The sequence below is a fragment of the Sitophilus oryzae genome, unplaced genomic scaffold, assembly GCF_002938485.1.
Source record: "Sitophilus oryzae breed Bouriz unplaced genomic scaffold, Soryzae_2.0 scaffold_111_pilon_pilon, whole genome shotgun sequence".
Taxonomy (NCBI): Eukaryota; Metazoa; Arthropoda; class Insecta; order Coleoptera; family Curculionidae; genus Sitophilus; species Sitophilus oryzae.
This window is the reverse complement of record NW_022145749.1, coordinates 3,839,158-3,969,692: the sequence shown is the minus strand read 5'-3', so window position 1 is coordinate 3,969,692 and position 130,535 is coordinate 3,839,158. Positions and strand designations below refer to the sequence as shown.

Sequence of the window (130,535 nt, the reverse complement as noted above, 5' to 3'; positions counted from 1 at the left end):
AATAGCTAGGAGTGAAAAAGAAGATAATACTTCACACGATTCTTGTCTAGAAGTAGTTGATATTAAGGTAGTTAAGCCATCCGACTATCGAACATATAAAATCCACTATTCTGAATGAATTGCAACTACATGGCAAAAACGTTAAATAATACTTGTACAGTATAAAATTACCATTATATTGGCTTAATTTTTTATACTAAATAAAATGTGTTTCGTTATATTAAAAAAAAAAACTGTATTTATATTTATTTAACATCCCATATATCAATTAAACTTTAAATAAAGTTTTTCCTATATAATTAACATTAATTTTTTTTTAAAACTAAAGCTTTTTCATCTTGAATGAGATTTACGAAATAACTTTAATTTTTCTGAGTTTTACGAAAAAATAAAAAAAGGAGGCCTTAAGTCTATATTGATATCTAATAATTGATAATAAACCAACATGTTGACTTACTTTTTATACTAAATTAATGTAGGTATGAAGTTATTTTAAAGCTGCATTATATTTATTTTAAACCCATCACCAATTATTACTTTAAATAATTTTTTCTTACATTATAATAACATTATTTTAAGCTAAAACGATCAGAATAATGTTTTCGTCGTCTTGAATGACATTTGCGAAATAACTTATGAGAGCAATAAAAAAGAGCCTAGTCTATTGGGCTGCTGAAATAAAATCTTGTTAATTTATTTATTGTACATAAAAATAAAATTTGTATTTTTTTGAAACCCGCGGCTTCACGTATATCACAACGTATATGATTCAGGTCAAATATTTATGTCTTCAATCATCTGTTCTAAAAATGTTCGGCGCATGTCTTAAATTTTAGGTTTTTGCTACAGCAGCGCCATCCTAATTCTTCCCTTTTTTTGACCATATTTTAATGCACGGAGTTGTTTCTCCTTACCTCTACACTCCATAATTCCTCCACTGTTCCTCCATGTCATAAACAGTGTTGCCAGATAGCTCTGACAGAAATTCCCCAGTCGGATGTCTGAAATTCCCCAGAATTCCCCAGATTACCCCATTTTGAAAGAACCAAGAAAGAACACTATTATGATCAGTTATGATTTCATAAAACGGTGTTCAACTAGAAATTTTTGAGATTTTTAGGTATTTAATAGTATGTGTTTGATTAATAAAAATACATAAATTTTAATAAATTTTTATTTTAAGTTCATTATAACAAAGATGTTTTTATTTATAAAGACATGAGTTCATAAGGTACTCAGAATCTGAATCCATTATTTCGAACTGCACCTGGTACAAAATTTACAAACACCAAAGCGAATAAACAGAATATTATTATGATTCTGTGACACGTTTAAACACAGAGCCAATAGAAAAGATATTAACATAGAACGAGAACTTTGGTGTTTCCCCGAATTTATTAAGTAAGAAACCAGTGCAGTGGTGGGATATCTTTATTTATAGTATACAAAATATATTTAGAATATAGATATATGTAGCATTATATTATATCATGTTGATTGCCGTGATCGCGAACTCCTTGCCGACACACCATCTAACTGGCAATCGAAAATCGAACATAATTTTCATCAACGAATCGGGCGTCTGGTCGTTGTGCCTATCGTGTATCGTGCAAGCACAAGCCCTACGGTCGTGAACTACGACACTGGATTACATTTTTGTTACTAAAATACTAATTAAATTGTCTTTTTTACGTAAATCATCATCCTTTTCTTGAATTATATACAACAATTTATTTTTTCAGCATCCTTTTGCCTTTAGAATATCTCGCCGACAACAGACCGACAATAGAGAACAACGGCATACGGTCGAGTCGGCCTACAAACACGTAAACGTTTACGTACGCATGCGCATTTCTTATATTTTTTATTTTTTATACACGTAAAAGCAAATACGTTTTAATAAAATATACGGAGAGTACCGCTTAAATTCCTGTCCCGATGTTGAAGGATGGCTATAGAATGTCAATGCATTTCCTACATAAGTCTATCCTTGTTCGGGAGGAGGTTTTCTGCGCTTGCTCGATCTGTAAGCACTTTGATTGGACAGTTCCAAATCATATGATATGTTTTGTTTTGGTTTTATTTATTTTAAGTTGAGGTTAAAGACGTTCTAATAATTGAATTAAATCTTTCGAAAAATTGGAAGTTTTTTGTTAAATATTCTGAAATCAAATAAGTTTGATAATGTAACATTATGCGCATATTTATCAATTGAGATATTTTAATCGTATCCAACATGTTATGGCAAAACACTTTTTCAACCAAAAGTTTTCAGATATCTTCGATTTAGTTATTTTCGAATGTTTATTTTGTTTATATCTATTACAAACTCAAGGAGCAACAGTTTTTTACAAGTAGTGTTAATTTTGATGCTGGTGCAATACTTCTACTCGTTAAAATAAGTTTATTATAAATATTACAGACATTTAAAAAAATAGGCTATGGAATAGGTATATAAAAATTATTTTATATCTGTCTCACAATGGGGGGCTCCTAGTAGCGTAATAGGTATCTGCAGTGCGATTCTGTAAACATTTCCCTGTCTAGTGACTCATCAATCGTATACAAATAGCATAGGCTCGATAGGAAATTTCTTGCTACAGAGCTTACAGAATCCCATTGCTGATTTCTAAAATTCTTTTTCTAGATAGGCTTCCCGCATCGAAAAACTCCTATTTTATGGTATGTAATTAGTATTCTGAAGGTATTAAAATATTTTAATATCAATATAGTTTTTTCACTGAAACTCGAGTTAAATCTTAATATACATTATTCATATTGTCGTTTTAGAGATTGTGCTTTTATACTTACTATTATGAAAATTTACTGAATAAAATATATAGTTGCAATCCTTTTACTGAACTCCTTAATTTCTTGTTTTATGAGGGGATAATTTTTGCTTATTTAGGTACTAATTTTAATCAGACCATTTTTTAATGAACTCATTTATATTTATATCATATCGTTCTAAGTAGACTTTGTTGTGTTAGACAATTATTATTAAATAAAACGAATGAAAAAAAGTGACAGGTACGATATTTTTTTTTTAAATTCAAAAAATAATTTAGTAAAACCACAATTATTAAGAAATTGTCTTAAAAACTTCGTAGTACAAATTGCATATCTATTTCACTTTTTTTAAAATTCAAAAAATAATTTAGTAAAACCTCAATTAAGGAACTGTCTTAAGAACTTAGTATTACAAATTGCATATCTATTTCACTCGACTTAAAAATTGCAGCAAAACAAAGTATAACAGTACATTTTTTACTGTCTATTGTTTCTTTTACTGCCCATGTATTTATGATCAATAATCACATCAGTCCTGGTTTAAAATGAAACAAAAGTAATTCTTTATTATTAACATATTTTTTATTAAACAAATATAACTAAAAGTATGTACATATTAAGTTTATACATAAATCAAGCTAGATACAAAAAATATAATTATTTACATTGTTGCATTGTAAATACTCTTTTATATTATGAAAAAAAAACAATAATAATTTACAATAAGACAGTTTGTGTGTAACCGTGTAAGCATTATAATTAGCCTTATGTAGTCTCTATTTTTAGTCTTTACATTATAATGTCTTTTTTTATTTTAAAATAGTAAGACTAAATATAATGCTTTTAACAATTATTGATTTTTGAATAAAATTAGTTTAATATATTTTTGTCTTATATTAACATCCCTTTTATTTCTGATTTTGCTTTCATGATACAAACGAACATCGAGAAAAATTTCTATTATTCATTTTGTTAGTTGGCTTCTACCACACAAAAAGCAGTAGCCAATTCCCATTGTTCTATTAATTAAACTACAGCAAAAGTCTTTAAAACTAAATCACAAAATTGTCAATAAACGCACAAAGATTAAAATACAAACGAAAACACAGTACACGTGGAAAACAGAAAGTTAGAGAAAACTCTAATGGCGACTGCCCAAGTCCAAACTGAAAACAAAATCCACGCTTACTTATGTCAAACTCGATCTTCTGTCCTTCAATACTGGGACATAAATTCTCTCATTGCTCTTATGGGGAGGCCGCAGTATATTTTAATTAAAACGTATTTGCGTAAAAGATTCTTTACGTCTACGTCACAGAACACACTAAAGAAGAACGCTAACTCCCATGCATTTTTTAGTTTCAAAATGGTTTCAAATTTGTAAAGAAATCTGTAATCTGTATATTGAAGTGGCGCCATCTAGCCACCCAGAAAAGTAACAAATGTGGCGGCAAATTTAAATAGATGCAATTTATTTTTAAGCAAGACGTATTGACTTGTTCGCCAGTTAGAGCCAATCAGATTTCTACAAAATAATGTGTAGTCATCTGATTGGTCCCAAGTAGGCAAACAAGTCAAATGGTAAAAAACAAGGATTTATACCGTATGATCGAGAAAAAACGACGTCGACGATGGCTATGAAATGAAGATCGCTGTCATTTTATATGTAAATTTATATGGGAAATGTCATTGATCGTCATTTCCCAGCCAACTGGACGCCGTTTTTTTTCGATCATACGGTATATAAAGGTTAAACCAGGTTAAACTATTGTAAAGTGTTAAATGGTTTGCTTATATCATTTTATGTGCATAAAAACCTACAATAAATAATTTATTTTAATTTACAGAAAATTATACCATGAAACATTTTACAAACAAATAAAACAACAGATTAAAAAGTATAATATTTATTATAATAACTACCAGATTTAAGAACACATAACAAATATCGTTGGAATACAAGAGAAAGTGACGTCCATTAGAAACAATGTTTTATTTTTTACATATGGACTTGAACAATTGTGTAATATCACATTGTGGAGTTTATGTACAAAAATATGGAGTTGATTAATTTTTTTTTGTAAAAATATATGGCGTTGTAAATATTACATTGTTAAAAAATAAAATTCACGGACATTTGGACTTGGTTAGGTTACCTCACTTTCTCGGATAATTAAATAAAATTGTTAGATAAATCAAAGACCTTTAACTTAAACCTTACCTTTAATAAAGATCTTAAAAATCAAACACAAAACAAAGTTCAAAAAAATTCAAAAATACAACATCACGATTGTAAAATGAAGATTGCAAAAAACACAGCCAAACAACCAAAAAACAGCGAAACGCACATCTCCGTTCAATTGCAAAACACAACTGAAGAGGAAGGAGGAAGCCGGAAACATTCTATGCCGGAAACGGAAAACTGATTTGACATACAGAACATAATTAATAGGTCTATTTAGGCAACTATAAAAACAATTTTGTACGCAATTGTTAGGCAACTAGAAAAATTAAAATAAAAATACGCCATCTAGCGCCCCAGGAAATTACTACCCCAAAAACAGATCGTTCAAGGTCGTATATCTCAGTTGACTGGCCCTGGTCTACGTATACGTGCCAGCAGCGGCCGACTCGACGGTATGCCGTTGTTCCACAGCGTTGTTCTCTAAGGGTGCAGCCACACTATCCTAAAAACGGCGTATCGGCGTAACGGCGTAATGACCTTGAATAGATTTCCAGTAATTCTATTGGCTGAAATTTTTGACAGATGAATTTGACAGATAAAATTTCTGACAGATGAATGTTTCAGCCAATAGAATTACTGGAAATCTATTCAAGGTCATTACGCCGTTACGCCGATACGCCGTTTTTAGGATAGTGTGGATGCACCCTAACGAAGATGATATTTTAACGCAAAATTGAAAAATAAGTTAAAATTCCCCAGATTTCGCCCGAAATTCTCTGTTTCCTTTTGTTACCGTCAAAATTCCCCAGATCTGGGGAAAAATTCCCTAGTATGGCAACACTGGTCATAAACTCCATGTCTAACCTCTTTCTAACCTAACCACATTTTTTTTTTCAATCAAAATAAACATTGCAGGAAACATCACAGAAGAGGAGAACATTTGTCAGCGTTCAGCACATAGACAAGAGATATACTCAAAGATATACTAACTGGTCCAGCATTTGTTGTGGAAAATTTGAGATTATCTGTGGTGCAAAAGCTGTATTTGAGGTAAAAATTCAGATTAAAAACGTTATAACGAAAATAAATTTGATATATTTTGTTGTAGTGAGCACAATGGGTGACAGATACAACATTCACAGTCAGTTGGAGCATTTGCAGTCGAAATATATTGGAACAGGTCATGCTGATACTACAAAATTTGAATGGCTGGTTAATCAACATCGGGATAGTTACTCCAGCTATCTAGGTCATCCAGACTTGCTTAGTTATTTCGCAGTAGCTGAAAATGAAGCAAAGGCTCGAGTGATGTTTAATTTGATGGAAAAAATGTTACAGCCTTGTGGTCCACCCCCAGACAAACCAGATGATAGTTAAATTTTCATAACTTCATAAATATGTACAGGATCTAGGTGCAGTATTATTACTCTGATCATATTTTTAATCAAAACCTAATTTTTATGTGTATTTATGAATAGGACTTATAACAGGGTGCTTATCAAAAAGGTACCGCAACTATGTTTAATTTAATAATAATAATAACTGATATTGGAGAAGACATTACGCTTATAAAATGTTTTGATCATTTATGTATTGAATTAAAGCTATTTTTATTCTGTGCATGATCTTATAAGGGTGCTTATCAAAAAGTTGCCACAAATAGGGGTTGCCACGGTTCAAAGTTTTTCCTACAGGCCCTGCAACAGTGCATCAGGCATCCTGTAGATAATAAAAAACTTAGGAATTTTGTATACCTATGTCAATCTAAAGTATGTATTAGGATGTATTCAGAAAATATATTAACTTCTACAGAGTGGCTCAAAAAAGTACGAGTGGATTGGAATTATTTTTTTAAGATGGAACACCCTTAAATATATTTCGATAGTTTCAAAAATATTAATAAATAAATAAAGTAGTGTCTTCAGCCTTTTTTTAAAAAATTTAGGAATTTATAACAAAACATTTTATAATACCTTAGGATTATGTAAAGTGATAAAAAAGGAAGCCAAAAATGCAATAACATACAGGTGCAATACCATTTTAAAAAAAATCATCCAGATCCTCTCACTTTTTTTTGAACCACCCTGTAGAAGTTAAAATATTTCCCTGAACACATACTTTATGCTGGCACTTAATACAAAATTCCTAAGTTTTTATTACAGGAGCTACAGATGCCCAAAGCTCTGTTGCCGAGCCCGTAGGAAAAACTTTGAACCGTGGCAAATTTTTGATAGGCATCCTTTTATGAGTTGTGTCATCCCCAAAATCAGTTATTATTAACTAAACATAGTCGCGGTAAGTTTTGATGGGCACCCTGTTAAAAGAGTATTCTCCTATTCATAAATATATATAAAAATTAAGTTTTGATTAAAAATACGATGAGCGTAATAATCCCAAGGATACTATAATAATAATATATAATTAATAGTATATTGTTTTATTATGAGTAAAAATTATAATATTTGTGGCGAGGCTGTACGTAGGACATGCTATTTTTTTTTCAAACGCCACAATTTTTAAATATTTAACAATTTCAAATATTCCAAATAATATAAAAATATTTAAAAGTAATACCTTGTAAGTAGTGATGGGGAAAACCGATTAATTTCAATAATCGAGTTTACGAGATACGCAACGGATAACGTTGTATACATTTGCTACCTGCAATGTCTATAGCAAAATTCGCTTGTTTCACATCAGTATGTCACATTAAAAGTTAAAATGGGAATTCAATTTAGGAATTCAAATTTCATTTTAGGATCGCTCGCGTTCGTCGCTCGTAACTTGCATCGGTCGTTCATAATCGAGTGATGTCGGTTATTTCAATAATCGAGTATTCGAGCGAATTTTCGCTCGAGTTATTCATAAGTTATTCCATCACTACTTGTAAGTAATTATGTATCTAGAAACTATGCCTTACGCCCGTTCAATTTGACACTTTTACGCCTAGGCGTAAATTAATACTTTATGAAATTTGAAAAAAATGGTATATTGTTTTATTAGGAGTAAAAATGATACTTTTTGTGTTGAGGCTGTATGATTGACGCTTGCGTTTGACGTCCAACGCTTTTTCATAGATAAATGCGCTTCTTCAACGCTTGCGGTGAAGCATTCACGGCGCCGATTTGACGAGATCAAACAGTCCTTTAGAATATAATATAGCCCTTGTAATACTCCTGCAGTTGGATCTTAGACTATTATTATTTAAAAGAAACAACAGAAACCTTTAGAATAGTTTATTAATATAACCTAATAATTCTCAAACTACTTCTTATTCACAGCATTTGAGTATCTATAGAAAATTTAACAATTCGTTTTATGCAAGTAAAACATGTCCAAATAAATATCTCAGTAAATAAAAACCCTGTATGAACACTTTCTATAAACAATTTTGGAGCAAAAACTGACCATATGAAGAGGTGATGTTTAAAAATAATAGTTACAATACAGGTTGAAGTTACTACTAATGTTCTCAGTATTAATAGTGTAATCCAAAAAATGTTTTGTTGTTTGTAGTCAATCTTTTGTAATACTATCAAGTGAAATAATACTGGAAAGATATAGGTGTGCATTAAAATTTGTGAAATTACTAAAATTGGTTCATAGTTGCTCAAACCTGTGTAGCCTATTGATATATCTACAGTAGCAAGGTTGTTTCTGTGGCCTTGAATAAAATAAAAACAATTAGAAAAGATATACATAATTATTGCTAAGAAAGAAATATTATTAACACATGTTACTTTTTGTTTACTATTGTTTGTTCTATTTAAAGAATATATCACTACTTCAGTATGTACTGCAATTGATATAAGTAAAACATTATGAGGTTTCATAAGCAGAGTTGCAGCCAAGATCCATAGTACTGACCATGAGAAATTTTTAAAAATTAGTTTTTGAATTAATATTATAGTCCATATTAATTTTCCTAAGAGTGTGTTATGATATGGAAGTAATTTTAACAAAAATATTAATACTAAAGTAGTCACTGTTAAGAAAATATTCCAGTTACTGGTAAAAGATGATTTAAAATGTGTCATTAAAACTATGAACACAAAAGTCAACCCAGTACCAAAAAATATTTGCAAATATATCAAATTATTCTTGTCATTAAAGTAATGTGCCCAGTTATTGGTGTTTTGTACCGAGTTCTCTACAGTTGAATTCAAATCCATTGAGAATCTTATGGCGAACAGTATTAAAATACCATTAACTGCATAAGAAATATTCATATAATTTTTTATAATTCTAGTAGATACTGTAATAAATAAAATTAATGTCACTGTAAAATAAATAAAAAAGTAATGTTCTTCTTCAATAAAACTAGTTGATATAAATGAAAGTGGATGTAATATCATACAAAATATTAAAATATTATTCAAACTAGATTGGAAAATTGAAAAAGATGTTTCTTGAAATACTGTTTTCAGCCTTATTATAGCAGAGAGTCCTAATAATATTGCAAAAACATATGATATGCTTATTATTTGAATATGATATTGAAATATTGTTGTACTAAAGAGAAAAATGGATTCAAATGCAAAAGATTTAATTTTCTTGGTCATCAAATTATTTAATGACATAAAAAGGACATTGAGCATGAGAAAAACAGAAATAAACAGTGATATCATGTCTTGCTTGCTTGAATTTTCATACAGAAGTTTTGTGATTTCATTAGAACAATTTGTATAAAGATTCAAAGCTTTATTCCCATATTTTTTATCTGCTTCATACAAAAATTGTCTGTAAAAAATATCTGCTTGCTCACAATAAGAAATATTCTTTTCAGTTTTTTTTAATAATAAATCTGTGTTGTATTTTAAAGCAAACAGATACTGATCTAAAGATAAATTATGTAGAAGTGATTTTTGTAAATTTCCTATACTTGTAATTGGGATATTGAGTCCAAGAAGAACTGCCAAGTTTGCAGGTATATCTGTCTGATAAAATGAAGAGTTTTGACATGGTAGTCCTAGAGAAATTAAAGGGACTGTTATTTCAGGTTGACTTGTACCTCCATGACCTGAAAAAAAAAACTTTCAAAAAATACATCTTAAGGAAAGACCCTATATACCTCCACTATCCCTCATTCCATGATCTCCAGTTATAAAAGTAACAATATTCTGATTGATGGAAAGTCTTGTGTGAATTTTATTAATTATTTCGTCCATTTCCTTCAACTTGGTAACCATCTTTGAAGAATATGGGCCTAAGACATGCCCTATATGGTCAAGACCTGTAATGGCCTATCACATATGACAAAAACCTAATTATGTTATAGTAGATCTTTACCTAAATAATGTAATATCATGATGTCCCAATCACTATTGTTTAATTCAAATTCAACATTGCGCGTCACATTATTATCAACTTCCTTGAAGTCCCATACAAAAAAAGATGTGGTACCTTCAGATCGATAGAAGAAATCTGGGAAAAGCTTCTCCCAGGTATTATCACCATAAAAAACAATTTTTAATCTTTTCTTCACGGCGGAATGAAGCCATGAATCGTTCAGTATCTCGGAGGAAGCTAAATTTCGTAAAACATCAATATACTGAGGTATATTTCCTGTTGTTAAAGCTTTAATCCTAGGTAATGTCACTGTGGGGCTCTCAGCAATTATTTTACTAAGACAGCCTTTCTCGCGCATGAGACCAGCCGTTAAAGGCATTAATGAATGGTCTACAAAGTCCCATCTCAAAGCATCGATTATAATCAGTACACTCCTGTTTATATGAGGTGGATAAGTTACGTTTAGATCTACTGACAGCTTGAAGAGATCTTCAGGAGGATCGTTTGGGAAGTTTGTAATGTTATTTGATATGGGAAAAAATCCGAAGACAAATAATACAACTGCACATATTAATAGGGCAGGTAAATAGAACATATTTCAAACATATTTGCAACTTTAAATAAAAAACAAAAAAAATTAGCCAATTTAAGGTTACCTTCGTAACCATTCCCATTCTGCCGGCCGGATAGCCTTGGCAGCTGTGGCCATTGAACTAATACTACTACCACGCTACTACTCTTGTTTCTTGATTGGTTTTACGGCCTAAGCTGCCTGGACTATACGGCCAGTTGATAGTCTTCTATCCTTTGATTTTTCTCCAGTGACAAGAGCTCATAAAAGCGTCCGACTCTTAGATTAACAATAAAGCCGGAGTCTCATGCACCCGAAATCCGATGGTACGACATCCAAAATTTGAAGTTATCCTGTGAAATAAAAAAAGCCTGTCACATACATCCGAAAGTTCGTTCCGAAATTTGACAGTTTTGACATTTAGACCTGTCATTTCCTATCAACAGTATCAACCAGTGCCTTCTATTAAAAGATCAGCCTGCGGGCGAGATTTATGACGTCACGCTTCACGTATGTCTGCTTGCAGTGGTTAAGGAGTAGCTAGATAGGGGACGGATTAATAAATACGAAAGGAGTGTTAGGTAGAATACAATGGAAAACATAATTTATTCCTCAGATTTTTGGGTGGTCTGATCTAGTGTTAAATAATAGGTAGAGTAGGAGGGTTTCGGTCACGTAAATGAAATATACATAATATCAGTCTAATAACTTCAACAATATACCTATTTATAGTAATAACATACTTTTGGCAAATAACTACTAACTAACCGTCAAGACTCGCAGCAATGTTTTACAATGTACAAATTAATGTATAGGTACATAAGATAATGGGTAAAATGTAAATATATTTTAATTTTGGGGGTTTGAAAATCGATTTACTTAAATTTAAACAAAAAACATTTAATATCTACTAATAGTGATTGTTTTATTATGTGCATTCACAAATATATTGTATAATTTGAAGTATCAATATTCGAAAAATTTATTTACAATAATACAATATATCTAAAAAAGGCGTCAGCGATGGCTATGAACATGAAGATCGATCTGGTATTAGGTTGTCTGAACACTAGGTGCTATGACAATTTATTCTAAGGGATCTCTTTCGAACTTTCTCTCTATTACGGGGTGAGATTCGTTTATCGACCGAGATAGATCGCGTTTAGATCTCAAGTTTTCGAATTTGGGTTTTCATCTTAATTTTTATTTCGTTTAAAAAAAAACGTTTCGGCTAAAATTATAGCCTTCATCAGTTGTGTTGTTCTTTCAATGAAGAAAAAAAATAGTGGTGGAATATAATTCAAAAAATTACATATACAATATAATTCTTCAGACGCGCCACCTATTTTGATGTCGTGTCGGTAATTAGATGCAAGAATAGAGAGGCTACATGCACGGCGAACCGACAACTTCGGTGCAAAATCATACACTCTCCTTCTTAAAATTATTCATATCTTAACATACTAAAGAATTTATCAACATTGACTATGGAGTACGCAGTAAACATTATGTGGCGTGGTGTGAATATTTTTATAATGCAATTTTTGGATTATATTCGACACTATTTTTTTCCTATGACACAACACTGATGGAGGCTATAATGTTAGCCAAACGCGTTTTTTTTTAAACCAAATAAAATAATGAAATAACCAAATGAAAAATCAATCAGCCTTTTTCCCGAACCTAAATTCCAGAAATTCAAAAAATTTTAGAATATTTAGAAAATCAAGGTTCAAGATTATCAAATTTTCCCAAGATGTAAAATTCTAGTTAATTATTTTATGGATTGTACAGTTATTTAGGGAATGTCATCCAGGTTCATGGCTTGCGTATCGCACAAGACCAACACGTATGTATTCTGCGCGATTTTTTTCGATATTTGATACGGTATTTATTCTTCACTTAAATACTTGTTATCTCTTTATAAAATGCTCCACGATTTATTATACCAATTAAAACAAAGAAAATATGCACACTTTCTAGTAAATTAGTTTTAGTAACACCTTTATTCTTAAAACTTTAATTTTGTATTAGTGTGCAAATATACCATTTTATTGTTATTTTATTCATATTGTATTCAGCCATCACTTAAATATTTGTATTAATTTGGTATTATAAATGATCAATACTATTCATTAAAATTATCGAACAAATATATGTTATGCTTAACATACATTATATATTATCAAACAAAAACACACTTCTTCTTTTAAAACTGTATCAGTCTTGTTAATTTACAAAATCTTTTTAAAATTTGAAAAGCTCAAAAATAATAATCTTTTTATGATCTCTAATACACATATTTCTTTATTTTTCCTTAGAATTCTCATAATTACTACTTACGTGTTTGAATCTATCGGAGCTGAACCAACAACACTTAGGAGTGGAGATTCCACAATATGATTAAAACTAAACAATTTTTTTTTTTTTTTTATTTTCAAGATTTTAACAAATGTGCTTTAAGAGGAGTTTAAATTTAATTAAAGAATATTTTCAATAAAATTCTCTTGATTTACAACTCGTACCCACTTTTCTGGCTCTTCTTCCGGAAACTTTAGGCTGCCTAGTATAATAACTATCCTTATTAACTATCCTTTCCACCAGGAACACAACAAAGATGAGGCATAGCACCAGAAACACACTCCACTTAAGCTTTATTGATGGATTGTTAGAGTCTTAAAAACACAACACAAAAATCACGGAAAGGTAAAAAAATGTATGGGCACTTTTTGGTTAAATCACTTTGCACAACCCGCGGGGGGGTTGGTAAAAATTTTTTAAAAAATTTCTATTTTTTTTAGCGAAACCGAGAGTGACCATATATTCTGGTAGTAGTTTATGTCACTTCAAAACCAAAATAATTAGTTTTTTGCACTAACATAATAAATAATACCAGAAATCAAAGAAGTTAAAACCAAAAAATCAACGAACCCAAAATATATGAAACGGAATCTAACCCAATATCTAAGTATGTACAGCTGATGAAGTAAACAAAAGTCCGCCCGTAGGCTGATCTTTTAATAGAAGGCACTGTATCAACATTATTACATGTATTATTGGAGAAACACTTTTAAAAATAACTTCCCCGCCAAATATCCCGAAATTGCCCCCTTCCCACTAAGCTTGTTTTTAAAAACCAATGTTTTCAAAAAAAGTGAGGTTAAAAAACACACGATATCGTACAAAAGTTAAACAAAATTTAACTTTATACGACGTCGGACGATTAGTTAAAAATATCCGATAAAAATTGGTGTCAAAATATTTCGACCAATATTTCGACGGAGCACCGTCGGATCGTCGTGTCATCGGATTTCGGATGCATGAGGGTGCAGCCACACTATCCTAAAAACGGCGTATCGGCGTAACGGCGTAATGACCTTGAATAGATTTCCAGTAATTCTATTGGCTGAAACATTCATCTGCATGATACAAAGAATACAAGGTATGATATTGCGCAGGTTGGTCACTACGTCACAGGTGATAAACGACACCATTGGTAGGAGAGCTCCGCGCGCCAATTTCAAATTGTCAAACAGATGACACAATAAATGTGAAAATAATTTTTCAAATGTCAAGCTCTCGATGATTTGACATAACTTTTGGGGGTTATATCCTACTCCTCCCTTCTGTTTTTGGTCTTTTTTTATTAGTGGCAATTGAACAATATGGATATTTTTTTGTATGGCCTATGACGTCACAGGTGGTATGCGCAAACTTAACGAAATTGGAACCGCCATCGATCATACCTTGTTTTCTTTGTACCATGATTCATCTGTCAGAAATTTTATCTGTCAAATTCATCTGTCAAAAATTTCAGGGTGCAGCCACACTATCCTAAAAACGGCGTATCGGCAAAGAGTAGATAAGACAAGAGACGACAGTGAACAAAGAAGTCGAATTTCGCGCGAGAGAAGCAGATATATTAAAATTTAAAGGTCCCATCAAGTCCCATTTTGTCTGTTGCCAAGTATATTTCTTTGAAAAATAAACAAGATTTCTGAAAATAACAATAATATAAAAAAAAAAAAAAAAAAAAAAAAAAAAAAGAAATGTAAATTTTAGTTTAGGTTGGTTTAGGTTTTTTTTCGCAATGTAATGATAATATCAAAGCAGAATGACTAAAGTTGGTCGATTTCAAAGATAAACAGATAAAATCTGAAAATCTGACAACTGCGCATTTTATTTATTCAAACCTAAGATTTTAGGACGCCAATCAGCTGTGCTAATCAGGGCTTAAACATAAACAAATCTGATTAGTTGTTTTCTTGCATTTTTGCTCTTTTTAAAGTGTGTTTTTCAGAGTTTTTCGATATATTATCGTTTTGAGAGTTTTTAAGGTTTAATTTTAGTATCGTTTTTATTGCGTTCTAATTTGTAATTATTGTTAAATATGAATACTGAACAGGACACGAGTAGCAGGAAAAGACGAGATGGTGGCATTGTGTGTGCTTATAAAGACTGCAAAAATAGGTCTTGTTCTTCGACAAACATAATATTTCACTCTTTTCCAAAGGATCCTGAAAAGTATTTTTTATAGAAATATACTATATACTATGTTATTAAACTAAATGTAATCCATAGATCGAAGACATGGTTAGAAGCTTGTAATTGCGAGGATTAAATGAAAATTGAGCAACTCTATTTTTTTGTACATAAACACCACATTGTGATATTACACTTGTTCAAGTCCATATGTAAAAAATACACGTAAATAAACATTTCTTACAAATCGACTTGGTCACTTTCTCTTGTTTACCAACGATATACAAAAATATTGCTTTTATTATCTTTATTCCCCGACAAATATATGTTTCTAATTATAATTTATTTTATATAATATTTAGAAAACTCATTTTTTTTCGTTTCTATTTATCTCTTTACCCACACAGTAACTATTTATAAGCTATACAGGCAAATTTTAATAATAGTCTATTTCAAATTTCCCGCGAAAAAGTTACGAAAATTTAAAGGGACAAGCGAGACGAGGTCACTCTCCCCACCACTCAAACATGAAAGGTACCGCGCGAACTGTCGTCTCTTGTCTTATCTACTCTTTGGTATCGGCGTAACGGCGTAATGACCTTGAATAGATTTCCAGTAATTCTATCGGCTGAAACATTCATCTGTCAAATTCATCTGTCAAAAATTTCAGCCAATAGAATTACTGGAAATCGATTCAAGGTCGTTACGCCTTTACGCCGATACGCCGTTTTTAGGATAGTGTGGCTGCACCCTGAAATTTTTGACAGATGAATTTGACAGATAAAATTTCTGACAGATGAATGTTTGTTTTCAAACCCTCAGGGTGCAGCCACACTATCCTAAAAACGGCGTATCGGCGTAACGGCGTAATGACCTTGAATAGATTTCCAGTAATTCTATTGGCTGAAATATTCATCTGTCAAATTCATCTGTTAAAAATTTCAGCCAATAGAATTACTGGAAATCGATTCAAGGTCGTTACGCCGTTACGCCGATACGCCGTTTTTAGGATAGTGTGGCTGCAGCCTGAGACTCCGGCTTAAGTCCAACTCGTGATCAGGGTTCGGTAAACTACATGTTACTCTTAAAAACTCATCTGTCAAATATTTCAGCCAATAGAATTACTGGAAATCGATTCAAGGTCGTTACGCCGTTACGCCGATACGCCGTTTTTAGGATAGTGTGGCTGCACCCTGAAAAGCTGTGAAAAGTAACAGAAAGTAGCAAAAATCAGTGTTGTTACAATAGGTACAATTGTACTATTTTGGGTACATTTGATAGTCAAGGAGTACATAGGTACAATTGCAAGAAAAAATGTACAATTCTTACTTCTCAAACCCAAACTAACCCAAACTTAAACCCACGTATAAATTTTTAGACGAACGGTGATACGCGATGCGTGGATTTGAAATGCAGGTCGCTAGGAGCAGAGGCCCAGAATTATACATCACTTGAAATGCTGTTCAAGCATGGCTCAAGCCGCACGGATGTCAAACGTAAGTTTGATATCCATGCGGTGAGTAGGAGGGGGACCAATCACTGCGACCTTAGAGATCTATTGTGAGTTCCCATTTAACCAATGCTATTCAAAGCTCTTTGTAGCTTCTGTATTGCTGTCCTCCATTTGCGAATTTCAAGTTCCAGAGCTTTACGCCCTGGGTTGCTCAGAACAGTTCTGAAAGGAGCTGTGCGAGATAGCCTGGTGCCTCCATATGGCGCGGAACCAGTTCTGAACTTTATGACTCAATTGAATGGAGGGAGAGTATCGCGTTCTTGAACAGTTCAGGAGCTGCGCAACTGCGTGAAAGGAGGACAGCATATGGTGTATAAATCTGTGAGGGTGCATCCACATTATCCTAAAAAAAGCGGATCGGCGGCGGTGTATCGGCGTAACGACCTTGAATCAATTTCCAGCAATTCTATTGGCTGAAAAATTCATCTGTCAGAAATCTTATCTGTCAAATTCACCTGGCAAAAATTTCAGCCAATAGAATTGCAGGAAATCGATTCAAGGTCGTTAAGCCAATACGCCATTCCGCTGTTTTTAGGATAGTGTGGATGCACCCTACGTACCAAAACTTGGTAAAAATGGGGTAAATAGAGAGATCACATGACCCCACATTTTTGCACCAAAAATGTACAATCCCACTTAAAAAAGTACAATTTCGGCACCATTTATAGTACAAAAATTTTTGCCCTTGTAACAACGCTGGCAAAAATCTGTTTGTTTAGTGAATACCACGGGGGTGTCACTTGTATGGGAAAACAGGCAACAATCAAATTTAAACGTGCCAGGACCAACGACAAAGAAAGCAACATCTGCCAGGCATTGGCTTTCTTTGTCACTCACATTGCTTAAATCATGATACCGCGGCCATTTTGTCAACAAAGAAGCTGGCCGGGCTGTCCTGGCAAGTGATTTAAAACAATTTTGCTTTTTACAATATTAAATTACCATTTGGATGTATTTAATGCGATTATTCAATTAACTGGTAAGTCAGAAATTACACACAAATACTTTATTCGTAAATACAACTAAGATGTAAACGTAGTTTTGTATTTTTAGATTTCAACTTTTGCAAAGACCCGCCGATAGAACTTGCCTGGCAGCGTACCTGTTTAACTAAACGTATTATTTCCTGATAATAATATCAAAACACGTAAGTACCTCTATAATTTATGATGACAAATGATTTTGATTATGTTTTATGTTATTTAAATACTTTCTAACCTCAAATAATAGTAAGATCCTTGTTTATATCGCACAGCCCGTTCAAAACTGTATTGTCTTCAAAAAATGTTTACAAAACAAACAATTATTACAAAAACAATGTCCTTTTAATCTGATTTATACCTCAGAAGGATGCCAGTAAAATTTTATTAAATCAACATTATATTATTTGGCCATTAATATCCAAAAAGGAGCATATTGCCTTAACTTAAATTTTCTTTTACTTCTCTTGACAATGTTCTCTATATTCTCTATTTTAAGTTAGTAAACTTTTGAACGGGATGTGCGATATATAAAATACATAATATATCCAAGGGTATGATCTGATAAAAGTATTTTTTGATGCATTTTTTGGCTGTTTATGCACGTTGGCTTGGTTTATGTTTTATTCAGCTTATATTTATTTAGTATAACAGTTTTTTTGCCTTTGGAATGGCATGCATTGAGGCTAGATAGTGTTTCATTAGATCATTAAAGGAATTTAAATTAGCATATTGTTACGGATTCCGTGGGTCCACTAATTTAAACTCACGATAAAATACTTAACGAATTTATTTTCTCACTTTATACACAATTACTAACTTATAACACACAACAAACTAACTATTTATAAGATTCCTTCACCAAATTGTCCGATTTTCAATTTCCACGCGGTATATTCAAATTTCAAAAACTGTCTCAGTTGTCGATGGCTCCGGCTTATATACTCTATTGACTGCTTCTCGAAATTTCCCCACTCCTCGGAAAGCGTACTTCTTCATACCAGACAATTCCTATTGTCTGATTCCCTTACTTCTCGACTTGACTAAAAGATGGCGCCTGAAAAGTCTTTTTTAATTTCTGGCGGATACGTTGCGGTTGTGCAGGCAACCAGTAATACATTTTTAATTTCTGGCGGATGCGCCATTTTTTCTTGACATTGCCCCTTTCTCAAATTTGATCGTCCCGATCAAGGTTTCCTGTCTGGTATCTCTCAATCGATCCAGATGAACTACTTTCATCTTACTTCTAGGGCTGCGTTGAATCCGGTACACAACATCATTTATCCTCTTGATGACTGTATAAGGACCTTCCCATGCTGGAGTTAACTTTGGGGACCTCCCTTTCTTGCGCTGTGGGTTATATAACCATACCATATCGTCCTGTTGAAATCCCGTAGAATTAGCTCTGAGGTCGTAACGAGCTTTCATCCGGTCACTGGCTAGCGTAATCTTACTTCTCACGGCCTTATGAATTCCCAATAACCTTTCCTTCAGTTCATCCGCGTAGTCCTCTACGTTCGTGGTGCTGTCGTCTGGTGATCCGAACACCAAGTCACAAGGCAACCGTAATTCTCGACCAAATAAAATCTTCGATGGTGAAAGTCCGGTGGTGTTGTGAACTGCACTTCTATATGCCATTAGGAATAGTGGTATATGCTGATCCCAATCTCTTTGATGTTCATCCACCATTTTCGAAGATGTTCTTCAATGGTCTTATTGAATTTCTCGACCATCCCATCAGACTGCGGATGTAAAGCTGTTGTCCTAGTCTTGTGAATACCAAGCAGACCACACATCTTCTGGAACAGTTTTGACTCGAAGTTCCTTCCTTGGTCAGTGTGAAGCTCTAAAGGAATTCCAAATCTACTGAAGACATTATTGACCAATACCTCAGCTACAGTCGATGCTTCTTGGTTTGGAATGGCAAAAACTTCTGGCCATTTACTGAAATAATCCATCGCCACTAAAACGTACTTGTTGCCCTTGTTGCCCGTGGGCCTGCAATGTAAACAGCGATTCTTTCGAATGGCAGTCCAACATTATATTGTTTCATTTTTCCCCTAGATCGAGTGCTTGGTCCTTGGCTGGCTGCACAAATTTTACATTGTCGACACTATTTCTTGACATCTTCGCAATAATCCACCCAGTAAAAGCGATCTCTCAGCTTGCTCAAGGTCTTGTTTACCCCAAGATGGGCTCCAGATTTACCACCGTGAATTTCTTCCAATACCTGGGTAACTTTCTTCCTTGGTACCAGTAACTGAGTTGTTACTGTGCTGCCATCCGCACTTTCCCATGTGCGCTTTAACAATCCATTCTCAATAACCAGTGAATTCCACTGAGCCCAGAGAGCTTTGAAAACGAGCCCTCTGTTTGAATATCCTGCCACGGTGGTCTCTCGCCGTTACCTTCCTTGAGCCGTAGTATTGCTCCGATGTCTGGATCTTCCATTTGATCTTTCCTCAATTGTGTCGTCGTCCACTGTTCATCGGTTCCAAGTTTAAAACTCCTTATCATGACAGTGCCTTCACGTTGTTCCGTTTTACAGCAGTGCTTACAATCGGTTTGACAGGGTCTTCTGGATAAACCGTCTGCGTTACCATGCATTTTTCCAGCACGATGTTGGATGGTAAAGTGATACTGTTGGAGCTTCTCGAGCCATCGTGCTATTTGACCTTCAGGTTGTTTCATCTCCATAAGCCACTTGAGAGCCGCATGATCTGTCCTAATTAAAAATTCTTGGCCGTACAGATATTTATGAAAATGATCAACTGCCTTCACAATTGCTAGCAGCTCCTTCCGGGTAACGCAGTAATTCCTTTCTGGTTTGGATAGAACTCGACTGTAATATTCTATCACTCGTTCTTCGCCATCTTGCACTTGTGATAGCACTGCACCTATGCCGATATTGCTGGCGTCGGTATCCAGGATATACCTCCCTTGTTGTTGCGGGTAGGCTAGAATAGGACTTAACATAAAGCCGCCTTAAGTCTTCCAAAGGCTACATCACAATCGGTGTTCCATTCGTAGCCGACTTCATCACCTGTAAGTCTATGTAAGGGTGCAGCTATATTGGCAAATCCCTTGACAAATCTTCTGTAATAGGTGCATAAACCCAGAAAACTTCTAAGTTCATGTTTGTCGCGAGGTTTAGGCCAATCCTTGATCGCAGCGATTTTCTTCTGGTCGGTGTAAATTCCGTCTGCCGAGACTACATGACCCAAGAATTCCACTTGTCGCTGGAATAAGCTACACTTCTTCGGGTTCAAGTACAGGTGAGCATTCCGTATGCGGCCAAAGACTTCTTCTAAATTTCGCAAATGCTCCTCAAAAGTTCTTCCCATAACCAATACATCGTCGAGGTAAACCAAGCACGTTTTCCAAGTTAATCCTCTTAACACCACCTCCATGAGACGTTCGAAAGTGGCTGGAGCATTGCATAATCCAAACGGCATGACCTTGAATTGGTATAGTCCGTTTCCCGTAGAAAAGCCGTCTTTTTGTCTTTGTCTTCCTCGTCCAGACCAACTTTGCCAGTATCCACTCTTTAAAGTGGAGAGTGGAACCAGTGCACGAACCCAGCGAGAGCTGTTAATGTGTCATCTATACGTGGCAGTGGGTAGCTATCTTTCTTAGTGACGTCATTGAGCTTCCTATAATCCACGCAGAATCGTGTACTACCATCTTTCTTCGTTACCAAAACAACAGGAGATGACCATGGACTCGATGATTCTTCGATAACTCCATCTTCTAGCATCTTATCTACCATTGTCTCCATTTCTTTGTTGTTTGGAAAGGCACCCTTCTAGGACGTTGTCGACTCGGCTGAGCATGACCAGTATTAATCCGGGCTTCACAAAATCCGTTCTTCCACTGTTATTTTTCTCAAAAATACCGCCATGCTTTCGCAGGAACTGCTTAGCCTTCTGTTTCTCCTCATATGTTAGGTGATCCCATGGCTGTTCTAGATGTTTTAGTGTTTCTTTGGATGCCATTTGTGTAACAGCTGACGACACTTCATCACATCGGGTGACACTTCTTACAGGTTCGCAGATGGCTATCTTGTCACCTTTTTGAATCTTGACACAATTCGGGAAAACATTCGCAATTCTGATCGGTATATTCTTGTCGGTGTTCACCAATGACTTTCCTACTAAGTACCTATCTTGTTTCTTGTCGCCACTTTTTACCAGTCCAACACAGCACCCAGCGATTTTCTCCACTTTACCGAATACGATCTTCTCGGTATTACCAGGTATCACCACAGTTTCCGCTGATCTTACATCCATTCTGCCTGGTCCCTCGTCTGGAGATAACATGAACTCTTCATATCCAATATTTAAGATATTTCTCTGGTGATCGAACGAAAATCCATGTTGACGAATCATATCCATGCCCAAGATGAAGTCATCTTCAATATCTGCCACTAAGACGCTATGCTGAAACTTCAAATTTCCTAACTTCAGTTCGACGATAGCCTTTCCCCGTGCAACGGCCATTTCCCCCGTAACTGTACGTAAACACACTCTTCTTCCCAGAGACATCAGCTTCAATCCTTGCACTGAGTTAGCCCGCACCAACGATACCATAGCGCCAGTATCCACAGTCATTCGAATTCCCTTTCCATTGACTTTCCCGTCGATCACCAAGCTGTCAGCGGTTGTTCCTAGACTCCTAATGGAAAAAATCCTGGGGGCTCTGTTCTCCCCAGTCAATACTCGCCCCTTAGTATTGACTGATTTTAGTTTTCCTGGTGCCTACGTTCTCTGGATGCTGAACGGGATCGCATGAACGCGGCAATCCCGTTTGATGTGGCCATTCCTGCCACATCTATAGCACCTTATGTCCTGGGATCTTCTGCCGATGTTCTCTGGATGGTGAATGGAATCGCATTTGGATGCGACAATACCGTTTGATGTGGCCATTCCTGCCGCATCCATAGCACCTCATGTCCTGGAATCTTCTTTGGTTCTCTGTCTGGGTGTTGTTGACTTACTTGTTTATTAGTAGCTCACATAGTTTGTCGAATTTTCTACACATCTCCTCCAAACTTCTGTGGGTACTCTCGGGCTGTTCCTCTACCGTTACCGATCTTATCTTCGGTCTAGGGATGGCGCTAAAAGCAGCTTCGATTTCCAGCGCCCTGACCAGTGCTTCGCTGCTGGTAGAAAATCAGGATATTTGCAGCGCCCTCTGCGCCTGATAAAGCACTGAGCAGCGAGTTCCTCCCTAAATCCTTCCGGTGCTTCAGGATACGCTAGGTGTACCAGCCGACGTAAGTCTGCTTCAAATTCCTGCAGACTCTCTCTGGACCTCTGCAGGCGTGTCTTGATCTGTGCCTGGTAAAGTTGGCGTCGATGTTGGTCGCCATATCTTCTGTCCAGTGCAGCGACCAAAGTTTGATATTCCTGCTGTTGGGCTGCAGGAATAGTTTGCAGGAGTTCCAGGGCAGGGCCACGCAGCGCGATGACAAGTGCCGCTGCTTTCTCCTGGTCAGTCCATCCATTGGCAGCAGCCGCTGCTTCAAACTGGCGGTGGTACATCGTCCAGGTGGTTTGTCCATCGTAGGTCGGGGCCTTGAGGTTCGCAGTTCCATGGAACGCCAGGTGTTCTTACTTGTACCTTGGTCTTGTGTAGGTCCATCTCTAATTTTTCCATTTTCTGCTGAAGGCGTTCCTCCAGATCTTCTACGGCTTCTTGAAGGTGGATTTCTTGCCTTCTTTCTAGTTCTTCAAAGTTCTTTTTAAGACGGTTTTGATCTTCTCTTGTCTTTCTTTCTGGCGGTGCGTCTCTATATCTTCTAAAATTTCCCATTCATTCTTCTTCTGACGGATTTCTAAATTGCCTAAAATTTTCTCAAGCCGGTCCTGTTCTTCTTGTTTATCTTGTTGTCGTTGAATTTTCAAATCTTCGAAAATGTTCTCAAGCCGGTCCTGTTCTTGTTGACGTCGTAGTTTTTCCTCTTCCTTTCTCTTTTCTAATCGGGCTCGCTCTTCTTCTCGTTCTTTACGGAGTCTTTCTTGTTCTTCTGCTTTCTTTTTTCTAGTCGGCCTCGCTCTTCTTCTCGTTCTTTACGGAGTCTTTTCTTGTTCTTCTGCCTTCTCTCTTCTCATATTCTCCATAAAATCGCCCAATAATTTGCTTACTTCCTCCATTTTCTTCGCTTGTTCCCTTGTACCAACCATAAAATACTCTAATTCGGTCTAAAAAATCTTCCAATCCACTTAATTTCTGCTTAAAATCCTTCTTTTGAATCCCAATTTCCGACACCAATTGTTACGGATTCCGTGGGTCCACTAATTTAAACTCACGATAAAATACTTAACGAATTTATTTTCTCACTTTATACACAATTACTAACTTATAACACACAACAAACTAACTATTTATAAGATTCCTTCACCAAATTGTCCGATTTTCAATTTCCACGCGGTATATTCAAATTTCAAAACTGTCTCAGTTGTCGATGGCTCCGGCTTTATATACTTTATTGATCAAGCTTCTCGAAATTTCCCCAATTCTCGAAAGCGTACTTCTTCATACCAGACAATTCTATTGTCTGATTCCCTTACTTCTCGACTTGACTAAAAGATGGCGCCTGAAAAAGTCTTTTAATTTCTGGCGGATACGTTGCGGTTGTGCAGGCAACCAGTAATACATTTTTAATTTCTGGCGGATGCGCCATTTTTCTTGACAATATATTTTTTGTCATATTAGTGTGTTATCATGATACAGGTAGTTGTATCATAGTGCCTTATGCATGTTATTTACCTATTATATACTTATGCTTATGCATTATCAGTAAATAGATGATAACATACTAGTAAAATGTTTTTTTAATAGTATGTTTATCTTTCCAATTCACTAGTTATTTGCAAAATGTATTTTGAACTAATTTAAGTCATTAATTGATCATCTTTCTTTTTCAGGTTCCGGGATTTGTGCCGGGATATTCTTTTTCATTGTTAAAAAAATATATATATTTCAATATTATTGTAATATAAATCGCAGCTCTAAAAAATAAATGATATTGTTTACTAATGTGTAATTTATTTACTATGAATTTTCTCTGAAAATAATAAGTCTTTAATAATATCATTGATTTGCTGTGTAAAGTTAATAGACATATTTTTTAATACATTAAATTATATTAAAGTAATAAAAAATATGTTTATTAACTTTAAAGAGTAAGTCAGTGATACTTATAAAAGTATTTTTTTAAAAATTTCCCCTCTTTTAAGCCCCGCCCCTCCAATTCCCCTCAATTTAGCTAGTACTGCCAGGCGACACCAGGTGGCGTCTGTTTCCATTTTTTAACATGAAGTTAGCATTTCTTTAATGTACCTATTCTCTGGTGAATACCTAAGTGTGAGAAAACCTTAAAAATATGAGAAATTGAGAAAAATTCGACGTTGACATAATTTCCCTTTTTCTGAAAAGCGGTCTGAAGCCCCGTTCTCAGAACAGCGACTGTCGCCAGCGACACGTCAAGAGGACCAATGAGATTTGTACAAAATTCAAACAGCTGTCAATTTTAAATTTAGTACAGCTCCCATTGGTCGTTTGAAGTGTCAATCCAGGTGGATGACACTTCTTATGGGAGAACTGGAAATGGTTGAAAACTTGACTACAAGCGATTTTCTAGGAATCTTCCTTACCGATAAATTATTGACAAGAGTGACAGATAAAACCTTGACATTCTTTCAGTATAACTGTTCATCTCTTTTTCTTTCTAAAGTGTGCGTTGAAAGGAGACAAAAACAATTTTTGTAACCCATAATTTTGTTTTCGAACACCACTTTTCTCCTTGTCGGGTCGTTGACGTGACTTGTCGCCATTTTATTTCTTTTGTTTACACGCTGCAGTTTGCTTTGTAAATTGAATACATAAATTATTTAGGCAAATATAGGTTTTTGATAAAACTCCTTGGACTAACGTGTAGGTAAGTGTTGATAAATAAGTTTTTTTTCATCTTAACATGCTCATTGTCATTCTCCTGATTTAGGTGACAGAAAAGGATCATCAAATGAAATTGAATTTTATATTTTTTCATCCCAGGACCGATAATAAAATATATATTTTATGGATACCTTCCTAAATATCAACGAGATGAGCCATCGGAAGAAAGGGACCATAGTACAAAACAGAAAGGTGATCTTTTTTCTTTCCACTTAGGATATTGAAATTATTATATACTGTAGTCGTGTTTGGCATTATGCTCTTAGAAATATAGGTAAACAAAGAAGAACAGATATAAAGCATCCCAGAGGAAAAGAGAGGCAATACCTGTACTCTCTCTCTGATATTTGTGAAAGTTACGGCAAAGTATTGTTGTAAATGTCATCTTTTTAATCGACCTGAAAACTTCGAGCAAAAAGATGACACTTTCAACAAAACCCTGACAGATATCAGAGACGATACAGGTTTTTCCTCTCTTTTTCCCTGGAATACTTTTAATTTATTATTCTTTGTTTATCTAGATTTCTCAGAGCACTATGAACGAACTCAGCTTGTATGTTTGAAATAATCGTCCAGTTGGCTTCAAAATGATGATCGATGACATTTCCTATATAATTTTACTTTCAAAATTATGATATATATCGTCATTTCTAAGCCATCTATGACGCCATTTTTTTCAGTTTTGTTATAATTAATTTTGTCTCTTGATCTACTTGTAACATTATTTTTTAATTTTATTAATTTATTGTGGTGAAATTAATTTCTGTTGTATATTTGATATTGATATTAAACATATTTTTAAAAAATGGTGTATTTTTTGTGTTTTTATCTATGTCATAATTAAAAATAAATGAAGAATTAAAATTTTTTATTTTTTTAAACTTCCCGCCATGCGTGACAATCTAGTCCGTAGTTCCTACAAGCGATATTGGGGGCGCTAGTAGCAGTAGACTTGTCAACAGTGTCAAATTTAAACGTCAATTTCACTTTCCAATATTTAGCAAGGCGCTCGCACTTCTCCTTGTGTATGTGTTTTGTGCTTCTCCTTGTGTATGTGTTTTGTGTGTCAATCAGTGTCGCTGTCGACACGACGCAGTTCTGAGAACGGGGCTTGAGACTGCCAGGAAAAAGTTGATTCGTAATCTACAACCTCAAAATACAGTGTATACCAATTTTTGTGCAAATCATGTGTGATGAGTAAATCGGACGATTCCCAGCTTTTCCAATAATTACCATTTTTTTTCTGTTAAGTGTGACATCTACATATGTGATTTTCGCCCCGTCCGTTTATGGCTACGGAAGAACGAATCCCGCACTATCCCAAAAATGGACCTAAAAGCTATTTTAAAAGAAAAACTAAAGAAATTGGATGGTGAGTTAAGTTACACATTACTGGAACATTTTTTAATTTAAATCATTACAGAAAATTCTGTTTCATATGAAGAACCTCTTAGAAATGAAGACAAGATTTTTCAAGACTTATTGCATGAATGGGGTAAAGTATCTATCAAAAGTAAAATAATTCCAAGGTTTTTTAACAGGATTCCTAGTGAAACAGAACCTTTAAGGCAAAAGTTACGTGAAGAAAGCAGGTCAGATTTGTTGAAGCGAAAAAGTCTTCCTCTTCTTGATAGAAATGAGTTAAATGATTTATGGATGTTATTAGATCAGCATCAAAGCTTTCCAGATGAACAGTTAATTACATACAGTGATTTTCAGGTAAGAGTCAGGTTATGGTTAAACCTGCAGCAATTTATACTAGCGATGGGAACTATCGAATGAATTAGACTATCGAATGGTTACTGACTGAATGATTTCAACTATCAAATGGTTTTATTCGAATAAAATCATTCATTCATTTGTATACTAAAGCATATGTAACAACCTCGCCGTGCGACTAAATGGTTATCGTTGAGCCACGACTATCGAATGCTTTTGATAAATGAAATTTAGAATAACTACGACGTATAAATAGTGTGCTATTTTTTGGCGTTTATTAAAATATTTAAAATACTAAAATAGTAGTTTTTTTAATTGACGATTGTGTGCGTGTGGAGGTGATCAAAATTTTTTCCGAAAATTTGTGTGATTTTCCGTGAGCCCGATCTTTCAATTATTTAATTTTATATGGTATATGGTCTATTTTTTATTGGGTAATTTTGAGAAGTAGCAATTTTAAGAGAGATGAGATGAACTTACAATTAATTTTAAAAATACATATTTGTATTTTAGATGTTTTAATTTTTTTAATAATATGAATTAGTTGAACTTAATAATCATATTTAAGTAATGTGGTTAAGTAAATGATTATCGAACTCAAACTATGGGGTGAGAAAATTAAATTGAAAGTTTTACACGTGCCAATTAAAAAAAAAGTTAACGATGTTTGTATTTTGTTTATGCTAATTCTCTTACATGTAGTTTTTTGCGAAGAAATATTTCATTTATTGGTATTACCCATTTATTTTTTAAAGTAAATGCCAGTAAAAGTAAATATATTATTTTTAAATAGTAATATAAATAAAGCACCTAATATAAATAATTTTGATTTCTAATTTTTTATTTATATTTTCCTTCCATTACACTGCATGCTTAGAAAATTAATAAATGTTGATATTTCATGATTTTAAAATTTGTTGTTAATATAACAAATTAGTTCTGTAATTATTATTATTTATAAACCAACGTTGCCACACAAAAAATTTTAGAGACTATATTATTTTTAAATAGGATCTAATATAAATAATTTTGACATCTAATTTGTTGTTTATATTTTGCTACTACTTAAAAAATGTTTATATTAAATGATTTTAAATTTTGTTGTTAATAGGTATAACAAATTATTACTGTTATTATTATTTATAAAACCAGTCTTTGCTTAAAAACATTAAAAAATAATTTTTTCTACATCCAAAAATAAAAGTATTATTGCAGTGTAACAACAGAATATTAATAAAAAATGTAAAACATATATAGACATACTATCCCTAACTAACTAATGCTAAAGAATAATATTCTTTGCTAATACCAACTAATACGAATATATGGCAACAGCGCCCTTCATAATGTATTTTCTGTGTAAATACTAGCACCTCAATAAAAAATAATGTCCTTATCTTTATCTGACTCCACAAAAATCAAAGATGCCGCCTTCTTTCATAGTAGCATTGCCACCGACCGCTGTCGGGTTTCTCGGAGAAAACCTACGTCGCCGGGCGACAACTAAAATCCAGATAATATTTTATTATAATCGATCCTGACCAATAAATGAATTTCATAAATGAATGAATTTTATAAATGAATGGTTTTTGCTGCCAAATTACTAGAATAAAATATTTCAAGGCAGATGACGCATCTATTCGATAATTTTTATTCGAATAGTTTTCAACGAATGTTTTCTTACTAGCTATCGAATTATTCGAATGAATTGCAACTATCGAATGTTTCGATAGTATTCATTCGATAGTTCCCACTACTAATTTATACCTTAAGCGGCCCTCACACGATCAATAATATTGTCAGTTTTTTATTGTCAATATTTTATCAATATTTGAAAGTTGGCCTGACACGGATATATGTATATCAATATTAAGTTTTGTGCAGATATTAAGTGTGAATTATACCCTATGCCAAAAAATTATAGATAAAAAAAGCGTGTCATTTTGGCAGTGAGTGTCAGTCAGTGAGAAAAAATAGAGGAAAAAATTTAAGAAAAGACATATAAAAAATGGATATCCAAAAAGAAAAAGGCCAACTAAATCTTCTAGAGTATGTTAAGAAATGGGAGCCTGATGATTGCGATCTAAAACTGGTGAAAACAACGACGGCGATGTTCCGTCTTCCGCCATGGTTACGAATAAACTAGTCAAATTTTGTCAATCGTGCGACCTAACGATCAATAATTAATCTAATCATAATTATTTAATCATAGATAAAAGAAAATAATCTACTATTAAGATAGATATGAAACTTAATAGTAAAATTTTGGGTCAAAGCGCCCCTCCGTGTTTTTAGTGGAGACTACGTTTAACCCAGCGCCTTCGCCTTTTCTGCTGTAAATGTTTTTTATGTTTATATTTGAATTCAAAGGATTTATTTTTAAAGTTACACTGATATATTAGTATATCAGAGTAACTTTAATAAAACATAAGAATATATATATTTTACAATTTATTTTTCTATTTATTTTACAGAGTTTCATGTAAGTGATCGAGATTTATAGATTTTAAAGCGAACGAAAAAAAATCAAACAACGAATACATACCATATATTTTTCTTTTATCTAAGATACATACCTTATCGTCTTTTCGAAACACGTACATTTTTGCAGTTTTGTTAGTTTCTTTGAAAGATGCAACACAACAAGAAAACACCATTTTTACAGTTAATAAATAATAAAACTATTTCTGACTATGATATTTAAAATTTAGATAGATAGGAAATTAAAAAACAAACGAGTATTTGCAAACGCAGGCTCAACTTCAATAAAAATCAAAATTTTTCCTGCGAAAATCAGGCTTTTTTCACTGAAAAGGTATTTTTTGATTTATCAGCAGTCATTGTCAAGTTGACAATATACAGGGTGTTTTCGAATTAGTCTAAAAAAATTATGGTGTGATTCCTCATGTGTTCTTAAAACAATTTTTATATAACCATTAGGTCTCAAGTACTTACTTTCAGATCTACAGGGTGTTAAAATTTAAAAAAATCGATTTTTTGCCTAACATAAATGGTACACCACTGCTTTTTTAAAGAAAAAATCTATTTTTCTTGACTGGCCATCCTTTTTCAACAAAATTTATCTTTTGAGTTTTTCTTGTTCATCAAACGGTTGTCGAGAAAAAAATAAATATACTTATTAAGAGCCCGCCTTAATTCGTTTTCTAACGATTTTATATTTTTTAGATTAATTAGGAAACACCCTGTATATGCATATCACAGGCAACCAAATAAACTAGTAACCTCTAAAAATTATTTTTTCTACCGCTAGCGACATACCGTGTTTTTAGTGTGTACTAAATTATTTTATCAAAATTTCACCATATAAGTTTCCAGGCAATGGCCTTTAATATTGTTGAGTATTTTCAGGATCCCGAAAATCCATCAATATATTGAAAGTACATCAATATGTATATACACTCAAACGCTCAATATTATTGTCAATAATCAAAAATATTGACAATTTTATTGATTGTGTGAGGGCCGCATTAGATTTGAGATTATACTATTTTTTTTTTATTTTTAAGAAAGTCTCACAACTAGCCAGTCCAAAATCAAAGCCTTACTTCAAACCTAGTCTGTTTGCAAAATTACAGCAAGGTGATCCTCAGGGCAGAGTATCTATAATTTCATTGTTCAACTATGTCATGAGAAAAGTATGGCTAGACCATACAAGAGTTGGCTTATCAGTATATGATAGTAATGGTCAAGGTAAGACTTCATATTTTCTTAAAATATTTTATTAATTTGTTAAAATATTTTTAGGGTATCTTACCGAAACAGAATTGGAAAACTATATTACTGATTTGTTACCGACACTATGTCAGTTGGATGGTTTAGAGAAATCATTTCATAGTTTCTATGTTTGTACAGCTGTAAGAAAATTTTTATTCTTTTTGGATGTAGTGAGGGTCAATAGGGTAAAATATTGTTTTATATATACTCCATAAACTTTAATAATATTATTGTAGGTAAGAATATTAGATATCTTAGCATGTTCGTTCTTGGACGATTTATTAGAATTAAGAGATCAGGATTTAAGTAAAGATTTGCAAGAACAGAACTGGTTCAGTGCACCATCAGCTTTGCGAATATATGGTAAGTTTCCTTCTATAAACTAGTCCTTCTATATTAGAAGATAATTTTTTGTAGGGCATTACCTGAACTTAGATAGGGATCACAATGGAATGCTTAGCAAAACTGAATTATCTGGTTATGGTTCTGGAACCCTAACACAACCATTTCTAGACAGAGTTTTTCAAACGTGCCTTACTTACGGTGGCGAAATGGATTATAAGACTTATTTAGATTTAGTTTTAGCTCTAGAAAATAGAGGAGAACCACAAGCACTGACTTTCCTTTTTAAAATATTGGATATAAAGGACTGTGGCTATTTGGATGCATTCACATTAAACTATTTTTTTAGGTAAGTTTAATAAATACTTAAAAATCTTTATTGTAATTTTTTAATTTTAGAGCAATTCAAGAGCAAATGAAGGTGAATGGTTCTGAACAACCAATATCATTCCATGATGTCAAAGATGAACTCTTTGATATGGTTAAACCGAAAGATCGAGAAAAAATTACTTTAAATGATTTGATTACCTGCGGGCAAGGAGACACTTTCGTCAGTATTCTCATTGAATTTCACGGATTCTGGGCTCATGAGCACAGAGAAACTATATCATCCGAACCTCAGGATACTTTGTGATATTGTTTAATATTTACTTTAATAAATCAAACTGATTTCCTAATTATAGCAGATATTTATTTGAATGATTTTCTACCACTACAATAAAAGGAATATAAAAATACAATATACCTTATAAAATTACTATATAAAAAATGGCGTTTAAAATTGTACTATTGGGGCAAACTAACACCCCGTCCTACGTGGACGACGAATGCGCGCTTATGACCGACGCGGCGTTATCAAAAAACGTTTTCTTATGAAATCGTCCTGCGTCGGCGATGCAGGACACTTTCATAAGCATATATAAGAGAGCTAATTCATAAGTTTCATAAGAAATTGTTCATTGTTCAAAAGGAAACTTTTTTAATCACGTCGCGTCCGTCGGTTGTAACGCGCGTATTCGTCGCTTACGTAGGACGGAGTGTTAAGCATATAATGTTATGCAGATAGTGCTGTAAAGTTCTTAAAATGGAACATTTTTATATCTTTATACAGGGTGTTATTATGTATGTAGCCAAACCTTAGGGGATTATTTTTTAGCCTTTTTAAGACAAACATTTATTTTATATCCGTAGATCCAGAAATGCTTCCTTTTCAATATGCAGGTTGTCAAACTTTCAAATATTGTTTTTACGTAAATATCAATGTTTTAGTCCATTTTAAAGCTAAAATAATAATGCCTAGTGAACAAAGATTAAGCACAGATTATAAAGTTATCGTCAAAAGCATTGTTTTTCGTGGTTCCAAATTTCGGAGTCGCGCACTAGTTAGATTACTAGTTTGCGCACAAGCACGCCCATTTATGGCCTCTAAAATTGTAAGCGCCTGACCGGCCCAGTTATTACGCTGTTTAAACGGGAGTTTATTTTTGCGCACAAGAAAATTTACTCGTTTGCTCATCGTCATAAAAAAAATGTTCGTACCACGAATTAGGGACAAGATTTTTTATCTGTATATTTATAGGATACCTAATCTGTAGATTAAGTGTGTAAATTGAATTGGAAGCATTTTTGGACCTGTTTATATAAAATTTTCGTTTTAAAATCATGCAAAGGATCAGCTTAAGTTTTGCTATGTACTTAAATAACACTTTGTATGTTGATATAACCTTAACCTTAATCGATAGACATGCAATAAAATTTGGTTAAAACAGTCTTATTGTATAATATAATAACTATACAATAGTATAATATACTTTTTTAAATAATTAGATTAATAAACTATTTACAATTTTTAAATTAAAACAATTAGAACATTTATATTTAACCTAACCTAACTATACACGGCGTAAATAAATATCAAAAATTGTTTAAAAAAATTAATTATTACTGTACGTTAATTAATGACGTAATTATTGACAAGACAACATTATCTCTAGTTGATGATGACGCTGTCTTGCATATACTAATTGTATATATTTTTTGCGTGTCTAAAATTTAGATTTTTTACTCTTATATTTAAAGCCTCCATATACTTTAGTTATTTTGCCCAGTTTTAACTGAATGGGCAGTACTATAAAGTTAAAAACTTCAGTGTATGAGGGTCTTTGGTCCAGTTTTGCCTATTCATTCAATATGTATGGTTCGACCGTTCGTTCCTACCCGATAATGTAGAGGCATAAACCGAGCAGTTTTATTCCAGCCAGTGGCGCCAGCACTTTTTAGTTATTTTTATATTGTTTTCGGTGCTTGCATTCGACAAAAATGATTACTAACACTTAATAATATACCATTGAATTTATTGAAATGTATAACGTATGATCGAAAAAAAAAACGGCGTCCAGTTGGCTGAGACGTGACGATCGATGACATTAGCGTTTTTAACTGCATGGTTAAAACTGAGCAAAATAAACAAAGAATATAAGATCCTTAATACAATTAACAAATAAATAAATAATACTGAAATCTATAGTTTATACATAATAAATAAGAAAATTCGGCGTTTTGAAGTACTTAGCTGCGAAAGCACACCCGTCCTCCGTAGGCGATGTCAAAGCTATGTCTTCATCATTTAAAATACGGCCATAGATGAAATTTCTTTTCACAGAATTCAGCAAGGCAGTTGCTATGCCTTGTTTTCTGTGGTTGATGCTGACCCAGATGTGAGAAATACCGCATTTGATGGGGTAAGTTTCTTCTGAGCACATGGTAACGTTGTTGAGGGTGCTCAACATCTTGTGGCCTGGTTCTTGAGGCACTGCTGCGACAGCACAACCAGCGATAGTGCGGTTTTTTATGTACAAATAGACTTGAGAGTTGGATACGTTGTAATCGATTTCATAGCATCCTAAATCTCTTTTTATCACTTCCATGAGATCTTTAACTTTTTTCAGCCATATTCTGGAATCGGTACATAAAACTAGTATTATTCGACCCATTTGTTGGAAATCTGCGACAACGCGTTCATTTTTCCAACCCTAAAAAGATGATTTTTTAATATACAGGACGTGAACAAATAACTGGGTAAGGTTTAAATAGAATCATTTGTTGAATACTCATATGGATTAATTACGGTGATTAATTTTGGAATAAAATATCAATAGGATAATCAACTTACGGCAAATCGCAAGATATGATTAGAATTATGGTAGTTCATGTGTGCAATCTCATCTCCTGGGTCCCCCATATGGTACACTATATCACATTCATTGCAATGGGTGTAGCCAAATCGTTTTTGCCCAGCATCCAACAACATCTGATCAGAAGATATAGCTAAAAACCATAAAATTAAAGTATTATGTAACATACAGGATGTCCCAATATTCCGTGAACATAGAATTACTACTAATTACTACTAGCGGCGTAGCATGGCATCAATACAAGGGCGCATCAATAATAAGTAACTGCAATCAACATTTTACCAACACAATATTTTCTTTTAATAAAATTAAAGTATTTCATTTTGAAGTTACAAAAATAAAACGAAGACTACACGGGAAAAACCAGATATGTCACATTTTCATAGAAATTAAGAATTAATCCCAAAGATATTACAGCTTGATTATTTTGCCATACAAGGTAAAAACCAAAGTATTCCACGCGTAAATGACAAAAACCAGAGATGTCCTTACAAATGGGCGACAAGCATGCATCTTGCATGTAGAAAATTTACGTATTATGTCTATTCTAATAAAAATCTAGTTAAATATTAGAGAACAACGGCCTACGGGCGAGTCGGCCGCTGCTAACACGTAGACGTAAAGTATCTTAAACATGTAAAAATATAAGAAATACGTGTGCATGCGTAAACGTTTACGTGTTTGTAGTTTGTGCCATTGTTCTCTATTAATTTACTTCCTACAACAAAAAATTCAAAGTCCTTTACAAAGATGCAACCGGGGGGGCATTGAAAATGATGAATAAAAACGTAAAAATATGATTAGTGTTAATATGAGTGTATTACATACATATGTTTAAATAACGAACTTAACAAAAAACAACAGATTTAAAGATTCACTAAAAAAGTAGTAATGTTAACATTAAATAAAAAATTATCAATAATAATTATGCGATCGCACCTATCCGTAAAACAAGCAAGCAAAAAAACCTCGAAAAAAACAAAATAACATACAAAACATCAGGTTAACATGATGACAGATCATGATCAATAACAGATAAAGAATTCTTACGGAAAGTTACACTTTACGATATAATTTTTTAACTGTTAAAGGCAAACCCCATTTAAACACAAAACTTTTTAATACCTACTACTGTATCTAAAAGACATTTTTTTTAAATTACTAAATTCTTAGCCACGCTTCTGTTTTTCTTGGCTGTTGTGCATCACGTCACAGATTAACAGGCCCACGTTTGCACCACAAGGCGATGTTGCAGACCACTAGGTAGACCGGTCGTAGACATTTATGTTATACAACTTGTACTCAATCTACACAAATATTATCAAAAACTTTTTTTCTTTTAAAATGTGTTCAGATTTTGTAAAAAGTATAAGTCAAAATCGCAAAACTTAAATTTGATATGAGGTTCTTAGTTTTTAACTAATATAGTGACGAATTACAAAAATTCCTTTTCAATGAAAATTAATGAGTTAAATAAAATAATTTAATAAATGACTAGCTTGTTCCCGCGACTACGTTCGCGTTACACCTCGAATCGTTCATGCATTGATTTAAATGATTTTTTTCTTCTTTATAGAGAGCTAGTGAGCATAGATGTTTTTTATTTTTCATCTTTTTTTTATTTATTAAGAGCACTAATACTCTCTTTATAGGTTATTTTTTATTCTTTGAAGGATAATTGAGGAAGATATATTTCGTTATGATGTCACTAAATAAACCCTTGTATAAAATTTTATACTGTCTGGTTTATAATGTTATAGTATTGCATTTTCGTACAGCAAACTTTCATTCCCTATTCTACTCCCTAAGGGTATAAATTTCATAAATTCGCTTTACCTTTGTGCCAATTTTTATGTGTATAATCCAGAGGTCACCAAGTTTTATATAAATTTTTACTAACTTTACCCATTTGCTTGGTTGATGAATTTCAAAAATTTCTTCTAATTCTTTTTGTAGGATTTCATTCTTCTAGACCAAATAGTAAGGAATTTTCATACAACAAACTGTTCCGAGATAATTTTACTCTCTAAGAGGATGATTTTCCTAAAATCGCTTTGTGTAGCTAATTCACTAATGTCGTTTAAACGAACCTTTGTTGAACCATTGCTAATATTTATGTATCTAAAGCTGGCGGTATGAACTCACTCCTAAAATATCTAAAAACGTAATATATAATCTAACTGACACACCACTGACAATGACAAATAATTTATTTCTGGAGGTATTGTGTGTAGATGTTTTTCAGGTGTGTTTTAGTATTTAGTCGTTTTACACAAAGAAATAGCCATTAAGCACTATAAAAATACTTCATAACAAATCTACAGATATATACCTTTCATTTAAAAAAAGAATTATTTATTTTTCCAACATATTTTATTTTGCAAATTTTTATAAATATTCAGACTCGCCAATATCGTAGTCCACCGTGTCCAGCCTGTTTAGCCAAACGTAGGCCGATTCCTCTTCGGCGGCGCGCGGCGTCGTGACCCTGGCCGATGGAAGAGTCTTGAAGACGCTCATCCGCGCATAGGAATAGGTTGACTGCGTAGCGTATTACGTATTAATCGATTCTGAAACTTTCTATCTCGTGTATAACATGTTACGCAAGTTTATTATTTTAATCTCGATTTTAATAGATAAATGTGTGAAATGCCACCTGAATATCTTCCGCCATGACATGTTTTACTTTTTGTTATGGTAAAGTGATTTGTATAAACTTTATTCAATAACGTATATTTTCCTCCATTTGTGATTTTTTAATTTTAAGCGAAAATTAAGTATGACATTTTAGGAAAAAGAAACACTGTAATATTTAAAAGAATAAGAAGAAATTAGTCTTATTTTGAAAGGAAAATATAGAAAAAAAACTCTTTCTATAGATAAAGTCTTTATACTAACCAGAATCCGGTGACATATACGCGGTCTCACCGGAAACACTACTTATTACTTCGCATAACTTGAAGAATATCTACTTTTAATAATGAACACTTCAGAAATACACCAGTAAAAACATTTTTTATTTGAGATTAAAACTCGAATTAAATTATAAATATTAGTTACCTATGTTGTTATAGCTTTTATAGGCCTGTTTAACGACTTAATAAGTTACCTAGCGAAAAAATCTGTGCGCGTACCTACCACTATTGTTACAGGTTAATTCGTTAAAGAAATATGTTACACAAATTAAAAACGCTAAAATTTTAATGGTATTACTTGTGCATTATTGGCCTTATAATGCAATTTGTTGGAATTATATCTTCTTTAAATATAATTAGACTTTTTAACGACTTTTAAGTTACCTAGGAAAAAAACTGTACACGTACCTACCACTATTGTTACAGGTTAATTCGTTAAACAAATGTGTTACATATTATTCGTGGTATTAGTGGTATTATATTGGAATCAGCTTGGCATTAGTGGGGCATTATATGAGAAATTTTGGTATTTAATTTGTATTCTTGGCATTAGTATATACAGACATTTGTCAGCGGTTTACTCCTTGTAGATAATCAAAATTTTTTTGATAAAATTTGCTTTTTATGTCAGATCATTTCTATGAAAAATTACATTAGATTTTTATTAAAGACGCTGGGTAATTAAAACATTGACTAATAAAGCTTGTCCACTTTAAATAAGAGGTCACGAAATATCCTCCTTGGAGTGTTTGGGTTAAGGGGTGTATAATAAATTAATCCTTGATTTATAATAAAAACCATAAAACATTTATTTGTGAGTAAAATAATGCAATGGTTGGATATCTCTCCTTTATAATTAGGTGACTAAAAATACACTAAAATAATTAGAAAAAAAATCTTGTACTTATTTAGTAATTACGTCAATATTAATTAATTGACATTCTAGTCTATTTTATTTTATGTACAAATATATTATTAAATTTTAATCTAAGCATTAAGTAATAAAACACTTTGTGCCCCCTTTATATCGTAAGAGGTTACGAAATATACTCCTGGTTACACCCCTTACAGAAAACAGTGTAAGGGGTGTAAATAAATTGTATAATCACTGTTTTTTATAATAAAAACTATAAAACATTTCTTATTTGTGAGATTAAAAAAACAAAACAATGCATTGGTTAAAATAAGTACATTCAATACATATGTATGTGTTATAACATAATATAGCCATTACTATTATACTATTATTATTAAAATAATATGTGTGTAACATATTTCTTGTAACAGACATTTATATGCCCAGTATATTTTTGTTTAACAAATCAATCAGGAAAAATCCAAAACCTACCGTTATAGGAGGTATAAGATTATTAAACTTATATAATGACAACTACTTATCGGATAACAAATTAATTACTACTGTCAGCTAGTTCAGCTACTGTCTAGGTAGAATATACCTAGAGTACCTACACCTACCTATGATGTAGGTAGATTAAAGCTTATTTTGACCATATTTTGACTTTACCTCTCACTTCGGTGTCACAAGCTGAATTTTTCAGGGATGGAAGTACAGTACATGATATGGGGACCCTTATTCCGAAAGTAGTACAAAATTAGACCGGGTAAAAGGGCACTATCATCAAAAATCGATATATTAATACCACAGTATAGAGAAAACAAATACTTATTTTTTGATCCAGTACACAATAAAGTCTTCGTAGGGAGTAATTTTTTATAATTATTTACAAAAAAACATTTCCATTAGCGCTTATGACCAAAAAAAACTTTAAACATGAATAATCATTTCAATCATGCGAAAATTTGGTTTAAAAATAGATTTTTCTTAATATAACTTTCATTTAACGAAAAACGAAGGCCTAAATGAAAAAAAGAAACAATTTAAAAGTTTCGCATATGTCCTGACAAGGTATCAAAGCAAACCCCATATTTTTTGCTTTTAAACTAATAAAGATATATCAATAAACAATTAGCGATGTAATGGTTTTTGCGCGCGCTGGCCGACTGCCGCCGCTGCGCCGAAATTTCCAAACCAAACCAAACGTATATATGTGTATATATGACGTCATGGTGTGGCAAATGTAGCATTTTAATTCGATTTGAGCTCCCTTATATAGGATAACAGAAACATTTTCAATGTTAAAAATAATGTTTAGATTTAGGTTAATTGGACGTCCCTGGTTTTTCCCCTGTTTTGTTTTGCATTTTGACATTTTTATTTCGGTATCTCAGAATATCGCAATAATTAACAGTATTAATAATTCAGAATTGGTTGTAATATACATTTTTCTAATTATTCGTAAATATTATATTTCTTAAAAAATTAACGAATAGGGATAAGATTCTAACACTAAATTACATTTTCCTCCGCTCCAATTAAAATGGACTAAGCTGGGTTTCCCGTGTAGTCTTCAAATATACAAAAAATGTAACAGGTTAAAAAAATAATCAAACCAATTTAAAAAATGAACTAAATATAGGTAAAAAAGCAAAGCTGTGAACATATCTGTTACATAAAATAGTAGACAAGGCCAACAAAAAAGTTTTCTGAGTACCTTACAACCATACACATAACCAGTGTTATAAACATCATTAAAATGAAGAATACACGATTTTACTTTAGAATTAATATTCAAAATGTGCTTTGGAAGACCTTCTTCAAACGCCGACGATTTTTTTTATTTTATACCGCATACGAGATGTGTTTTTGCGGTTGCATCACCCGTCGACTAAAACAGCGAACGGGAGACGTAATCGACCTCGGTCGCATTCGGCGACGTTCAAGATGTAACAAGGACAATCGCATCATCGCTCTGTCGAGATATTTTTATTTTTAGGGTTTAGCGTAGGTTTTAGCGTTATCTATAAAGCTCGACCAATACACATATTAAATAATTGAAATTGTTTAATTATTTGAATAAATTTACTGACAATTTTAATTTATTATAGTAGATCTCAGTGACTTTTTTTTAAATAAAAAAGCATTATAATATTTTGAAGGGATGCATCATCCGCATCAATGGAAGCTTCGCCGCTGTTTACTACATATTTTTGGAATCAAAATAAGTTCATTGGACCCAATTACTGTCCTCCATTCACGCAGTTGTGCAGATCTGAACTGTTCAAGAACGCGATGCTCTCACTCCATTCAATTGAGTCATAAATTTCAGAACTGTTCCGCGCCATATGGAGGCACTAGGCTATCGCGCACAGCTCCTTTCAGAACCGTTCTCGAGTAGCTCAGGACGTAAAGCTCTGGAACCTGAAATTCGCGAATGGAGACAGCAGATATAAGCTTGGCGCGTTTCAGTTGATTTCAACAAATTCCGACCGCAGCGCACTCTACGGCAGAAATCAGAAATTATCATTATGTACTTCACACGTTATGTACTTCATGTTGATCGCATTAAAATAATATCCAAATCGTGGTTTTGTCATAATATTTAAGTATTTTATTGTTTGCTTATGCAGTTATTGAGACTATAAAACACTCAGGTACACTCACACAAACACTCTTCCGACCGCAGCGCACTCTACGGCAGAAATCAGAAATTATCATTATGTACTTCACACGTTATGTACTTTATGTTGATCGCATTAAAATAATATCCAAATCGTGGTTTTGTCATAATATTTAAGTATTTTATTGTTTGCTTATGCAGTTATTGAGACTATAAAACACTCAGGTACGAGGTTTGTGTGATGTAACGCTGTCTCGGGTAGTAAAAAATAAGTGAAAAAGAATTCGAACTAGGCATCGTGTTGTGTTGTGACAATTTCAAAAATTAATAAAATTGCCGAAAAAATGCTAACGCGTAAAGGAAAGCGTAATTAAGGCGTTGTTGGATGCAATAACATTAAATAACTCAACTTTCCTGGCTATTCAACTCTTCCGAAACAACATAGGTTCATAGTTTCTCATACCGATTTGATCAAAAGCAAAAATAAATTCAAGATTCAAGCAGTTCGACGAAACAAGTGAGTAAACAAAGTGCTCGTTACATAATCAAAAAATTAAATAGACATATTTATACTATGAGAGGATAAAATATATTTGCAGTATTAATGGTATACTTTTTTTAATAACTAAATTAAATGTAGTAAATGTTCACTAGCAAAACCGGTAATTAAAACTATGCTCGCTACCGTAGTTGAACTCATCTAAAAAGTGTTTTTAACTGGAATAATAAATTATAATACAAGTTAGATCTTCTGCAGATATCAAAATATTTTTACTTTTTTATTTTTACTGTTGTGAACATACATTTAATATGGTTATATGTATATGTATATTCGACAAATTGTATAAAATATTATTTTTACCCTTATTCTACGGCTATGCCTAAAGAATTTAAGGTACGAAAAATACCATCAACATTATTATTCTTCTCAGAAAGATGGGTGATGCAAATAAACAGAACCATTACCTTAAGATGAAATTTGGAAGAAATAGTCATAAATAGTTGCATCATTTTTAGTTTTCCTTTGTAATTCGTTTACTTTCAGACGCGATGTCTGGTTTCTATTTACTTAAGAAATGGTCATGTTTGTCCCTTTGCAAACCTACCTGAAAATATTATTAAGAAATAGTAGGTACGCCCGTGGATTTTCGGAGAGGGCATTCTCATAAAAGCACGGTCACAGAAGGGACCGGGGACATTCATAAAAATTTTTCATAGACGTAATACTGCTAAATTTATATTTTGTATTAAAAGTTTAAAAATAAAAAGTAATAACAACTTAGTAAGAATTTAATTATAAAAAAAAATAAAGAATAACATTCCCAACAAGTGGTGATACGAGTCAAATAGAGAACTACAACATTTGGTGGCAGCGACTACAAGATTGGTGACGACGGTGGTCCAATCCAGGATCACGACATTGGTGGCAGCGGTAAAAACTACCAAGGTTTCCTGAAGGTGCGCCAGACGCAGCAGAAAACCTACCAGTTTTGGAAGAAGATAGAGGCAACGGGCAGTTCTTGAAGGTGCACCAAGAAGCAGCAAGAAGCCCGACACGAGACGTAGACATTGGGGACACTGAAGGAGCGCCAGACGCAGCAGCAAGTCTCCAGGGAAGCTTTTGTTTTCACCAGATGATGACGGGGTAAGTCTTTCATTTGTTTACTGTATTGTGACGCTACTGTTTTTCTTCTGATTTTAGTTAGTTAGATTTAAGTTAAGACAATAATAATTCTGGGCTGCAAATAAAAAAAAAAAAAAAAAATATTGCTTAAAATTCGTAAATATTTTTTTTCTCTCTTCAAACTAAAAAATACATCTATAAAAATAAATAATAATTCTTAAACTAAAGTAATAAATCATTAATAAAATATAATAATGGCAGGAGGTAAAGACGCAACTGATGTTCTGAATTTAATAAATTCATTTGATGGTCAGGGTGACGCAAATTCACTCCAATTTTTCTTAAAAAATTGTGATTCAATATTAAAAATTGTCAAAGTGGATCAAAAAGAATTACTAGTAGATTTAATTTTTGGTACTAAATTAAAAGGGAAGGCACAAGAGGTAACACAATATAAACAGTTTCAAAATTGGGAAGAACTAAAAGATTTCTTATTAGAGCACTTTACTGATAAAACACCACCATCGCATTTTCTAACACAAATAATGAATATAAAGCAACATTTTAGGGAAACTGTAAAAGAATATGGCGATAGATTACAAATTCTCTTTAATAAATATAAAGAAACGTGTCACTTAAATTATGCAAATAACGAAGCTACTGTTTTAATAGAAAATTTAAACTCCATTTTAGTCAATACTTTTAGAAAGGACTCAACGATGAAAAAATTCAAATGCGTATTATTGCCGAAAATACTACATATTTAGATAAAGCTTTATCATTAGCAATTGAAATGGAACTTGAGAATAATGACAGGTTTAAAAACTCGCATTTTAAAAATATAGGTTTTGTAGAGCGTGGAAATAGACAATTAAATAATCATTCTTCTAATAATTCCTGTTTATTTTGTTTTAAAAATAATCATTTAACATCACAGTGTAGACAGCTTAGGCAATACGAACAAAATAGTAACTCATATAATAGAAATGTACCTAGCAATAATCAGACACGCCCACCGCAAAATTTTAATAACAAATGGAAACTAGTAACTTTTGTAGAATTAGAAAATATTAGTAATAAGTTATTATCATTAAAGAATTACCGTAAGTATACTACAGATTTATGCAATAATGAGAATGCTCAATATCACTATTATATTTGTCAGTTATTTTTGAAAAGTTCTAAATACACTTTCGAAAAAATTGAAAAAGAACTAGAAGTCTTACACGAATTGATCGGTCATAGTCATTTATCAGAAAGTAGACAAAAACGAGGTTGGTTCAATATTGTAGGAAAAGCAACTAAAGTTTTATTCGGCGTTTTAGATGAAGAAGATGCTAAATACTATAATGATAAAATTTCACAAATGAATAAAGACGAAACTTCAGTCCTTCAACTTTTAAAAGAACAAACAAAAATTGTTCAATCAACAATAATTAATTTCAATAATACTATTGGAACTTTAGATTTTAACGAAAATTTATTAAAAAATAATATAAAAAAGATTAGCGATGAATTAAGCAAAGTCAAAGAAAATTTTCATTTTCTATATATAAAAACCGGCATAGAAGAACACGTCACTATTTTAAATATGATGCTAAATCAATTACAATTAGAAATCATGACGATTACGAATGCTATTTTAGTAGCAAGAAAGGGAGTTTTACACCCCTCAATATTAACGCCATTAAGGTTAATTAACGAATTAAAAGATGTGTCCGAATCTCTACCTCATGGATTAGAATTTCCTGTACCATTAGATCCGCTCAATGCAAATCTCATTCTAAATGTTATCGAGTTGCAAGTTTATTTCGAAAACAAACGATTAATATATATTATAAACATCCCTTTAATTGAAACAAATTTATTCTATATTTATAAAATATCACCCTTTCCAAAATTAATGTCAAATAACCAGTTTATATTAATTCAACCCTCATCTAAATATATAGCAATTGACGAAAGCAAACAGCAGTTTATTACACTGTCGGAAATAGAATTTAATACTTGTTTAAAAATTATAGAAAATAAATTTATTTGCAAGCAACAAAAACCAGTTTCTCTTGCTCATTTGGCAGATAATTGCGAAGTTAAATTATTGCAATTCACAAATATCATACCTGATATCTGTGACAAACGTATAATTCAGTCAGATAGAGCAATTTTTATTCAACTACAAACCAGTAACACTTGGTTATTTGCAGTTCCTCATCCAGAAACTCTTACGATATCATGTAATAATAAAAAAAATCACGTAGATGTAATACTAAAAAATTGCGGTAGTGTCACTATAGGTAAACAATGTAAAGCTTATAGCGCATCATCAATGCTAATCCCTCATGGAAATACAGTCCAGTCCAATATTTCAAGTGATTTTATTCCACCATTCGACATTAGTGATAATTGTTGCGAAAGGATAAAGGAAGAAAAAATAAACATTAGTGAAATATTTCTCAACGAACATTATAGGAAATTAACAAAGCACATCCCCGAACTTAATGTAGCGAGCCATAAGCTAGAAGATATTGAAAAGTTAGGTGATGAAATTCTAAAAAGGAAACTTGTAAACAATTATACATTTCCAGCATCTGTAATTGCCTATATCTTAGCTCTTCTTGCTATTATTTTTATTATTTATAAATTGTATACAAAATGTACTAACAAGACAGCCTGTTGCGGAATTATTCCAAACTTATGCATTAGAGTTAATCAGTCTGTGGAACCATCTTCTAGAAATAGTGATAGATATGTTGCTCATTATAATCGTAATATTAGCCAAAACTCTGAAAATGTAGGTAACTATGAAAACTCCGAAGAAGAGAATGTTAATTTACAGGCGCCCTCGCGCAGACCCATTGGGTATGTACCATCAAGGCGACCATTAAAAGAAAAATAATTTCCGCATTTGATACATTTTTAAATCTGCAATAGTTATAAAAAAAAATGTTAGTTAAGTTAGAATGTAAGTTAGTTATAATTAGTAGTTAAGACTTGTATAATACTTTTATATATGTACTTTTATTCATTTCCATCTGAGTTATACTAATTAATTATATAAACATTTGTTTTGAGATTTCATATCACTTTCACCTCATGAAATCTCTCATTAAGGGGGGAGGTGTTGTGAACATACATTTAATATGGTTATATGTATATGTATATTCGACAAATTGTATAAAATATTATTTTTACCCTTATTCTACGGCTATGCCTAAAGAATTTAAGGTACGAAAAATACCATCAACATTATTATTCTTCTCAGAAAGATGGGTGATGCAAATAAACAGAACCATTACCTTAAGATGAAATTTGGAAGAAATAGTCATAAAAGTTGCATCATTTTTAGTTTTCCTTTGTAATTCGTTTACTTTCAGACGCGATGTCTGGTTTCTATTTACTTAAGAAATGGTCATGTTTGTCCCTTTGCAAACCTACCTGAAAATATTATTAAGAAATAGTAGGTACGCCCGTGGATTTTCGAGAGGGCATTCTCATAAAAGCACGGTCACAGAAGGGACCGGGGACATTCATAAAAATTTTTCATAGACGTAATACTGCTAAATTTATATTTTGTATTAAAAGTTTAAAAATAAAAAGTAATAACAACTTAGTAAGAATTTAATTATAAAAAAAATAAAGAATAACATTCCCAACAAGTGGTGATACGAGTCAAATAGAGAACTACAACATTTGGTGGCAGCGACTACAAGATTGGTGACGACGGTGGTCCAATCCAGGATCACGACATTACACACATTTACTTTTTTATTTTTATTTTTAGAATTTTCACAAATTATACCTCCTAACACTTTTAAAATAATTAAATAATAATTTTTTCGTATACTCGCTATTTAAACATGTGTATTTGTATATGCATATCGATTGTTTACGATATTCTCCGACGGTGGCAGCACCGGCGGAGAATGCAGCAAGAAGGCACCAAGCCTATAAAAAATAATGCCAAAACTGTAAATCAGGTGACAAAAGCTGATTTTTTTGTTTTTAAGTTATCTAAGTTAGCACATCAAAAGAGGTCGTGTACTTTAAATTTTGAACTGATAAAAATCATTTTCCGTCATCAGTTCAGGTGTTCAGTAAAATGTCAACATAAGTCAAGGACCAATAGACAAGAGCCAGAAAGGGCAAACAGATAGGATTGATTAATCCCTTAAACAATACATAATACCGTATGATCGAAAAAAAATGGCGTCCAGTTGGCTGGGAAATGACGATCGATGACATTTCCCATATAAATTTACATATAAAATGACAGCGATCTTCATTTCATAGCCATCGCTGACGCCGTTTTTTCTCGATCATACGGTACCATACATACTTTGGCCAAATTTCACTGCTCAATTACGTCACTGCAGTTCGCAGTCTCCCTTCCACTCGTTTGAATACGCGAATATTATTCAGTCCCTATTTCACTCCTTCCCATGTCAGCAAGGACTGCAGTTTCTATGGACAAATTTGGCCTATTAAAGAGTCCTGAATAGTTTACAGTTTTTAAACAATTCTTAATTATTTAGTCAAGTTTAATAACCAGTTAAGTTTGCCCATAAAACCGTTAGTTTCGCGGCATCAATTTTAACGCCACTGCAATCCTTGCTAGCATGAGAGGAAATGAAATGGGAAATGAATATATATATATATATATATATATATATATATATATATATATATATATATATATATATATATATATATATATATATATATATATATATATATATCACAAACCAGTGGAAGTGAGACTCAGGTTGCAATGATATAAAAAACATGCTTTAAAATTTGGTGAATATATGTCCTATTGGATAGTTTACAGCAGTGGCGGCTCGTCAGGGTAGGCAAGGTAGGCGGCGCCTATCCTAAGATTTTGGCAGAATTTAAGCAATTTATTACATTACAATATTTACTATTAATGTTGCCAATACATAAAAATACTGTTAATACATGGAAGTGTGTTTTAATAATCAATATTATTTTAATATTTGTATATTAACATATTCACTACCGCTGGCGTACGCTGACCGCTAACTGTGCCGCTGCGTTAGAAAAGAAAATAATTTTGACCGTTGGAGTGCCTTTGTTTGGCGATTTCTACATCGCCTACTATCAGAGTCAAATATGCTGGTGTTTAAATAAAATATACGACGGCCTCCCCATAAGAGCAGTGAGAGGATTTACGTCCCAGTAATGAAGGAGGACAGAAAATCGAGTCGAATGGTTTCAAGACATAGGTTCATCCTTGTTTAGTCAAACCTCCTACAAACCAAGGATAGACTTATGTAGGAAATGCATTGAAATTCTATAGCCATCCTTCAATATCGGGACAGGAATTTAAGCGGTACCCTCCGTATACTTTATTTTAAACGTATTTGATCAGAAGGGGGGGGGGCAAGTAGGCAAATATACAAAACTAAAATTTTGTCGACTATCCAGTCACACGGGTCACGAGCCGCCACTGGTTTACAGTTATTGGTCATGGATGGGTACACAATGATACATGTATGGAAAGTCTCTACAGAATATTGGGACATATGCAGAAATAGCCAAGGAAGAAACCTTAACATAAACACTAGTTTTTGAAAGGTGCTCACCTTTAAATCGTTTTAGGTTCCTTTTTGTTTCAGTCCTCTCTCTTTTCTGGCCTCTACTACTATTACATTCACCATAAAAAATAGGGAACAACTTTCCTTCTTGCTGAGCCATAGTTGCAGAACTTTCTGAACCAACGTCACTAAAAGAATTACTATGTGTGGGCAAACTGTTCAAAACTGAATTTAAGTTTCGGGCTTTTTTCGGACTATCCAAAGCCAAACCTGACGTGACGTCGCACATTTGCGATATGGGTGATAATATCATATTGGCAACGCTGTTGTAATGCAACTGAATTGAATTTTCTGAAGCTAAAATGGAGGTGTGGGCTTCTAGAACTATCCTGTTAGGTGACACTGCGCTAAGTTGACTTGTACTTCCATCTTGCTCTGGACTGTCTTTTAGAACAGACAGTATATTTTCTATGTTCGTTGTAGAATCTACATCATCGTCTTGAAAGGCAAATGAATCATATTGTATTTTATCCTGCTTATTTTCTAATTTTAAAGTATTATCATCATGTGGTGTGTTCTCTTTATCCTCTTCACTGAAAATCTCCTTCTGAGTGTCTTTAACTTCTTTCAAATCATTTTTTGTCTCACATGTATTTATCTTAGATTGTGACTCTGACAATTTTATAAGTTTATTATTACTATCTCCTGACTTTTTAAGTTCAGCCAAGTCCTGAATGTATTCTGTTAAAGCATCATCCATTTTTGAAAGATTCTTAAATGCCTTCTCAGTAACTTTCCTTGAAATTTTCTTAGTTTTGGGTTTTTTAATTTTATGTCTCACCCCATTATTTATTTGGCCAAATTTTCTATTGTTTCTGCGACTATGTTTTGCTGTTGATAATTTTATTAGCTTGTAATTCTTTTCTTTAAGAGATTTGTCCACTATACTTTCTGGATTTTTGGAATAAAATGATTTTGTTGATAAAGACATGTCCAAGGAATATTCAGGAAATAATGCTGTCCTGACTTTGGATACTTTTGGATCTGATTTCAAATATTTGCATTGTTCTGGTGAACTACGTGGAGAACACTTTCTTTTTGAATTTTTTGATTCCTCTAGTAAAGTTTTCTGTTCTTTTTTAAGAATGCTATTTGATTTTGAAGATGTGTCATGTGGTGTTTTTAATGCCTGTGATGGAGATAATTTTTTTGGTGTATCCTTTATGTTAAATGTGTTATTAGTGTAAGGACTTAATAATAAGGGAGACATCTTTTCAGAAGGAGCAATACTACTTGTTGGTGTTCCACAACAATTATTTTGAACAAAATTATGACCTTTAGGTTGTAATATGTGACTACCCTCGTTCTCATTATCAGAAGATAAGTCAGAGTATAGTGGACTTATATGACCTAATTCAGAGTCGGCATCATCATCTGAAGGAAAAAGGTTTCGTCTACGTTCCAATATAAATGGAGATCTATCATGATCTAAAGTTATGTGAGTCCTTCTTGTAGATGTTGTCATTTTTAAAAGTTATTCTAAAAATGTTGTTTCTTTATTCATTTATCATGTACTAATTTTATACAAAAGTCCTATACCTCTACTTTTATAGTACCTTACACATTCATATGACCAAAACATTTCGTGCATTAAGATAAAACGATATAATCATGCAAAATGTTTATGAATAAATAATTTTATCAAAATAAAATAATTATCACTAACTTTACCTTTAGTAAATCTTGAACTTCCTACACATTTATCGTCGGCACAATTTTCTTATTATAGAGTTGTGATCATATAGGTACTATACTGCGATTATAACACCAAAATAGATCGTTGCAAACATGAGATAAATAATATTAGGTAAATTATTCTCTCATTCGCAAACCAAGCCTTATCTATGCCAGAAACCATCTGTATCCTGTATCTGTTTACTGACTTTTCGTGGACTTTTTTCCTTTTCGCTCCTTTTTTTTATGGCGCGAGGCGCGAGCAAGGGCGCGAATCATGATACAAAGAATACATGGTATGATATTGCAAGTTAAATCAGAGATATAGAGATAGAGATGATCTCTGAGTTAAATCCATAAAGTAACTATAAAATAATTTATTTTATATTTCTCTATGGTTAAACCCATCATATAAAATGTATAAACCAATGACTGGTATAAACCTTGTCATAAACCACAGTCATAAACATAGCACAGCTTCAAGGGCACAGCTTGGCACCAGCCACGCACCAGCTATGCTGTGAGCTGTGACTTTAGCCTCCATAGCTATGACGGCTGTGACATAATACGTATATGCAAAGAATATCTTAATACCACAGCTATAATATTCTTTGGTATATGTCTTAGACAAGGAAAGAGAGGGGACAGCTAACACGCATATTCTCCAGAGATATGGAAGTGGGAGAATGAGCTTCGACGAGTGCGCCAGGGGGGTGACAGTAAACCGGAAAATTGGAAACAGTTGTGGCGCGGTTCTACCCAAAGACATCTAAATAAAAGGAGACGAAACAATTTACATTTTACCGCGATCACGAACCGTGTTGCACAAAAATCGATGATGCCAATTTTAAGTGACCGTTGGTAGATTTCGGCTGATTACGGTTTGAGTTCTAAATGCTATTGTCATTACAAGGTCATTAGACTAAATATTTGTGTAGATATATAATTTTAATTATAATACATTAATTATACTAGGATTATACCTTTGAAATTATTATTAGTTTTCTAATTAAATTATATTAAAATTACGATTAAAATATATTAGGAAATTACTAAAACAATCCGGCATCGCTACGGATTAATTTTTACTACTGAATTGTCGGAATCTGAGAAATTACGCTGACATTTGACGTATTCATTCAACTTTTGTCCAACGGAGCATTGTTGCGAGTTTTCTGCGACCGTTGGAAGTGTTTGTGGATTTCGGACAACTTTCGAATAATTATTAGTGTTTATTGCAAAGAAAACTATTTAAAGTAGTTTTTTAACTATCTACAATGGTTCACCAGTGCATAGTTTGTTAAAGGTGGACTATTCTAACTCCTGATTGATATTTGGACGGTAAGTGTTATTACATTTTTTTACCTTTAGCAATGCCTTTACAGTAGCGTATCTAAGTACTTTTAGTTATAAGTAGATTATTACAAAAATACGTATATTTTCTTATTTGCTGTCGTTTTTGATTGTGAAATTAGACTTATCCTCAGTTAGACCTCAGGCAAAACCTTGGCAAAACCGATCTACGTTTTAAGTCAATTATTTTAAGTATTTGTCCATTTCGCTGTTACAGTTGGTGGTAAAAAATGCTCAGAGGTAATACTGGCTGTTCTCAACTTAACATTTAAAAACCTTTTTTATATTATATCTAAGTACCAACTAACATTCGAAACCGCTATAAATATCTTAAAAATTGTGTATGTTATGGCTAATATCTGCTGAATAAAACAGCTGTTGCTGTTATAGGTAGTTAATACCTGAAATTTGAACACGATTTGAACATCAGAATTATTCAGTTATATTCTATATTAACTATGTACCTATATGTATGCTAAATTAGTATGACAAAGTTAGCTAATGTTCAATTAAAGACATTTAATTTTATAATTACTTCAGACTTTGGCTAGATAATTTCCACATTTCTCCCCCAATGTTGAAAGAAAACTGTTTTTGCAATCTAAATATTAATATTATTGAACTCTAGTTAACATTAGCAGGTTTTAGATATTAACCGTAACACATGATTGATCTATTATTTATTTATTATAAAAAATTCTATAAGTAATTATATAATAGGAAAGGTTTAGATATAGGTATTCAAAATTCAAATTAAAAAAGTTAATAAAATAAATAAAATTATAATGATGCTTCAGTACTTAAAAAATATGCACTGTTTTGAATAATAATGATAAGCCTTACTTATGATAATTCTTTACTCTTTCATTTATGATATTTTTTTTTTTAGTTTTGGAACCCTTTACACTTTTACCCACACTTACCTATACACCCATACACACGCACACAATTCACAGACGAGTACATAGCTGGTGTTTTAAATAGAGGAAAATAAACCTTGGAAAATTTTTCCTTTAGGTTAATTTTTCCTTTTTTTTACCGCATATTTTTATTATTTTACATATATTATTAAATAGATTTATAATACTTAATATGTATGTGTTGCATATGTAACCAATAGTACTTTTGTAGCGTTCCTATAATTACTGAGCTTAGACAATGATCGATTTCACTCTTGAATTTGAAAAATCAAACTAATGTGTGTCCAAATTTGTTCTGATGATTTTGATAAGAGCAATATTATGATCGCCGAATTAACTGATCGAAGGCAAATAAGACCAAATTCTGAGCCTCAAATAGATAGTACCATTTTTGCTGGGGCTTTATCATACAGGTAAAAAGCAGTCAAATACATTTTAACAGTTAATAAATAAGTATTGTACTAATATTAGTATTTACTCTAGGTTTTCTTCTAGTTTGTACCGCCACCCAAAAAATGTTTTAGGTAAATGAACCTCCAGACCAGCTGAGGGACTAGAGAAGGTCCCTACCTAGTCCCGCGATTGGCAGTTTGGCTGGCCCCTCAAATTTGTAAGAACATTGATACATTTTATACATGTATTTTAATATTGATAATTAATTAAAATTCACAGGATTTTGCCTAAAATCATACAAGATAAACTAGCCCTTCTCAAGAAGCCCTTCCCTCAAAACAACAGAAACGGCATTGGAAAAAGAAGTTGGAATTAACCAGTATGTGCTCTTTGTAAGTGTATTCTGGATGTTTGACTGACAAGGCTTAAAAGCTCTTGTATTTTTAACAGAATGGGAATATAGCTGTATTCATAACAAAGTAATATATATAATATAATAATAATATAAAATGCTAATGTTTATCTGTGTCGTCTCTACTGAAGTAACGACTTGCTCTAGAAAGTTGCTTTTTTTACTAAAAGATAGCTAATTGGCTCATCGCCGGATTTTTTATTTTTCATTTAATTAAAAAAAATAATAAGTATTTTTTTTTCCTGATGTCGTGGCGGATGCGCCAGGCTTCAACTAGTATGTAATATATTTTAAATGAAATACTCTCATTATAACTATTATTGTCAAGTAGTGTACTGTGCCTTATTGAATACAGGTGTACACCCTCTTGCGAAGTATTTACTTTTTAACATACAGGGTGTCACAATGTAAGTTTAATTTTGACATATCCAGGTATTTCTTTAAAAAAATAGAGACGCGAAATTTCGTAGACACAATTTTTGCGGTAAAAAATCTAAATACATTCTTAATCATACTTTTGACGTAACTATAGTAGACGGGATACTTTGACACATTGAGCTTTTTCAAAATAACATTTTTTCTGCTTTTGTTTGCCATCTTAATTATTTAAAAATTGACATCTCTATCTTTCTCGCAGAAAAGGGGACACTTTGTTTATGTCATTAGCAGTAATAGATTTCAAGGAAGCTGTTATAATATCTAATAGAACAATATAACGTAATATAACATTACTAATATCACTTTGTATCTTATTAATTAAGCACTTTATGGGTTTACTTCCCTATCTTAATTTTTATAAAAATACGAGACTTTATCGGTCGAATATCCAGAAACCCTGTATAATTAACATAGCTATCTTTTATTTTATATGTTTTGTCAAGGATATGTTATTTGGAATTATTTTCCACATTATAAGATCATAAACTACATAATTTTTGCCATAGTGTTGGTTTTTGTTTACATATATTTTCTATGAGTGAGCTTTTGTTTTGCACTAGAAAACATTCTCGCTTAATGATAAATTTAATACTATAGAAGGAAATTATTAGTATTTAGGAAAAAATTAAAAACGAAAATAGGTTTTATTGAAAAATTAATTATTAATGTTTTTTTGTTTGTTTACAGCATAGTAAGACAATCCTCATCTTCTGATCTCTCAATAGTTGGATATTTATTATCTCAAGAAAGTCGTCAAAGTATCAGAAAAAGGTAAAAATTACCTCTACATTATATACAAGGTGGTGCCTCTCCTACGACGCGGAGGCTCCAAAGAGAACGGTGGTTTTTATCGTTAATGTAATTTTGGGAGCATATGTAGGATAATGGAAAGCATTTTATAGAAATATCAAGAGTTCTGCGCGGTGTCCCCAAAGTTATGCATCAAAGTTTTTTTTTGTAATGGAACACCTATATATTAATTGATTTTCGGATTCTAGGAAAGAAATAAAAGTGAGTTTTGTTAAAGAAGCATATGTCTAAAATGTAAGGCTTGTCATATTTCACATTTGGTGAAAATAATGAATAAACTTTAAATTTCAATAACAGCTACCTAGATGGAAATTTACTCATTGTATATTTAACCAAATTAAAATTTGACCTTAAGCATTCTATTAATTGATGAATGCACACTGCAATTAAAAGATCGGAATAGTATTCTGGGTGTTCAAATAAAAGGGAACTTGCTGTGTTCATTTCAAATAAAAGGGAATAAAATTACATTTTAGTCCAATAATGAAATTCACCTTTATTTTTCTCATAGAATCCGAAAATCAAATAATATATAAGGTGTCCCATTCCAAAAAACAAAACTTTGTTGTGTAACTTTTTTGGCGACACCCTGTAGAACTCCATATTTTAAAAAAACACATATTTTATCACATTTATATGTTTAAATGCTCTAAATTAACCTACATATACTCCCAAAATTTAATTTCAATACAAACTCTTTCTCCTTGGTAGCATTTAAGAGGCGCCACCCTGTATCTTAAGTAAAATTGTGCATAAGTTATTTTAATTTCAGAAAGAAGTATGTTAATGAGGCATTATAATGATATTATGTAGAAATTTAAGTCTTGTAAAAATTTGGAAACAAAGAAAATGAAAAATACATACTTTACAAATAGGTCTTAGAAGATTGAAAAATAAAATAATATCAATGCATCAGTTAATTGATTACTTAAAAGAAAAATCTTTGATAAGTGAATCAACTGAATTGACGATTCAGGTATGAATATAGGTATGCAGGGTGACATTTAAAAACATAATGGTTATAAGTCAAAGGTTATATGTGAGGATCAAAAATATAAAAATCAAGTAAAAATCGCTAAAAGCAATTTCTAATAATTGAAGCTGTATCTCTTACTGTTTCTGAGATCCCAGTGCTTGTAATTATTATCTTGGACACACTATTTTATGTATATATTTGAGTGGCGGGCGGAGGGGAACTATAATAATGTAAAGTTATCAGCCATTTAATAATTTAGTCCTGCAGCCATTATGTCAAAATCTGTCCCCAAGATTCATTAACAAGTTTTAAATTTAGTTCTGGTCTAATTTTGTGAATGATACACTAATCCATATGACAGTGGCATAAATACGATTAATGGAAGGTTCTAATTTCCATGACAAGGCCAGGGGCGCTATTCTGTACAATCGTCGGAATCGGTGAGTTACCGATAGCTATCGGTACGTATTTGCATATAGTAAATATGTGTTAATTGTTGTTGTCATAGTTACCGATCGGCCCTATGACAGATATCGCAAATTTGTACCGACAACTCTCGGTATCTCTACCGTGAGGTTGACAAGGGCACGGTAGAGATACCGATTTTCGTCGGTACAAATTTGCGATATCTGCCAAAGGGCCGATCGGTAGCTATGACAACAACAATCAACACGACGCTCATTGGCCGCACGTACCGATAGCTGTCGGTAACTTACCGATACCGACGATTGTACAGAATAGCGCCCCAGGTCTAAATTTTAAAACCCTTTAGTGAATTTGGATGTGTCTAAAAAAGACTAATAATATTATAGAGATATAACATTAATAGAGATAATATATGTTTTTTTAGGTTTCCTTAGCTGAACCAGTACAAAGTATTTTTGAAAGAATGTTAAAAGGACCTGCCACACAAAAATCCAATCTTCTGCTACTATCCTTTGCTTTAACATTGTCATTTTATTTGCCGAAAACAGAATTTATAAGGGATACATAAACTGGCCCAGAGTTTTCTTAGGAGGCCTCTAAATTCCATTTAGTTTTCAACAATATTTTTGATATTTTTAACTCTCAGAATGGATTTACAAAATATTCATATAAAAAAATTATCAAAAATATAAGAACAACATACTTTTTAATAATTTTGAAATAATTAAATTGTATATTATTGGACTTACTTTAAAAGAAAGGTCAACCATAGTCACAAAGAAAAACGGGATTTTTGGGCTTTCTAATTTGTATGGAAAGCTTACAACGTATGTATAAATACTATGTAAAAGAAAATCAATTATTAAAATATATTTTGACTAACTGGTGGAGGTCCACGTATACAAAAAGCAAAAACGGAAGATAATAATATATTCAATTAATGTAAAAATGAGAAGAGCATTGTGGGATTAAAAAACATGATGGTGATAGATTGTCTAAAACTAATAGGAGTACTGGTATTGTAAGTACTAACCTTTCATTGTGTTTTTGAATTTTTTATTACTTTGAAGAGAATTCAATATATTTAGATATTTTTTCAGTCTCAAAACAAAACTGATGGTTACAAAGAAACAGAAGAAAAGGGAAGATATTAATTTACTAGACAAAAGGCTGTTCTTTTGTAATATGGAGATGGGCAAAATTCAAAGTAGTAGTATTCAAAACAGAGAAGAACATAAGCTAAAGAAAAAAAGGGTTGTTAGACATTGAAATAAAAAAAGAACAGTAAAATTCTCAAAGAGAACTTATTTAATAATTTTAATTAGTGTTTATATTGTAATGTAAAAAATGTAATGTATGTTATTTCTGAATAAAAGACATTTAATAATGATATTTTATAGAAATTAATACTCAAGAGATTTAATAACAACATAAAAACATGTTTAGAATAAGTTAAAAAAAAATATTGCCCTAATCTTTCAAACTAATTTATTATTTCTCTTCTTATTAATTTGGTCCATATTTATTTCATCTAACGGCGGCAGCTCTTGTTCAGGCATCATTCTGGCTGTATTGTGTAGCACATTGAAACAACAAAATCTAAAAATTTAAGTACATACATTAAATTTTTTAAATTTTGTTCTATAATTAAACAGATAATATTTTTCTTAACTCACTGTTGTGCAACAATAACTGACATTGTGTTTTGTAATTTTGGTCTTATACCATAAAACACATATTGGAAAGTGGCGTTTCCATATAACGATAATTCTGAAACATTTCTTCAGCTCTATTTCTGCATATATCCCCTCAATGCATATGCAATCTCACCTTATAACAGATAATAAAATAATTTAATAGAGTATATGAACCCTTTGAATATTATCACATTTAATTTTAAAAAATTTCTTTCAATTCATCTTATTCGTAATATATTTCTAAATTGAATACCTACTCAAATATTTAAGGAATATATTTTATATAAATGATCTAACAGTAAGTAAATATACGGACCACTAACCAAGCAGGATTTAATTTGAAAAGTCACCAGTCTCCATGCGGGTCCTTAATGTCCAAAAATGGTGGCTTTATGCACAGACCCATGCCAACAAGCAATCAAGTCTATAGTTTTAAGACTAGCATTTCCAGTAATTTAAATGTTGGGGAAAATAATGCTTTTCTATTTCTAATTACCTCTCCATCAATACCCCCTGTAAAGTATAAGAAACCTTGTACTGATAAATATTGAAGAAAATATATAGGTACTTACCAGGTGAATGTTTTCTTACATTGTGTTTCATCAACTATCCCTATAATCCCAGGAAACCTAAATATACTATAAAACTTGTTGTTGATTTAAGGCAGTTATGCTGTTGTTTCTGGAAATAGTAAAGAACAATGGTTCAAAGTATAAATATAATTAATTTATCTTACATTAGATTTACTAGCATTCCAACTTACCTCTCATTTTGATATTCTAGATTTTGTTCAATTAAACAAGGATTAAACCGAGGATATATATTACAGTGTCGTTTAAAAGTCTCTGTCCTAAAAACTTAAGGAGGTTCATTTCTTGGCAATATGATTTTTCCTTACATCCACTCTTGAGGAAATCCATTTTCAATGAATATACCTACTGATCGACGTCTAGGATATCAAAAGTAATCATCGAACTTACGTAGAGGTATCATAATACACTTTTTAGCTTTCTCAAAGGAATAACAATAATTCTTCCTCGTAAAACAATTTTTTTGTGTCTAAGATAGGTTAAGTGACCACTAGCCTGGAAATTTGACCGCTTAATTTAAATATAAATTCAAGTTAGATTAAAGCATAGTGCAAGAAAATAAGCTAAACCATAATGTTAAGTTTTGCTTAAAAAACTTGGTGCAAACGCCCCTACATTGTATATTATCGATATTACTACGTATATTACAAATTAAAATTTAAATTAAAATACACAAAATAACTATTTTAAAATTTTTGATAAAAAAACACCACACCACCGTCACGCCACTGATGGAGTGAAATGACAGAAAGACAGACGAAACTCAACCGTGTTGTCATATTTATGTACCCATCTCTTTTTAACTCTCATAAAAGTGCCAAACCATGTATGATTCTAAAAAATTGAGTTTTATGAATGGAGTGTTCTGTCTACCTATATTTAGATGTCTTTGGTTCTACCCAGGCAGAAAGCATGGCCTTCTAGACTGTCCTAGACAAAAATCTGAATATTTCTATATGATTCCTGTCAATTTCTGCTACGGAACATTTTTATGCACGTCGGCGTCCTGTTCTTTTGTCTTTTGTCTGTGTGTCAGCGTCAGCTCCCGAGGCCTCTGGCAAGCATAAAATAATTAACTAGAAAGAAGTGTCAACTCTGTGTTAAATCGTGGAAACACGATACGCCACCGAAAGCCTTCGTTGTCGTCTGGAGAACTAATTTTCCAATTGACAGGTTGACATGATAAGGACATGATGGCTTAATTTTCATTTCCGTTTCCGGTTATTCAATGGCGGGTCCTCTTTCAGTTCAAATGTATTTTGTATTTTTACTTTCATAAATAAAACTAAAAAAATTATTTATTCACATATATTTATTTGAAATATGGAACAACGTGACTAAACAAATATAAAAATATAGAGGATTGTATGGTTTCAATACCAATTAGTTAAGTATATATGTACTTTTAACGTAAATTAGTTTAAGGTATAAGCATGACTTACAGTAATTTGTAAATAAACACACGTATTCGCTTGACCTTCAAGACAGACAAAAACGGACACAGGAACATGAAAACGGGAGCCTTATACAAAAACCTGAAAACAGAAAACAATTTTTTATACTAAAATTAACAATGTAAAATATCAATAGGTATAAAATATAAATATACTGTTTAAAAAAGCGTCCGTTATCTCCCAAAGAGGCCCGGCTTATAAATCAAAAAAGAAGCAAAAAGAGACTTTTAGTCGGATAACATAATCGTGATTTATCAGTCCAAAAGAAACAAAGAGACTTTTGAGTCCGGATAACCTGTAATCAGATTATCAGTCCGATTTATTGCATTATTGACAATAAATTCGCACATACCTGAGATAACTAATGTTGGCTATAGTTAAAATGATCTTACCTTGCTGTAAAATTGCTTCCATTTTCAGAAAAATCGCCGATCAAAGATATTATAATACCATTTTCTTGCATCTAAAAAATGTAAAAACAGTGTTTATTTACTACCTATTTTTCATATACATAGGACATACCTACTGCTAGAAACGTCGTTTTCCAGATTCTTCATGTAATATATATTTTATATAACTTTATTAAATACCATTATATTTATAAATTTCAGCCGAAATATTAAATTGAACTTCCAAAACGAAACTAAACGGAATGAATTAAAATGGCGTCGAAGATTTTTTCAGAATTTGTTCTAGAACAAATCTGAAGTTGTCTCTGAAACTGAAATCTGTCAATTCTAAACTGTGAAGTTAGACAATAGTTAGACAAGAACAATGCTGTCCTTGTCTAGGCGGCCATACTTGTCGTGAGGAGAATGACACTAATGACTGTTTCCAATTTTCCTATTTCACTGTCACCCCCCTGCTGGCAAGGTCGGGCGCCATTTTAATTTTTGCCGTTTAGATTTGATTGGAAGTTTGTTTCTGATATTTCGGCTGAAATTTATAAGTACAAAGATGTTTTTTGATATAAAGTTCCTTGTTAACACTTTAATAAAGTATATATGATATTAATTACATGAAGAAAATGATGAAATCGACGTTTCTGCGTGTAGTAGGTATGGGCCATATTATATGCAAAAATAGGTAATATATTAACTGTTTTTATATTTTTTTAGCTTTAAACCCAAGGATCTTGGAATATTCTTTGCCAAGGATTTTTCCATATCTCTACTTTAAAGACTGATCGGTGATTTTGAGCAACTGAAAGCAAGTTATACAAGGTAAATTATGATTATTGAAGTATTATTAGCCTACATTAATTTTCTACAAGATGAACAGAAATGCGTAATTACATATCACATAGGTACCCTATTATGTATTTTTTCATAGCAATAATGCTATAAATCTATGTATGTAGTTTATTTTTTAAAATACAAATGAGGTATTAGATGATGTATTATAATTTTTTTATTCATTTTATTTTCATTCAAGTCCTGTTTGATTTAATTCACAAAGTCTTATGTACCTATATTTATGTTTTTTACATATTTTTTAATTCCAGGTTTTGTGTGGGTTCCGCCTGTTGCCTTTTCCTGCTTCCAGTTATTTAGTTTTTATGCCCGTGAAGCTGTGGAAACATTTATTTATCTTCAAGTTTCTGTAAGTCAATGCACTGTTACTTTACTAATTCACTTTAACACAGCATCTCTGATATTATTTAAATATTTGATATTGATACAGTAGTTTATTGGATTATAGCTCTTTAATTGTGTTGATTTGCATATTTACATTGTTCTAAATAAATATTTTTGAGTAATTTTGTTGTATTATTTACTACTAGAAAGAGTAAAAAAGTATATTAACCCTCATTTAAACCTCCTGAACAGCCCGCCATTAAAAACCGGAAACGGAAATAAATTTCATAAAATTGAAATTGTCATGTCTATGTCATGTCAAATGTCCCAGCCGCCATATCTGAAAATTAGTTACCCAGGCAGCCACGCTGTTTCCATAATTTAACATTGACTTGACACTTCTTCTTGTATTTATTATTTTATGATTCTTAGCCTCCACTTCAAACCTGCTCATGAATAAATTAGCCAAAAATGGAGACAATGGATTACCCATTGCTGTACCTTCCCGCTGTTCAAAAAAGTTGTTATTAAATTGAAAACAATTTTGTTTCATACATAACGATGTAAGCTCAATATATTCAGTCACAGTTTTGTTGTCGAGACCATTTGCGTTCAGTAATTCCTTCAAGTAGCCTAAAGTATGTGGAATTGGAACACTTGGGAACAACGAAGATACATCAAAGGAGACCAAAATTTCACCTTCATGCAATGTTATATCTTTAATTTTGTTAATGAATTCAATATTATTTTTAACTGCGAAAGAAGGTTCATGATCAGGTAAATTTTCGAACTCCCTTGATAACCATTTTGCCAAATTATAAGTCGGAGAACCTACAGCCGATACAATTGGGCGCATAGACTTGTCCGGTTTATGAATTTTTGGCAAAGCATACAATTTTGGTAATGAGGGATTGGATACTTGCAATTTCCTCTTTAAAGAAAGATCAATAAGGGTGTTACATTCTTTTAGAGTTTTTTTAACGTCTGCTACCATCTTAGACAAAGGATTCTTTTTCAAATTTATGTAGGGGCCATTATCGATTAAGTTGTTAACCTTATCATAATAGTCTTTTTTATCTAATATAACAACCTTATTTCCCTTATCAGCTTTTAGATAGAAACAATCTTTGTTACGCAAACTCTTGACAATATTGTGCTCTTTGTTAGATTTTAATGAATTACTTGAAACAATATTTTTTGATAACTGATTTCTACAAGCCTCTCTTGCAAATACTTTAGAAGCCTCTTAAGTTAAGCCTCTTATAGTTAATTAAATTTTTGAGTAGACATGGATATGATATTAAAACTAGTAATTACTTAACGTTCAAATAAACCACACAACTCACAAGTTCTACAATCTACAACCAAGTTATTTTAATCAAATACCAAAGAAAAATAAGGAGACTGAATGAATAGTTAATGAAATATTATCTTCATTCATTACTTGAACTTCAATTTTGTATTCTTTAGTCTAAGCTTCAAGAGAGACTTCAAACTACAAATAAAATATATTTACGGTGAAACGTGGGTGAAACTAGGCGAAACCATGGAAAACTTTTGAAGAACCGTTGAAAATCCGTTAAAGTCGGTTAAAATTTAAATATAGAATTTAGAGAATCTATTTGAAGTTAGGTTCGTATCACTTGGCTAGCTGGTGGCTAGTAGTAGTCTATGGCATTAGTACTTTGTTTTACGGCCTGACCTGTCAGGGCCATTCGGCCGTTGTTTTGATTATTATCATCAGGGTTCGCCTGATGCCTGATTTAATTTTGACATTTGATGTTTGATGTCATATATTTTTGTTTTGGGGTGGGAGCGGGATCTCCCGTTATCGTCGTAATATCTGGAAGATCCGTGCCGTTCGCTTCTTCGAAATTTACGATTCAAACAGTTAATATTTAATGGTTACTTGTTTTAAACAAGTACGATTTTTTAAAAAATAACCGGCTATAGGTTATTGAACGTAATGCAAGGTTATTAGGTTAACTGATGAAAAAAAACTACCTTTAAATAACCGGTTATTTTAGAGGAAAATACCGGTTATTCAAAAAACCGGTTACTTTTGCCCATCTCTATTTTAATGTATTCTAGGGCCTGGCGCGATGGTTGCGCGACATGTGCGCGACAACGACAACATTCTGTGGCTGCGACAACACTCAACTCTCACAGCAATTCTTTAAATAACTTTTCATTTTGTGAGATTTACAGGTTTTAAGTGTTTTTCTGCTTGTTCAAATTAGAATGCCATTCTATTACAGTATAAAATGAGTGCTGTGTATTTTAAAACGTAAAGGAGTTATCAGAAAACTAAAAATCTGAAATAAAAATGAAAGGAGGTTAGGAATGCGGGCAATCGCCCAAACAAGTACTCAAAAGCAAGTATGTAAACTATTATAATTGAATTTTTTAACTTTATTGAGGAATGTAGCGTAATTATGATGATGATCAATTTTTTCACATGAATTTTTATGTATATTTTGAATTTTAAATAGGAATTTCTAAATTTGTAATACAAGAAATGCACTGTTTTGAATGATTTATCCTAATTAGATATTTCGATTTTAGAATGAGATGAATTATTCGAAGTCATGGCAGAATTTTTGCCGCTATGCGATCTGTTATTTAACGTTGTATCTCTAGCCGCATACTTCTGCGATCTCGTGTTTGATTTCTTGGTGGTATATGCTTTGTACGAACACGGACTTACTCTGCTTTTTGCCCAGTGTCTTAGTTCAGTTGTTATTACAATGTTGATATCACAAATATTGTCTATGAAATGGTGATTAAATTAGAATATCTCTGTAAATAGGTGATTTTCAAATGTGTTATTGTAGGTATTTGTCCAAAAGTTCTGCTGGTTGGTCTCGTGTGTTTGTTTTGCTATTGCATTGTCTGCAAATTGGAGTATTATGGCGTTATGCTCGTTTATTAGTACCTGTTCAACTATCGACTGTCAAAAATGAGGTCAGAGATCTCTGTCTATTAAGACTGGTCCATGGGTTTTTACAGGCTGCACCCATGTTACTGTTACAACTTAGTTTATTAGCTGGTATTATTAACTAATTTATTTATATACTTTGTACTCTAGTATGGATGTTTTAGATACAACACAGTCACAAGGTGTGCCAGCTGATTTAGTTACAGTATCAGCTTGCTTGTCTCTTTTTTCAGTTTGTTGGGCTTTAGCCTCGTTTAGTAAACACGTACAGAGTGTAGATAGGCTGGTATTGACCTGGCTAGGAGTGGTATCCCAGCTACTGTGGCGAACCGGAACTGTAACATCGAGGGCCTTAGCATTATCAGCTTATACAGCGATATATCATTCCTGGATATTTCTTGTGAGTATATCTGTATATGTATTTTTAGAAAAAATATATTTTAACTTAAAGTTTATATTATGGTATCTTTTAGGTACTGGCATTGCATTGGGCCTGCATGTTCTTATGGTTACTGAGCCCACGCAGCCCCTTTCACGGGGAAAGGGGCCGAAAATTAGGGGTCTGTGCCCTACTAGCAGCTATATATGTTTTAGCATACATCAATTTGCAGGACAAGCCTCACGGAAGAACCATGACTATTTTCTATGTTGTCATGCTACTGGAAAACTCTCTTTTAGTGGGGGCATGGGTAGCGGCAGTTTGGAATTTCAGATTCGAACATTGGGAACTAGGTAAAAACCCAGTAGACATTTCAACGATCAGTACATTAGAACTATTTTTTGGTGATTTACAGTTCCCATTGTCACGGTTTTGTTGTTTTTTCTGGGCATTGGCTTCATGCTGCTCTACTACCGATTCTTTCATGTTAGACGACTGGTAGAAAAACCAGCTGCAGTGTCTTTGGGTCCGCCTGGGGGCGTGTTTAACTGCAAATTTGGAGGCTACAATGGGCCCGCCGCTGCCTCGGCTCTGTATAGGAAGAAAAAGAAGCCAACAACGTTTGTACCGCCTCCTTCAAACGGTACAAATTTGGGGCCAATGGCAGTCCCTTTTTGGCGCAGACCCTTGCCATCTAGCAGTGAAAATGAAGGTTAGTATACAGAATCGCTGATATGTATGGTCAACGTCGATTATTAGGTTAAATCCTTGTCTATATGTATAATATTAAATAGTCGTACGATGAGGGGTATTGTGAGCTGCTGCCACCATGCGGTCTTTTTTGAAGCTTAAACATGAATGAAAATTGTCAAGAATTTTACCCCTCAATTAAAATGGTGGGAGATGGGCGGATCTAGGTTTATTAGTATATTTTTAACTTTCTTTTCTAAATCCTAGTCATTCGAGTTTTTAACCTTGTTTTAACCTTGGTCGGCTACAAATTTTATTAGGCTGTACTTAAACTGCCGTTAAACGGTAGCTTACTAAAATGCCGTTAATAGGTATGACGTCGTTGATGTGACGCACTTGACGGCTTTATGAAATATAGGAATTTTGTAAGGACTAACCAACGCTATCCACCCCACCAAATAACCAACTTAACCAACGCAACTAACCTCGACACTGATAAAAATATAAAAAAACAAATATAAATTAGTAAAAATCAACCAACCCCACCAAATAACCAACTAACCAATGAATTAACACCCTCCAAATAACCACGCTAACCAACCGCCAAATAACTAAACCAATCCAACCAAAAAGTGTGAAACCAATGAAATAAGATCACGCTATAAGCAAAAAAAATATAAAAAAGTCTTGGTCGGCGTGAGATTTGAACCACAGACCATCCGCTTACGAAGCGATAGCCTCAGCCACCGACCCACAGGTGCTCTTACAAAAAGCTTAAGGCTAGGCATTACTTTCCGCCGACATGAACGACGTCACAATATCTATTAACGGCATTTTAGTAGGCTACCGTTTAACGGCTGTTTAAGTACATAGAAAAAAATAGGCTGTACTTAAACTGCCGTTAAACGGTAGCCTACTGAAATGCCGTTAATAGGTATGACGTCGTTGATGTGACGCACTTGACGGCTTTTTAATGCTTTGGTTAAAATGCCGTCAAACGGTCGCGTACTAAAATGCCGTTAATCGTTAATGCGGAGTAGGCTACTGATTAATACCTTATAATTTGTAATGTAATGTTGTCCAAAATCCGTCATGGCTTATTCTGAATAAAATTAACTTGGAACGGTGTATATGTAGGTAGACGTATATGCTGCCGTTGTAGGTTTGAAAATGTATTTGCGATAAAATGTAATATATGGCATTGGTTTTCAGGTTTTTATTGCAAATTATAAACTGACAACTTAAAAATAATACACTACAACGGCAGCATATACGTATACCTACATATACACCGTTCTAAGTTAATTTTATTCAGAATAAGCCATGACGGATTTTGGACAACATTACATTACAAATTATAAAGTATTAATCAGTAGCCTATTCTGCATTAACGATTAACGGCATTTTAGTACGCGACCGTTTGACGGCATTTTAACCAAAGCATTAAAAAGCCGTCAAGTGCGTCACATCAACGACGTCATACCTATTAACGGCATTTCAGTAGGCTACCGTTTAACGGCAGTTTAAGTACAGCCTATTTTTTTCTATGTACTTAAACAGCCGTTAAATCAGCCGGTATCATAGCCGGGTAATTTTTTTATTTTAATGAAGCTATAATTAAATTAAAAATATATCATATTTAAACTTTTTTATATTTTATTAAGATTTAGGACAGGTTTTTTGAATAAAAGTTTAGAAAAAACGTCTTAGAGTCCAAAAAGGATAAAAATAATAAAATACACGTTATAAAAGAAATTTTATAATCGAAATTACGTAATTTTTGAAATTAATAATAAATTATTAATTTTAGTTAAACATTTACAACCCCTAATATTAATCAAAACAGAATCTATTCCACAGATACAATAGAATCGGCGACAGGGAGAGAAAAATATGATTGTTGTAATTTTTTTTTTGGTTAAGTGATGTCTTATTATGTAAATTAGAGAAAACATAAATCTGTTCCATTAAAGCAAGGAAGGTGATAGGAAGTGGATAAAATGAAAACTACATTTATTTAACTCGGTACTATCTTTATTATACCGGGTGCGTCCCAAAAGTGGCTCATCCCCATAATTTTTTTATATTTTCAAATAAAAAAAACAAGATTTAGTATATTAGTATATAACATAAATTAGGAGTGATTGACGCATTCAATTGTTTTTGGTCACTTCCTGTTTCACCGGAAATGACTATAACTTTTAATTTTTAAACGGCACCCTCGGTATATTTCTACTTTATTCGATAGAAAATGACACTCTGAATAGAATGACATATCATATGTCAACTTTTGACATTTTCGGATATGGTTTAATTGTAATTGTAACACGCGGTTCATAACGACAATTTGACTCAAAATACCAAGTGTGTGGTATCAATATATTTCATAAAAAATGCCCTTTTTCAAATATGCTAATGATCACCCTTGTTCCATTTGAAAAAATTGACATAGTATGATTAAAAATACGCTTTGTACATCTTTTAGGTCTAGACAGACACGAACCCATTAGATGATAAAACTATTTTTCCAACGGCTCCATGATTAAAACTTAGTGTTTTTAACAACACCATAGCACCCTGGATTGAAATTTAAAGTAAGATTTGTTTTAAAGTCGACAATGTCAAAAGTTGACATTATGATAGTCATTTTCTATTCCGAGTGTCATTTTTATCGAATAAAGTAGCAAAATACCGAAGGTGGCCTTTAAAAATCCAAAGATGTAAATCAATTTTCGGTGAAACAGGACAGAGACCAAACAATTGAATACGTCAAATAAATCTTAATTTATGTCATATATACTACTCCCATACAAATCTGTTTTTTTATCTGAAAAAATAAAAAAGTTATAGGGGTGAGCCACTTTGAGACGATCCGGTATATTAAAAAATATTGTTTCATAATGTAATATCATTTTAAAATTCTTGTATATTATTTAGATTCTTGAAGAATAATTTTAGAATAACCCGGAATATATTTTTAATAAAAACATTATTATTATTAACAGGGTTATAATTATGATTTTTGTTACAATGTAAGTAAGTAAATAATGTCATGGTAAGAGAAAAAATTACAGATTTTAACATTTTAACTAAAATATTATTCTAAAATAACGCCTTTCTACAACAACGCACTGACTCCCAATGGGTAAATTGAGAGTTGCCTACCGGTCGAAAGTCGTTTCAGGACTTAAATGGATTATTTTAGTCAAATTTCTTGCAAATTTGGCACTGGCGAACCATAATTTTCTAGGTTCTGAACGAAAAGTCAATAAAATAAACACTTAAGGACTACAAGCTAAGAAAATGCGTTAATACAGCCGGGGACATAGCGGCAACAAAGCTTTACCGCACACGTGCGACGCGTACTACAAGGCAATAAATGAATGAATAGGCTCCCTCGCCTCTAATCGGTGTTGTCATATTGTAAAGAACTTATCCTTTTTAAACAGTATCCGACTTATAATTTAGTAGTATAAGGACTATTTAATACTGTAACGTTTTTAGTTCGTTACATGTCTTTTTTATATATAATATATGATGTCTGGCCTATCATCACCGGATTCCCTCTCGTTCAGGCCGGATAGAATAACGAGATAGATTCTAGAATCTGCAGGTTGCAACACATCTGATTTGGCACCGTATAGATTTGACAATTTAAGTAAAGTGATGCTACTTTTCCTGTGTTTTCTATAACGTTACACGCATTGTATTTTCTTTATAGTCTTTTCATAGAACGTATTTAATATTATTTACATTTAGTTCTTACTCCAAGTAACCACTATAAATTATATTAATGACATGCTCATATTACCATCAGAATTCATCACGAATAAATATAGTCATCAGTTTTAAGTAATATACAAACTGTGTTTTCCTTTCTCTGTTCATGCCTGCCGCCCAATATCTATATATTCTTTTGTTTATTACTCATTGATTAATTTTCTCTCTTGTGAAATACCTTATCCACGACTGCTCTCCGATGAAAAACCTGCCGTTCGCGTGGTAGTTGTTTAAAAAACGCTACCCTTAATTTGGCACCCATAAACGTGGGGCTTTGAGAAATTTTTACTCGTAACATTTCACTGGAGTCCTGACAATTTTTTCTAATTCAATTTTCATATATTAATTTTTGTAGTTTAATTTTTTTTGGTAATGAATACAGAGGAAGAAACAGTTGTAGTTTCTCTTGATACGATTTAAGACTGAAATTTCTATTCTCTTACTTATTTTTGATATTTCTAATTATTATTATTTGGGTCTATAGAACTCAGACAGTTTCATATTACGGAGATGTGTCAGCTGTTTGTGTTTTGATGAGTAATTTGAACTGGTATACAGGAGGTCAAGAATTTAATGCTGGACCTGAATTTTCCTTTGGGGTTTAAAAATTTTTTTTAATAGTTTAAAATTTTTCTTGGTAAATAAATTGAAAGTTTATCTATTGTTGGGACTCTTATACAGGGTGGTCAATTTTTTTGTGACTTTGAAATTTTTTAAATTTCAAGGTTTTTGACATTTCATAAGGTTTGAAGCTTTGTATTTTACAGCACTTTTGGTTTGTATTTTCCCTAAACAGGGTGGACAAGCCATATAAATTTTCGAACTTTGAATTTTTTTTATATCCTCGGTGTTGAAATTTGTATAAACACACACGTTACTTACCTAGCGTTGATATTGATAATTTTCCTATACTGTGTGGTCACAACTTGACCACTTTGATTTTGTTTTGGGTTTGCATTTGAATTGCTTTGATTTATTTTACAAGTTTCTGTGATTATCGATAACTGCTAGGGCGAGCTGCTAAACTGACATTTAGGGTATTTTTTTGTATAGAAGTATGGAGTTAATCTCATCTCGTTTATTGTTTAGTTTACCTTCAGGTTTCTATGCCAGTGTTTTTTATGCCAATATTTTTTATTTAGTATCGCATTCACTATGTTTCGCCACTTCCGGGCAACTGGTGGTAACCAGTTCTATCGACAGTTTGTTAGTTCCTGTTTGCAGTACTACCGTTGATTTGGAGTTTTTATCGCTGAAAAGCGGATTATGTACTGGGACGCAATTACAGGAAGTGCTTATCCTTGGAAGGTTTTTAGATTAACCGGTAGGGGACATGCATATGGCTAATGCAATGGTATCGTTTTGTTTTTCTTTTAGCGGCTGTCACATATGTACATGTCAGAAAGGAATGTTTTACGTACTATTCTATTACCATTGGATGCAGATAACTTTTCTGGCTGAACGTATTTACCGTTTAGTGATTTTGAAATAACCGGAGGACATTTCTGCCTGATCTTGCAGACGTACTTACCACGTTGTAGGCATTTTCTCGTATTATGGATTCACGGATAGCAGGATTTTCATATGGGCTGGTGTGTTTTTGGAGACGTCCAAGATCATTAACGTGTTGTCATCATTTGACATGATGAGTTTTTGAGTTGTTTGAGCGATTTAGCATTGTGACTCGGGTTTATGGAGGATTGACGTTTTAGCGGCGGGCGCTACGCTCGGATTCATTGCCTGGTTTTAATGCGTTTTACTAGATCCACGGTAAAATTACAGTATTTCGAAGAACTATATCTATCGAAAGGCGCGTCGTGAGTTAAGGGATTTAGTTAGGTTCGTTTTCTCGTTATTTTTGGAGATATTTTGTTTTGATATTGCGCCATATCATATTTCGAGATCTTTGTATTGGGGTAATATTTTGTCTTGGGACATCCCTATATCGATTTGATTTTTTTAGCAGATTTGAAATTATGCAGGATATGCAGTCATTGCAGAGTTTCTTAATTAGCGTGCATAGCAGGATAGTGGTGCTCTGTTTGCCTTAGTTTTCTGGTTTTAGTCCAGGTGTATTGTTTTGCGAGGAAGCGTTTACCGCCTTTTTCAATTTAGAATAACTGTCATTGAGATAGTTGTTAGTTTATTTTAACCTGATAAGGTTGTCCCTTAGGGAACTAATTTATCTATTTGGTCCACTGTAGTTTAGTTTAGCTCGTTAGTTTTATTTGGCCCTACAGAAGATTTGCTTAATTTAGTAGTATTTTTTAAGGTCTAAGCGACAGTGTCATTGACTTTGACATTTTGCGTTTTGAAGCACCACAGTTTTCTGCAGAATCCACAGGAGTTTATTTGATTTCATTTTAGATGTATTTTTAGTTTCGATCTAATAGCTATATTCACAACCTACTTTTATGGTCGTAGTTTGGGTATTAATGGCCCGTAATAGCATCTACATGGTGGTGATTTGGGTACTGCTAAGTTGGTTACATACCTCAACAGTAAAAGTCTTCCAGCAATACGTAAAAGAACCACCCTAGGCGATGCGTATTTTGTTTTTATTTCTTTCTGAGCTAAGGCTCAGAAGGTTTTTAATTATTATTTTTATGTAGAGTCATTTTGGGGTATCGTTATAGATATGCTCTATTTATCCCATTTTAGTTGATGTACACTACAGTGCATCCCCTCATTCTGACAGATGTAGGGTATTATTTTTCCACATTCATTTCATTTTATCTTTTTTTACAGTTCTGTCTCTTGGTGATTATCTCTGGTTTTTGTTGTTGTTGGTTCAGTCACTGCGTTGGAGAGAAGGGTTGAGCTACTGTGAATTCTGTTGAGTGTTTAGGCTCAGTTAGCCTTCTTCAGCCTCTGTTGCTCTAGTCTGTAATTCATTGTCTGACGTTGTTAGTTTGATACATTCCGTTTGAGAGAAGGCTTGAGCTGGAACAGTATATCTGTCTGGTTGTCTTGGTCTTGTAGTACCGACCGTCATCAACCTTTAACTGCTCTAGTTCCATATAATTCCTTGTCTGGCGTTGTTAGTATTGTTCATTCCGTCCGAGAGAAGGTTTGTACTTACACAGTAAATTTGATTGGTTGTTTTGGTTTTAGGTTACCGGCCGTTATATACCTCTATCTGCTCTAGTATTGTAGTGTTCCTTCTCTGGCGTAGTTGGTCTGACATGAACTAGAATGTTGGTTTCAGAAACTATTACCAAGGTTATAAACCGAGACGTATCGATACCATGAATGGATCGACGTTCTCTTTAATTATTGTTGAGTCGCGTTGTTTTAAAACATAGCGTATTTTGGAGTCTACACTTGTCTAGCCTGAGTTATCGATAATTTACACCTATATCGGTATAAAACACTAACTATAGAAATATTTATTAATCTTGCGTACCATACTAGCAGATGTACCTCCGTATTTATTTTTTTATTTTAGCGAACAGTGGCTCGAGTATCTCTGTGCTTTACGGCGTATCCAGTGACCACTGACTTTAGTAATTTTAAACCTTTGGTTTTTTTATCTCCTGCGTCATATATTCTTTACCGGTATTTGTCGTTTTTTTTGATTTGCCGTTTCCTTTTTGAGAACCTGATCAATTTTCAAATGGGTTTCGTCTATTCTGAAATTTACGATGTGGTTTTCTTTGATTTTTTGCCATCTCCAGATTTGTGTAAAAGAAAGTGTACCTTACCGGTCCATTTCTTTTCTTTTCGGAGGAGGGCAGTGTAACGTTAGTTCGTTACATGCTCTTTTTTATATATAATATATGATGTCTGGCCTATCATCACCGGATTCCCTCTCGTTCAGGCCCGGATAGATTATTTGACGCGTAATTTTTACGTTCCCTGCGTAATTTTTACGTTCTCTAGTCGGCAGCCCTGCTTTCGTTTCACTGTTCTGTGAAGGCGCGCGCTGTCAACTGCTGTCAACTCTCCGTGCTTAACCTCAATTTGTTTTGACGCTCTGTTTTATCCCAGCTTTTAGAAATGGTGATTATTTAAATCTTGCTGTATAATCTTAATCAGCTGCTATTTCAAAGGTAACAGGTAAAGATGAGATATTATCCTTTTAGATTCGATATTATTATTATTGAATATTTTTAGGGAAGAGTTACGGATGTCCCAACTTTATTTGTATTTGGCTGGCACGTTGGCGTCCCTTTGCTTTTGTCCTCAGAATGTCATTTGGAAGAAAGGACAGATTGTTTATTATTTATTGAGCCCTCGGAAGTATTTCGAGGTAGGTTCACTTTGTTTATTAGACGGTGTTTGATTTTAAACAAAGAGTTTCGTGTTCTTGAAGACACGGACCCGGACATTGTCTTACGGACAAGTGTCTAAGGTATGGACTATTTTTCAAGGTTCTAGTAGTGTTCTCCTGTGCCACTATCTTATGGACAGATGTCCCATGGACAAGTGTCCCCAGTAGGATTGATTTGTCTTACACATAGAGTGCCCCAGCGTGGAGATGGCTTGAGCCCCGTGCTGTTTCACCCCCATTTCTAAGTCTGGATCGCCGACAGACAGTACAGAGATACTAGACCACCTCCTTTCACTACTGTTTGAAACAGGGAGTTAAAAAACAGCTAAGTGTATATTTAAGTTCTAGTTATGCATTTAACATCTAAAATGTTTTCAGTCTTAAACAGTAACGTACATTTTAAACAATAGCGTACAGACTATATTTAGTGGTTAGATTATTAAGGATATTTATGTCGATGCGGTGGTAAAAGTGTGATTTAGATTTTAGATTTCATAATATCACGCATTGTAATAGTATTACTTTCTATAGACATTATTATTACGCTATACTAACAGATGAATAACGAGATAGATTCTAGAATCTGCAGGTTGCAACACATCTGATTTGGCACCGTATAGATTTGACAATTTAAGTAAAGTGATGCTACTTTTCCTGTGTTTTCTATAACGTTACACGCATTGTATTTTCTTTATAGTCTTTCATAGAACGTATTTAATATTATTTACATATATAGTTTTACTCAACAAGTAACCACTATAATAATTATATTAATTGTACAATGCTATTTACCATCAGAATTCATCACGAATAAATATAGTCATTAGTTTTAAGTATTATACAACTGTGTTTTCTTTCTCTGTACATGCCTGGCGCCCAATATCTATATATCTTTTGTTTATTACTATTGATTAATTTTCTCTCTAGTGAAATACCTTATCCACGACTGCTCTCCGATGAAAAGCTGCCGTTCGCAGTGGTAGTTGTTTAAAAAACGCTACAATACATCTATGGAATATTAAAACCTACTTTATTAAACTGTAGTATTAATATCTCAATATATGTGTATAACAAGAAAAAAAATATTAATAATATTAAAGACGTGACAACATAGGCTGGATGAGGAAGGCTCGGTCGACTGTACCAAACTGTACCCAGAAGTAAACATGTGTACAAAAAAGATTGTTTGACCGCGTTGAGATGTAAATAGTGTAGTCTATATTTTATTTTAAGTCTATGGTACTACCAGTTAAAAAGAATAATATGTAAGGATTGCTTTAAAACCTTAATATCAAATAAGACTGACGGCGAACTACAGGTAGGGAATGATTTGATAAATAAAATGAATTTATATGAAGGATTCCTCTACGCATCAAATGACTGATTTGAGCTCACAAAGCAGCTTGAAAAATGTGTACTTAACGCTGTTGCTAAGTCATCATTAAACTTAAGCACTATTGATCTAATAGGAAACGAAATTCAAAGGATAAAATTACAATATGTGGGATGTAAGCTATACTGCAAAGAATTTACAAAAAGAATTATTAAAAGTAGTTAATGTTACGATAGTTAACCATCCAACTACCCAAACATATTCTGAATGAATGGAAACTACCAACTTGAGAGGAAGCTGAGAGAACGACTCTATTGGGTGAACTACAAAAGGAAGACATGAGGATCTGGAAGGGCCATAAAATTATATTATTTCACGTCCCAAGCCATGTTGGAATAGCTGGGAGTAAAACAGCTGATAATACTGCATGATTCTTGTCTAGAACTAGTTGATGTTATGGTAGTTAAGCCATCGGACTATCAAACATTAAAAATCCACTACTCTGAATGAATGGCAACTGCGATGGCAAAATGTAAATAAATACTTTTACAGTATAAAATTAAATTATATTGGCTTAATTTTTATACTAAATAAAATATATTACGTTATTTTCGACCTGCATTATATTTATTTAAATCCTATATCATCAATTAATTACTAAATAAAGTTTTCCTATTTATAATTAACATTAATTTTAAGCTAAAGTTTTTTCATCTTGTGTGAGATTTGCGAACAGTTAACAATAAAAAAAGATGCCCAGTCTATTGCTTCTGAATAATTGATAATAAAATCACACACACACACACATATTGACTTTTATACAAAATAAATGTATGGAGTTATTTTAAAGCTGCATTATATTTATTTAAAACCCATCACCAATTATTATTACTTTAAAGTTTTCTTAATTATCACAGATAACATAATCTTATGTTATCTGTGTTAATTATAATTAACATTAATTTTAAACTAAAACGATCACAATATTTTTTCGTCGTCTTGAATGATATTTGCGAAATAACTTATGAGAAACAATAAAAAAGGGCCTAGTCTGTTGCTGTTGAATAAAAATCTGTAATTTATTTCATGCAACATGAAAATAAAATTGTATTTTTTTGAAACCCGCGGCTTCGCGTTTGCTTCACGTCAAATATTATGTCTTGAATCATCTGTTCTAAAATGTTCAGCGCATGTCTTAAATTTTAGGATCTTGCTACAGTTATTTCTCCTTACCTCTACACTCCATAGGTCTACAGTTTCAAGAAATTTCCCATTTGTGATGTCTCGAACGATATTACGATCCTTAACGAAGCAATCCAGGATTACATTTTGTTTTTCATGATAGGATTGTTTAGCAAATGCTACAGTACATCTTTTCTTTTTCTTTGGTAGTCCTATGACTGGTAAGTCCTGTCCTTTTGGACGTCCTCGTTTTTTTATTGAAACAGGCATCTTAATTGTTGTCAAAGCGAAATCATTGACTTCAACTATTTGATGGGACTGGTTGTTGACGTCATTTAAAACTGAATCACTAATATAGGAAAGTTGATGCGCTTCATTTCGTGTCATTTCCTCCTCTATAACCAGCTCGTTACAAAACTCAGGTGCTTCCACAGGTGACTGACCAAGAGTTGATGTATTTCTATTATCTAATATGAGCGCTTCACTCATATTGTTTCTGTCTTGAAGGTCCGTCTCGTCACAAACCTCAGAGTGTTCCAGAGAAGACTGATTTTTAGTTTCAAATACAACTGCATCATCATAATTTATATGTAGCATCTACTGCAAGAAATTCTGGAAAAGCCTTCATTGTACTTTTCATGGTTGGACTTTGAATGAAAAGTCCTCTGAAATTATTGTCTTCGTCTCGCAAAACAGCTACATTGGCACCTGAAAACAGAGTAGTTATTGGGACTAATAAGACGATAATAGAATATTTTAGTTTACCGTATTTAGCTTTAAGTATATTTAAGCAGCCATCTAAGTTTTCTTTTCTTGATTGATCGGATATCCTCATATTTGTTAAATCTTGTAGCGTTTTTTAAACAACTACCACTGCGAACGGCAGCTTTTCATCGGAGAGCAGTCGTGGATAAGGTATTTCACTAGAGAGAAAATTAATCAATAATAATAAACAAAAGATATATAGATATTGGGCGCCAGGCATGTACAGAGAAAGAAAACACAGTTGTATAATACTTAAAACTAATGACTATATTTATTCGTGATGAATTCTGATGGTAAATAGCATTGTACAATTTTAATAATTATTATAGTGGTTACTTGTTGAGTAAAACTATATATGTAAATAATATTAAATACGTTCTATGAAAAGACTATAAAGAAAATACAATGCGTGTAACGTTATAGAAAATACAGGAAAAGTAGCATTACTTTATTTAAATTGTTAAATTTATACGGTTTTAAATCAGATGTGTTGCAACCTGTAGATTCTAGAATCTATCTCGTTATTCATCTGTCAGTATAGCGTAATAATAATGTCTATAGAAAGTAATACTATTACAATGCGTGATATTATGAAATCTAAAATCTAAATCACACTTTTACTACTGCATCGACATAAATATCCTTAATAATCTAACCACTAAATATAGTCTGTACGCTATTGTTTAAAATGTACGTTACTGTTTAAGACTGAAAACATTTTAGATGTTAAATGCAAAACTAGAACTTAAATATACACTTAGCTGTTCTTTTATGTAACCCTGCTTCAAACAGTAGCAGCGAGGAGGAGGTCTAGCATCTCTGTACTGTCTGTCGGCGATCCAGGCTTAGAAATGGGGGTGAAGCAGCACGGGGCTCAAGCCACATCCACGCTGGGGCACTCTATGTGTAAGACAAATCAATCCTACTGGGGACACTTGTCCATGGGACATCCGTCCATAAGATAGTGGCACAAGAGAACACTACTAGGACCTTGAAAAATAGTCCATACCTTGGACACTTGTCCGTAAGACAATGTCCGTCCGTAAGACCCTCGAAATACTTCCGAGGGCTCAATAAATAATAAACAATCTGTTCTTTCTTCCAAATGACATTCTGGAGGACAAAAGCAAAGGGACGCCAACGTGCCAGCCAAATACAAATACAAGTTGGGACATCCGTAACTCTACCCTGTAGCTTCGAAATGGCAGCTGATTCAGATAATACAGCCAGATTTAAATGACCACCATTTCTCAACACTGGGACTAATAGCGTCTAAGAGGCCAAACGGTCCAACCAAAAAAAAAAGTTAGATCACAGGGAATTGACAGAAGCGATGTTGACAGCGCGCGCTCCCACAGAGCGATACCAGGGTTGTGTCAAACAATAACAGGGTTGTGCCAAACAATAACAGGGTTGTGCCCAGACATCATATATCATAATCAAAGACATGTAACGAACTAAAAACGTTACACTGCCCTCCTTCGAAAAGAAAAGAAATGGACCTGTAAGGTACACTTTCTTTTTCACAAATCTGGGAATAGTAAAAAAGTCAAAAGAAGAGAACTACTTCGTAAATTTCAGAATATATGACGCTGGAGATCTTAAAAAATTTAAAGGTGTAAAATTACTAAAGCTGCTGGTTACTGGATACGCCGTAACGTACAGAGATACTCGAGTCATTGTTCTGCTAATATAAAATAATACGGAGGTAGATATATCCGCTATTATGGTATGCAAGATTAAATACTGCTATAATTAGGTGTTTTATAACGATATAGGTGTAAATTATCGATAACTCGGGCTAGACAAGTGCAGACTCAAAATTAACAACGCTATGTTCTAAAACAATGCGACTCAACAATAATTAAAGAGAACGTCGATCCATTCATGGTATCGATACGTCTCGGTTTATAACCTTGGTGATAGTTTCTGAAACCAACATTCTAGTTCATGTCAGATCAACTACGCCAGAGAAGGAACGCTACAATACTAGAGCAGATAGAGGTATATAACGGCCGGTAACCTAAAACCAAAACAACCAAACAAATTTACTGTGCAAGTACAAACCTTCTCTCGGACGGAATGAACAATACTAACAACGCCAGACAAGGAATTATATGAACTAGAGCAGTTAAAGGTTGACGACGGTCGGTACTACAAGACCAAGACAACCAGACAAATATACTGTTCCAGCTCAAACCTTCTCTCAAACGGAATGTATCATACTAACAACGTCAGACAAGGAATTACAGACTAAAGCAACAGAGGCTGAAGAAGGCTAACCGAGCATAAACACCTCAACAAAATTTGCACTAGCTCAACCCTTCTCTCCAACGCAGTGACTGGAACCAACAACAACAAAAACCAGAGATAATCACCAAGAGACAGAACTGTAAAGAAAGATAAAAATGAAATGAATATGAAAAAATACCCTACATCTGTCAGCATGAGGGGATGCACTGTAGTGTACATCAAATAAAATGGGATAAATAGAGCATATCTATAACGATACTCCAAAATGACTCTACATAAAAAAATACAACTAAAAACCTTCTGAGCCTTAGCTCAGAGAGAAAAAAAACAAAATACGCATCGCCTAGGGTAGTAGACGGAAGGTCAACGCCCTGTCAAGCAAATGCGACGGAACCCTAACAGGTATCTCGAATCAAAATCAAAATAATAATCAAATCAATTTAATAAAATGAATAAATATAAGTTTTACTTACCGAAGTAAAACCTATTAAATAGGTATTACGATAAAGTAATACTATACAGGTAATACCACATACGTAATACTATTCACGTAGTACCACATACGTAACATCACCCATACAACACCACACACGCAATACCATATACGTAGTATGTGGATAAGGTGTTCGGAAATAATTTCCGACACTCTCGATGTTTTGAGACTTACCACATACTACGGTGGCATTTGACGGACTCTTACCGTCACGAGGAACCCGTACATGGCTATTCTTTACTGTTGAGTATGCAACTAACCAGTAGCACACTCAACTCGCCCACCATGTAGAGCGGATACAGGCCACACGGCCCAAACCACGACCAAGAGGGATATACATAGCCATAGATCGAAACTAAAAAAAATACATCTAAAAATGACAATCAAACAAACTCAAAGACTTACAGAAAACTGTAAAGTCAAAAATCACAAAAATGTCAAACACGACACTGCTCAAAGCCAGACTCAAAAAAAACACACACGATTGCTAAACGCAAGTAAACTGTAGGGCCAAATAAAACTAACGAGCTAAACCAAACTATACATAAGGGACTAAAATGATGAAATTGTCTCCATGACAACTCATCGGGCAAAACCAAACTAATAACTATCTCACTGATGGTTATTCTAAACCAAAAAAGTGGTGTAATTGCTCGCGAAACAATACACCTGGACTAAAAACCGGAAAAACTAATAAAACAGAGCAATCATCATCTCGCTATGCACGCACATTCCATACAGACACTGCCAAAATTCACAAAAAAAACTAAAAATGATATAGATGTCACCAAGACAAAAATATCTCACAATACAAAAAGATCTAAACCTGACACAAGTGTCATCAAAAAATATCTCTCCAAATAAACAGAGAAAACTAGAACTCCAACTGAACTCAAACTATTGACGCGTTTTGACACAGATATAGTTCTTCGGAAACATTGCATTGGCTATCAGATCTAGTAAAAACTATTAAAACCAGGCAACAGAATCCGAAAACAGAGATGTCAAACGTCAATCCTCCATAAACTTGAGTCACAAGCTAAATCGCTCAAATAACTCAAACACTCATCATGTCAAATGATGACAACACGTTAATGATCTTGGACGTCTCCAAAAAAATCATTAACAACCAAAATGATTCACAGTAGCCTCGTGCTAACTGTAAACCATAAATACCAGTCAAATGCTCCCGCATGTGTCGTCTGCAACATGAAGAAAAATTTAATGTCACTCCTGACATTAAATAACTAAACTTGATAAATGTCTGTTTATGAAAAGTTATTCGGCAACAATCACTTAACAGAACAAGTACCAAACATTCCTCAAATATGACCTCTCCCCTCGTCATACACTGCTCAAAAAACACAAGGATACACTTCCTGTATCACCATAACAGTCCTGGTATAACTGTCATAACCAAAAAACAAAACTCAAAAAAAAGTACTTGAACAGGACAGTCTAGCAACTGTCGATAGTAACTGACAACACTGGAGGTTCAGATGATGAAACATAGTGAATGCGATACTAAATAAATAAAATATTGGCATAAAAACATTGGCATAGAAACCTGAAGGTAAATAGAACAATAGACGAGATGAATTAACCTAACGTACTTCTATGTTTTTCAAAATAACCTAAATGTAAGTTTAGCAGCTCGCCCTAACAGTTATCGATAATCACAAAAACTTGTAAAATTAATTGCAATCAATTAATCGACAAAAACAAAATTAAAATGATCAAGTTGTGACCACACAGTATAGTAAAATTATCAAATAGTAATCTCAGCTAAGAATAACGTTTAAAATTTATATCAAATTTCAAACACCTAGAGATATAAAAAAATCAAAGTCGAAAATTTAATGCTTGTCCACCCTGTATAGGGAAAAATACAAACCAGAATGTCTGTAAATATAAAGTTTCAAACTTTATCAAATGTCAAACACCTTGAAATTTAAAAAATTTCAAAGTAACAAAAAAGTATTGACCACCCTGTATAAGGAAGTCCCAACAATAGATAAACTTTCAAGTTTATCTACCAAGAAAATTTTTTAAACTATTAAAAATTTTAACTCAAATAAAAAATCAGGTCCAAGCATTAAATCTTGATCGCCCTGTATACCAGGTTCAAAAATATATCAAAACACACAGCTGGCACATCTCCGTTATATGAAATTGTCCAAATTCCATAGACCCAAATAATAATAAATAGAAATATCAAAAATAAGAAAGAGAATAAAAACTTCTGTCTTAAATCGTACCAAGAAAACAACAACTGTTTCCTCCTCTGTATCATGCCAAAAAAAATTAAACTACAAAAATTAATTTAAGAAAGTTAATCAGGAAAATTGTCAGACTCCAGTGAAATACATTACGAGTAAAAATAAAACAGGAATGACTGTCAAACTAAAAACAATAAAGTGTCAAATTAAAGGTTGTTTTATTTTCTCGAGGCCCCACGCTTATGGGTGCCAAATTAAGTGTAGCGTCTTTTAAACAACTACCACTGCGAACGGCAGCTTTTCATCGGAGAGCAGTCGTGGATAAGGTATTTCACTAGAGAGAAAATTAATCAATAATAATAAACAAAAGATATACAGTGTGTCCGTAAAGTAACGGATAAATTCATTTAAAATTCAACCGTTTTTTTTTTGGAAAAACGCTCGGACACGTCAATCTTAATTTTTAGTGGCGCTACTTTTAAACTAATTTGCTGTTATACAGGGTGGCCCAAAAAAAAAGATATCACGTGACACTTCAATTTTTACCAATGGAATGCCCGTATATTTTGATGAATATCGATAGAGCTCATCAAGAGACGAATTCAACGATATAGGGGTTAATAGGTCTATCTTGAACCGTTTGTTTACAAAAATAAAAAACTTTAACTATCAAAAAACATCTTAATATTTTTTTGACTAACTGCAGGGGAGGCACACGCTAAGTAAACACCAGTCTTATTGTTAGCCTTGTCATTGAGTCTCAGAGCATTTTGTTATCAATTAAACATTCCTTTGCCTTGAAGTACAATGCCGTTATCACTTACACAAAGAATTGAAGTTTTAATGATGATTGGATATGGGGACCGAGTACGCACACAGAAAAGAAGTATGCGTTTTGTTCAATAATAAATATCCTGAAATGAACATATCTCAATCAACAGTAAGTAGAATAGAAATTAAATTCCGAGAAACCGGTTCTGTTGATAATTTGTCAAAAAGCGGACGTCCTTCTGTCAGTGAGGAAGCCAAAACGAACATTTTTTATCTTTAAGAAAATCCACATAATAGTGTCCGTCAGGTTGGTCGAGAATATAATGTTTCGAAAAGTGTTCACAGCTTGCTAAGACTGGAGAGGTGGCACCCATACAAAATGAAGTTAGTACAGGAGTTATCCGAAGATGATCCAGATCGTAGAATGCAGTTTTGCCAAATATTATGGATAGGTGCAATAATGATCCATTATTCGTGAAACGTATAATCTTCTCAGATGAATCTACATTTACTTTAAACGGAGAAGTCAATCGCCAAAACAGTACGATATTGGTCCAACGAAAACCCTAGGTGGAGAGAGAAAGCCACACCCAATATCCTCAGAAAATCAACGTTTAGGGCGGGTCATTAGCCATAGATCGAATCGTATTATTGGGCCTTATTTTTTGACGACACTCTAACTGGGACTCAGGTATCTTCAATTTCTGCAGACTTATGTTATACACACTAAGGGATTATTTCCAAATAGAAAATAATCCTGAAATGTCACACGAAAATTTGTGGTATCAACAAGATGGCGCACCGCCACATTATGCAGTTTATGTGAGACGTTTCCTAGATCAAGTTTTTCAGGGAAGTGGATTGTAAGGCGAGGAAGTATCGAATGGCCGCCAAGGTCACCTGACCTCACACCCCCTTGATTTTTCCTCTGGGGTCACCTGAAGAACGTCGTATTCAAAACTAAACCTGATAATCTCAGAAGAACTAAAAACAGGATTCAGAAGAGAACATTCTCGAGAAACTATAAGCAGGAGTTCAAGAGGAATTCATTAACCGCTTAGGTTTCTGTCAAGCTCAAGAGGGATTTCAATTCGAACACTTTATTAAAACCATAAGTTATAACCTTATCACTGATTTCTTAGCACTGTCATTAAAATAAATCATAATTGCTGAGCGTTGCAATAGCCTAAAAAAAACCGGAAATTTTTTGTAAACAAACGGTTCAAGATAGACCTATTAACCCGCTATATCGTTGAATCTCGTCTCGATGAGCTCTATCGATATTCATTAAAATATAAAAGGGCATTCCATTTCAAAAATTGAAGTGTCACGTGATATCTTTTTTTTGGGCCACCCTGTATAACAACAAATTAGTTTAAAAGTAGCCCCTCTAAAAATTAAGATTGACGTGTCCGAGCGTTTTTCCAAAAAAAAAACGGTTGAATTTTAAATGAATTTATCCGTTACTTTACGGACACACTGTATAGATATTGGGCGCCAGGCATGTACAGAGAAAGAAAACACAGTTGTATAATACTTAAAACTAATGACTATATTTATTCGTGATGAATTCTGATGGTAAATAGCATTGTACAATTTTAATAATTATTATAGTGGTTACTTGTTGAGTAAAACTATATATGTAAGAAAATATAGGAAAAGTAGCATTACTTTATTTAAATTGTTAAATTTATACGGTGTTAAATCAGATGTGTTGCAACCTGTAGAGTAAGGCGGGGCAAAAGTCTGATGTTAGTTTTCGATAAGTGTAAACTTTTAAAGATATCAATTCAAATTTTCACAAATTTATATATGACTTTCTTAAACCTTCCTCTTTACAAGTTTTACAAGAAAAACGGCAGAATAATTAATCACATTTATTTATTTGAAAAAAAATTTAGTGTTGAAAAATGGGACTTTTACCCCATAAATGGGGCAAAAATCCTAGAAAAGAGGGGCAAAAGTCTCCTTAAGTAAAAATATAATCATTTAGTGCCACACCCTGAACAAAATGTGTCTGATTCGTTATTGACGTCTTCCAGCAAAGATACCTTCTTTTTTTCTTTTTTATTTTTCTCTTCTTCAGAGTCTTGAAGCACTTTTCTTTTTGTCTTCGTTTGCTCTCCTTCTAATTTTCTCTGACGTTCCTCTTCCAGACTTTTTTATTCTAGTAGATGTTAATATCTTAGATTTGTGACTCTGGACCTTTCAGAATGACGATATTCTTGTATTTTTGGATAAGGAACTATGTCGGCTTGAGTTGACTGAGGGATGAATGGACATCACTATTTGTTTGTTTATTTTGAACATATAAACCCGATGTTGATGGTTGTGATGAAAGATTCTCAGTTAGAGTAGGAAACGTGTGCAATTGGGTTTATGGCATGTTGTGGTTGATCGGTTACGCTACTTGGAAGAAAGTCTTCTTCTCCAAACCTATGTTTGTCGATAGGCCATATTCCACAAGTTTCAAACCCTTTGACGGCTCTTCCAATAGACGCAGTTTTTCATACGCTTTTGCAAAAGTCCCGCCACTTGATATTGTGTGATTATTCTGCCAGGAATGTGTGCTCATCCATTGTTCACAATAATTACCGTAATAGTCCTTTAAAACCTTGAAAACTGTGTCGATCCAGGGGCTGCATTTTATGACTGGAATGTGGGGGTAAGCTTAAAGATGTATATAATTATTTTTTGCATAGGTTACAAATGTACTCCAAAAGAAATATGCGACGAATGGTTATCTAATATTAATAGAACCTGATTTTCGGCAGACGTTCTGACATGTTTCTTGAAGTGTTTTAGCCATTGACAAACAATTCTGAAGTTTATATCCTGACTCAGAGACGAACATTGTAGCTTCCTGGAATGCATCCATCCATAAGCTCAGCTTTAGGACGCTTTCGAGGAAAATTAGTGCTGGTGGAACGTAATTTCCACTGGCTCATGCAACAAATTGCCGTCACAGTTTGACCTCTTTCTGCCGACGAAACTTTAGAAACGCATCGTTTTCCTCTAGGTGTCAATATCTTAGGAGTTTTGTTAGGCACGGTCGTGATTCCTACCTCATCGATATTAAAACACAACTTGCGGTAAAATTTATTTTTTTAGTTATTTCTTCTAATTTTGAAAAAAATAGATCGACTTGAGCTTTATTGAAACCCATTATATGCCCCACACTAAATCTTTTGGGGAATTCTGAGTGAAAACTTGTATCTTTTGGCGAACGATAGCGCCCAATCGCTTCTGCAGTTTTCGTTTCCTTATTAAATTTGTGTTGGATCCTATTCTGTATCAGCAAAAAAATCATACTACAAGACTTCTAAGCCTTAAATACGTCAATCCATAAAATCTCGCATCAATTTGACGGCAATGTTCAGCTAAGGTATTTTCTTGTTCTGGCGTGAAAGTCGATTTGAACCGACCCAAATGTTCAACTCCAAACCCTTTTCATTTTTTCCTCAAGGCCAGACTCGTCAACCCCAAAACTATCTGCAATCCTTTTCGAGATTCTACCTTGCGAACCATTCTCTTCTGAGCTTCATTAACCATGTCTTGGTTATAGGTTTCTAGTTGACTTTCTTTTATATGTCCTGAAAAGAGGGGGAGTAAAACTATTATTTATATTTAAAATGACCTAATAGTTTATACGGGCAAAGAGTCCGAGTCGGACATTTACCCCGGGGTAAAAGTCCGACTTCGGACTTTTGCCCCATATCGACTTTAGGACTTTTGCCCCAATCGACCTCAACAATACAGCACATTATTACTAGAAGAGAAATAAATCAATGCCCGCCAAATATTTATAGGTTAGGTTATGCCGTTAAGAGAGAAAATACTTATTATGCACTAATACGTTAATATCGTTCATATAGTTATTGTCGCAATCACACTTTAAAACAAAAAAAATAATAGGAGACTGTTATAATAATGTACTATAGTCATTTTTTGTTGACAAACGCTATCTATCAAATACATTAAAGATAAAGAAGGAAAAATCAAATGATGATTTCCTTAAAAGTCAAGCCGCAGCGACATCTCATCACCAATGCCCGCAATATTAGATGATAGGACTTTTGCCCCGATAGGACTTTTGCCCAGCCTTACTCTAGATTCTAGAATCTATCTCGTTATTCATCTGTCAGTATAGCGTAATAATAATGTCTATAGAAAGTAATACTATTACAATGCGTGATATTATGAAATCTAAAATCTAAATCACACTTTTACTACTGCATCGACATAAATATCCTTAATAATCTAACCACTAAATATAGTCTGTACGCTATTGTTTAAAATGTACGTTACTGTTTAAGACTGAAAACATTTTAGATGTTAAATGCAAAACTAGAACTTAAATATACACTTAGCTGTTCTTTTATGTAACCCTGCTTCAAACAGTAGCAGCGCGAGGAGGTCTAGCATCTCTGTACTGTCTGTCGGCGATCCAGGCTTAGAAATGGGGGTGAAGCAGCACGGGGCTCAAGCCACATCCACGCTGGGGCACTCTATGTGTAAGACAAATCAATCCTACTGGGGACACTTGTCCATGGGACATCCGTCCATAAGATAGTGGCACAAGAGAACACTACTAGGACCTTGAAAAATAGTCCATACCTTGAACACTTGTCCGTAAGACAATGTCCGTCCGTAAGACCCTCGAAATACTTCCGAGGGCTCAATAAATAATAAACAATCTGTTCTTTCTTCCAAATGACATTCTGGAGGACAAAAGCAAAGGGACGCCAACGTGCCAGCCAAATACAAATACAAGTTGGGACATCCGTAACTCTACCCTGTAGCTTCGAAATGGCAGCTGATTCAGATAATACAGCCAGATTTAAATGACCACCATTTCTCAACACTGGGACTAATGGCGTCTAAGAGGCCAAACGGTCCAACCAAAAGTCAAGTTAGATCACAGAGAATTGACAGAAGCGATGTTGACAGCGCGCGCTCCCACAGAGCGATACCAGGGTTGTGTCAAACAATAACAGGGTTGTGCCAAACAATAACAGGGTTGTGCCCAGACATCATATATCATAATCAAAGATATGTAACGAACTAAAAACGTTACAATCTTGTAAAGTAACAATTTTATCAGTACTTTCTTGAACTTTTTGCTGTATCATTTTTCTATTGGCCTTCATATTCAAATAATCCTTGACGCTTTCCTTCATGTTACTGTTTTCTTTGGCTAGGGTTATGTGCATGTAGAACCTACAAAATATATCTTTTATGAATAAAATACTGTTCAAGCAAGAATTCTAAAAGCATACTATATGTCAACTAATCTGTATACTTACCTTCGAAGTGACATGATTGTGCTTCATTTGAACCGATGTTACCTCGAGTGCTTTTCCATCAGACGATGCTTTGAATCTTGGCTGTACTTAAACTGCCGTTAAACGGTAGCTTACTAAAATGCCTTTAATAGGTATGACGTCGTTGATGTGACGCACTTGACGGCTTTATGAAATATAGGAATTTTATAAGGACTAACCAACGCTATCCACCCCACCAAATAACCAACTTAACCAACGCAACTAACCTCGACACTGATAAAAAATATAAAAAACAAATATAAATTAGTAAAAATCAACCAACCCCACCAAATAACCAACTAACCAATGAATTAACACCCTCCAAATAACCACGCTAACCAACCCGCCAAATAACTAAACAATCCAACCAAAAAGTGTGAAACCAATGCAATAAGATCACGCTATAAGCAAAAAAAAATATAAAAAAGTCTTGGTCGGCGTGAGATTTGAACCACAGACCATCCGCTTACGAAGCGATAGCCTCAGCCACTGACCCACGGGTGCTCTTGCAAAAAGCTTAAGGCTAGGCATTACTTTCCGCCGACATGAACGACGTCACAATATCTATTAACGGCATTTTAGTAGTCTACCGTTTAACGGCTGTTTAAGTACATCGTTGAATCTTACATGTACTGGGAAATCTTCTTTAAATGTCCAAGACTGTCGAATTTTTTTCCCACTGCCCTTAAACTTCTTTCCACCGGGATTACATGCATATAGAAGTTGATAATAAATCAAAGAGCTTTCTATTAGTCTCACAATTTTACTGCTTGCAATCGTACGGGCATCTCGTTTCCAAAATGTTGTGTACGTATTTTCACCAAGTTCTTCAATCGCTTTCTTTGCGTCAGCGAATGAGCGGTGCTTGTCAGATATAACACCCTCCGAATTTTGTACTTTTTTTATATCACTCGAAAGCATACATCGAAATAAGTATTTCAAGCCAAAAAAAAGTGTGGATGATCCATAATTTAATGAAAAAATAAACATCTAATTATTGCTACAACAGCAAAGAGTAGATAAGACAAGAGACGACAGTTCGCGCGGTACCTTTCATGTTTGAGTGGTGGGGAGAGTGACCTCGTCTCGCTTGTCCCTTTAAATTTTCGTAATTTTTTCGCGGGAAATTTGAAATAGACTATTATTAAAACTTGCCTGTATAGCTTATAAATAGTTACTGTATGGGTAAAGAAATAAATAGAAACGAAAAAAAAATGAGTTTTCTAAATATTATATAACATAAATTATAATTAGAAACATATTTGTCGGGGAATAAAGATAATAAAAGCAATATTTTGTATATCGTTGGTAAACAAGATAAAGTGACCAAGTCGATTTGTAAGAAATGTTTTATTTACGTGTATTTTTTTTGCATATGGATTTGAACAAGTGTAAAATCACAATGTGGAGTTTATGTACAAGAAAATAGAGTTGCTCAATTTTTTTTGTAAAAATATATTACAAGCTTCTAACCATGTCTTCGATCTATGGATTACATTTAGTTTATTAACATAATTATATAGTATATTTCTATAAAATACTTTTCAGGATCCTTTGGGAAAGAGTGAACTATTATGTTTGTCGAAGAATAAGACCTATTTTTGCAGTCTTTATAAGCACACACATTGCCACCATCTCGTGTTTTCCTGCTACTCGTGTCCTGTTCGGTACGGTATTCATATTTAACAATATTTACAAATTAGTACGCAACAAAAACGATACTAAAATTAAACCTTAAAAACTCTCAAAACGATAATATATCGAAAAACTCTGAAAACACACTTTAAAAAGGCAAAAATGCAAGAAAACAACTAATCAGATTTGTTTATGTTTAAGCCTGATTGGCTCAGCTGATTCGCGTCCTAAAATCATAGGTTAGATTAGATAAAATACGCCGTTGTCAGATTTTGAGATTTTATCTGTTTATCTTTGAAATCGATCAACTAAGTCATTCTATTTCTTTGATATTATCAGTGCATTGCGAAAAAAGAACCTAAACTAAAAATTTTACATTTCCGTATTAATATACGTTACTTATATCCTTCTTATATTATTAATTTATTTTCAGAAAATCTTGTTTATTTTTCAAAGAAATATACTTGGCAACAGACAAAATGGGACTTGATGGGACCTTTAAATTTTAATATATCTGCGTCTCTCTCGCGAAATTTGACTTCTTTGTTCACTGTCGTCTCTTGTCTTATCTACTCTTTGACAACAGGCTACTTTCTATGCGAAAACTCCTCCAAATTTTGTCGGCGTTGCCAGATTCATTCATTTCTTCTTGAAAGGTTCATTAAAAAAACACGTGCTGGTCGATAGAAAACTCGCGTTAAGAACAGATTATAAATTATTTTAAAATCAAGAAAAGGCGATCGCCTGAGGAACTGCTCCTACCCATAGCTGATATTTTGCCTACGAGATCTGACTATTTATAACTACAAAGTTGCACGAAAGAGTTTTGATTGCGTTGGTTTCTGGTTTCAACTTCTTTCGGGGTTAATCTGTTATTTTTTTTATATTTTAGTACGAATCTGAGTGCTTTCAATGTCTTGATTTTAAAATAATTTATAATCTGTTCTTATCATGACAGCGCTACTGTATAAGGATTTGTTCGTCCGGCGACCAGTACGTAAAATCAAGTGAAAGCAATCAGATTCGTATTAAAATAAAAAAAAACATAACAAAAGATTAACACCCTCAACGAAAAGGTTGGAACCAGCGCAATCAAAACTCTTTCCGTTTCAACTCTTTTTTTGTATCATGTAACGTACCGTATGATCGAAAAAAAAAACGGCGTCAGCCATGGCTATGGAATGAACATCGCTGCCATTTTATATGTAAAATTAAATGGGGAATGTCATCGATCGTCATTTCCAAGCCAACTGGACACCGTTTTTTTTTCGATCATACGGTATTATGTATCATACAAACAAGAGATAACTTTGGCAACAATGCTTACGCAGCTTACATTCTTAACAACATCTAGTGACAGACAGCTCCGGCGGCAAGTTTGAATCGAAAGAGTAAATCGATCAGGCAAATATTACAAAAGATATCACCAACTCTATTTTTGATTTATGACTTATTAATGCTTCTCAATGATTAATTCTGACCTTTATATTAATAAAAAATGCATATAATCGTCATATTTTACAATAACTACACGCTTATACAACTTCACCATAACCTAAAAATGCACTTTTAATTTATTTATTTTTCAATAAATTGTGGTTCATCCGCAATTTTTTTGCTTAAAATTCTTATTTAAGTGTATGCTTTTGACTGATAATATATAAATAAATGCCAAATTCGGAGGGTGTTATATCTGACAAACACCTCCAGATGTACACCTTAATTAAAATCAACTTATAGCACTTAGCAGAAATTGTTACTACAATAATAGTGCAAACGCGACGAAAAAAACATACCAAAAGGGCAACGGAAAACGGAATACAAATTGATTAACGGCATTTTAGTACGCGACCGTTCGACGGCATTTTAACCAAAGCATTAAAAAGCCGTCAAGTGCGTTATATCTATTAACGGCATTTCAGTAGGCTACCGTTTAACGGCAGTTTAAGTACAGCGAAAAAAATATGTAAACAAGTCATTTTTGATATTTTTATTTTTTTTAAATAAAATTTTGAGCTAATTTCCAAACAGAGAAATAAGAAAGAATATTTTCAATAAAATGAAATTAAATTTGTACACAATTGTTTTTCAATATTGGATTATATCTATTAATTGAATAGATCTGCATTTTTAGATAGATTTTTTCTACATATTTTAATAAGTAGTGTAATTTTGAATGGTATTTTTATTATAAATACGAACAAAAGACCACAATTTGAAAAATTTGCTTACAGTCGCCAGATTGTGTTTTCAAGTGGAAAAACTTTGTTTTAATATTAACCTTTTGATAAAAAGACGTTTGACAGAACAAAATTTGCTTCTTTTAAAATTGTTAATCCAGTATGCTTTTTCAAATTTCCTTACCGTTTTAGAGAAAATTAAAAAAAAAAACAAAGAAATGGAGAATAGTTATTATTAATTTTGATTAACGTCATATTGTTTGCTGTTATCACATTTCTGGATAACTATTATCACCCTTTCCGTAGCATTGAAATAAAATTTTGTGCTTTAACATTTTAAAACAGCAAAAAATATGACATTAATCAAAAAAAAATTATGAACGAATTTACAGTAGAAACGCTTTTTGATTTTTAGGACTTCCTAATTTTTATATATTTTTTTTAGTTTTCTCTAAAACGGTGTGGAAATTTGATAAAGAATAAACGGGATTAACCGTTTTAGATCAAGCAATTTTTTTTATGAAAAATGTTAATAAAAAAGTGCTTCCTCTTGTAAAGACAGTCCGAGAACATACTGTATATTAGATAAATAATTTGATATTGGTTCAATAAGGTTTATAGGGAAAGAAAGAATGACTGGAAAATTTGGGATAAACTGGAAGTACTTTTTTCCACAGAATATACTAACGAAAAAGAAGCCCAAGTTCCTTGTAATAAATCGGTTCCATTTTCGTAACGCCATCTCTCGACAAAGCTGACATTTACAGGTTAGCCAAATGGGTGCGGGGCCGGGGGGAATTGTAACATACAGTTTTTTATTTTAATTATTTTTATTCGCTATTTGCAATTTTATTTTTAAAACATATTATCTGAAACAATCACATAATATGTCTTAAAAATAAAATTACAAACGGAAACAAAAGGAATTAAATAATCTGAAAATCTACAAAGTTTATTGATAAAAAAGTTAGGCTATGCAAATTGATATATTAAGTATAACCTCTTTGGTATAACATTGTTAAACAAACATTAACAAATCATAACATATCAGATCATAGAACTAAAAAAAGTACTATTACATAAAAACAGGTGATACAATACTTCAAAATTAATTTTAACATAATATCAAAACCGAAAAATCGAACTGCAAACACAACCACACTTATCACAACAGAAATTAACACACACTTCCGCGGCAAATGTCCAAGAAAGACTGATCATTCTGATTGGTCCTGGTCCGGTCGTAGCTCACGTCGTATTGTTGGTAAGCAAAATCCTTGTCCAAAAATCTTGACGATCAGCGCCATCACCCGTCATAATTGGGAAACATTTGCTGGAACCATTTTGAATATTTCACTTACATGGCCCTGCTTTTTTCTATGGGATTGTTGTATGAACTAAAAATCACAAAAGTTGAGTGTATGAACTCGTAAGTTGTTTTTTTGGTGTAAGAATTTATAATATTGTTACGTTTTTCGTCGGTTCCGTGTGGATAGAAAGTCACAATTTATTTAAACACTATTTATTTAACACTAATTAACAAAAACAATAACGATAAAAGACTTATAGAACTATTTACAAACGATTTATAACTAAGAATTTATTTTGAATTTTAGCGCGTCAACTGTACTGGTATATTTATAACTGCCCTCTCTAGGCCACAGCCGCCGGCTTTTATACCTACATTTAAAGTTTACTAGAATAGTCCATAGATCGTTATGTGCGTAGAGAAGGTTTTCGAATGTTCTCGTATGTACTACTCCATTCCAGTGGGACTCGATCCTTCTCGAATTTTCGAATGAAGCATTGCGGTGTCTATGCGATGTTAAGGTCATCCGAGGGCGGGCCGTATTGTTAGGTTAGGTCGAGTCCACACCGGTCCGCAACACTACCCCCTTCTTAGGTACATGCTCGTCCCGAGATGTACACGGTGAATGAAGGTATTTGCAAAGCTGGCCCCTGGTACATTGAGAAGTCTGGTAGAAATAGCAGTCTACAGTTTTCTCTCCCGATCTCAGCTTTGGGTTGTAGCAGCAAACGAGGATCTCGATTCCTGTAAATCTGAACAAGACTTAAATCATGTTCCGGATTGTACGCCAACTCAAACCATCGAGTCCACAAGCCAGCTTCGGAATGGCTAATCGTGTAATGTTGTTGTTTAGCAGGGCTTCTCTCAGTTCAATCAGGGTCTTCCATATATTGAGATAAGTCGGCTTACTCGGGGACCATTCCTTGGTGACTAGGTAGAAAATGTGCCTTGCTTGACCATGCTCATTGTCGGTTAGCCTCAAGACGCTTCCAACCTCTGGATCCTGTCGGCGTAGTTCTCCGACACGCCCAAACTTCTCATTGAACGTCGCAGCGATTCCTCTGGACATCCGGAAATCTCGGGCCACACAATGAGCGAGCGAATAATCAGGAGGCACGGAAAAGAGGTCTCGTTGATCTTCTTTGGTTACACCATAGCGAGCCTTCTCACTGCTGTTGTATCGGGCTATGAAATCGTCAAAGAATATCTCCGAATCAGGGGGATCAAAGCTGCAGGTTCTCACGGTCCCAGCACGATCTTCTATTTCGCCTTGGTAGGGGCTCAAACGGTTGAAATGAACTATCCTCGGTTTTCCTTTTGGCAATTTTTTGATACGGTATACGACGTCATTAATCATATCCATGACTTCGTATGGGCCTTCCCACGAGGATTGTAGCTTCGGAGATAATCCACGACGTCTCTGCGAGTTGTACAGCCACACCAAATTCCCTGGTTGGTACCCTCCATGTTCGGCTTGAATGTCGTAGTGCTCCTTCATTCGGTCACTAGCGCTTTGAATATTTAGGCGGACTCGCTGATGAATGTCGTCTATCCTTTGGCGTAGTCTATGGACATAATCTTCTCTGGCGACATCTTCTCCCGGTCGGCAACCAAACTTCAGGTCACAAGGTAGGCGCACTTCCCGTCCCATAACGATGCTGGCTGGAGTTTGCCCTGTGGATTCTTGGACGGATGAATGATAGGCCAACAGGAACAGGTGAAGAAATTTGTCCCAGTCTCTTTGGTGGTCAGAGACTACTTTGGCCAAATAATGGTTGATGGTTCTGTTCATGCGTTCAACCATCCCATCGGATTGTGGATGCAGAGCAGTCGTCCTGGTCTTGCTGATGTTAAGGACCTCACAGAGAGACGCCTTGGAACAGATTGGACTCAAAATTTCTTCCCTGATCTGAATGCAGCTCCATGGGAACACCAAACCTTCAGATCCATTCCTTAACAAGAGCATCAGCAATAGTGGACGCTTCTTGATTTGGCAACGCGTAGGCCTCGACCCATTTGCTGAAGTAATCCATTACTACCACAATGTATTTGTTGCCATCGTTCGTCTCCGGGAAAGGACCAGCCACGTCGATCGCTATTCGTTCGAAGGGACTGCCAACATTGTACTGGCGCATAGGGGCTTTACCACGCTTTTGTGGCACATTGATGGCTGCGCAAATGTCACATTTCTTACACCAGGCCCTCACATCTTCTTTGCAGTTCACCCAGTAGAACCGTTCACGCAGCTTGCCAAGTGTCTTGGCAACACGCAGATGTCCACCGCTGGTTCCATTGTGAACTTCCTCCAAGACTTCTGGGACCCTCTTCTTTGGAATGACGATCTGCCTTCTCTCTTCTTGTCCCTCCGGTCTCTCGATTACACGGCGAGGTAGTCCGTTATCTATTACCAAGGAATTCCACTGGGCCCAGTACGACTTTACGTTCGGCGAATATCTGCAAACTTCTTCCCACGTTGGTCTTTGGCCTGCGTTTTTCCAGTTAATTACTAAACCTAATTCTGGGTCACTGGTTTGGTCATTTGCAAGATCTTCGGGTTGCCAACTATCATTAACCACACTTGTTCTTAGGAGTTTCACTTCTTTCTCTTCTGCTCGGGAACAATGCTTACAGTCCTTAACGCAAGGTCTTCTGGAAAGTGCGTCGGCATTCCGATGGATTGCCCCAGCTCGATGTTCTGTGTCGAAGTCAAATTCTTGTAATCGTTCAATCCATCTAGCTACCTGCCCTTCAGGATTCTTAAACTGCAACAGCCATTTTCTAATGCCAAAATCGTTTCGGTCAAAAACGTTTCGGTCACCAAAATTCTAATTTTTGTAGGCACGAGTCAAGGACACCTTCCAACTCAAAGCAAAATGTGTCAGTATGTACTACTAGCGTGTACTAGTGATGCGTCGGTATTTGAGTAACGCGATTTTGGAGCGGAATTTTTTTGTAACGTCGTGTCGCGCTCCACAACGAATCATGAACCTGTTACTGAAGAACGACGATCATAATGACGACAAAATAATAAATTATTTATAATTTGCAAATAAATTATTTATAATTTGCAAATAAATTATTTATAATCGCCCTTGAAGTTAGCTCGAACCGTAGTAACCGCATAGCGACGTGTTTAGCTCCAGCCGTCGCAATTTCGTCGGTCGCCAACAGTAGTATCAGCAACTGGTATGTCCGTAGCGCCGCGCGATCTCGATCGGAACGTGTTCACTACAGCCGTCGCGTCCTAGAGTTGTAGTTCCCTGTCGCGAACAGAAGTAACTGCTGTAACTGGGCATCGTCGCTCGACTTCGGCGGCGACTTGCTTCGCTCCAGCCGTCGCGCTCTTGGAGTTTTAGTTCCCTGTCGCGAACAGAAGTAACTGGTTCCTGCTGTAACTGACTATCGAGGCTCGACCTCAGCGGCGCAGCACGGCGGCCACTTCTTTCGTTCCAGCAGTCGCTGGACCGCTTCTAGGGTTCCGTTTTCGCCTGTCGCGATTTGGTCGGTTACTATTGACGTTGGTGCTCCCGTAGCTGCGTTACTTTCGAAATAGCAATTTTTGGTATGTACTAGGCATGGTATAACATAGCGTTTTTCGAAAGATGAAACGTAAAAGCAAATAAAATAAAATAAAATAAAAATGTTATTTGCTTTTATACATTTATATAAGTTTTATTGTTTATATCTATTTTTAAGGTCTAATGATGGCTAGAATTGCCGAACCCGGTCACCAATAAAGAATTTTTTTGACAGTGGTTTAAACTTCGTTCTTGATTTTAACATTAAATATATTATGTTGCAATATAATATATTTTTGTATTTCTCAGCAACGAAAATTTTAAAAAATATAGGGCCATTTTCAGTGAAGTAAACACCAATGCAATGTAACTGCGTTCTATTAAATTCAAATAAATTAAGTAGTGTATTTTAGTATAATATGATTGATAATAAATACATGTTAGGTAAATAAACCTTTTTACAAAAATATGAATAAATAAAGAAGAAAATATGATTGAAAAAAAAACGGAAACTTATAAAGCCACTCTCAATTGATTAAAAATTAAGTCCTAATTAGAGTAATATAATCTAACAAGAAAGAGAATTACATTTTACTAACATATACGGGAATAACGTAAGAATGATTTTATGATTACCTGACATGAACATTAACATTTTACTTCTAAATTTTCCCACGAGTAAGAAATATATCGTTACATTTTTCGTCGGTTCCGTGTGGATAGAAAGTCACAATTTATTTAAACACAATTTATTTAACACTAATTAACTAACAATAACGATTAAAAAACTTAAAGAACTCTTTATAACTTATTTACAATTTATCTAACTATTTATCTAACAGGAATTTATTTTGAATTAGTGCGGCGGTTGTAACTGTACGCGTCGACCGGTTGTTTTTCTCTGTCCTCTTCAGGCTTCGGGCATCGACTTATATATGAGAGAAACAGACAATCCAGACTTATCTCGAAAATTCTTAGCGGCGTTCTTCGAACGTCGGCGGGCGTATGTATCATAGCCGAGTGGCCAGACCTAAGGCCAAGTTCACACGGGTCCGCAACAATATTAGAGATAAAAACATACATCTAGATAAAAATTTTAGCATATGTACACTCAGAAAAAATTGCATTGTAAAATGCACAATAAATCACGTTAAAATAATTAACTCGTTCTATGGAATTCGATTTACCTAATTATTTGTTTCATAAACGATTACTGATAATATAATATTGTTTTATATACATAATAAAAATGAAAGCATTCGAAATAAAGTGAATACTGTTTTATCGGATATCTAATATTTAGTCCTTTTAAAGTAATTATTACTCTATATGTTTCAAAAGTACCACGTTTAAAATAAACTGGCATTGCCTTATTATTTTTGAAAAGTGTTGCTTGTCTATTTATTCCAATAAGACGTCCTTATAATAAATTTATTTTAAGCACGAGAGTATTTTATTTCTATAAGAATTGCTAACATTTCTGTTAGGCTTTTGTCACGTGATTAATATTTTCGAATATAAAGTCATGCATTTGAGGTGGACATCGAAAGATGGTGTTTGGCGGTATTGACGGGATAAGCCCGATCAGCCACACGTTGTTGTATGATTTTTGTCGCAGTCCATTATTTTGAATAGTACAATGATATTTATAGTATGTGACAGTTGTTAGTGACAAAAAGGAGAATTGTATCGTTTACAGGTTATGTGTTGTTTAATTAGTTGTTTAGAATGATCAAACGTTAATATTATTTCAGTAGCATTATAGCGGCCAAAAGTTTTCTTGAAGAGTGATGGAAACGACGCCGGCCGATATGATGCATTGTGATTTTGAATTTAACGCTGAACGAATTCAACAATTCAAATTTGCAAAGAATGTAATATTTCGCTAGATGATGAGAATTCAGATGTATAGGAATACGAAGTCAAGCGAGCAAAATTGTTAAAAAGGTGGAACTCACTACAGCTCGTACCAGTATAAAAGGTAAAAAAAATATATTGATGAACATTACAGAATGTACAGGGTAAGTCAACGATCGAGTAAGGTCATTATCTCTTTGTTTTGAGATTTACAGAAAAATGTTAAATATATAGGGAGGGTTAAGATCACATTTTAAAATTATTGTAGAATATACAGAGTGCTTCAAAAAAGTGTTACGGATATAACATGTTTTTTTAAATGCAACACCCTATTTTTTATTTAATTTTTTAAATTCTACATAAAATTCTACAACTTTTTTATCTAATAATATTTTTTTATAATATACAGGGTCCGGCAGTAGTGCGTGGGGCCATCTGTAGCTCCTAGAATAATAAACTTCACAATTTTTTTTAAGTGCAAACCAAATAAAGTATGTACTAGGATGTATTTCAAGAAAATATTTCAACTTTTATAGGGTGGCCCAAAAATGTGATCGATATGTTTTTTTTTAATGGAAGACACTGTATATTATTGCATTTTTGGCTTTCTTTTGGGCCACTTTACATAATATATTATATATGAGTAAATATATTTCGATAATATCAGAGATATTATAAATAAATAAATAAATGCCTTTATTGTCAAAAAATTTTTCAACTTGTAGACAAAGGTAAACTAACAAACAAAGTAGAAAAAAAACAAGGTACACAAACAAACAAAAGATAATACAAAACATTATATAAATAATATTGTCAGTCTTATTGTTAAAATAAACATTTATAAATGTTTACAATGTCAAAGAACAAAAAATTTAAAATAATATTCAAAAATATTTAGCCAGTTTATAGCAAAATATCAATGACCTCTAAATAAATTAATTTCGATGTCATTAGTAAATATAGCAATAGCAAACATTAGACCAGTGTTTCCAAGATCAAATTCGATTTTCAATTCAAATATAATTCATTTACGGCGTAGAAAGCCTTGTCTAGTAAATAAGAGTTTAATGCTTTGCGAAATGAAAAAAATGATGTTATGGATTTGATTTCAAATGGCAGGTGATTGTGCATTTTTTTCGAGTTGTATAATATTGAACTTTTAACTAACTCTGAGCGTGGGTAGCTAAAGCGTAGGTAGATAAAGATCTTGCTCCGCGTTCCTGAGTGGATAAGTGTGAGATGGCCTTTCTTGAGAAGCTGATACATGTTTACGTATTAGGCAAACGGATTCAAATATAAATAAGGAAGGAAGAGTCAATATTCTTAATTCCTTAAAAAAATCCCGGCAATGAGTTCTGCTGTTTAGTCCTAGTGAATATCGAACAGCTCTCTTCTGGAGCTTGAAAATGCGGTCAAATTGAGTCGCACAACACGTACCCCAGAATGGAAGGGAATGGAAAAGTGCATAATAAACAGTTCTAGCCACTGACAAGTTAAGCTCCTTAGAAACAGACCTTAATGCAAAACAGGCAGAGCTCAATTTTTTCGACAAAGCTTCGATATGTATGTCCCATTTCAGAGAATTGTCCACAACAAGCCCTAAAAATTTTACAGATTTTACGACGTCAATGGTGGTGCTGTTAAGTACAAAAGGCTGCAACGAGTTTTTATACGACAAAGCTTTAGTTTTAGAAATGTTGAGACTCAGGAGGTTCGAATCGCACCAAGATTTAATGGTGATTAAGTCATTTGATATAATCCTATGAAGTGCCGTGATGTCCTTGTTGCTCCAAGTGTAGCTAGTGTCGTCCGCAAAAAGACATATTTTGCCACTGATGTTTATGTTAGCAATGTCGTTAATAAAAAGAAGAAACAAAATAAGGCCTAGTACTGAGCCTTGTGGTCCTCCACATTCTATTGGCTTGCTAGAAGACAACGTGGTATCCACCCTCACAAGTTGACTTCTGTTGCTCAGATACGACTTAAACCATTCGAGAGATGATCCCCTGAACCCATAGTGCTGCAGTTTATTAATTAGGATCTTATGACACAATCGAACGCCTTAGAAAAATCACAGAAAATTGTTGCTGTAGAATGATGGTTGTTTAGGCTGGAGTAAACTTTATTAAGGAGGGAAAGCATAGCGTCATTTGTGGACTTGTTGCTTAGAAATCCAAATTGATATTCACTAAGTATTTTGTACTTAAACAGAAAAGATACCAGCCTTCTTTTAACCAACCTTTCTATGATCTTAGATAGCGTTGGAAGGAGTGCAATTGGGCGATAGTTAGAAGCTTCATCTTTGTCTCCTCCTTTGTGCAGAGGAATGATTATTGCCGTCTTAAGACATTTTGGAAAAATACCATTTTGGAACGACATGTTTGACGTTAATAACATGAACGACATTAATAAATAAATAAAAAATATATTTTTTCGACCTTCCGTATTTTTTTTACTTTATGAAGCACCCAGTATATTCTACAATAATTTAAAACGTGTATCTTAACCTTCCCTATAACTTTTGTATTTAACATTTATTTGTAAACCTCCAAACAATTATTGAGATAATGGACTTTATTCTATCGTTAACTCATCCTGTACAGAACAGAAATTTGTACAGGGTGGAAAATTTAATGTATTACCCAACTACAATATTTTTTCGCGAAAGAATGAGTGATTGACTTTCGAGTTTTTCAAGAAATTTAAGAACCCCACTTTTTTAAATTCAACATAGTGCGGTTTTCTCATCTATAGTGGCGTTAGGAACCTAAAAAATACTGTTTTTTGCAATTATACGATTCAGAAAACCTGCCAATCTTGTATACCCTGTATAGAAAAATTTCTGTTTCAGGTTAACTCCAGTTTTAAGATGGAGAAAAGTATATCATATATTTAACTAAACGTTGCTTTCTTTTTTAGAATCTCTAGGGCCTTTGAAGGAATCTAATAAAGACAGATCAATTCCAGGACATTACAAAATCCATTCGTCACTAGACAAAATTCACCAGGATACCCTTATATCTATTATTTTATTTTTATTTTGGAAGACATTCAATACAATTGTATTTACCTACTTATCACCAAAAGATTAATTCCGAAATAAAGTTATTTTCCTAATAAATTTGATATTTATTTCATTTAAATTGTTAGTACTGATCCTATTCGATTAAAATCAACTCAAGCTTTAAACAAAGTGACATATTAAATCATTAAGCATTGCATTTGAAAATATAAATAGAAAAGCTTGAAATTAAATGAATGTATTAGAAAAACAAAAGGAAAACACTAATAAACAAATATATATTTCTTTAAATCAAATAGGCAGCATTTTTATTCTAAATCTGATATACCACTAACAATGACAATGATCACGTATGTTTTGTATACGAGTATATGCATAAAATCAATAGATATCTTATTAATTCAATTATGACCATTAATGAGGCCAAAACATGTTTGATTTTATTTGATTCATTAGCATTATTTTTATTTTACAACGTTTTTTCTCTCAGTGTATTTATATATGATGGAATAATGATTTTAATTACATATGTCATTTTTTTATTGTTTAAGTTTTTAAAGAAACATATTTTAAGAACAAAAGATAGAAAAATGTAATTATCTTACAAATGTGTGTTTTTTTCTTTAAATTGTAGCGGTTATAACGTGGATCAGAAGAATATAAATCTAAATTATTGTTCGAAAAAATAAAAATTCTTCACTCTGAATAGATGGCGAATAAAAAGTATTGAATACCAATAAATTAATGTACATATTTTAAGTCAATCTATTCGTGCTTAAATAATAAAAACGTCAGTTTAGTGAATAGGGCATATTTTTTTATTTTATTTAATAGTTTAATTTCTAAAATTGAAACCTAACGTATTGCCACTGTCATAAATTCTTCTAGTCGTCCTGTATTGTTTACAAATTTGTCTATGAAATTGTTTATGAATTTACACGAGCACAGATATAACGGCAAGGTTGGGAGTAGTTGCAGTTTGTGAAAAAAGGTGGTGGAAAAGTCAATAAATCTCAGCAAAATGTATTTTGTGGTGGTAGAATTTAGAAATGAGTGGGAGGGGGGTTAGTCACTGCGACTTTACAGATCTATTGTCTCCCCCTTTCTTGAGTTATAACTCATCATGCAGTCCCAGGGCTTTGACAAAAGCCAGTAGCTGGGACGGTTTTATAGAGGGTAATTCTCCATCTCCAATATCAGTTGTACCTAAGTTCATGGCACGAATGATTGTAACAGCTGGTACAATTTTAAGAACCTGACAACACTGGTTGAGAGTAGGTAACTAATGCCAGAAATACTGCATAAGATAGGACCGCGACACTGAATGTCGGAACATCGATTACAAAATAGCGTTATTTTGTCGCGGTATTTTTCTGGAACGGTCGCTACTGTAACGCGACTCATGTGGAACCGGTATTCCCATCACTACCCTGTACAGTCCTATTATTTTCGGTAGTTCCACGGAGGTTAGTGCAATATATGCCTGGAAAATCTATATTGGTCTAGGAATTTCTGAATTTCTCTTTTATTTTGAGATTTTCTCAATCATTTTGAATGGTTTAAGTATCGTGTATGGAGTGTAGAGGTAAGGAGAAATATCTTCGTGCATTAAAAAATGGTCATAAAAAAGGGAAGACTTAAGATGGCGCTGCAAAAACCTAAAATTCAAAATATGCGCCGAAAATTTTTAGAACAGGAAGTGATTTAAAAGAGATAAATATTTGACGTGAAGCGCGGGTTTCAAAAAAATACAAATTCTATTTTCATGTCACACCAAATAAATTATCAATTTTTATTCAGCAGCGATAGACTGGGTCTCTAATATACGAAAATAATTGTTTTATATTCTAAAAAATAAAAACAAAGCTTTTTTGGGTAATGTTTGCTTATGTTACTTTTATTCTCTTATCTATGGTTACTTTTCATTTTTTAGATTTATGCGTCATTAGCGCCACTTATTGTTCCCATTTTTGTGACCACTTTTTCAAATATAGTCCCATAAGAGATTTTTTCATCTCTACACTCCATAGTATCGTGTGAGGTTAAGTTTGATCTTTTGAACAAGAGCTGACAAGTTTGCGCGCGATTCTTTTTTCTTTCAAAATTTGTTCGATTGTTTATCGTCTCTATTTTCTTAATTATGGAGTCGAATTATTCTTTTTGGTAATAAATGGAATGTTGGGAATTTTGTCATTACTCTGATTTAACTATTCAGCACAGAATTTTTTTTCTAGATACTCATAGTTTTTTAATACTAAACTTTATAAGTAGAAGAAAGATAAAACTAACGGAAATACTACGTAGGTCAAAATCATTCCTAATAATGAAACTCTAGTAATCGACCAATTAGAGAGTGAGAAATCCCACTTTTTCTAAAAATACAAAATTGTAGTGTAGAGGAATACGGAAACTGCGAAAGGACCCTCGCCACCTGGTGAACAGAGCCTCGAAGCATCCGATCATTGTATATCTACGTTATTCATAATCAAGGGTTAAATATACGCGGTACCGTAAAAAGTTAAATATAAAAGTTATAGGGTTTTTAAACGTCTATTGGCGAGTAATATTTTAAGTAGACAGTGTCGTATAATTGGAACCCTCTGTATATTATTGGATATTTTAATTCTTCCTTCAATTCTAAGCCGAAATGAGATACACACAATGTACATCAAACCAACCGTTTCCGACTTATTGATACTTGAAAATATCACTTAAACAATTTTTAGATAATTTTTAAAATTAACTTGTAATTAAAATGTGTGTATTTGAAAAAAGAACAGTTTTTGATCAAAAAATTTTAAAAATTGGGTGTACAGTCCTATTTCATAAGGTGCTCAAAGTGTTCTCCATAAACTTCTTGACAATAATAAATCCGCAATCCGCTGAAGACAATTTTGAAGTGTATTTGCAAGAGCATTTTGAGAAACAGACGACAACGAAGGCTTTCGGTGGCGTATCGTGTTTCCACGATTTAACACAGAGTTGTTGTAACACACTTCTTTCTAGTTAATTATTTTATGCGCTGTACTAGCGGTCGAGTCAAGCCAATCACGTTTATCTTCGACATATTCTGGAGCGCCATGTTGGACGCTGTCATTTCATTTTGCATTTGATTGTCGTGTGTTGCATCGTGTGGCAATTAAGTTAGTTCTCAAAGTAATTACTCACATAGCATACTCAGAAGCAGAATGCCACTGCTTGATAGATATTGTGGAAATTTATAAATTAATAATAGAAAATCTGTTGTTTAATCTCTATACAATTAACACTAAAAATCAATAATCCCTCTTTAATAAAAGAAAGATTAAGTTTATAAAACTATTTATTCCAAAAAATATTTGAAAAGAAAATAGTAACAGAAATACCTACCAATTTTGTTATTAAAAAAATTAAAAATTAATATTACAGAATGAAAAATTAGAGCTTGAAATAAAATGATTAAAAAAACAATTGTATAATATCTGTTAATAGTTTATATAATTTTTTTAATAGTAAATATAATTTTTATGCAATTAATCCTAAAAATCCATAAACCCCTTAAAAGTACAAAATTAATTCATTTATTATTAAAAATAAGCTTAAAAACCTACACAAAAGTTTTGTTCTGCCAAGTAGTCATCTGAAGAATCACACTCACTGCTATCTCGCCAAAACATATTATTTCTTTTATTGCCTGATTCATATTCAGATGATGAGGAGGATGACATTTTTATATATTTAAAAAAATGTAGACTGGAACGCCAGAAACTTCGTGGGGAAACAAGATTAAAATTAAAAGTGAAGGTAACGTCAGAACTGAACCGAAGGTTGACAGTTCAAACGAGCTCGAAGCGTCGCGTCGGTCGACTCCAACCGGTGCGGCGCCTGCGTTTCAACCGGATGATGGTCGTTTATCATACCAAAACCATCGGCTGAACGTCGATTGAGGCTCAACCGTCGGTGAACTAGACTTTATAACACCCGCCCTAATACCCGGCCTGAGTGGTTTCCGGAGACAGTTGTAGTGTAACAACCCAAATTCGTCAAAAAAGTTGAAGAGGTAATATTTTTGGCCAACTGTATAATAAAACAATTTAAATGAAAGCAAAGGAACCTACGTTGTGTTAAATATTTTTTTTATTGTGATTACCTCGGATGCGCCTCGACAGAAGCAATATTTTGGGAAATTTGACGAGAATAGGTTATGTAAATAAAACGCTAAATTTGTAAATAGCCCTGCTTATTTTATTAAATGAAATGAAAAGAGTGCCGTACTCTGCCTGGAATTCACATGTAAAAGAGCACGGCAGAGAAAACCATGATCACTATTCCAGAGACTCTAACTATGCTGTCCTTAACTTTAATAAAAGAGAAATAATAATAATATAGAAGCTGTCCTCATACCAAGGTTTGTAGTTTATACATTCAAACATGCCACATTTATCATTCAAAACTGAAAAGTGTTTGGTTAGTGGCAGGTCGCGCCGCCTGCAGGTACTAAGGTCTGGTTTCGGATCTCGAAGCTAAAGTTGGATGTTTGGTGTAAATATCTTAATATTATATTTGCTTTAAGTTGCCCTCTGCGAGCTAGATATTCGCCCAGTCACGGTCGAAAAGTAGTACATTCAACAGCTCATTTCTCGACCAACATCGACGACTGGACAGCACATTATTTAGATTACTTTTAAACTGAAATTATTTACAGCATAAATAGATTCCATTAAATGCATACACATGTTATATGATATAATTCTCAGATGAAATAAACAAGAAAAAACTTTAATACAGAATATTAGGACAGAAAAATAAAATATATGCTTTAGTTAACATTAGTTAAATAATGAGAAAATATTTACTTTACCTTTAATAACATTCTTTGTCACAAAACTCAAGAACCAAAAATAACATCAATGCGTCTCGAATCGTAGTCTCAAAGCTAATCATCTTTACAACTATGATCTCTGGTCGTCGCCTCTTTCCCTCTCCCTACTTTTGCGAATAATATTTTAAAAATCAATAATTTTATTTATGTATACAGAGTGTCTTAAAACTGAATATTTTAGATTTAAAGAAATATGTCTATTTTTAAATAGGCGGTTCATCTCACAGTGTTACCAGAACTACTGATAAATCCGTACGTTTATGGATTTTGGGTACAATACGTTAATAATACGGATTTCATTAAACAATAATTTATTATAATATTATATAATTAAACAAAGAACGGCGTCAGAGTTGGCTTGGAAATAAAGATCTCTGTTATCTAATATGTAAAATATTGTGGTAAATGTCAATAATCGTCATTTCCAAGCCAATTAAACGACTTTTTTCGATCATGCGATATATTCAGTACCTATAAAAGAATTTTTATTTTTGTTGTTTATTCTATGTTTAACAAGAATACATTTTCAGTACATAAATGCAGATTTTTCATCCAAAGAAATTTTTGTCAATCGTATTACGGATTTTACACAATTTAATATGGCAATACTGTCGCTTTCAGTTCCACACCATCTTCTATATTCCTTCGCTGGCCGACTTAGAGAAAATAAAATTATTTATGCGTTGGCCGCAGAAGAATTGGTGTCTCCACTGTACAGCACTTGAGACGTAAGGGGAAATCAAATTAGCCTTGTCACGAATTCGTCCCATTAGGTTGCGTATCTTCCTAATTCTATCAATCAACGGTTCTAGTGTCTTCTATTCGTTCTATCGTCGGATTCATTGGCAGTGTCCCTGCATCGATGCGATTCTAGAAGGTCATATTAGTGCGAGGCTAGTTTCGCGACAATATGAAGTGGCGGTTTAGGACCAGGAAATAAAAAACCTTTTATTTGAAAAACTGCCGACGTTTCAACGTGTATTCTCGTCTCTTTCAAGGCTATTTTCAGCTAAAAGTTTTTTTTTGTCAAAAATAAGTAAGTAGCTTATCCTGATAGTATAGGTACAATCAACAACTGCAGGCTGTAATAAAATTCATTAAATAAATTTATTACTTCCAAAACGCTTCGCATTCTCTCAGCACAAAATGCCATTTTGCGGAAACTGTGATACTTAATAATTATTTGACATTAGTTGTATCAACTTAATTATTTGACATTAGTTGTCAAATTAGCATTTATAGATGTATAAAATGAGATTAAATCAAGTCTGGAAATTACAAAATTTTCGTTTAACATTTCAAAATCAAAACTTCATAACTCGTAAAATGGTTGAATTTATGTACATTATGTGTATTACGATTATTTCTTAAAATTGAAAGAAGAATTGAAATATGCTCTAATTTATATGGGGTTGCATTTAAAAAAAATGAAACTCTGATATGTCACAACTTTAACACCGACCCTGTATATTTAAATTTACTACTATCTAATAGAGATTTGAAAACCCTATAACTTTTGTACTTAACTTTTTGCTGTACGTTGTATGCTGTATATATTACTTTTACTTAATAATCGACCATTCTCATACATAACAGCAACCCTGTATAACATTGAAAACATAGTGTAATAGTAGCATTTCAATTGATAGTTCATGATAAATTCCGATAATCTGACTACTATCAATTTGCTACTAAGATATGAATTACTATTTATTTTTTTTGTACCCTGTATATTTAAATTTACTACTATCTAATAGAGATTTAAAAACCCTATAACTTTTGTACTTAACTTTTTGCTGTACGTTGTATGCTGTATATTTTACTTTTACTTAATAATCGACCATTCCCATACATAACAGCAACCCTGTATAACATCGAAAAACATAGTGTAATAGTAGCATTTCAATTGATAATTCATGATAAATTCCGATAATCTGACTACTATCAATTTGCTACTAAGATATGAATTACTATTTATTTTTTTTTCATAACACTGTAGGAAGCAGTGTTGGATCCCGAGTAAACATACATCAGAAGTTGCAAGAGAAGAAGCAAAAGCAATTAGCTGAATTGAAGATTATTGAAGAAGAAATAAAACAAGGGAAACTGGTGGGACCAGAAAATACAGATTTCGATGACAGGCAGCCCATACCACGAGCAAAAAAGCATGTAGAACCCCAACTTTTGAGTTTGGCCTCTTTGAACAACTTGGTTAGCTACGGGGTGAACTTGAACAGAAGACCGCCACCTAGAGCTCCGAGAAACAGGTATGAATTAGTATTTATACGAACTTAAAGAAAACACAGTAGTTTTCTTTAAGTTTTTATTGTTAACACCTTAGATCACAGTGTGTAAGAATTGTATCTCTTTCATGCATGTTCTGGTTACAGTGGTTCATGTTTGTGTTATAGAACTCCTGAACTGCTGCTCACACCAAGATACCTGTACTGTGACTGTGTAGGTGGCAGTAGCGTGAATAATAGTCAACCGCCTGTGGAAACAACTGAGTTGGTAGGGGGCAATACCGGAATGACCCATCATTCAGTAGGCTCAGATTTGGAAAGCCAAGTGTCTTTGCCTAGATCATACACACTGCCCAGGGAGTTCAAATATTACAGAAGGTATATTTTTTCCAACATTTATTTTCTTATTTCTAATTTTAACTGCTAACAGCGGTTTATTGAACTACTTTTTTTTGTAGGCAAAGAACTGGCAGGGCTATGCAAGCTGTCGCCTCCACTAATAGCAGCGACGGTGATGTGGACAGCGCAGACGACGAATCTGACTGTAATCCCCCACCTCCTGCTATTGTTAGACCGCTTCGAAGGCCTTACAGACATGAAACCAAGTTGTGACCAAAGTGGAAGTTAGGGGACTCTATTTATTTCAATATTAATTTAACTCTAAGAAATTTCAAACAATTTGTGCCTTTTATAGAAATATAAAGCGATATTTTTCGAGACATTTAATATAGTAGTTTGTATAATTATATATTTTGGATAAAGTAAATTTGTTAAAGGGAATAACAAAAAACAACAGTAAGAAAATGTATGTATATTTGTAAAAAACAGACTATATTCCATTTTCACACAAGTTATATAATGTAATTTTTTTATTTACTACTGTTTAATATTAAGATTTTATTTATTTTTTGTACATCTCTAGTTTGTAACTTAAAATATAATACTGTTTATTTTTTTTGATATTCACTGTGAATTTTGCTTTATACTGGCCTGGTCATTCTAAATTTGATATTTGTATTTGATTGAGAGGTAAGACAAAGATAAAATAGTTATAGCTAGTAGAAAGACAGAAATACAAAGAAATGCAGAGTTGCTACGTGCGGCAAGCATGATTTAAGATTAAAGATAAAAATGAAACTCATTTTAATCAAGCACACCAACAGACTAAAATATAACGTAATGTATTAGAACCTGAGATTGGAACTGTAGTAAATTTCCTTTAATTATTGATATTTAACGGTCTAATTGGAAAACGGATCTCGTACAGTTTTATAAGCGCCGCTGGTATACAGTGGCACGAATTGCTTTGTACGGTTTTACTTGTGCATGTGGAGTACGGTTTTCTAGTATGTAGAGGTAACTTTCTAATTAAACCAATAATACGACGTTGTGTTTCAAAAGTATTATTATTTGAAAAATAAAATAAAATATATGTATTAGGTTTGTATACATTCGTCCTCCGTCGTTCCGTCACTCCAATCATATTTAAGTATGGGCTGTCATTTTTGACACAATTGCATTTTATTTCGTTGCTTCGCTATTACAGAGGCTATTATATTTTGCGGTTATATTTTATAGTTATCACAGCTTCAACATTAACATGGCTCAGTAGTTGAAGTTCAGTTTTTGGTAGCCCTTGTCTAAGTTGGAGAGCTAGCAGCAATTGAGCTAAATTTATAAACTCGGAAGTTGTAGTTCAGTTGTGGACGTTGTGGTTCAGTTTCAGTTGGATGTTCGCAGCAGTTGTGCAATATGTTTGCATATATAACTGCAACGAAACTGTCAGTTTCGATTGTAGATTAGGTTTGGAATAGTAAATATTTCGAACGTTTTTCTTTCTATTTAAAAATACCATTGATCTTTTTCAAAGTTCAAACAGAATTGTAATGAAGTTTATAAAAATTTCTGCACTTATTCCTGGGAGACCTTGTATATTGTGTTAATTAATATTACTTCATTTTCTTTTAATAATGACAGTCAATGTATTTTATTGTTAATTATTAAATCATTATTGTAATGAACTTCATTAGTGTTCCGATTGTTAAATTAAATAAGTTAAATATTTAATTGCCATATTGTAAGAGAGTTTTGATCGGTTTTGGTCGCTATAGTTTAATGCGAGAAATCGAACCGTTCGCGCCGCTCGCCCTACTCTGCTAGTGCAGGCTGTGTGGAGGGGAGCACCAGTCGAGTACCTTGGCTACAGCAGTTCAAAACGACGTTTGTGGTCGCACGCGAAACAATGAGTTCGAGTCCGGAGTGCCCCGCCAAGTGACCAGCTGCCAGCCGCCGATCGCCGCCGTACTGCGCTAGGTAAGCACCAGCCGCCGAAGTGTTCGAAGGTAGGTCGTATTCTTGTTATGATTACTAGCGTTTACTCTACCATCTAAGCGCGTTATAGGGATAAGGGAGAGCGAAGGTTGCCGACCAGGCGAAAGAGGGAATACGGGGTGCTAGGGCAGGTGCCGGAAACTTTGTCCCTTAAGGGTAGTCTGACAACTGCTTCGGTATAACGTACCTCTTGGGAAAAGCTAATTAAGGGCAAATAATTAATTTATTTTATTAACAGAGTTGCCGACCAGGCGAAAGAGGGAATATGGGGTGCTAGGGCAGGTGCCGGAAACTATGTCCCTTAAGGGTAGTCTGACAACTAGTCCGGTATAACGTACCTCTCGGGAAAAGCTAGTTAAGGGTTAATCATTAATTGTTTTTATTAAGGGACTGCTAAAGTGGTTCAGTATACGCACGTGTCGCGAATATTTATGGTGCTTGAACCGGATCTCGCCCAACTCCCGAGGCTGGTTGTGTCGCGCCCGCTTTTCTCCAGGTGTGTCGTCCGGACGGCACCCTGCGACAGTGACGCTGGATGGGATCTCGCCGAAATCCTGAGGCTGTCGGGAGCGCCAAGAATTTCTTAATTCTACTTTTTCCTAACATTACGATTGCGTCCGAACGTCTTCGGAAAGTAAAAAACACTGTTGCCAGTATTCGCATATTTTCGTAAGTATATCAGACAGAGTGAATTATTATGAAATTATTGTTCGTTACTGAACGGAGTGAACTATTGTGAATTGAAAATGGAAGGATTATTTAAAAAGGAAGCCAGAAGGTAGGAAATTTCATTTGTGCTTATCTTTTGTAGTTATGTATTAAAAAAAAACAAAATATTCAGTATCCATAATGTTTCGGTTTACTTATAACTTGATTAGCATGTATTTAAGTGCAAGGTAATTAATTAATTTGTAATAAAATACTTTCAGATCCTCTCAAAGTGGAGGACAAGTACTGGCAGCTGGATAATCCAACTCCGATTGGATCCGCAATTATATGAAGATATAGATGTGAAAATAATAATAGTGGAATATATTAGCGGTAAGTAAAAATAAGTACCTCGGCCTCTGTCTCGGTGTTATAGTTTTGACAGTAGTTGGCTCCCAAATAATTTAAAATGAATTGTAATTTTATTTCTAGTAGTTCGAGCAGCAACGGTGGCAAAATGGTGTCTAGTTAGTTACCATAGTTACAATAGAACAAAAAGGTATGTACTTGGTATGTACCTTTTTTAAAATGGAAAAGACACATTTCTTTCCTAGACTTAATAATTAAAATAAGATTATTAACATTTTCAATTATATTCACTTTGGGTAGATATTGCTTTAAATAATAATATGTAATGTGTTTTACCCAATCTTTAATTTGACGGTGTTGTTAAATTCATTACTCATACATTTTTTTGTTTATAGGTAGGTGTAGGTATACCTACGCTCACCTTCAGTAGCACTTTTTCACCAGCCACCCGCAGTTCGCAGTCACTAGAATACCAGAGGGACTACAGTTTGATTTATTTTATTTTATCATACATTTATATTTTGTAATAAACCATTTCATATAATACCTACTTCCATGCTTTATTTTGACCGACTTAAAGTTCATGAATAAATTCGAAATATTTTGAAAAAATTTCTTATTAAGGTCTTAAAATTGAATTGCAATATCATTTAAGGGTGGTAAAAAGGTTGAGTTGGGGGAAAATGTTTTTTTCTAGTACCTTAAACTTCTTCAGTAAACTCAAAATAGCCTAAAAACGTTCCTCAGAGTCTCTAAATTAAAATACAAAATTATTTAATTGGGATGTTCTGGGTAATTTTATAAATAAAATACTCTTTGACTCCAGAACATTTATTTTATTTTCAGTTAACCCAGAGAATAGTTAACCTCTAAATTGACTCTAGGGATTATTGCCATTATTAGAATTCTCTGCTCTTATTTATTTAATTATACCATAGGCAACCAATAATACACACTCTCATGACATCATATATCTTTAATTTTGAAAGCTCTAAACATATATAACTGTGTATATAACTATTTAAATTTTGCTGTGTATATGACGGACCATGATTCTGAAAAGAATTAATTATGTTAGAAAGTCACTGCACATAATATGTTTTTAAAATATATTTACCTTTGTATGTTTCCTGCTTCTCCTTCGTGATGCTTGTGCTATAACGTTCTAATGTTCTAAAAAAAACATTAACTGTCAAAATTACAATTTTGTTTTAATTTCCAATAAAATTAGTTTGTTTTTCTCGTTTTTCTGCTTCATCTGTCTCTTTTTCCTTCACCCTTCCTCACAAGATTTATCAGTTATATAAAAATGTTTAATTTAATTTCCAGTTAATCGCATACCACACTGTTTCCGATTAAAAATATTATCAATACTCAATGCGTCTGCATAATTATAACATTTTATTTTTATATCACTTTCTAACTTAACGTATGGAGCACCTGGCCAGCCTCTAACTTTTCGAGTCTCAACTCTCGATAGCGACTGCGAGGAGCGACGTTGACAAATTTAACACGTTTTTTTCCTTCATTTCATGTAGAATGTACGGGAGAACGAGGTGGCGGTATTCGAGGTGGCGGTATTCGTCCTACGGGGTATTTATAAGGCATATGATATATGAGATAGGTAGGTATGTACCATGTGGTAGGTACAATATGATAGAAAAAAAAACGGCGTCAGTGAGGGCTATGAAATGAAGATCGGTGTCTTTTATATGTAAAATTATATAGGGAATGTCAAGGATCGTCATTTCCAAGCCAACTGGACGCCGTTTTTTCGATTATATGAGACATAAGTGTCAGCCTTGCTACACCACAGACCTTTATATTATACTTCTAGCACAAGGACATATCGGCAAGCCTTAGGTTGGTGTTTACGCGTATAGGTGTGAATCGCTATGGTGACACATAACCACACTTAATCTGATGATTTCCTATGCATTCAATACCAAGTTCAATACATCTGATTGTAATAAGCATATTGGCCATACTCTTCATATACATGAAAATCGTATCAATCGTGTATCACATAGCACATTTAAGAGGACTGATCCTATAAAGGCATTTATTTTTGTTTTCTATTTATAACCTCGTTAACTCATTTATTTTGTAGATTTATTGAATATTAAGCTCTAGGATAAAAAAACCTGCTTAGACAGAACATGGGTATTTTCAGAATACTTTATTTAGAAGATCTTGTCAGGACAATGATATAAGATTACAGAAAAGTATCTGACGTAGGACAAATGTATAAAGTCTTTCAGGATACCCTTCGAGGAACAATTTAGAATGATGCAGCGTAAACTACAGTAAAGTCTGAACATTAAAGCATAAAGGTAAATAAATTATCCATACATGTGTGCAGCAAAGTCGTAATATAATAAATTTATTGTTTTCAGAAACAAAATCCACAACTTATTCTGCCAAATACAAATAGTACACATCTTATTTTACTAAGCGTGTTGACCGTACTCTTCATACACACAAAAATCGGCACCCAAGGCCTGAAATGCCAACTCTAGTATACCTATTCTATGTAATAAATATTTTTTAAGTATATTTATTTGTATTATTATCTTTCTAGATTAAAATATTTTTAATCAGTCTGAGAATCAATATGAATTTATTTTTAAAAAAGAACGAGTATACCTAAAAGCAAAAATGATTTAAGTTAGTATGTCAAAATAATAAGTTAAGGTATTTTTAGAAAACCTGTATTTTAAATTGCAAAAGCTGATAGAATTTCAAATATTTTTCAAACTAAAAAATGTATCGATCTGAATTAATTTTTTCAAATATAACCAGAAAAAAATATCTATCTTAAAGTTGCAGCTGTGGTTGCAATACTCTGTATTGCTAAAAACATTTTATTTATTAAAATTACAAAATTACGGTATAAAGTTATAAAAAAGTACTTTATAAAAAAGATCTCCAAATTGTCAAAGAAAAATAATAAAAGGGAAAATTCTGAAATTTACAGAAATTTCTTTTTCACTTTATTCAATTATGTTAATGAGAGTGAAAGTAAAGACTATGGAAGAGCTTATTCGTAGTAAAGTAACTAGTTAATTAGTTATTCTGTGTATAGCAAAGACTACCTGTAACGACCCCTAAAAGTAGTTAATAATAATTTAACATTAATAATTAGGTATTTCTTGCCTGAGTGCCTTGAGACAAAACCGGTAAAATAATAAGAACAAAATATGTGAGCAAAGGAATTCATAAAACCGTAATATGTAAAGTTGATTAAAACAAATTACATATAAATATATATAAATACTGTAAAATCAAAAAAAAGCAGCTGGAAGAGCAGCAATTTTTTTCAATTGTATAGTACTGTATGATCGAAAAAACGGCGTCAGTTAGCTTGTTAATGATTATCGATGACATTCCCCATATAATTTTAAATATAAAATGACAGCAATCATTATTTCATAGCCGACCACTGTGACCATTGTGTATTATTCTTATTACTAATACTGCACCCAATCACTTTTTGACAATAATCTATAAAAAATAAAAAGGTAATCAATTTTCATATTATAAAATAATTTATTTCATTATTACAGGCCATAGGCACAAACCGTCATTTTTACTCCGAATAGGACATGCTATTTTTTTCAAACGTCACAAATATTTTTTTAAACAATTTCAAACTTTGCAAATAATATAACAAGATTTAAAAGTAATACCTTGTAACTAATTATACCGTATGATCGAATAAAAACGGCGTCAGCGATGGCTATGAAATGACAATCGATGACATTTCCCATATAAAATGACAGCGATCTTCATTTCATAGCCATCGCTGAGGCCGTTTTTATTCGATCATACGGTACTTATATCGAGAAACTATGGTTACACTCGTTGAATTTGACACTTTATATCAGTTTAATAATATATTTTCGTACTTTTGTGCTTATGCGTAAAAGTGCTTTATTTTTATGCCTAGGCATTAAAATTATTTTATTTTATCAATCACGTCGCCAAAATTAATACTTTTTGTTGCGTTTGAAAAAAAATCATTTATTTGTAAGTTTTTATAACATATCTAATTAAATTGGGCCGAAAGGAGTCAGTTCTGAACACACATCCGTGGTTCTGAATCATTCTTAATTTATTTTTAAAAAAGAACATAAATACCTAAAACAAAAAAAAATTAAAGTTAGTAGATATGTCAAAATAATAAGTAAATTAGATATTTTAGAAAACCTGTATATTTATTTAATTGGAAAACTGATGAAATTTCATATATCTTTCAAATTAGAAATTGTATCCTAATTAATTTTTACTCTAATTGCTAAAAAACGAATATTACAAAAAATTAAGTTATAAAGTGAGTTTAGTTATATTAAAGTTCACCATATTGTCAAGAAAAAAAAAATTATTGCTTTTAAATTAAAAATTATGTGCAAGTTAGGTTAAACTACAAGTTAAACAATATAGATAATCAAAATTTTTTGATAAAATTTGCTTTTTATGATGTCAGATCATTTCTATGAAAAATACACTAGATAGAATACATTAGATTTTTATTAAAGACGCTGATGGGTAACTAAAACATTGACTAATAAACCTTGTCCATTTTAATATAAGAGGTCACGACATATTCCCCTTGGAATCTTTGTGAAGGTGTAAGGGGTGTATAATAAATTAATCCTTGTTTTATAATAAAAACCATAAAACATTCATTTGTGAATTAAATAAACGCCTGCCCTCGCCTGTCATAGGCAACCAAAAATACATATAAAAAAATCTTGTAACTTTAGATGAACTTTAGTAATTATGTCAGTAAACTCTTAATTGAGCCTCTAGTCTATTATATTTAATGTACAAATATATTATTAAATTTTAATCATAGATTAAATATTTTAATCTAAGCATTAAGTAATAAAACTATTTGTGCCCATTTATCATAAGAGGTCACGAAATATACTCTTGGTAGTACACAAAACAGTGTAAGGGGTGTAAATAAAATGTATAATCATTGATTTTCTATAATATAAACTATAAAACATTTATTTCTTATTTGTGAGAATAAAAAAACAAAACAATGCATAATATAAACTATTTTAGAATTAGGTATAGGCAACCAAACACACAAGAAAAATAATTTAGATAAAACCTTGTAATTATTTATTAAATATGTCAATAAAGTCTTAATTAAATCTCTAGTCTATTTTTATTTTATATTTACATAATATAAATACCTTACACTCTTTTTCCGATACAGAAAATTTTGTTAATTGCTGCTTGAAAATGCGACAACCTGACAACGCTGTTTTTAACGTTCGGGACGCGTTCGGGTGGACGACTCTACCCGAACAACTGGTAGGACAGATGCTCATTAGGACAGATGTGGTTCTCCCGCGGTATTCGTCCTACGGGGTATTTGTCCTACCAACCGAACGTCACTTCGGGCATGTTCGGTAGTCCTAAAAATTCCTGTTTCAGGAATTTTGTCCTGGCTAACGTACTAAATCTGTCAACGTCGCATACTTTTCAATCTTGTTTTGTTTTGGAATTTGACAAGATTAACCTCAGAAAAAGTTTAAAATTATAATTTTTATGAACATTGACGAATAATGTTATGAATAATGTAATAGAACCTGATATAAAATAATCCGGAAATATTTACAAATAAAGCATAAACAAAATGAAAGTGATAGCAACACGATTACCTTTGATAATGTGTTTTTTATATAAGAATACGTCTACATGGGTTGAAATCTCAGGTGTGTATCTAGATAATATGTATTCAAACAAAAGCTGTAAAACGATTAACAATTTTTAGAAAATATTAAGCTATCCACAAATTCCTGAAAATAAATTAGCCGTGATTTGCGGAAAAAATGTTCTTAATTATTTTTCCCACATGATGTCCTTTCAGGTTCCAGGTATGTGATATTGTTTTAATTGCAAGATCGTAGCTTACAAAAATTCATTCTTCAGGAAACAGCACGGGCATGTATTAGGCATAATAAGTAATTATAAAAATATGAGCAAAAATGAGATGGTTTAAAAGAGTGAAAATTTTAAGGTTAAGAAATCTGAAACTCAAAGGAAAACTGATTAAAAACTGATAAATAAGTACCGTTAAACTGGAAAAGCAAACTAGTAAGTATTTTATTATGAATCTATTCACTATAACATTGTGGTATTTTACGAAATGTATTTCTTTTGAATTACAGCTATACGCATAATACAAAAGACAATTTATCATCTTTAAAACCATAAGGCATATGATATATGAGATAGGTAGGTATGTACCATGTGGTAGGTACAATATGATCGAAAAAAAAACGGCGTCAGTGATGGCTATGAAATGAAGATCGGTGTCTTTTATATGTAAAATTATATAGGGAATGTCAAGGATCGTCATTTCCAAGCCAACTGGACGCCGTTTTTTCGATTATATGAGACATAAGTGTCAGCCTTCCTAGACCACAGACCTTTATATTATACTTCTAGCACAAGGACATATCGGCAAGCCTTAGGTTGGTGTTTACGCGTGTAGGTGTGAATCGCTATGGTGATCTGGTCGGAGATAGAAAAATATAAAATATTTATTACATAACCACACTTAATCTGATGATTTCCTATGCATTCAATACCAAGTTCAATACATCTGATTGTAATAAGCATATTGGCCATACTCTTCATATACATGAAAATCGTATCAATCGTGTATCACATAGCACATTTAAGAGGACTGATCCTATAAAGGCATTTATTTTTGTTTTCTATTTATAACCTCGTTAACTCATTTATTTTGTAGATTTATTGAATATTAAGCTCTAGGATAAAAAAACCTGCTTAGACAGAACATGGGTATTTTCGAATACTTTATTTAGAAGATCTTGTCAGGACAATGATATAAGATTACAGAAAAATATCTGACGTAGGACAAATGTATAAAGTCTTCAGGATACCCTTCGGGAACAATTTAGAATGATGCAGCGTAAACTACAGTAAAGTCTGAACATTAAAGCATAAAGGTAAATAAATTATCCATACATGTGTGCAGCAAAGTCGTAATATAATAAATTTATTGTTTTCAGAAACAAAATCCACAACTTATTCTGCCAAATACAAATAGTACACATCTTATTTTACTAAGCGTGTTGACCGTACTCTTCATACACACAAAAATCGGCACCCAAGGCCTGAAATGCCAACTCTAGTATACCTATTCTATGTAATAAATATTTTTTTAAGTATATTTATTTGTATTATTATCTTTCTAGATTAAAATATTTTTAATCAGTCTGAGAATCAATATGAATTTATTTTTAAAAAAGAACGAGTATACCTAAAAGCAAAAATGATTTAAGTTAGTATGTCAAAATAATAAGTTAAGGTATTTTTAGAAAACCTGTATTTTAAATTGCAAAAGCTGATAGAATTTCAAATATTTTTCAAACTAAAAAAATGTATCGATCTGAATTAATTTTTCAAATATAACCAGAAAAAAATATCTATCTTAAAGTTGCAGCTGTGGTTGCAATACTCTGTATTGCTAAAAAACATTTTATTTATTAAAATTACAAAATTACGGTATAAAGTTATAAAAAAGTACTTTATAAAAAAAGATCTCCAAATTGTCAAGAAAATAATAAAAAGGGAAAATTCTGAAATTTACAGAAATTTCTTTTTCACTTTATTCCAATTATGTTAATGAGAGTGAAAGTAAAGACTATGGAGAGCTTATTCGTAGTAAAGTAACTAGTTAATTAGTTATTCTGTGTATAGCAAAGACTACCTGTAACGACCCCTAAAAGTAGTTAATAATAATTTAACATTAATAATTAGGTATTTCTTGCCTGAGTGCCTTGAGACAAAACCGGTAAAATAATAAGAACAAAATATGTGAGCAAAGGAATTCATAAAAACCGTAATATGTAAAGTTGATTAAAACAAATTACATATAAATATATATAAATACTGTAAAATCAAAAAAAAAACAGCTGGAAGAGCAGCAATTTTTTTTCAATTGTATAGTACTGTATGATCGAAAAAAAACGGCGTCCAGTTAGCTTGTTAATGATTATCGATGACATTCCCCATATAATTTTAAATATAAAATGACAGCAATCATTATTTCATAGCCGACCACTGTGACCATTGTGTATTATTCTTATTACTAATACTGCACCCAATCACTTTTTTGACAATAATCTATAAAAAATAAAAAGGTAAACAATTTTTCATATTATAAAATAATTTATTTCATTACAGGCCATAGGCACAAACCGTCATTTTTACTCCGAATAGGACATGCTATTTTTTTCAAACGTCACAAATATTTTTTTAAACAATTTCAAACTTTGCAAATAATATAACAAGATTTAAAAGTAAATACCTTAACTAAATTATACCGTATGATCCAGAATAAAAACGGCGTCAGCGATGGCTATGAAATAGCGATGACATTTCCCATATAAATTTACATATAAAATGACAGCGATCTTCCTTTCAGTAGCCACGCTGAGGCCGTTTTATTCGATCATACGGTACTTATATCGAAAAACTATGGTTGTCAGGTTGAATTTGACACTTTATCAAGTTTAGCAATATATTTCGTACTTTTTATGTTATGCGTAAAAAGTGCTTTATTTTATGCCTATGGGCATTAAAATACTAAATTTTATCAATCACGTCGCCAAAATTAATACTTTTGTTGCGTTTTTAAAAAAAATCATTTATTTGTAAGTTTTATAACATAAATTAAATTGGGCCGAAAGGAGTCAGTTCTGCACACATCCGTAATTCTGAATTCTTAATTTATTTTAAAAATTGAACATAAATACCTAAAAACAAAAAAAATAAAAGTTAGTAGATATGTCAAAATAATAAGTAAATTAGATATTTTTAGAAAACCTGTATATTTATTTAATTGGAAAAACTGATGAAATTTCATATATCTTTCAAATTAGAAAGTATTATCTAATTAATTTTTTACTCTAATTGCTAAAAACGAATATTACAAAAACTAAGTTATAAAAGTGAGTTTAGTTATATTAAAGTTCACCATATTGTCAAGAAAAAAATAGACTGGGAGGCCCAATTAAAAATTATGTGCAAGTTAGGTTAAAGTTAAACAATATAGTTACAAGATTTTGATAAATTTACTTTGGATGTCAAGATCATTTCTATGAAAAGGCTAGATAGAACTCACATTAGATTTTTTATTAAAGACGCTGATGGGTAACTAAAACATTTACTATAAACCTTGTCCATTTTTAATATAAGAGGTCACGACATATTCCCGTTGGAATCTTTGTGAAGGTGTAAGGGGTGTATAAGTCAATGTCTTTAGTTATAATAAAAACCATAAGCGTTCATTTATTTGTGGATGTTAAATAAACGCCTGCCCATAGCCTGTCATCTGACATCCAAAAATACATATAAAAAATCTTTTGACTTTAGATGAACTTTTTACATCAGTTTTTTCCAATTAAATAAATATACAGGTTTTCTAAAAATATCTAGTCTATTATATTTTAACATGTACAAATAACTTTTATTAAATTTTAATCATAGATTAAATATTTTAATCTAAGCATTAAGTAATAAAACTATTTGTGCCCATTTATCATATGAGTGTTCAGAAATATACTCTTGGTAGTACACAAAACAGTGTAAGGGAGTGTAAATACAATGTATAATCATTGATTGTTTATAATATAAACTCTAAAACATTTATTTCTTATTTGTGAGAATAAAAAAAACAAATTTTAATGCCATAATATAAACTATTTTAGAATTAGGTATAGGCAACCAAACACACAAGAAAAATAATAAACTAGATAAAACCTTGTAATTATTTATTAAATATAACTAATAGTCTTAATTAAGTCTCTAGTCTATGTTTTACATTTATATTTACATAATATAAATACCTTACTCTCTTTCCGATACAGAAAATTTTGTTAATTGCTTCTTGAAAATGCGACAACCTGACAACGCCGTTTTAACGTTCGATTATTTGCAAAGTTTGGAAATTGTTTAAAAAAAATATTTGTGACGTTTGAAAAAATAGCATGTCCTATTCGAGTAAAATGACGGTTTGTGCCTATGGCCTGTAATGAAATAAATTATTTTATATAATATGAAAAAAATTGTTTACCTTTTTTTTATTTTTTATAGATTATTGTCAAAAAGTGATTGGTGTGCAGTATTAGTAATAAGAATAATAACGTTGGTCACAGTGGTTTGGCTATGATCAAGCATTGCTGTCATTTTATGTGTCGAAAATTATATGGGTATTTATATCGATAATCAATAAAAAGCTAACTAGACTTAGTACGTTTTTATTGACGATCATACAGTAATATTACAATTGAAAAAATTGCTGCTCTTATAATTGCTAAAATAGTTTGATTTTACAGTATTTGTATATATTTATATGTAATCTTTTAATAATTTATATTATAAAAAATCTAAGGAATTACTTTACACTGTTATTTCTGTTTTATGTACTAGACACACGACCTCTGTCAGACAAATGAACTCAATGCTGTCTTAGATTAAAATATTTAATCTATAGATTAAGAACTAATAACTTTATTGTGCATTAAATATAGTACAGGTAGTTTGCCACTACACAGAATAATTAAATTAACTAAAGTTACAGATTTATTTGTTGAATATGACGAGCGGCGAGTCTTTACTTTCTCTCATTAACATGACATTGTTTTGAGTGAAAAAACAATTTCTGTAAATGCACCCCTTTTCTCTCTTTTATTATTTTTCTTGACAAAATGGACATCTTTTTTTTAGTCAATGTTTTTTATTACTTTATCACCGTCTTTAAAATGATCTGGTAATAAATAAAGTGTTTTTTAGCAATCTGCACGATTATCTATTTAACAAACCAACTGCAACTTGAAGATAGATATTTTTTTCTGGTTATGCTTTGAAAAATTAATTCAGATCATTTAAAAGCAATAATTTAGCTTGAAAATATGGTGAAATTAACTAGCTTTCAATTAAAAATACAGGTTTTCTAAAATTCCTTGCACCGCTGATTCAGAAAGTGAGCATTGGGATGCAGTTCTGAGCCCAGATACCATAATTTCATCAGTTTCAATTAAATATACAGGATTTTCAAGCTAATTGCAATATTTGACATATCTACCTTTCTTTGGGCCTGTTCTTTAAAAATAGAATAGAACCGATTAAAAATATTTTTAATCTAGAAAGATAATAATACAAATGTTATATACTTTTAAATAAATATTTTTAATAGAATAGCTATACTAATTTGGCGACGTCAGGAAACTTGGGTGCCGATTTTTGTGTGTAAGAGTACATAAAAACACGCTTTACGCCATAAGATGTGTACTATTTGATATAAACTGGCAGAATTCAACGAGTGGATTTTGTTTCTGAAAACAATAAATTTATTATGATCGAACAAAAACGGCCTCAGCGATTTATTGAAATGAAGATCGCTGTCGCCCATTCAGACTTTACTGAAATGTCATCGTTGCATCATTCATAATTGTCTCTGAGGGTATCCTCGCCTTTATACATTTGTCCCACGTCAGATATATTTCTGTAATCTTAAATCAGTGTCCTGACAAGATCTTTCTAAATAAAGTGTTTTAAAATACCCATGTTCTGTCTGGAGCATGTTTGTAATCCTAAGCTTAATATTCAATAAATATACAAAAATTGAGTTACACAGAGGTTATAAATAGAAAACAAAATAAAATGCCTTAATAGGATCAGTCTACTTAATATGTGCTATGTGATTCATGTATATGAAGAGTAAGGCTTTAAACATGCTTAAGTATCATCGACTGTCTGTAACAATAACTGAACGTATTCGATCGCATAGGAAATCATGAGATTAAGTGTGAACTTTTGTAATAAATGTTTATATGTATTTGTTTTAATCAATTGTGATCACCATAGCGATTCACACCTATTTTGTTCTTATATTTTACCGGTTTTAAGGCTTGCCAATACTGTCCTTAATGTTAAAGTATACATTAACACGCAGAATAGATACAGCAAGTCTTTAACATACACTTAATAACTCACTAACTCGAAAAGCTGCTCCAGTGATCTTTACTTTGACTCATGGAGCAGAGTGAAGTGAAACTCAGGAGTATTGTAATTTTACATTTAAAGACTTTATAATCTTCATTTCACAGCCATCATGCGACGCAAAGCAGTTTTTAACGGCTCATATTGTAGCTACCACATGTGTTTTTTTTCTGGTTATATTTGAAAGGTATTCCGAATCGTACCTTAAAGTTTGAAAAATTGTCTTTTGTACTATCGCTTTAGCTGTAATTCAAAAAAGAAATACATTCGTAAAAATACCAATAATGTTATAGTGAATAGATTCATAATAAACATTTTAACAACGGAGTCAAAACCTGCTTAACTATTGACACGCTTACTAATCATTTTGCTTTAGATATATAAATTCATGCCGATTCTCAGACTGCATTAAAATGACTGTTTTGAAGTAATGTCTAATCTATATTTAAAATAGCAATGGAGCCGGAAGACAGAACAGACAATCAGCCATCACATGCCTGAAGTGTCGATCCAACGGCTTATTGCTGATATTGTGATTTGTTTCTGGCTGTGCAAGATTGTTACGAGTTTCAACAGAACATTATTTACGACTTTTGCCTCACCTGAGACTGTACATTGCAGACTGCATTGTTCAGAAAAACTCCTGGGCCGCACTGTTCGTTTGCTCGACTTCTGTCAGATATTCTGTAATTCGTGAATTATCAGGCTGACTACAATACCCATGTTCTTCTAAGCAGCAAGAAGCAATATTCTAAAAATAAATGAGTCACGCCTCCAAAAAACAAAACAAATGCCGTGATCGTGCTGCCGACAGATACTATGTGCCTGACCAGCGACATTTTTGTATGAAACTGGCGAATATCGAGTGACGTTCGGTTGGTGATTCTCCGCAGGACGAATACCGCCACCTCCGGTATTCGTCCTTACGGGGGTATTTGTCCCACCAACCGAACGCGTCACTTCGGGCATGTTCAGAAGTCCTAAAATTCCTGTTTTGAATTTGATGCAAGAAATAATCAGAAAAAGTTTAAAATTATAATTTTTCTGGCGGCATTGACGAATAATGCTGCGAATAAGTGTAATAGAACCTGATATGAAATAACCGAAATACGCCTACAACATAATCGAACAACGGCGTCCGGTTGAGCTGAAATGACGATCTTTGATAATCCCTGTTTTTTATATAACACCGATACGTCTTTCATAGCCGTGAAATGCATCAGGTGTGTACCTACATGTTATGTCATCTCAAACATAAGTTTAAAAGACGATAAAACAATCTTTTAGAAAACTATTGCACTGCTTAGCTGTAATTCCTGAAAATAAAATAGCCGATTTGCGGAAAAATGATTTCTTAATTATTTTTCCCACATGATGTCCTTTCAGGTTCCAGGTGCTGATATTGTTCATTAACCTGCAAGATCGTAGCTTACAAAAATTCATTCTTCATGCCCTGTCATGCCTGGGCATGTATTAGGCATAATTTATAATTAACACTGATTTAGACGGCAACTGACATGGTTTAAAAGAGTGAAAATTTTAAGGTTAAGAAATCTGAAACTCAAAGGAAAAACTGATTAAAACTGATAAATAAGTACTGTTAAACTGGAAAAATCTATTCACCATAACGGTCAGATATAACACCCTCCGAATTTGGCATTTATTAATATATCAGTCGAAAGCATACACTTAAATAAAATTTTAAGCAAAAAAAAATTGCGGATGAACCACAATTTATTGAAAAATAAATAAATTAAAAGTGCATTTTTAGGTTATGGTGAAGTTGTATAAGCGTGTAATTATTGTAAAATATGACGATTATATGCATTTTTTATTAATATAAAGGTCAGAATTAATCAGTGAGAAGCATTAAGTCAAAATAGAGTTGGTGATATCTTTTGTAATATTTGCCTGATCAATTTACTCTTTCGATTCAAACTTGCCACCGGAGCCGTCTGTCACCATTTGTTGTTAAGGATGTAAGCTGCCTAAAGCATTGTTGCCAAAGTTATTTCTTGTTTGTATGATACATAATACCGTATGATGGAAAAAAACGGCGTCCAGCTGGCTTGGAAATGACGATCGATATGACATTCCCCATATAATTTTGCCTATAAAATGACAGCGATGTACATTTCATAGCCATGGCTGACGCCGTTTTTTTTCGATCATTCGGTACGTTACACATGATACAAAAAAAATTGAGACCGAAAGAGTTTTGATTGCGTTGGTTTCAACCTTTCCGTGAGTGTGTTAATCTTTTGTTTTGTTTTTTATTTTAATACGAATCTGATTGCTTTCACTTGATTTTACGTGCCGGTCGCCGGACGAACAAATTCTTATACAGTAGCGCTGTCACGATAAGAACAGATTATAAGTTATTTTAAAATCAAGACATTGAAAGCACTCAGATTCGTATTAAAATATAAAAAAACAACAGGTTAACCCCTTAAACAAGTTGAAACCAACGCAATCAAAAACTCTTTTTCAAACTAACTGTAGTTATAAATAGTCAGATCTCGTAGGCAAAATATCAGCTATGGGTAGGAGCAGTTCAGACGATCGCCTTTTCTTGATTTTAAAATAATCTGTTGTTAACGCGAGTTTTCTTCGGACCAGCACGTGTTTTTTTAATGAACCTTTCAAGAAGAAATGAATGAATCTGGCAACGCCGACAAAATTTGGAGGAGTTTTCGCATAGAAAGTAGCCTGTTGTAGCAATAATTAGATGTTTATTTTTTCATTAAATTATGGATCATCCACACTTTTTTTGGCTTGAAATACTTATTTCGATGTATGCTTTCGAGTGATATAAAAAAAGTACAAAATTCGGAGGGTGTAATTTTTGGTTTGGTTTCGTGTTTGATATTCTAACTACATCTATTACAAACCTTAAGTGCTTTTAGTGAGTAACTGTATTTTTTATTATTCTTTGTGTATCCTGTAAAGTAAAAAAAATATATATTTCAAGAAATATAAAAAAATGCAATAGATATCAAACAGATTCATAAAAACTACTTACAATTATTGTACATAATTATATATTTCAAGTGTTATTTGATGTTTGGTCCCATTACCAACATTACCTTATTTAGGTCTTCTCTACTAACTCAACTCTTAAACCTGTTAAATACTTTATTTAAACTGTTAAACCTTCTTTATATTTTAAAACTGATTTACAACAATCTGTAATGCCCGCGCTGTTTCCTGAAATATAAGTTTTAATCTATTTATTATCATATAGTACATATTACAAACCTGAAAATTACTGATACGAGGAAACTTCTCAAAATAATTAGAGACCTTTTTACAAACATCTAGACTAATTTATTTTCATGAATTTGTGAACGAGTCAATGTTTTCTAATACGTTTTTAAGCGTTTTACACATTTGAAATATCTTCTAACCTATTTGTCAATTCTTGATCGGTGAAAAGATTATTTATAACTATATAATTAGTACTGCAGATTGCAGGTTAAATAAAAGAACAAAATCAAGTAGAATTTGTGAATAAAAACTCAAAAAATAATGAAAATATTTAGAAAAAGGAACCGTAAACGTCAATGTCAGCCAAGTGTCAGAGTTCAATTCAGGGCCATGTAAGTGAAATATTAAAAATGGTTCCAGCCAAAGTTTCCCAATTATGACGGATGATGGCGCTGATCGTCAACATTTTTGGACAGGGATTTTGCTTACCGACAATACGACGTGAGCTACGACCGGACCAGGACCAATCAGTGTTACCAGATTGGGCGATTTATCACAAATTGGGCGATTTTCCGATTGCTCTGGCGACCTAAATTTTAGGAAAATCGCAAGTCGCCATTTGGGCGATTTTGGCTAAGATACTTATGGCACCAGTCAATCAATGCATTGCCAATATTGACTTAATTCTTGTAATTATTATAGACATCGCACTATCTGAGAAATTCTACATGAAATAACTTGGAATATGAACCATGCATTTACTAACTCATTACAACATACCTATTGTTTGATATTCTAACTATATCTATTACAAACCTTAAGTGTTTTAAGTGTATAATTGTATTTCCTATTTTTTTTTGTGTATGCTGTAAAGTAAAAACAATATATTTCATAAAATATAAAAACAATGCAATATTAAATAGATTCATAAAAACTACTTACAATTATTGTACATATTGTATATTTCACATCTTATTTGGTCTTTGGTGCCATTCCCAACATCAGCTGTCTTCAATTTCTTCTTCTGTCTTAAAGTCTTCCCAACTAACTCGTCTTTTGGACCTTCTTTATATTTCGAAACTGACTTGCAGCTAATTTGTAAAGCCCGTGCTGTTTCCTGAAATATAAGTTTTAATCTACATATCCTAAAAATATGACAATTACAAACCTGAAGGGGACTTATATGAGGAAAATTCTTCACAAAATAATTGTAGACATTTTTTACAAATATCTGGGCTAGTTTATTCCCACAAATTTGTGGATGAGACATAGCTTCCTAAAAAAAATTAAGTGCTTTACACATTTTGAATATCTTCCTGGCTATTCCTGAGTTCTTGAGCAGTGAAGATTATTTATATATAAACAAAACATCATTCTTAAAGGTGATTACAATGTCATCACTTTGTTTATGATTAATGCTTCACTTAAAACTATTTATACCTGATCCATTTGATTTTCATTATCACTATCCGAAATATTTGGCAACGGATTATTGCTAAATGTTTCTAAAAATATTAAATTAAATAAAACTAACAGAGATGCGTTATAGGTTATGATCTTACCTTTAAAAAAAAAGCTTGTACTGGCCATATTATTAAACTACCGAATACTATAAAAATACAAACAACACAAACACAAAACGATAACTATATAACAAGAACTACAAGCTAAATTAAAGAACACAGAACAAAATCAAATAGAAACTCAAAACACAAATATTCAAAATCACAAACACGGGCCGCAGCGTCGATCGTCGATCAGAATAATCTACCACAGAAGAAATGCAAGGAAGGTTGGAAGAATCGATTTGAGCTATGGATTTGAATCTAGGTATTTTTGGTTTTCAAGCCTTCCATTCTGAAGTCGGCCATATTGGGAAGTTTTACGTGAATACAAGTATAGACTAAGACAGGGTAGTTCAAGGGCAAGGGCCACTGTGCTGTTTGTTGTATCGTTTGGATTTTGTAGCATGGCAAAGAGTGAAAACTCTGACTTTAAAATAACAATATTTCACAGACGCTTAAAGATAGACATACGTGTGTAAGTCGACGAGGTAGTGGCCGCAAGACGTAATAGAACTATGTAAATTGTCCTGCATGGGCCCCTGTCAGTTATAATCGATTCTTCGAGACGCAAAGATTTAATCCGAAGGCCGGATCTTCTGGTGTATGGGGGCTATTGCCTATAGTTAAATCCCGGTTAAACCCTCGTAAATTTCTCAAACGGTTGTATTAAAATTACTACAGTTTCAATGGCAGCTTCTTTGGTCAATGGTTTTTTACAGTTACAACACCCAGCCGAGTTTTTGAAAATCCTTAAAATAAAAAATCTGTTTGTGTCTTATATTCTTGGACACTGTGTAAAATTTTTCCTACTGAAATGGGTTTTAGGAATAGATTCTAAGAACGACATTAAAGGCTTTGGTATGAGTGACAGCAACTTTGATGCTATAAAAGCAATTTGGCCAATTCGAAATGTGGAAGAATTGAAAAAGGAAGAAAACATAACAGATGATTTTGAAGATGTTGATGATTTTGATTACAGTTAAATATTATTGTTTTATTTTATACAAATTTATTTGTCTATCTCATCTAATAAAATTGTTTCTATTGTCTCTACCGGGTGACGCACCTGGTATATAAAATTGTTACTAGGTATTGTCTCTGTATAAAATTGTTTCTATTGTCTCTATATAAAATTGTTTCTATTGTCTCTATATAAAATTGTTTCTATTGTAAAATTTCACATTCAAATATATTTTTTGTAAGGGTAAAGATATGTAATATATTGTTAAGGATTCCGTTAGTCTGTTTAATTTAAACACATTTTAAAAACAACAACGTTTTTTGAAATATGTGTCAGCCAACAAATTGAATTTAATTGTTTTATTGCACTTCTGAAACGTTCTTCCCGAAAATTTATAAACTAATGTCGAATTTGAAAATTACTACTAACTGTCAGGGTGCAGCCACACTATCCTAAAAACGGCGTATCGGCGTAACGGCGTAACGACCTTGAATCGATTTCCAGTAATTCTATTGGCTGAAATATTTGACAGATGAGTTTGACAGATAAAATTTCTGACAGATGCTTTTTCAGCCAATAGAATTACTGGAAATCCATTCAAGGTCATTACGCCGTTACGCCGATACGCCGTTTTTAGGATAGTGTGGCTGCACCCTCAGGGTACATCCACACTATCCTAGAAACGGTGTATCGGCGTAACGACCTTGAATAGATTTCCAGTAATTCTATTGGCTGAAATTTTTGACAGATAAAATTTCTGACAGATGAATTTTTCAGCCAATAGAATTACTGGAAATCTATTCAAGGTCGTTACGCCGATACGCCGTTCCCCTGAGGTGCATCCATAATATCCTAGAAAAAAGCGGAACAGCGTATCAGCGTAACGACCTTGATGATATCTCTGCTGATATAATGCTTAATCGATTTCCAGTAATTCTATCGGCTGAAAATTTCATCTGTCAAAAATTTCAGCCATTAGAATTGCTGGAAATTGATCCAAGGTCGTTACGCCGATACGGCGCGGCGCGGCCTTCCGCTTTTTTTAGGATGATGTGGATGCACCCTCACTAGCATGATACAAGGAGGGTTGTGACCAAACCAAACCAAACCAAACCAAACCCTTCTTGTATCATGCCTCACTAGCAAATTGCCATGGCAACACCAGCCATCTTGATTGTCATTTTATTGAAAAATCGCTCTTTATATTCAAAGCTTTTTATTCAAAATCTGAAACAGAGAAGTATAGGAAACCCTAATATAGTT

General features: G+C 33.1%; 6 protein-coding genes and 8 long non-coding RNA genes across 26 annotated transcripts; 8 read left to right on the top strand and 6 right to left on the bottom strand.

The window, feature by feature from the left end:
* Positions 1-5,767: 5,767 nt before the first annotated feature.
* On the top strand, positions 5,768-6,696 carry LOC115884272. The gene is made up of 2 exons (XR_004050535.1): positions 5,768-6,025; positions 6,084-6,696. It is a non-coding gene; the product is annotated as an uncharacterized LOC115884272 (long non-coding RNA).
* Positions 6,697-8,196: 1,500 nt separating this feature from the next.
* LOC115884270 (GPI ethanolamine phosphate transferase 2) lies at positions 8,197-10,964 on the bottom strand. Its single transcript, XM_030902791.1, has 3 exons — positions 10,265-10,964; positions 10,047-10,208; positions 8,197-9,995 (listed from the first exon to the last, which is right to left on the bottom strand). The coding sequence occupies exons 1-3, from the start codon at positions 10,857-10,859 to the stop codon at positions 8,251-8,253; spliced, it is 2,502 nt and encodes an 833-aa protein (XP_030758651.1). The 5' UTR covers positions 10,860-10,964; the 3' UTR covers positions 8,197-8,250.
* Positions 10,965-26,792: 15,828 nt separating this feature from the next.
* Positions 26,793-32,243, top strand: LOC115884254 (serine/threonine-protein phosphatase 2A regulatory subunit B'' subunit gamma-like). Of its 3 annotated transcripts, none has more exons than XM_030902778.1 (8): positions 26,805-26,957; positions 27,021-27,141; positions 27,193-27,488; positions 31,016-31,199; positions 31,254-31,408; positions 31,460-31,586; positions 31,641-31,914; positions 31,965-32,243. In XM_030902778.1, exons 2-8 carry the CDS (start codon positions 27,096-27,098, stop codon positions 32,197-32,199), a joined length of 1,317 nt encoding a protein of 438 aa, XP_030758638.1. In that variant the 5' UTR covers positions 26,805-26,957; positions 27,021-27,095; the 3' UTR covers positions 32,200-32,243. The 3 variants fall into 3 exon arrangements, with proteins under 3 accessions (XP_030758621.1, XP_030758638.1, XP_030758630.1); XM_030902770.1 differs by having other exon boundaries at positions 26,807-26,966; XM_030902761.1 differs by having other exon boundaries at positions 26,793-27,141.
* Positions 32,240-50,341, bottom strand: LOC115884240 (N-acetyltransferase ESCO2). 2 transcript variants are annotated; one of them, XM_030902745.1, is made up of 4 exons: positions 50,064-50,341; positions 48,381-49,871; positions 34,738-34,892; positions 32,240-34,597 (listed from the first exon to the last, which is right to left on the bottom strand). In XM_030902745.1, exons 2-4 carry the CDS (start codon positions 49,855-49,857, stop codon positions 34,094-34,096), a joined length of 2,136 nt encoding a protein of 711 aa, XP_030758605.1. In that variant the 5' UTR covers positions 49,858-49,871; positions 50,064-50,341; the 3' UTR covers positions 32,240-34,093. The 2 variants fall into 2 exon arrangements, with proteins under 2 accessions (XP_030758605.1, XP_030758612.1); XM_030902752.1 differs by lacking the exon at positions 50,064-50,341 and adding an exon at positions 49,932-50,057.
* Positions 50,342-51,181: 840 nt separating this feature from the next.
* LOC115884210 lies at positions 51,182-57,184 on the top strand. 7 transcript variants are annotated; one of them, XR_004050526.1, is made up of 9 exons: positions 51,182-51,407; positions 52,551-52,752; positions 52,823-52,949; positions 53,012-53,124; positions 54,270-54,353; positions 55,165-55,368; positions 56,219-56,621; positions 56,686-56,815; positions 56,895-57,184. It is a non-coding gene; the product is annotated as an uncharacterized LOC115884210 (long non-coding RNA). The 7 variants fall into 7 exon arrangements; XR_004050524.1 differs by adding an exon at positions 52,309-52,436 and having other exon boundaries at positions 56,219-56,815; XR_004050521.1 differs by adding an exon at positions 52,309-52,436 and having other exon boundaries at positions 51,182-51,659; positions 56,219-56,815.
* LOC115884230 lies at positions 57,075-58,958 on the bottom strand. Of its 2 annotated transcripts, none has more exons than XR_004050530.1 (5): positions 58,255-58,958; positions 58,064-58,172; positions 57,808-58,004; positions 57,471-57,624; positions 57,075-57,393 (listed from the first exon to the last, which is right to left on the bottom strand). It is a non-coding gene; the product is annotated as an uncharacterized LOC115884230 (long non-coding RNA). The 2 variants fall into 2 exon arrangements; XR_004050529.1 differs by having other exon boundaries at positions 57,815-58,004; positions 58,255-58,954.
* Positions 58,959-63,210: 4,252 nt separating this feature from the next.
* LOC115884190 (XK-related protein 7-like) lies at positions 63,211-109,102 on the top strand. Its single transcript, XM_030902684.1, has 9 exons — positions 63,211-63,491; positions 63,678-63,891; positions 63,947-64,161; positions 64,215-64,450; positions 64,524-64,782; positions 64,845-65,141; positions 107,894-108,161; positions 108,306-108,515; positions 108,596-109,102. The coding sequence occupies exons 2-9, from the start codon at positions 63,701-63,703 to the stop codon at positions 108,747-108,749; spliced, it is 1,830 nt and encodes a 609-aa protein (XP_030758544.1). The 5' UTR covers positions 63,211-63,491; positions 63,678-63,700; the 3' UTR covers positions 108,750-109,102.
* On the bottom strand, positions 75,241-87,567 carry LOC115884198. Of its 2 annotated transcripts, XM_030902702.1 has the most exons (3): positions 87,495-87,567; positions 87,296-87,408; positions 75,241-76,395 (listed from the first exon to the last, which is right to left on the bottom strand). In XM_030902702.1, the coding sequence occupies exons 1-3, from the start codon at positions 87,506-87,508 to the stop codon at positions 76,265-76,267; spliced, it is 258 nt and encodes an 85-aa protein (XP_030758562.1). In that variant the 5' UTR covers positions 87,509-87,567; the 3' UTR covers positions 75,241-76,264. The 2 variants fall into 2 exon arrangements, with proteins under 2 accessions (XP_030758562.1, XP_030758554.1); XM_030902694.1 differs by lacking the exons at positions 87,296-87,408; positions 87,495-87,567 and adding an exon at positions 76,453-76,511.
* Positions 109,103-110,347: 1,245 nt separating the features above from the next.
* On the top strand, positions 110,348-113,589 carry LOC115884177. Its single transcript, XR_004050514.1, has 3 exons — positions 110,348-110,479; positions 113,024-113,109; positions 113,323-113,589. It is a non-coding gene; the product is annotated as an uncharacterized LOC115884177 (long non-coding RNA).
* Positions 112,444-113,026, bottom strand: LOC115884181. The gene is made up of 2 exons (XR_004050518.1): positions 112,603-113,026; positions 112,444-112,540 (listed from the first exon to the last, which is right to left on the bottom strand). It is a non-coding gene; the product is annotated as an uncharacterized LOC115884181 (long non-coding RNA).
* A 169-nt stretch (positions 113,590-113,758) lies between the features above and the next one.
* LOC115884173 lies at positions 113,759-114,041 on the top strand. Its single transcript, XR_004050513.1, has 2 exons — positions 113,759-113,818; positions 113,882-114,041. It is a non-coding gene; the product is annotated as an uncharacterized LOC115884173 (long non-coding RNA).
* Positions 114,042-116,726: 2,685 nt separating this feature from the next.
* LOC115884155 lies at positions 116,727-118,151 on the top strand. Of its 2 annotated transcripts, none has more exons than XR_004050509.1 (5): positions 116,727-117,217; positions 117,277-117,379; positions 117,435-117,599; positions 117,674-117,744; positions 117,954-118,151. It is a non-coding gene; the product is annotated as an uncharacterized LOC115884155 (long non-coding RNA). The 2 variants fall into 2 exon arrangements; XR_004050508.1 differs by having other exon boundaries at positions 116,730-117,217; positions 117,674-117,740.
* A 109-nt stretch (positions 118,152-118,260) lies between these two features.
* On the top strand, positions 118,261-118,704 carry LOC115884166. Its single transcript, XR_004050512.1, has 2 exons — positions 118,261-118,480; positions 118,544-118,704. It is a non-coding gene; the product is annotated as an uncharacterized LOC115884166 (long non-coding RNA).
* Positions 118,705-127,459: 8,755 nt separating this feature from the next.
* Positions 127,460-128,443, bottom strand: LOC115884140. The gene is made up of 5 exons (XM_030902650.1): positions 128,309-128,443; positions 128,187-128,251; positions 127,915-128,022; positions 127,689-127,863; positions 127,460-127,612 (listed from the first exon to the last, which is right to left on the bottom strand). Exons 1-5 carry the CDS (start codon positions 128,334-128,336, stop codon positions 127,542-127,544), a joined length of 447 nt encoding a protein of 148 aa, XP_030758510.1. The 5' UTR covers positions 128,337-128,443; the 3' UTR covers positions 127,460-127,541.
* Positions 128,444-130,535: the final 2,092 nt, after the last annotated feature.

Excerpts from the sequence above, each read along its gene's own strand:
- LOC115884270 (XM_030902791.1), bottom strand. The coding sequence starts at position 10,859 with ATGTTCTATTTACCTGCCCTATTAATATGTGCAGTTGTATTATTTGTC. Across the intron at positions 10,209-10,264 it reads CATGATATTACATTATTTAG|GTCTTGACCATATAGGGCAT; the intron begins GTAAAGATCTAC and ends AGGCCATTACAG. Across the intron at positions 9,996-10,046 it reads TGGAATGAGGGATAGTGGAG|GTCATGGAGGTACAAGTCAA; the intron begins GTATATAGGGTC and ends TTTTTTTTTCAG.
- LOC115884254 (XM_030902761.1), top strand. The coding sequence starts at position 27,096 with ATGGACCTAAAAGCTATTTTAAAAGAAAAACTAAAGAAATTGGATG. Across the intron at positions 27,142-27,192 it reads AAAACTAAAGAAATTGGATG|AAAATTCTGTTTCATATGAA; the intron begins GTGAGTTAAGTT and ends AAATCATTACAG. Across the intron at positions 27,489-31,015 it reads TTACATACAGTGATTTTCAG|AAAGTCTCACAACTAGCCAG; the intron begins GTAAGAGTCAGG and ends TTTATTTTTAAG.
- LOC115884240 (XM_030902745.1), bottom strand. The coding sequence starts at position 49,857 with ATGACAACATCTACAAGAAGGACTCACATAACTTTAGATCATGATAGA. Across the intron at positions 34,893-48,380 it reads GAACCTAAAACGATTTAAAG|CTATATCTTCTGATCAGATG; the intron begins GTGAGCACCTTT and ends TATGGTTTTTAG. Across the intron at positions 34,598-34,737 it reads ATCATATCTTGCGATTTGCC|GGTTGGAAAAATGAACGCGT; the intron begins GTAAGTTGATTA and ends TCATCTTTTTAG.
- LOC115884190 (XM_030902684.1), top strand. The coding sequence starts at position 63,701 with ATGGCAGAATTTTTGCCGCTATGCGATCTGTTATTTAACGTTGTATCT. Across the intron at positions 64,783-64,844 it reads ATTCGAACATTGGGAACTAG|TTCCCATTGTCACGGTTTTG; the intron begins GTAAAAACCCAG and ends GGTGATTTACAG. Across the intron at positions 108,516-108,595 it reads GAGTTCAAATATTACAGAAG|GCAAAGAACTGGCAGGGCTA; the intron begins GTATATTTTTTC and ends TTTTTTTTGTAG.
- LOC115884198 (XM_030902694.1), bottom strand. The coding sequence starts at position 76,284 with ATGCTACATATAAATTATGATGATGCAGTTGTATTTGAAACTAAAAAT.
- LOC115884140 (XM_030902650.1), bottom strand. The coding sequence starts at position 128,336 with ATGGCCAGTACAAGCTTTTTTTTTAAAG. Across the intron at positions 128,023-128,186 it reads ATGAAAATCAAATGGATCAG|GAAGCTATGTCTCATCCACA; the intron begins GTATAAATAGTT and ends AATTTTTTTTAG. Across the intron at positions 127,864-127,914 it reads CTCATATAAGTCCCCTTCAG|GAAACAGCACGGGCTTTACA; the intron begins GTTTGTAATTGT and ends CTTATATTTCAG.